This window comes from Ipomoea nil, unplaced genomic scaffold (assembly GCF_001879475.1).
Source record: "Ipomoea nil cultivar Tokyo-kokei standard unplaced genomic scaffold, Asagao_1.1 scaffold0519, whole genome shotgun sequence".
Lineage (NCBI taxonomy): Eukaryota > Viridiplantae > Streptophyta > Magnoliopsida > Solanales > Convolvulaceae > Ipomoea > Ipomoea nil.
This window is the reverse complement of record NW_017616947.1, coordinates 2861586-2985010: the sequence shown is the minus strand read 5'-3', so window position 1 is coordinate 2985010 and position 123425 is coordinate 2861586. Positions and strand designations below refer to the sequence as shown.

Here is a 123425-nt window from a genome sequence, read left to right as displayed (position 1 = left end):
GAGCTGACTCCGGTCGGTGTACCACTGTCAGGATTTACCGGGCTCTTATCTACCCGAGGGAAAAATAACGCTCCCGGTCGAGATCGGCACGCCTCCAAAGTCGATCCAAACGGAGCTGGAATTTGTTGTGGTCAACCTCCATTGCGTCCACAACATTATCTTGGGCCGACCCGCCATTATGAAGATCGGTGGGATAATTTCTATGCCTCACCTATGCATGAAATTCCCCACCCCAACGGGGTCGGCGTGGTCCGTGGCGATGTCCAATCCGCCCGGAAGTGTTACACCCGAGCGGTCAATAGACGTGACTCCGGTCCGTCTTCCCGGGTGAACACCATAGCCAAGGAGGAGGCTAAGGAACGGAAGGAGCAGCCTGAGCCTTCCGAAGAAATTGAAGAAGTTCCCCTGTCGAGGACCGCCCGGACAGGAAGATTAAGATTGGCCGAGCCCTCACTCCCGAGCCGAGCGGAAGTTCTGGCCGTGCTCCGGGAGTATGCCGATATTTTTGCATGGGGCCTGAAGACATGCCCGGGATCGATCGGTCGGTCATTTGTCACAAATTGGCCGTCGATCCCGCAGCTAAGCCGGTCGTGCAAAAGACACGACACCTCTCCTCCGATCGCCGCGAGTTTGTAAGAGAAGAAGTCAAAAAGATGGCGGCGATCGAGCACATCCGTCCGGTGGTCTATCCTGAGTGGGTGGCAAATATTGTTCTTGTTCCTAAGCCCCCAGCATGGAGGATGTGCATCGACTTTACGGACCTCAACAAAGCCTGTCCGCTCGACCCGTATCCTCTACCGAGCATTCATCAGATGGTCGACGAGACGGCTGGGGCCGAGTTAATGAGCTTCATGGATGCCTTTAAGGGATACCATCAGATCATGATGCACCATGAAGACGAGAGCAAGACAGCCTTCGTGACCCCGGATGGGCTGTATTGTTACCGAGTGATGCCGTTCGGCCTCCGAAACGCAGGAGCGACCTACCAAAGGATGGTCAACATGCTCTTTGCTGATCTGCTGGGCCGAACGATGGAAGCTTACATCGACGATATGTTGGTCAAGAGTCGGGACCGATCCGACCACACTCGGGACCTTCGGGAGTGCTTCCAGATCATGAGGAAGTAACCAGTTGCGGCTGAACCCGACCAAGTGTACATTCGCGGTTCAGACCGGCAAGTTCCTCGGCTATATGATGACCAAGAGAGGAATCGAGCCTAACCCGGCCAAAGTAAAAGCGATTCTGGACATGCAGCCACCTTCCACCGTTCGAGAAGTCCAGCAGTTGACCGGTCGGTTGGCGGCCCTCAGCCGGTTCCTCTCCAAGCTAGCCGAGCGCGCTTTACCTTTCTTCAAGGTATTGCGAAAAGTTAATGGATTCGTCTGGGACGAGGAATGCCGAGCGGCTTTTGACGAGCTGAAGGAGTATCTCATGTCACCAATTGTGCTCTCAAAGCCCGAGCTCGGAGAAGAGCTAGACGTGTACCTCGCCGTCTCCGATCGTGCAGTAAGCGCAGTTCTGTGCCGAACCGATCCGGAAGGGGTCCAGCGACCGGTGTACTATGTAAGCCACGCGCTACATGGTCCCTAGCTCCGGTACTCCCGGCTCGAGAAGGTCGTCTACGCCCTTTACATTGCCGCGAAGAAGTTTGGCTCCCTACTTCCAAGGTCGAGCAATTCGCGTGTTGACCGATCAGCCGATCGGGCCAGTCCTCCGAACTGCTTCATCATCAGGTCGCCTAGTCAAATGGGCGTTAATGCTGACCCAGTACGCGATCGAGTACCGACCAAGACCTGCTATTAAAGGTCAAGCTCTTGCGGATTTCTTGGTTGAGTGCACCGCCCGGGATACCCGGCCTCCTGAGGTTGCGGATCCGAGGCTGAGTGGTGGTCACTGGCAACAGATGGGTCGAGTAGCAAAAAAGGGGCAGGAGGAGGAGTGGTGGTCACGAGCCCGGAAGGATTCAAGATCTATTTTGCTCTTATGTACCAGTTCCACCCGACCAACAACGAAGCCGAGTACGAAGCGTTCGTTAACGGCTTGCAGTGCGCTCGGGACTTGGGGGCTGACTACATTCGAGCACAGACAGATTCCGCGCTCGTGGTCGGGCAAGTTCTCGGGGACTATGAAGTTAATGGTGAGCGTTTGCAGTTGTATCGAGACCTTGCCATGGAAAAGCTCGCTCAGTTCCGGAGGTATACCGTCCGACACATACCCCGGTTGGATAACGCCGATGCGGATATCTTATCTAAACTAGCCCAAGACGCCCCGGAGCACATTTCGAAGATAGCTCGGATCTTGGTGATCCCCAGACACAGTATCCATCGCCTGCCGGTCAATCCAATTCAGCCGGTGGAGGACAGCTGGATCACCGATCTGAAGGAATACCTCGAGCACGGTCGACTCCCAGACGACCCACAGCGCGCTCGAAAAGCCAAGCTGAGAGCCCCGAGGTTCCAAGTCTTCGATGGTCGTCTTTATCGGCGATCGTATGGAGGCCCTCTTATGCGTTGCTTGACCGCGTTCGAGGCCGAGTTAGTCATGAAGGAGCTGCACTCGGGAATCTGCTCCTCACATCAAGGAGGTCGATCCCTGGCCCGTCGTATTATGCTGATCGGGTACTATTGGCCGTCCCTCCAGCTGGACTGTGAAAAGTTAGCTCGGGAATGTGAGACGTGCCAACTGTACGCATGGATGCCTGGACGACCGGCAACGTTCTACCAGCCAGTCACGACCGCAATTCCTTTCGCTAGGTGGGGGGTAGATATCTTGGGCCCCTTCCCTCAGCTTTCCGGTCGGAGAAAATTCGTGATCGTCGCCATAGATTACTTCTCCAAATGGATAGAAGCCGAGCCCTTAGCCACGATCACATCTCAGCAGTGTGCTCGCTTCCTTTGGCGCAATGTCATTTCCCGTTTTGGCGCACCCGTGCATCTCATTAGCGACAACGGTCGCCAGTTTGTGAGCCAATACTTCCAGAATTTCTTGGCCACGATCGGGACAACTCACGTCCGGTCGTCGGTCGCTTACCCACAGGGAAATGGACAAGTGGAGAATGCTAACCGGACAATATTGGAAGGTCTGAAAAAGAAGTTACACTCGGCCGGTCGTAGTTGGGCCGATGAGTTGCCATATGTTTTGTGGACTTATCGGACGACCCCGAGGGAAGCTACTTTGGAGACCCCTTTCGCCCTGGTTTACGGAGCCGAGGCCCGACTTCCGATTGAGGCCTGGATTCCGACCGATCGAGAGAGAACCTATAATGCGGAAGAGAACGAAAACGCGATGGCCGTGGACCTTGATGGGATCGAAGAAAAAAGGGAGCTAGCCGCTCGACGCATAGCCGAGTATCAGAAGCGCGTCAAGAGTTCTAAAGATGTTCGGGTCAACCCTCGTTATTTCCAAGTCGGAGACTACGTTCTACGACGAAGGGAGGCCAGCCAACCTCTAGAGGGCGGAAAGCTAGCTCAGAACTGGGAAGGGCCGTACATCATCAATGCTGTCATACGGCCGGGTACATACCGACTAGAGACAACGACTGGTCGGCTAATCGAGGGGACTTGGAATTCCGAGCACCTTGTTCTTTTTAGGCATTAGCCCATTTTTTGTATTTTTAGACGAAGTGGGGGCTCGACCTGCGAGTTAGTCCCGGTCGTCATTTCTATGTAAATTTATGGTTGTAAAATTGATTCAACCGCCTGCGAGCGGGAAAGTTTAATGTATGTACGATCGATGATTGCCCGACCGTTTGTATGCGGCGGCCCGATCGGTTATTTTCTTTCACCTTCGTTACATGCAGATCAGTTCAACATTCATCAACCGGGCGAAATCTATCGACCGGTCAAAACGCGCTCCACACGGGCGGACACCCAAGTCATGCCACTGATCGGGGAAGTCAGGAGCTCTCAGCGTTATTCCCCGATCCGTCCAACTTCTATCCACTATTGCACCCACTCGTGCCTCGAGCGCACAATAGTGTGGGGGCTGGGATAAGGAAGTATTTGCAGGCCCGTCGCTCGGTTACATTTCGACCGTAGAGGCTTGTTTTCAAAAAATATTGGGATAAGGAAGTATTTGCAGGCCCGTCGCTCGGTTACATTTCGACCGTAGAGGCTTGTTTTCAAAAAATATATATTTTTTCGACAAAGGCCCGGAGATCGGGTAAACCCGATCGGTTGGTCAGATTTGACGTCGAAATATCGAACGAACGACCAGGCCATAAGGTCGTAAGGTCGGGCGTTAAGCGGATCGAATATTGCGAGACCGGGTCTAAAGTCCAGGGGGTCGAGTGATTGAGTTCAGTGTGTGCAAGTTGGAAGCAAGGAAACGAGAGACGAGCGACGCAAGAAAGCACAAAAAAATAAATTTTATTAATTGACAAAAGGTGCCCGGTACAATTCGGGACCGGGCTCCCGATCGGTGTTTCTTACAAAAAAGAGGAGACAGCCTAGCCTATTTCTTTGCCTCCCGGGCTCCAGCAGCCGCTTCCTTCCCGCTTGAAGGGGCCGCCGACGACGCTCCAGGCTCGGCCGCCTTGGCTTTTGGGGCGAACGGAGAAGGACCGGGATCGGCTAGGTCTGGGGGTAAGGCCGAGAGGACCAGCTGAAGGTCTTCCCCGTCCAGGGCCTGTTCCAACCGAGAACGGACTCGTTCAAGCATTTTCCGCTTCCCGGCCGTAAAGCCCCAGCGACCGAACGAGACGATCAGCTCTTCCCCGATCTCTGTTCCCCGGGCTGCTGTGAGGAAGGCCGAGCCCAAGTCCTTGTCTTTGAAGGCTGCCCGCGCCAGCTCGCTCGGATTCTCGAGCTGAGCCTTCAGCTCCTTGGCCTCTCCGATCGCCCGGCTGGCGACCTTCTCGGCAAGAACCCGCTCCTCGTCGCCCTTCTTCAGGGCCTTCTGGGTCTTCTCCAGCTCGGCTTGGAGGTCCTTGATCTCCTTCAAGCGACGGGCGGCCGTCTTCTTGTGGTGATCAGCTTCCTCGGCCAGCATGGCTCGACCTTGTAGGAGCTGGGCGGCCCGGGAAATCTGCAAAACAAGAGACGTTCGGTTAGCCCGATCGAAAACACTTGGGCAAAGAAAGATTATAAGTTGGGAAACTCACCTCAGCCAGGTCGTGGCCGATCTGTTCAGCCACCTGGGTCGGGGTCATCTTCCCCAGATCCACTCGGGCTGGCGCGGCGTTGCCGATCCGTGCCAGCACGGACGTAGAATCCCTTTCTCGCCCGACAGAAGGGCTCGGGCTGTGTTGGTCACGGCGGCGCTTCAGGCTGCCCACCTCGGTCGCGCCCTGGTCGGCGACCTTCTCCTTGCCCCGGGCGACCTCCACCCGGGTGACCAAGACGTCAGGCTGCTCGACGATGAAGCCCTCGCCCGTCGACACGGTCGAGGCACTCAGGGGTCGGGCAGTGGGAATCTCCTTTTCCCCCGGCTGCTTTGGTCTTGGCCTTCTTCTTCCCGCCGAGGGAGATCTTCGTGGGCGGGGGAAGGGCGGTGTCTTCATCGCCGAATTCTGCCATGGCTGCAATAAAAGAGCTAAGTTAGATAGATCAAGAAATGAAGCTAGGTCGGGAGGAACAGCTCGAGCTAAACCTTTCTTCTTCCGTTTCGACGGCTTGGCGACCGTCACGCCCATCGGTACGGGAAGGTACTTCTCCTTTAGCTCGTACGTGGGGGGCGGGAGCTTGGCGGCTGCGAGACTTTCAGCCGTCAGGAAGATTGTGTATTCGTGCACCTCGCTCGAAATCCGGCTGACCGTGTCCCTCAGCGCTTGCGTCTCGACCGGCACCACTTGCTTTCTGAAGTGGCTGCTCCAAGTGCGATCGACCGGGAGGATCCAGGGGTCGTATTTGATGGAGAAAATTCTGTTCTTCCACCCCTTGTTGTTCCCGGGCAGGCCTTTGATGGAGCACATATCTGCTCGGGATTGCAGCATCAGGAACCCACCCCCGTAGCGGCCCGGGAGAACCTTGATCTGGTAGATGAAGTTGAACAACTCCATCATGCACTCGGCCTCGTGCCGAGTGCATATCTGCGGGAAGCAGGCGAGGATCCGATGTGCGTTCGGGCAGATTTGAGCCGGAACGACCCGGTAGTACGCTAGAAAGGCCGTCAAGAGGGCCGGGAAGGGAATGGCAATCGGGGCCATTAGGGAGTCGTAATGCATCCCGATCCACTTGCCCCGATGCCTGTCAATCACGTTCCCCAGCTGCCGGCTCGTGTCGAATTCAACCCGACCCCGGAGTATTTCAGTAATCCGAGCCGCTTCGCCTTTGGTAGCAGGCTCATTTCTTGCTCGACACTCTCGCTGTTCAAGAACTCGAGCTCGACGGCTGGTGTGGCCGGCCCGGCCGGGTCTTCTTCGGTCTGCTCGGGGGTATTTTCTCGATCACCTCCTCGAGGAGCAGCTTCCGGGTGGTCCCCAACCACCCGGGTAGGCGTTTCCCTAACGCCCTCGGTCGGAGAACCCCGCCCGCTTGACGTGGTTCTCTCTTCCTCTTCTTCGCTGGAGCTCCCCGATCCGCTGGAGCTAGAGCTTGACGTCCCGGAGGAGCTTGATGCGCTGTTATGCTCGACGGCTCGATCGGGGGCTGGCGTTGCTCGGGGGCTGGCTTCGGGAGTGTAGGACATAATGTCCACTTCCTCGTCGCTGATACGCTCGACCTCCTCATCGTAATCCGCGATCGAGGCGTTTTGACTATCCGAGTCCGACATAATTCTACCTAAAGGTCGGTCGGGAGTTAGTACAGGGTTCGGGGAGTTAGCTCGAAGTTAGTGCTATCCTACTTCTACGCTAAGTAAAGAGTAAACAAAGAGTAAAGAACTAAGAGCTTACCGAGTGAGGAAACTTTGAAGAAGGTCTGAAGTTTTGCTTTGCTTGATCGCCTTGCTGAGATGCTCTGCTCGGGATTCTTAGAGGATATCGACTGAAGCAAAAGAGTGAGGAAAGTTCAAATGAGGGCCTCAAGGGCCTATTTATAGGAGGGCATTTAGGCGGGAAATGGGCCAACTTGCCTGACACGACCCGCGCTGAATCCGAGGCGACGGATGGGATCGCCGAGGCCGGCAGAGGCCGACACGTGGCGTAGGAAAGAATGACAGCTGGCAGGTCGGCTTGGTGGCTGACGGTTGGGCTTCTTCATCCCGTCCCATTTTTTCCCGACTGATCAAAAAGGCCCGGGCTGGGGGGCTCTTGGTAGGGAATATCCCGACCGACATAGCTTCACCACGACCGAGGAGTCTTTGTCTCTTTCTCCTTGTCTTTGCAGGTAACAGGTCGGGCTCCACGAGAAGAACCCGGTCGTAGACCGACCGGAGTTGCCCGAGCGACGGTGTCGACCACCGAGCGGTAGCCCTTGGGCGAAAGAGCTGACGAAGGACACGTGGCGGCTCTTTACATCGACAGGCAGGGCACCCGGGAGGATGACACGTGGTGGCTACGTGGAGGACATGCCGAACGGCTGGAATCCTGTCCCCGGCATAGCGGCTATAAATACCCACAGTAGCTACAGTGTAAGGGACTTTTGGACGATCGATAGGTTGTTGTTAGAGAATCCCGACCGCAGTCAGTCGGTACTCAGAACAACCAAGTAGATTGTACTTAGGGCCTTTACCGGGATCAATAAAGATTTTACTTGCTTTAATTGGTCTCGTGATATTTTATATTGCTTACGTAGAATTAGCAGTATCAATATATATATATATATATATATATATATATATATATATATATATATATATATATATATATATATATATATATATATATATATATATATATATATATATATATAGGGAAGGGATATCCTCAGGTGCATTTGTTGCTTCCCGTGCGGATGTGCGGTGGATTAATGTGCGTGAGGTTTATACTTAATGTGCCTGAGATTTGTACTTAATGTGCTTCATGTTAATATGCGTGAGTTTTGTACTTAATGTGCCTGAGTATTTTGTTTAATGTGCGTGAGATTTGTGCTTAATGTGCCTGAGTATTTCAGAATTACGAGCTCAGAAAGAAGCAGAACAGAAACTCACGCACATTAACGCCCAAGCTTCTTGTTACTTCTTCCATCAATTTGGCCATGGATTCTGGGTTATCAGCCACCTTCAATGCAGTTGAATGTTTATATAAATAACACACGCACAGTAAAATTTGCACAGCAACAAAGTGTGGATTTCTGTTGTATTATTCCCATAATTCTTAACCTCTATAGCTCGCCTCTGCATCATCATCATCAGGGAGGGGGCAAATGGCTACTGGGGATGGGGAAGAAGCTTACATAATATTTTCTGCTGCATTTTACACATTCACGCACATTAAATACAAATCTCAGGCACATTAAACACAACACTCACGCACATTGAGTACAAATCTCATGCACATTAATCCATCGCACATCCGCACGGGAAGCAACAAATGCACGGGAACCTTTCACAATATATATATATATATATATATATATATATATATATATATATATATATATATATATATATATTGTAGTATATGTTATGTTTTATGAGATTTGGATATGGAAATGTTATCAAAAAACATTATTCTTTTAGTTTTATTGTTTGAATTAATTTGTTGAGATATTAGTGTGATCCATTAATTTGTAATAATTAATAATTATTTTGTGCTGTAATTTTTTCTTAAATTTGTGCAGCTTATTTATTAATTTTTTTGAAATGGTTTACAATAGTAAAGTTGTTGTGTAATTTTTAAAAATTGATTTCCTTTATTGGTTATTTTTTTTTATTTGTTGAAGTATTAAGTTAATATTTGTAAAATTTTAAATTAAATTTAGATTAGTATATGGTTATTAAAGTGTACTAAAGTATATTTTTGAATGAACAATTAATATTTGTTTTTTTTTATAAAAATAATACAGAATTGATAATGTTATAACTCATCTTATACTTTTTTTTAATATGTGTTTTTGTATATTTTTTGGTTTGTTCTGATTTTTTTAAAAATTTAAACAGTTTGAGATGCTCAGGAGTCCCCAACCATTGTTTAACTTTGAAAGTTAGAACTCCAGTTATGCTACTGAGAAATATAGATCACTCATTGGAACTGTACAATGGTACAAGGCTGATAGTAACACAGTTGAGAAATCATGTTATTGACGCACAAATACTATGTGGCAACAACAGCAAATTAAAGAAAGAATAAACAACATTGTTAATTTAAGGGGAAGTGGGCTAACACAAATAAGGGTTTGAACTGCCGATCAGAGAGTAGTTTCCCTTTGAACTCAGATCTTCGTCTTGCATCCCCATCTATAATCTCTGCCAATTTATCAATGGTTGGGTAAGGTAAATTTTCGGATTTCTATGGCTTGAGAATAAGGGAAGGGAATTGGGGATTTTATCAGAAAAAGAGGGATAGAGATTTATGGAGAGGAGAGTAATCTGACCAATAAGTGGGAGGAGAAATTACCATGTTAACTATTCTTTTTTTAAGAGCATCCTTATGAATCCCCTGTTCCGTTCATGGAATCGGTGAAAGAAATCAAAAAATGGATTTTTGTTAGGGGGCGTTTGGTTCACGGAATCTTGGATTACCTAGGTCATCTGAGTCTGGTAATGTTATATTACCTTGTTTGGTTCAAGTTATGAGATTACAAGGTAATGTTATATTACCTCAAAGCTGATGTGGCGCTAATATTTCAAGATAATGTGATTACCCCCATTTTTTTAGGTAATCTTAGATTACCTTGAATTATTCCAACTTTGCCCTTGTTAACTAATAATAATAATAATAATAATAATAATAATAATAATAATAATAATAATAATAATAATAATAATAATAATAATAATAATGAAATTAATATATGTTTATATAATCAAATATACATATGTGTATATTTATATATTTAGTTTTTTTTTAATATTTAAATTTTGATATACATTCATAGATATAAATAAATAAATACACACACATAATATAATATATATATATATATATATATATATATATATATATATATATATATATATATATATATATATATATATATATATATATATATATATATATATATATATATTATTGAGGGCATTATTGTAAATTGATTCATATAACATAAAATATAACCTGAACCAAACAAAGTAATATTATATTACACCATCCAAACCAAACACACAAGGTAATCTTACATTCTCAAAATCGCACATTACCTTCCAGGAGGTAATCCTATTACCTGGGGTAATCCAAGATTCCGTGAACCAAACGCCCCCTTAAAGAATGAAATCTTATTGGAACTGTCTAGATCCGAGTCATCCTTCGGAACCATATCACATCCCGGATCTAATGAAATAGAATGAATTGAGATAGTATTTTGTAAATACGTAATGGTTTTGAGTAAATGAATCATTTCTTTATTTTCTGATCGCCGGACAAAAGAAAGATGTTTCTTCAACAATTTCTGCTCTCTAGTGGACCTCTCAGTAGGATTCGAACCAATGAATATCTTTTTTTTTTGTGTTTTTTTTTTAATTTTATTTTTTAATATTATAGGATTATGTTGAAAATTATTTTAGTATTATTATTATAAATATTTTTATATTCTAAATAAAATAGTTAAAATATTTATTTATACAATTTTACTCATTTTTCAGTGAATGAACCAAACACACCAATGCAGTTTTCCAGAATGTAACCAAACACCGGAAAGGAAAATGTTTTTTCAGAAAATGACTCATTTTCCAGAAGTCATTTTCCTGCTTTCCAAACCGACCCTAAGTGTATGGATTATGTACTTGAAATAGATTAGTAATTGTGTAGCACAACATATTCTGTGTCTTATTTTACGAATTTATGTTTGTATTATTAAATTATATGCCTATAGGACATATAACATGTGTATGTGTCTTATGTTGTGAGTTTTTGTCTCGTGTTATGAAATTTTGTACCTTAAGAATATCGATTTTATACCTAGAATAAATTAAAATTTGTGTTGGAACATGAGAAACGGTAAACTACATAATCTGTTAAAGCTTAAATATCAAGACGACGTCGTTTTGATCCACGTACGGTTCAAAATACTATATGGACCCACGATATAAATTGTCGATATTCACTTAGCTTGGTCATTGAATTAGTCACTTGAACCATGCTATATTGAGTAAATGCTAACCAAAGTCCTCCGAGTTTGGGGGTTTCGCCACCTTTAGTCATAATCTTTTAAATCGACCATCTGTGGTTCTCAGAATTTCGAATTCAATCTGTCGTAGTCTTTCCATTAACATATTTTGTCTTGGCAGTGAAAATGGCAAAACAGTCTTTTTATTTCAACCCCAGTCAAACAATTCATTTTCCTAAAAAGCGAAGAAAGAAAGGGGAGGAAGAAGACGTTCGAAGAAATGGGTGGGGTTGAAATAAAATGATTGTTTTGCCTTTAATTTTAGAGTGTCCACCGGCTGATGACCACCCGCCCGCTAAGGCGTGCAACACACTCCACGCACGCCCTCTGTGTTTTTTTTTTTTTTATTTTTTATTTACTTCTCCTGCAAAAAGTAAAAAACCAAAATCTTTGCAAGAGAAGACAAAATATTCTCTCTCCTCACCTTTACTCTTCTACCTCAATTATAATTCCTCAGCAACTATACCTAAATTCATTAATGGATCTGCCCATTGTAAGAAACCTCTGATATTTTATTTATTTTCTTCTACCTCAATTATAATTCCTCAACAACTATACTTAAATTCATTAATGGAGATGCCCATTGTAACAAACCTATGATATTTTATTTATTTTTTAATTCTTGGGGACGTTTGTCCCATTCCCATCAAGCATTCAATTCTTTCCTTTTCATAGGTCCCTTAGTCACAGTGTAGCCCCCATTGGAGAAAAAGCCCAACCTTATCATCTGAGTGTCAACTACAGAGTCAATGGTTGATATATATATATAAATTATTTATTTTAATTTTAATAAAAAAAAATTAACCAAATTTTGTTGGTCTGTATATTAACCTATATTGTTCAGTTACCCAAATTTGCACACCCATACATTAGCAAACCTTATCATCTCTCAAAGTACCTTTCCACTGCAGAGTCAACGACCATGGCCGACGCTCTCATCTCCAGTGTTGTGGAAGAGCTGATCAACATCCTGAAGCACCAAGCCCAGGAACTAAAACGAACTCTGGGTGTGGAGAAGGAGATCACAAACCTCTCATCAAAGCTCAAGAAAATCATGGAGGTATTGGATGATGCAGAAAAGAGAAGCTTTAAGGAAAACAACATCAAGCACTGGATCGAAGATATCAAAGACTTCTCGTACGAAGTGGATGATGTTCTGGACGAGTGGAGAACCACAACTCTGAGACAACAGATCGAGGGTAGAAAGGTAAGTCTCAGTTCTTTCCTGCCTTCGCGTTTCCATTACAAAAGGTTTGCTATGCATCGAGACATCGCCAAGAAAATAAAGGAGCTTGATTCAACACTTGATCGGATTACGAAAGAGAAAGATCAGTTCAAATTTGATTATGCATCTATAACACACACTTCTGCAGCATCACACTCTGATCAAGAATTGATGCGAGTCACCACTGCGTTTGATGTGGATGCGTCTGAGATTCAAGGTAGGAAATCTGATGCCAGTGCTTTAATAAGCAAGTTACTGGAGAATTCTGGAGAAGACGAAGCAAGAAATGGCCCCCCTGTGATTTCCATAGTGGGCACGGGAGGGATAGGGAAAACTACCCTTGCTCAACTAGTCTTTGGGGATGAAAAGATCAAGACTCAGTTTGATGAAAGGGTGTGGATTTGTGTTTCGGACCCCTTTGACCAGATCAAGATTGCAAAAGCCATTGTTGAGTCAATCACTAAAAGCTCCACAGATCTGTCTCAACTGCAACTGTTACTGGAAAAAATCCAAAGCATTTTGTCTGGGAAAAGGTTCCTACTTGTGATGGATGATGTGTGGACAGAGCAGGATGAAAAGTGGAATCCATTGAAGAATTCTCTCAAGGATGGACTCCCCGGGAGTAGAATCTTGGTGACCTCTAGGAGTGAGAGGGTTGCTACAATGATGGGAAGTGTGTATGTGCATCAGTTGGATCTAATATCTGATGAGGAAGCTTGGTTGTTGCTTAGCAGGAAAGCATTTCCTGGGAGAAGGGAAGAGGATTGTGAGAAACTGAAAGATATTGGTCAGAAAATTGCTCAAAAGTGCAAAGGACTGCCACTTGCTGCTAGGGTCATGGGAAGCCTGCTACGTTTCAAATACACTGAAGACGATTGGCAAAATGTTTTAGACAATAAAATTTGGGAGTTGGATGAAGTGGTAACAGACCTCTTCCCTCATTTGTATCTAAGCTACAATGATTTGACCCCAAAGATGAAGCAATGTTTCTCATACTGTGCTGTCTTTCCCAAAGATTATGAAATAAAGGTAGATAAGCTCATCAGAATTTGGATGGCACAAGGTTATGTGACGATGGAATCAAAAGGCAGGGAGTTATTTGGGGGTTTAGCAATGCGCTCTTTCTTCCAAGATTTTGAGAAAGATGACATGGATTCCAACATTATCATATCTTGCAAAATGCATGATATAGTGCATGATTTTGCCCAGTTTCTTACCAAAAATGAATTCTACAATATTGACCAGCACGAGGATGATGTCAGAATTAAAAATCTACGTCATTTGTCATGGCAGAACACTGGTAGGAATATGAATCTCACTGCTTCCGTTCGTGATGTTGGAAAACTTCGCAGCTTTTTTGGTGAACGCCTTTCTCCTGAAGAACTTATTCCTGATTTGTTCAATGGTTTGAAATCTGTGAGACTATTAGGATTGCGTGGCTGTAAGTTGCGAGAACTCCCAAAGGAGATAGGAAATTTGCTTCATCTAAGGTACATTGATTTAAGTATGAATGATGTAGAGGAGTTACCGGATGCAATTTGTTCTTTATATAACTTGCAAACTTTAGATCTTAGACATAATGATTTTTCTAAGTTGCCCAAAGGGATTGGAAATTTGAGTCAGCTAAGGTACATTAATTTAAGTTGGAGCAATGTAGAGAAATTGCCTGATACAGTTTGTTCTTTGGAGAACCTACAAACTTTAGATCTTGAAGGATGTGATCGATTTTCTAGACTACCTGATAAGATTGGAGATTTGAGTCAGCTAAGGTACATTAATTTAAGTTATTGTGAACAAGTGGAGGAGTTACCCGATGCAATTTGCTCTTTGTATAACTTGCAAACTTTAGATCTTGGGGGATGTGAAGGTCTTTCCAGACTACCCAAAGGGATTGGCAATTTAATAAACTTGAGACACCTTAACATCAGAGACACCTATAGGCTGGAGATGATGCCCCTAGATATTGCAAAGCTAACTCAGCTTTGTAGTTTAGGTGAGTTTAAGGTGGGGAAAGAGAAAGAGTCAAGTACGTTGGGATACATGGAGAAGCTGAACCAACTCAAAGGGAAGCTGTCAATATTTTTTTTGTGCGATCTGAATAACACATCAGATGTGGAGGAAGCAGAGAAAGCAGAATTGAGAATGAAGAAGCACATCAAAGGATTGAGTTTCCATTTCAGGGAGGGAGTCGATGTGGGAATAGATGTGATGGAAGCTCTGAAACCACCTCCGGAACTGCAAACCTTGCAACTTTATGAGTACAGAGGAACCCACTTCCCTTCCTGGATTACACTGTCCCTTCATAATCTACGGATTCTTAACATCGATGGGTGCGTAAATTGTTCATCTTTGCCTCCATTAGGCAAACTGCCTTCTCTGGAGACTCTTGAGATATACAAGATGAAAGAGCTAAGATATGTAGGGAGTGAGTTTTTGGGAGTAGCAGAAGTAGGTGCTGTTGCTTTTCCAAAGCTGAAGCAACTGGAGTTCCATCATTGTCCAGAGTGGGAGGAGTGGGAAGACTTCAAAGAAGAAGCAACAATAATAATAATGCCATGCATCAAGGAGCTGGTTCTAGAAGATTGCGGAAAACTTAAGACAGTGCCACAATACCTCTTAAGTAGGCTGGAGTATTTGATGATTAACAACTGTCCGGTAGTCACTGTGGGAGTAGATGCTCTGAAACCACCTCTGGAACTGCAAACCTTGGAACTTAAATGCTACAGAGGAACCCACTTCCCTTCCTGGATTACACTATCCCTTGATAATCTACGGATTCTTGTAATCGGTGAGTACTTAAATTGTTCATCTTTGCCTCCATTAGGCAAACTCCCTTCTCTGGAGACTCTTTTCATAGACAACATGGAAGAGCTAAGATATGTAGGGAGTGAGTTTTTGGGAGTAGCAGAAGTAGGTGCTGTTGCTTTTCCAAAGCTGAAGAAATTGCGCTTCTTCATGTGTACAGAGTGGGAGGAGTGGGAAGACTTCAAAGAAGAAGCAACAATAGTAATAATGCCATGCATCAGGGAGTTGCAACTAATATTTTGCGAAAAACTTAAGACAGTGCCACATCACCTCTTAAGTAGGCTGGAGTCTTTGATTATCGACATCTGTCCGAATTTGAAGGTGAATAGATCGAGTTAAATATGTGGACTCTAGAGACTCTTGTAACCATATCTCATGTTTACTAAGTTAATAGTCCAATCAACTTCATCATTTGAACAAAAAATATCTCTTTTACACTTTGAATCTCTACTATTTTGTATAACTATTCGGTTTGATGTGAATGTGTGAAGTAAATATATCTTGAGTTTTTGTTATACCTATTTATAATTATCAAAGTGTACGTGTTTTAATAATTTTTCTATAATATAAATGAGTTAATAATTTGCAAGTTGTGTATATTTACAAAGCTAGGTTTTGAGGAGTTGTTATGATATAATTTCTGACTATTGACTTGAGCAAGGTATCCTTTGAAATGTATATTTTATGACCTTATGTACTACAAGAAAATTGTTTTTATTTTTTGAAAAAAAAAATCATCATAAAAGTTTTATAGTACTTGGTGAGAGATTTCTTATTGCGGCCTTTCATTATTTCTTTAAGAGGATGAAAGCAAATAATGATGGGATAAAATACCATCATTAATAAGCATACATTGAGAATTCATTTTTCATCCCAACCTCTCGTTTCCTCCTCATTGACACCAAAACAATTTTTGTTATATGGTCACCTAATGGATGCATCACATATCCATAATGTTTTATTAAAGGTGAAGTGTGTACTGTGTAGCATATGAAAAATGATAGATGTATTCTCATGAAGTATAAGTGTATAACTCTCTTTAACGTGTACAAATTTTATTGGATAAAGAAAATGAAAAAATAAAAACAAAGTATAAAATGGAGTAGAAAATGAGATTATGTGTATTATTCATCTGGGTCTATTTGCAAGAGGTTGAGAATTTCTGGTGGGAGTATTCCTCTATATTAAGAATCTACTTGACAAGTTGCAGCTCAAAGATTTAGCCGTTAGAATAGAATTTGCATGCTTCAACTTATTTGATTTGTATTATGTATAAATAGTTGGATTGTTGTTCAAATAAATATTATATATTATACTTATAAACTTAAAAAAAAAATTGAAAAAGAAAAAACTTATAGTTGGATTGTTGGTCAAATAAATATTATATATTACACTTATAAATTTTTTTTAAAAAAATTGAAAAAGAAAAAACTTATACTACACATATTTCATGTCAGTATGACATTTTTTTTTTATCATCTTGCTTAACATTTAAGTTTACCAAACACTTCTAATGGCATCCATCTAATATGGTAGTTTTTAGCTTTTAGTTTTTCAACTTTCAGTTAATTTTTAACTTTCAGCTAATTTTCAACTATCAATTAGTTTTTCAATTATGTATCCCAAATAGAGTATATTACTATGATACTATCTCAATAAGGTGATTATTATTTTTATTAATATTATAGAAAAAAATTGGGAAAATGACATGTAGTAGTAAGGGTGGTGTATTTGTGTTTAGAGCTATTGCTATTCCAAACGCTTTATAAGCAATTACTTATTAAAAAAAAACATTTTAGGGCAATAGAATGTGCTTCCAAACTAGCTAAGAGCAACAAATGCAATTAAAACTCATTTCCAGTTTTTTTTTTTTTTTTTTTTTTTTTTTTTTTTTGTCATGCAATGTAGGATAGGTGGAGGGACAAAAAAAAAAATGAGGAGGGGGGAATGCCAAAAAGATGTGAGCCAATGGACACACATCGTTGCCTAGACTCAATGTACACATTTGTATTTTTTTTTTTTTTTTTTACAATTTTAAAAAATCATGAAAATCAGTATCGTCTCTGGGAGATTGGGTTTTATTATTATTTTTTTTCTCTTACTTGGCATCTCTCGTTTGCAGCTTGATCTCTTAGTCACGGCAATTTATATCCTGCACCACGGCGCGCGTTGCATTGTGCGCCCAGATGCAAAACGACGTCATTTCAATTTTTATTTTTTTTTTAATTTCGCTACCCAGTGTTTTGCGGTTAATTTTCCTTAAAAAAATCTCATGTTAAAAAATGCACATAATGTTATACATGAATGTACATAATTGTATAACAAAATATACATACTGTTTTTTAAAAGATAATACACATAATCTAACATAATACATAATAAACATCAACTTTTAACATAATACACATCAACTCTTAACATAATACACAAAAATTTCTTGATTCGGATGTACATAATTGTATAAAAAGAATGTACATAATTGTATAAAAAATGTACATAATAAAAAATATAAATAATTGTATGAACAAATATACATAATCACAGCAACTTCCTGCCGCGCATCCCAAAACGACGTTGTTTTGGGAGGCGCGCGGCACACAGTGCTACGCGCACCGTGGTGTAGGGGGTATAACGATTGCTTAGTCACATAAACAAAAATCTTAACTGTTTTTCTTTTTTTTTTTTTTTCTTTTTTTATACCAATGGAAATACTCTAAGTAGAAAAAGAACCAAAACATTTTGTAAATGAAATAATAATTTTACTCACTATTTATAAAAATATTACATAGAATATTGCTTATTTATAATATTTAACATTTTTATTATTAGATATTGTGAAATTTTTCACTATTTTACATTAAAAAATAAAAAATATTTTTGTACTAAAGTTTTGTATGCATAACATAGTGCTTAATTAATTACATATGAGTATGAAACACGATTAAATGTGCCTCCTATAATTAGTTGCTACTCATGACACCTTGTGATCTAATAAAAGACATTAATAATGTGTACAAAATTAAATAATTCGTGAAAACTTTTAGCCATAATTTATCAGCCAAAGTCTAATTTGTTTAACCAATTTAGCTGTTTGATTAGTCAAAGAAGCTAATATGAATGTTTTGTTCTTTGGAGAACTTGCAAACTTTAGTTCTCGAAAGATGTGAGTGTCTTTCTAGACTACCTGAAAGGATTGAAAAATCACTTGAGTAACTTGGTCAATTTAGCTATTTGATTAGTCAAACAAGCTAATATGAATGTCATGTCTAAGCTTGTGCTTAGGGCTATTAATGTATGTATGTATAACAAGAAATTTGTAATTGAGTTAATCCAATTAAGGTGCAATGTTGTGGTCCCATACGAGATGAGGTTTTGAAGGGTCATTATACTGTGGACCGCGGTGTACGTGCGTCACGGTCAAAACGGTATCGTTTCTTTAAGTAAAGAAACGGCGCGCCGTTACTGATAACGGAGCGCGCATTTTTCTGTGTTAAATATCAACTGAAATTACAGTGTATCTAAACTGACACTACAGTGTATCTAAACCGACATTGCCTCACGTATTATTTTATATATTATCAAATGAAACTGCAGTTATATCAAAATGATATTGTAGTTGTAGTGAATTGAAACTACACTGTATATAAAATGAAACTTAATAACATTTCACATATTTGAGTGTATATTGTGCAATGAAGTTGTAGTTATATCGAAATGATCATGTAGTTGTGTTTTAATGAAACTATAGTGTATATAAAATTAAATAAAATAAAATTTTCACATATTTGATTGTATAAATATCGAATGAAACTGTAGTTATATCGAAATGAAACTGTAGTTGTGTTGAACTGAAACTGCAGTGTATACAAAATGAAACTGAATAACAGAGTTACTTTTTTGCGGAACAGCGCGAAACGGGTGCCGTTTCTTTTCATTAAACAAAACGACGTCGTTTTGAAGCTCGGTACATAAGTAAATTGGAGATTATTAACTAAGACAAATGCAAAAAGCTAACATTCTCTCCAAAAATATTAAATATGTTGTAATTTGGTCTACTGATTAGCTCAATCTACCGGGATTGTTGTACAGTAACACGTCGATTGTATGTATAAACAATATTGCAATATGGAATGGAAGAGAGAAGTAGAGAGAAAAATGAGAACTCAAAATCTAGGAACTTCAAGTACCCTTTATTCATCCTTCAACATGTATATATTTACAATCCATACAACCCTTCACTTTCTATAACTAACATATAATATTAATAGGGAAGATGAAGAAATAATGGTCGTTATGTTAATATTTATAACACTCCCCTTAGCCATTATTTAACCACACTCATGCCTCGTTAAAAACCTCGTTAGAAAAATCCAGTAGGAAAAACCTAGACGAGGAAAAAGAGTACACGAAGTATGTCAAACCATGTGCTGCACCGGTTGCCTCATTAAAAACCTTAGCCTAAGAAAACCCAGTGGGGAAAAAAACTTAGCTAAAGAAAAGAGTACAATCATAAGCCTTCGGGGCATAATCTTCAAGATTTCAAAGGTCTTCAGGACTATCCACTCAAGTGCAACAACATCGGTTGTCTTATTAAAAACCTTAGCCTAAGAAAACCCTATGGGGAAAAACTTAGCTAATGGAAAAAGAGTATAACCATATGTTTTCGAAGCTAATCTTCAGGATTTCAACAACCTTCTAGATTGTCCATTCCAGTGCAGCTAGGGGTTGTCGCTCCCCCTGAAGATGACAATCTCATAAGCCTACGCATCCCAATTTTATGAACATATTACCCAAAAGTGGATGTAGGTAGAGACTTAGTGAACATATCTGCAAGATTGTTCACTAGGACAAACTTTCTCAACAAGAATTTTGCCACTCTTCTAGAGTTCATGTGTGTAGAAGGATTTAGGTGCAATATGTTTTGTAAGGTTCCCCTTACACAATCTTATTTGTCCTCATATGGGACATTGGGGGTAAAAATATAACATTAGCAATTCGTTAACGAACACATAATGGTACATATTATTTGCATATTCCTTCTTCGGGAGGAAAACACTCAGTCAATAATATTTAACTCATACAAAGACTTTAGTAGTTTAATAATACACATTGTCATTTTCACTTTTCTCATTTCAAAAGTGTTGAATCCATCAGGGATTTACAAATAAATATTAGCATCTAATGACCCATAAGTTTGCGGTCATGACGTTCATCAACTGCATATCTAAATTTATAATTCACTGCCAATAATGTTAATTTGCGGAACGTAATGTCATTTATTGTGGGGGCAACATTTGATCAAAATCAATTCAGGGTCTCTATGTAAACCAATAACTACTAGTCTCGCTTTATATCATACCACCATATTGTTTGTATTTCTCTTTTGTGCAAACACCTTTGTAACCTTCAGGGTTAACATTAATTGGTGTACATGTTATAAAGGGAATACAGTTTTAGCGAGTTGAGCTGTACATGCCTTAATTATTCATTTATACATTAAAAAATCAGGACACTATTGGTGCAATTTATAAATGCAATTCTGTTGTCGACAACTATAACATTTTTCATAAATTTCTCCCATATATATAAAATAATGGTGATTTCTAATTCAACCAGACTTTAAACATTTTCCAAAGATATTTTTATTTGGTCGTTCCGCATTCCAGTATTATGATTTTAGGTGCACCTATAATTTTACTGGAGTTTTTCGCCTTCTGGACGAATATTTTCAGGACATACTTCTTTAAGTGATTTCAAGAGTGACGAAATTTTCTACTAGCTTTAGCTTTCCACGGATTCTTATCTTTTATACCAACATGTCTCCACGCTTCTGGCGTCAAGGAGCATTGGTAAATACATACGGTCCAAATTGGGGAAGATATATGGGACCTAGTCACTCTTTTTATCAGTATATATATATTGGCTGATTTATTATCTTCTGAACTTCCAATTAAGTTTACTTCTTATGAACTTCTAGTTCAGTCTATCTAGTACGTGGATTCAAATATTGAAGATCTTTTTCATCAACCATCCATAAAATTTCTCGGCATTCTATTAAATTGAGCTCTTATCTCCCCCTAATGCAGTGAAACGATCTTCATAAATGTGCCGTCAGCGTACCTAATTATATATTGATCCCTTATCATGGGCTCTAATGATTTAAATAATAGACGGAGGTTTATAATCAACATATACATGCCCACAAAGGTATGCTATGGTGGTGATATAGGAAAAAGACTGCATACTGTGAATAAAACGCAGATGTGAAATGTCTGGTTTTATACCACGTACTAGGTTCTAGGGGGAATAATTATGATATGCAATAGGTCAGATTGTGATAACCACGATAACATATACAACTGATGTCACCAACAAGAAAATATATAATCGCCCAAGGCGACGCACTAGCTCATGCTATACTATAAAATCATTTGGATCTTTAAAGCCTTTAAAAGTGTATCACAATATATGAAGTACCCAAAACATATATACAATCATCTAAGAGTAACATATATAATCAAATATGTTTAACGCATACATATCAAATGATATTATAAGGGTACACAACAATCATAGGGAAGTTGGGAAGCTTGTTAAATAAAATAGATCTTCAAGATCACCCAAAAATTGCTTCGTGCAAATTCACATGATATAATTCACTCCCTCATTTGAATTGTTTCGGGCAAACTGATATGAAATAATTCATTCCCTCGTTTGCTTCGGGCAAACTGATATGATATCATTTTCTTCTGTTTTCAAATTAATAACATATAAATCAATCAAAAAGGGAAAATTGCACCTTTGGTCCCTAAGTTATACCAAAGTTCCGACTCAGTCCCTGAGTTATGTCTGTATCCATTTTTAGTCCCTCAGTTATGAACGAAGTGGCACATTTGGTCCCTGACCGTTAAAACTAACGGAAAAATTAAAAAATATTTAATATTTGAGAAGTAAAGTAGGAAATTCACATTTTATTCTCCTTCTTATATCAAAACCAATTTCACAACATTATTTTTCACTTCTCAGCCTCTTATTTCAAGATTGTTCAATTCTATAAGCATTTCAACAACTTTAGTATGACTTGTTAGGAACCTGGCTCTCGTATAACAAACTTAAAACTTAGCACAAACAAAAAAATACTTTATCATTGTCTTCAGTGTGAAACACACTATCTTATCAATTTTCAATTTTCTTTACTAAGCAACAAAGATAATCAAACCAGAACTTTTGAGATATTAAATGATGTCAAATTTCACAGGTTGCTTTTATAAGAAAAAATTCACCAACGGAATAACTTGAGATTTTTAGTATGTACAAATTTTTTCATATGCAACCGTCAATAATCGTTTTTAGAAATTACAAAAGTTTTTAGAATTTTCATAACTGAGTCTTAGGTTTCTCATTCATTACTCTGATTTTTAAGAAGACAGAGGAAGGGATGAGTATATATATAATATAATTTTCATATATTGTCAGGATATACGATTCTTGATTAAATTATTGTAGAGCTTACGAAAGAATTTTACGTACTAAAAATTTCAAGTTACTCCTTTGGTGAATTTGTCTTAAAAATAACAGAGAAATTTGATATCTTCTTGTATTTCAAAAGTTATGGTTTGATTACCATTATGTTTAGTAAGGAAAATCAGAAACTTTTAGGATGGAGTGTTTTACATTTTCCGTCAATTTTAACAATCAAAGACCAAATGCGCCAATTCACTCATAACTCAGGGACTAAAAATGAATACGGTCATAACTCAGGTACTGAGTCGTCACTACCATTTACATTATAACTCAGGGACCAAACTCGTCATTTTCCCATAAAAACATATACAAAACAATATCGTTTTATCCAAAATGCACAATTCATTGTGCACCCTAGTGCACGATATAATTTGCCGTGCTAACTTGCTAGAGCCTAGGCTATGGCACCAAACAACTCAACTAAATTATTATCTCATAATTATTCAAAAAAAAAAAAAGCTAAAAAAGCTAAAAAAATTGTAACAATAAAATCTACCACCACTACCTAAATTTTGGCAAAAAGAAAATCCGTCACCACTATCCATACACTAGGTAGGCTACAATAAGAATCCCCTATGTGACAAGTTGAATAAAAAAGATGTTACACAAAATCAAATTAAAATCATATTCTACCCACTCAACCAACCAAGCCAGTAAGTGAATTATTATAAAATTAAAAAGGGTAAAAAAGAGCTTAAATGACTTTGAAAACGCCAAACACAGAAGTACAAACAAAAAGAAAAGCCACATTTTATGTAAACCATTTCATGATGCTTATTATTACTCTCTCTCTATATATATATAGATCTCATGATGTTATGAATCTCAATATAGATCTCATCATCATATTTACTAATACAGAAATGTATACTCTTCAACTTGCGTTATATCAAAACGCATGTATAATTATATTTGACTAGTATAGTATAACAATGAATGGATAAATAAGCTGCCTGAGCTTCTTCTACCTACATGCTTTACTAATACCCTCCACTATGTTTACTACCTATAGGCTATAGCTGTGAAAGAATAAATATTGAACTCAACCCGGCCTTACCCCACAAATCTATGGTATAATAAGACTAATAGCGAATAAAGCTCTTGCCACTGCAAAATATCGATGCTAGATCACGAGATCAGCAAAAACTGAGCTGTATGTATAGTGTATGTATGGGGTTCTTGTTAATGTTCCGCGATTAATCTATGGATTATTATGAAGCCATTGCTCGAGGTGATCCATAGCCATTGAGATGCGACTTCTGCCACCTCCACGCGATCTGCAAACTCTTTTGAAGATCATTATATACTTCTGCGTAATCACCTGGTCGGCGGGGAAGGTAGTCGACCTTAATTGATACCCTCGTTGCTTTCTTACAGGCATCCACAAACTCCTTCACGGATCTACGTCTACCTGTTCTCGAGATACAAATGAAGAAAAAGATGAGAACGAGACTTCACGATCTCGATTTGAGCAATCACAACACATTATAGAACGGGGAAAAACTACCTCTCCCAGTGCCCACATTGTAGATTCCAACATTTCCAGGAGTTGCCTTCTCTAGTGCTTTAACATGCGCGTCTACAAGATCAGTAACGTCAATATAATCCCGAATGCATGTCCCATCTGGTGTCTTATAGTCCGTTCCTTTAACCTGCATCACAGCATCCGACAAGTTAGGATTCATATACAGTAAGTTCTACACATCCACTTTACATATATTATTGTTATGAGTCCCACATTGAAAAAAATAAGAGAATATATTTACAAGGTCATGTGTTAGACTACTTAATCCATTGGATTCAATCTTGGTTCGGCCCATGTGCATTATAGCCCAATTAAGTGAGACCTTGGCTCAATCTTAAATTGAACATGGTATCAGAGTCTTTTATTTTAGAGGGAGGGTCCATTTAAAGTGGCCAACATGCTATATTCAAAATGACATTGAATTCAATCTTTTAGCGTGATTTGGATCATGTACATTATAGCTCAATTGAGTGACCTTGACCCAATCTTAGATTTAACAAATCTTAGATTTAACAATTATAAATGAATCATTGTTTAAAATGTGATCCAGGTAGTAGAAGTATGAACGGACCTTAAGCCCAGGAATGAGTGTAGGCTAAGTGTTCGATGAATTGCCTCATAGAGATTATAGACACTCGGGTGCCATATTGATCTATGATAGGCTGTAGAGGCCAGAATGGCTACGACATTTGCAAACTACTCCTCTTCAAATCATAATCCTCACAATCTCAAACTCCTATCTTATACACTAAGGCGCATTGCAACGAAGGACCAATCCTCCGCCCGTTCTTTTTTATTTGATTTCTACTTGCAAATTTCTTCTACTTTTACTCTCAATTTACTTGCAAACAATGCGCTCCTTGGAACTTGTATGTGATAAGCTTGAAATCCTCTCACTAGCATCATCTTAGTGCTTCCAAGTTTACCGTCCCATAAGAACGACACTCGAGGATTTCATCTCCATTTACTTTTCCATCCATCCACTCACGCAAAACTACACTTTCATGCATCTATCGATCTCACAGTGCAACTGTGCAAGTGGAGGTCTATCACGTTGTATACTAACACTGAACCTTTTGTTGTACTTGCTGGAAGAGTCAAAACTCCCTCCTCTATCACCAAGCGCGCACTGTTCTTACTTTGAGGCACGAATTTTGAAGTTACAGAGATGTGATTCTTCAAGTTTCGAGTTCAGGGAATGACTAACTTATAAATGTTGTTGGAGCTTAAACAATACATTGTGGGATCAGATTTCTATTACCCATGGTAGCTATGCAAACCAGGAAAAAGGTTGATGGAAAAAATGCTTGAGAGCTTGGGAGTCCAAGAATTTCTAGACACCAGAAGAAATTATCTGAAACCATCCAAAACCAGCTCTCAATCAGTGTACCGTTGTCCACCTGGAATCCAAACGCCTGAGGAGAGTCAAAACTGAACCATCACATGGGGGAAATGCACTGATACAATGGATTTTATGCAGCATAATAGGCTTCCCAACCACCTGATAATGCAATATGAGGATTAACGCGGTGGCAAGCCAGGAATTTGAAGGCCGGAGATATTGGAAAACAGAGATGAAGCTCACGGCTGTTTGAGTTGGGTGAAAGGAAAGAGAGACATGAAGAATGGTAACTGTTTCATTGATCTAGAAGAGAGAAACAAGAAGACTATTTATACAGAGATATGGCGGGAAGGGAAGTTATAACAAACTCTTTCCCATTCTTAACAGAAGAGATTACAGGCTTGCTATGGCTCTTCTCTATTTGTAGTTCCATGCGTCAATACCCCCCCCCCCCCGCGTAAGCTGGGGCATGCAGATTATGTATCCCCAGCTTAGACGTGAAGCGACAGAAGCTTTATCAATCCTTGGCTTAATTTCTCCCGGACTATATGACAATCGATGTCAATGTGCATCGTTCGCTCGTGGAAGACATGGTTTTCGGCGATGGCGACTGCGGATTTGTTATCACAAAACACTATGGCTGGCATGGATGATTCAATCTGCAAATCAGTGAGTAAATAGTGAATCCATTGGACCTCACATACAACAGCAGCAAGGGCACGATACTCAGCTTCAGAGGAGGACTTCGAAACTGTGGCTTGCTTCTTCGATCTCCATGAGATTAGAGCGGATCCAATGAAACCAGATTCTTCCAAAATGTCTAGAGCATATTTTTGTTGACAGAGATTCAAGCCTTCTGCTGACATGGTTGCCTCAATTCCTAAAATATAGCCTAACTGCCCAAAATCTTTAATCTTAAACATGTTATCCAGGAACTTCTTGAGAGAATCAATGAGATTCATTTTGGCACTGGTAACCAGTATATCATCAACGTAAATGAGCAAGGCAATTAGATTGTTACCTTTCCCTTTAATAAACAGAGATGGATCAGCCGAGGACTGCCTGAAACCAACTTGAAAGAGAGCATTGGTGAGTTTGGCATTCCATTGCCTACTTGCTTGTTTGAGTCCATATAAAGACCTGAGTAATTTACACACTTGGTTTGGTTTTGTGCTTTCAAAGCCTGGTGGTAAAACCATGTAAACCTCCTCGTTTAAATCACCATGCAAAAAAGCGTTGTTGATGTCCATTTGATGGATGAACCAGTTTCTAGATACTGCTGCAGCAAGGAAAGTACGGATGGTGGTTAACCTTGCAACCGGAGAAAAAGTTTCTAGATAATCGATTCCAAGTTGTTGTGTGTAGCCTTTAGCTACGAGGCGAGCTTTATGTCGTTCAATCGTTCCATCGACTTTGAGCTTTACTTTGAAAACCCATTTGCACCCTATAGGTGTTTTTCCCGAGGGCAAATCTGTGAGTTCCCACGTCTTGTTCTCTTGGAGGGCACTAATCTCCGCATTCATAGCTTTCTGCCAACATTCATGTTGGGCAGCTTGTTTGTAAGATTTTGGCTCGTTGGCAGTGGTGACAGCCATGGCAAAAGCTTTGTGAGAGGGTGCAAGATGATCATAAGCCACAACTTTTGACAAAAAATGTGGTGAACTGTAGTTGTTTTGGAATAGAGCATCACAATAATAGTCATGTAGCTTGCTGGGAGCTTGGCGTTGCCTAGTAGACCTCCGAGGCTGATGATCATGATTTGAGGTAGGAGCTGTGTCAACTATGTCATTTTCATCAACATTATGCTCATTATTATTTAGAGAATTGGACCCATCATTATAATCGACATTCTGCAAGGAATGATGGAAAGGAGATGATGTGTCTGACATTGTATTTAGAGGATGCTGCATATTCTCATGAGGTGCCTGAGTGGGAATTTCTTCACAATCCATAGTAGAAATATTTGGCAGTGAAGGGTTGATGGCTTGAGCTTCAGGTATAACCATATGCTTGTTCTGTTCTGCCAAAGGGAATTGATCTTCATAGAAAACCACATCACGAGATACAAGTGTAGACATGTTGAGTATGTCAAATAGCAAATATCCCTTTATTCCTGCAGGCATTCCAATTAAGACACACTTCTTGCTTCTAGTGTCCATCTTATGACGAGAAGGAGACAGATTCGCAGCATAGCACAAACAGCCAAGGACCCTGAGATTACTAAGATCTGGTTCTCTTTCATATAACCTGCAATAAGGGTTAGACCATTCCAAAACAGCAGTGGGAAGTCTGTTTATCAAGTAGACAGCGTGAATCACACACTGTCCCCAGAATTCAAGAGGAAAACCAGCTTGGAACCAAAGAGCACGAGCCACACTTAGCACATGTTGATGTTTGCGTTCAACCACAGCATTTTGCTGGGGAGTATATACACAAGTTCTCTGGTGGATAGTGCCATTGTCAGCAAAAAAACTCTCCATATTAAATTCTAATCCATTGTCGCTGCGTATGGCCTTAATAGACATACCAAATTGGGTTTGAACGAGCTTATAGAAATCTTTTATTAAAGCTCTAGTTTCTGATTTGCATTTCATCAATCTTAACCATGTATATCTAGAGTAGTCATCAACTATGGTGAGGAAGTACCTTTCTCCACATAAAGATTTAACTTGAAAGGGGCCCCAAATGTCGATATGCACCAGATCAAAGCAAGCATTTGATATAGTAGTACTAACTGGAAATGAGGATCGCTTGTGTTTTGCAAACTGACAGACATCACAAGCCAACTTTCTATTATTTGATGCAGGAATATCACAAAGCAAATGAATTTTATTGGAGGGATAGTGCCCCAAACGTTGATGCCAAAGATCAATACTACACTGCATAACAAACTGATTACAAGTATTAGTGGGGGGTATACTAAGCAAATAGAGCCCTTTCTCTTCTTTAGCAAATCCAATCGTCCTCCCATGGACCCTCAGATGGCACTGATCAGAAGTAAATATTAACGAGTGAGGTGAATTTTTCAATAACTTGCTAGCAGAAACAATATTGAAGTTAAAAGATGGGATGTGCAACACTTCTTTCAACCATATATCCCCAGTCAGTTTAATTCTTCCCACATGTTCCACAGTAACACGATCTCCATTAGGTAAGCTCACCATCATTCCCTCAATAGTGTGATAATCATAAAAAAAAAACTCAATAGAACAAGCTATATGATCAGTTGCTCCTGAATCTAAAATCCATGTTGAGGGAGACAGACTAACAGAATTAATGCAAGAGAGATCAGAAAACTTGCCTTCATTGTAGAGTTCAGGCTTATTGAACTTTGGTATGAGAGACACAGCTGCTGTGGTGGAAGTCTGACCATGTCCTACCTGAGCTTGCAGAAGTGTGATTAATTTCTGAATCTGTTCAGATGATACATTACTGTCAGAAGAAACTGCTGCAGTTTGCTGTTTGCCCTTCGATTTGTAGCCTGGTATCCACCCCGGTGGGTATCCATGCTTTTTGTAGCATTTCTCGATGGTGTGCCCGGTCATGCCACAAAATATGCACTTAGCGCTTTTGTTTCCACCATTTGAATTAAAATTCTTCCTGCTGTTGAAGTTATTTAAAGCTGCAATCATCTCATCTGTGGAGTTCTGTGTAGTTTGCATGGCATTTGCATGACTGATTTCTATAGTTCCGGTGCTCAGTTTAGTGATGGCTAGCTGTCTCTCGTACTTTTCGTCCACAACAAATACCTTGTGCATCTCAGGTAGGGGATCGAGAACAAGCACACCGGATTTGAGAGAATTGTAATCTTCGTCTAATCCTTGTAAGAATCGGATGATTTGATCAATCTCTCGATCATTTCTGATCTCATCAGCTAGATCACACTTGCAGATCGGAAGCGGTCTCAGCGAGTTCATCTCCTCCCACAAGGTGCGGCACTTGGTGTAATAGTCATTCACAGAGAGACCTCCTTGTTTCAGATTATATATTTCGTTCTGGAGAATCGAGATCCGATGCGGATCTCGTTGTGAAAATCGTCTTCGTAGATTATTCCAGATGTCCTTAGCCTTCTCCATATACATTACACTTTGAGCTATTGACGGATGGAGAGACCTCAGAATCCACGAACAAATTATCATATTACATCTTCTCCACGATGAGTACTGAGCGTGATTCTTCTCCGGCATGGCAACACTTCCGTCGACGAGACTCCATTTGTTCTTGACTTCTAGGGCCACACGCATAGAAATGCTCCAGGATCCATAATTTCCACTACCTGTGAGTGGAGGACTCACGAGAATCGCGTTCGGATTCTCATTGATGTTCAGATAGAGTGGATTCTCGATGTTGTCGAGGCTAGTGCTCCTCTGCGGAACAGAATTTCCTTGCGGATCAGCTGCGAAGGGAGTATGAACAAGATGTTCATCGTTTGGTGTTGCCGGAAAAGGATGAGTTCTCTGGCTAGACTCATCGGTGTCGGTCAATGCGGCGGCGTAGCTGCTTGGCCAGTGCTCTGATACCATATCGGAAAACAGAGATGAAGCTCACGGCTGTTTGAGTTGGGTGAAAGGAAAGAGAGACATAAAGAATGGTAACTGTTTCATTAATCTAGAAGAGAGGAACAAGAAGACTATTTATACAGAGATATGGCGGGAAGGGAAGTTATAACAAACTTATTCCCCTTCTTAACAGAAGAGATTACAGGCTTGCTATGGCTCTTCTCTACGCATTCATCATTTGCAGTTCCATGCGTCAAAAGGAGATGGTGAAGATGATGATCAGGAGCGGCGCGGTGCTGAGAGATGACTAACGATGTCTTTGAAAAAGGGAACGGCGATGGAGTTGCTTCCATCTCCGTTGAGGTTCTGCGATCCTCCGCATGCGATCAAGAACTAGTGCTTACGTCCAGTGCTGTCGGGTACCATGTCGAAGAAGAGACGCCTTAACAATGAGGTTGAATTGATTAGATTTTTCTCAAGCTGATAACTGATAACGTATTGTAAATTATCACTGAGGCCTGAACCCACAATCTTTCATGTGGGAGTTTAACTTGGTGTTATTGGATCACAAGATAATCTATTAGCTAATCTATATCTATATCTATATCTATATCTATATCACTAATAAAAACAAAGCCCTACTTTTGCTATTTCCCGCCTAAACTACCTCCCAAGCTATTACTGTATAAAATTTAATAATTATTATGGTAATTAAGCTAATAATAATTATACAAATATTAGTATAATTGACTAATAATTATTATAGTAATTAAGCTTAATAATTACCATAATTAAACATGGATTCTTGATTTTTTTTAATTATTACAATTATTTTTTTATAATGTGTGTGTGTATATATAATTGCATAATATTAGTATAATTGACTAATAATTATTATGTTAATTAAGCTAATAATAATTGTATAAATATTAGTATAATTACAATTAAATATGGGTAGTTGAATTTTTTATATATAATAATTACAATTAATTCATTCAGATATTGAGGTGGAAGAAAAAAGTAAATTTGATATAATAAAAAGAATTATACTTAAGGTATAAAAGTATATATAATTGCACATATATTAATTAGTTTATTGCCTAATAATTATTATGGTAATTAAGTTAAACATGGGTCGTTGGATTTATTTTTATAATAATTACAATTATAATAATAATAATAATAATTTCAATTATGAGTTAATTTCATTTTTGGTCCTATATTTATTGGTGGCGTTCCACTTTAGTCTTCTTTTTTTTTTTTTTCAAAACATCCTATATTGGTCCTAGTTTTATTGTGGTATGATCATTTTTTGTCCTCCGTTAATAAAACCGTTAAGTTAGAGTTAACTATGGGAATATTTTTGTCTTTTTTATACGAAGTGTATATTTTTATTTGTATTTTTATTGAGTTAATACATCTATTGGTCCTCCGAGTATTAGCGATATACCAGCCCTGGTTATCCAACTTTTAAACAACTATGAGTAGTTCTCTGTCTTTTTTAAAATAACCACATGTGGTCCTCCGTTAGGGTTGCTGTCAAGTGTACGTTAAGGGTTGAGGGCAAACATGTCATTTCCCATTTTTTATTCCTAATGCTGCAACGCTTAGACTAGTTTCCCCCAATTTAATTTCCCCTAAATTGGTTAGCCCTAATCTGCGAATTGACGAAGGAGAGACGACGACTGATGCGAACTACGAACTCGACCAACTTCTGCTAATCAGCTTGACGACCCCATCTCCATAGAAAGCGAAGAGCACCCAGTCGACGAAGTAGAGAAGCAGCACTCTTCGAAGTAGCTATTGACATGACTACAAGTAATGAAGGTAAGGTTTATATATATGTTTTGGAATGTGCATTCAGCTGTGTATTTTAATGCAAATGTGGTACCCACATGATTATTGGACTTATATATGTTGTGAGAAAGTATTTGGGACCATGTTGTTTGGTTTAAGTTTTGTTTAACTTTAGCAGGTGGGTGGGGATCATGTGTTGTTGGTGTGTGTTTAAGTTTAGCAGGTGGGTGTGTGGGAAAGTGTTCTTTGTATAACTTTATGTTAGAGATAAGAACAAAGAGGTATGTTTTATTGACTGAAAACTTAAGAAAATGAACAGGAAGTCATAAGACCTTCCCCACAAGAGTATTAGGTTCTTGCCCAGCTACTTAGAGCTTCAAAGACTAAGGTAAAGAATCTGATGCCCTACTCTCTTCTAGAGATTCTGATTTATAGTACTAGGAAATAAATAATTATAGAAAGGAGATGATTGCTGAGATGATTGTTGAGATGATTATGCCTCTCTTTATTTGTCAAAACCCTTGAGTGAAGCCTTCCCATGTATATCCTGATTTGCCTGATTTGCATCCTTCCTTTTTCTGCGTGAGTAAACCATCCATCCTTTTGGATGCGTATCATTGCCACCCTCCAAAGAAACAACCTTGTCCCCAAGGTTGGAGTGAGGAAACTGACCGTTGAAGTCAGATACGCTACAGTATTCAGCCCAATGGAGGAAGCGTCCCCATTGCTTTGGTTGTTCAGAAGTCATACACCCATAGTTATCACGGCGCCCTGTTAAGTCGCGGCGCCCCCCGACCGACTTGTCGCCTAGGCGACTAGGCGACAAGTTAGGAAGAACAATATATATATAATTATATATATTATATATAATTATATATATATTAATATATATCTAAAGTTTAAACATGCTAAAGTCTAAACTCTAAACAATTAAACATATTCAAGTATTCAAGCATTCAACATATTAAGGTACCAAGTTACCAACTACATAACACACGAGTAACACAACTGCACAAGTAGAATACTAGAATAATCAACAAGACAACAATATCCAAGTTCAAAGTCTCAAAGGTCCATCAAGAAGTCATCAATATTTGTTTCTCTCTCATTGCCATCATTACTATCTTCATTTCCCACTTCATCATCATCTTGAACATCATCCTCATCTTCAATATCTTCATCATCATTAGGAAAATGCTCTTCTTCATTTTGTTCTTCCTCATCTATCCTAGAACTAGAAGGAGTACTAGTAGAAGCATTGCGGCGTCGTGAATAGCTCAACATTTGTGCACGTGAACCTTCCCAACGCGTGAGCTCTTGTAGAAAGATGAGAGCCCTCAAGGTTGTTTGATGCACCAATTGCTTCATCAACATGCCTCCATGAAAGATCACCCCCGGGATGAACATCATCACTAGATTCACCACCATTAATCCATTCATTGTCCCATTGGAACTCTTCTAAGACCAATGGATTAAAGTTGGAGCCTTGTTCACGCATCTTTTGAAACCTACTTGCAATTTTGCGATTGTATTGAACATAAACCAAGTCGTTCAATCTCTTATGCTCTAAGCGGTTTCTTTTCTTTGTATGGATCTAAAAAAGTAAAAGTAGAAACATAAACAAGTTTAAAATTCTTGTATTAAAATTTTAGATAAATTATATTTTCTATCATACTATTTACTATTTACTAATTAGGAAAACTATACTTACAAATTCAAATGTGCTCCAATTGCGCTCACAACCGGAAGATGAACAACAAAGGCTTGTGATGCGCATTGCTAGTGTTTGAAGCTCAATGCTAAGTCCACCAAAAGCATTCCACCAATCAACTACAAAATAAGTTTAAGATTTATCATATTTAATTTAATATACTTTGTACTTAGTGTGTTAGTAGTTATTTACTTAGTATGATAGTATTACTTACGAGGAGTCTTTGCTTTTTGTTGCTTGACTGCTAATGGCATTCCAAAGTCGTTCCTCATGTTATCGTAGTTATCTGCTTGATTGATGATCTTCACTTGCAAGTCATCATCGCCAATCATCTTATGAAGTATTGTATTGAACATGGCTCGTTGCTTACGAGCACATGTACTATCCGTCGCCTTAAGGTCAAAGTATTTAGAAGGATTTAAAAATAAGGCGGCTCCATATAAATCCACTCCCATCTGATCATCCCATCTTCGTTCTACAATAGCCATCAACTTTCCAAACAACCTTGGCTTGCTTGCAAATGATTCATTGAGCTTTTTCTTAGCAGCCAACATAGCCATCGTAAGCTCGGGCATAGCTGGAGTACTATCAGCATCAACGATCCTCAACACAATCAAAATGGGATGTGATGCCCTCAAGCAATCCTCAACCGCAGTCCAAAATCTATACGACAACACGATCTCACACACCGTTTTACCCGCTTCGGTGTTGGATAATTTTGAGCGAACCCAATCTTCACTAACAAATAGAGCTCTCAAAGCATTTTTGTGCTTGTACAAACTCTGTAAAGTGAGGAATGCTGTGGCGAATCAGTAGCGCCAGCTCTTACAAGATCTTGCCCACCCGTATGCTCTCTCATGGCACTAAGGATTCGCCCATGTCTATAAATAAAAGTGGTAATATTTCTACCACTTGCAATCTTGGACTTGAACTCCATCATCTTCCCAATGTCCTCTAGCATGAGGTCAAGACAGTGTGCTGCACAAGGAGTCCAAAATAATGTCCGAATCCTCTCCTCCAAAAGTTTGCCCGCGGCTTTATAGATTGCTCCATTGCCGGTCACTATTTGAATGACATTTTCTTTCCCAACTTCTTCATCTTTTTGCTCCAACAATCCAGCTAACATTCTTGCATCGTGTGACTCACTCGATGCATCAACCGACTCCAAGAAAAAAGTCCCCTCGGGACTATTCACAAGAAAATTAATCAGATGTCTACCTCTTTTATCGGTCCACCCATCAGACATGAGTGTGCACCCGTATTGCTTCCAAGCAAGTCTATGTCTTTCTTTCAACTTATCAGTCACTTGCTTTGAGTCCAAAAGGAGGGGTACTCGTAACTCATGAAAGCTAGGAGGCTTCAATCCCAGCCCCCATTGTCCAATTGATTCAACCATTACTTCAAAGCTTCTTGAATTAGCCGCATTAAATGGTATGCCATTCTCATAAAAAAAAACTGCTATATGTAGCATTGTCCTCTTTGTTTCTTCCTTACTCTTCGTACAAGCCTCAATTGTTCTTTGAGTAGGACCCTTGGAATGCCTCTCATCAACTACTTCTTCAGGGGTCTTTCTAAGTAGTGATGCAACTGATTGAGTTTTTTTTCCTACTCTCGGTTGCGGTTCTGCAAATCTCAACATGTATATCCTGATTTGCCTGATTTGCATCCTTCCTTTTTCTGCGTGAGTAAACCATCCATCCTTTTGGATGCGTATCATTGCCACCCTCCAAAGAAACAACCTTGTCCCCAAGGTTGGAGTGAGGAAACTGACCGTTGAAGTCAGATACGCTACAGTATTCAGCCCAATGGAGGAAGCGTCCCCATTGCTTTGGTTGTTCAGAAGTCATACACCCATAGTTATCACGGCGCCCTGTTAAGTCGCGGCGCCCCCCGACCGACTTGTCGCCTAGGCGACTAGGCGACAAGTTAGGAAGAACAATATATATATAATTATATATATTATATATAATTATATATATATTAATATATATCTAAAGTTTAAACATGCTAAAGTCTAAACTCTAAACAATTAAACATATTCAAGTATTCAAGCATTCAACATATTAAGGTACCAAGTTACCAACTACATAACACACGAGTAACACAACTGCACAAGTAGAATACTAGAATAATCAACAAGACAACAATATCCAAGTTCAAAGTCTCAAAGGTCCATCAAGAAGTCATCAATATTTGTTTCTCTCTCATTGCCATCATTACTATCTTCATTTCCCACTTCATCATCATCTTGAACATCATCCTCATCTTCAATATCTTCATCATCATTAGGAAAATGCTCTTCTTCATTTTGTTCTTCCTCATCTATCCTAGAACTAGAAGGAGTACTAGTAGAAGCATTGCGGCGTCGTGAATAGCTCAACATTTGTGCACGTGAACCTTCCCAACGCGTGAGCTCTTGTAGAAAGATGAGAGCCCTCAAGGTTGTTTGATGCACCAATTGCTTCATCAACATGCCTCCATGAAAGATCACCCCCGGGATGAACATCATCACTAGATTCACCACCATTAATCCATTCATTGTCCCATTGGAACTCTTCTAAGACCAATGGATTAAAGTTGGAGCCTTGTTCACGCATCTTTTGAAACCTACTTGCAATTTTGCGATTGTATTGAACATAAACCAAGTCGTTCAATCTCTTATGCTCTAAGCGGTTTCTTTTCTTTGTATGGATCTAAAAAAGTAAAAGTAGAAACATAAACAAGTTTAAAATTCTTGTATTAAAATTTTAGATAAATTATATTTTCTATCATACTATTTACTATTTACTAATTAGGAAAACTATACTTACAAATTCAAATGTGCTCCAATTGCGCTCACAACCGGAAGATGAACAACAAAGGCTTGTGATGCGCATTGCTAGTGTTTGAAGCTCAATGCTAAGTCCACCAAAAGCATTCCACCAATCAACTACAAAATAAGTTTAAGATTTATCATATTTAATTTAATATACTTTGTACTTAGTGTGTTAGTAGTTATTTACTTAGTATGATAGTATTACTTACGATGAGTCTTTGCTTTTTGTTGCTTGACTGCTAATGGCATTCCAAAGTCGTTCCTCATGTTATCGTAGTTATCTGCTTGATTGATGATCTTCACTTGCAAGTCATCATCGCCAATCATCTTATGAAGTATTGTATTGAACATGGCTCGTTGCTTACGAGCACATGTACTATCCGTCGCCTTAAGGTCAAAGTATTTAGAAGGATTTAAAAATAAGGCGGCTCCATATAAATCCACTCCCATCTGATCATCCCATCTTCGTTCTACAATAGCCATCAACTTTCCAAACAACCTTGGCTTGCTTGCAAATGATTCATTGAGCTTTTTCTTAGCAGCCAACATAGCCATCGTAAGCTCGGGCATAGCTGGAGTACTATCAGCATCAACGATCCTCAACACAATCAAAATGGGATGTGATGCCCTCAAGCAATCCTCAACCGCAGTCCAAAATCTATACGACAACACGATCTCACACACCGTTTTACCCGCTTCGGTGTTGGATAATTTTGAGCGAACCCAATCTTCACTAACAAATAGAGCTCTCAAAGCATTTTTGTGCTTGTACAAACTCTGTAAAGTGAGGAATGCTGTGGCGAATCAGTAGCGCCAGCTCTTACAAGATCTTGCCCACCCGTATGCTCTCTCATGGCACTAAGGATTCGCCCATGTCTATAAATAAAAGTGGTAATATTTCTACCACTTGCAATCTTGGACTTGAACTCCATCATCTTCCCAATGTCCTCTAGCATGAGGTCAAGACAGTGTGCTGCACAAGGAGTCCAAAATAATGTCCGAATCCTCTCCTCCAAAAGTTTGCCCGCGGCTTTATAGATTGCTCCATTGCCGGTCACTATTTGAATGACATTTTCTTTCCCAACTTCTTCAACTTTTTGCTCCAACAATCCAGCTAACATTCTTGCATCGTGTGACTCACTCGATGCATCAACCGACTCCAAGAAAAAAGTCCCCTCGGGACTATTCACAAGAAAATTAATCAGATGTCTACCTCTTTTATCGGTCCACCCATCAGACATGAGTGTGCACCCGTATTGCTTCCAAGCAAGTCTATGTCTTTCTTTCAACTTATCAGTCACTTGCTTTGAGTCCAAAAGGAGGGGTACTCGTAACTCATGAAAGCTAGGAGGCTTCAATCCCAGCCCCCATTGTCCAATTGATTCAACCATTACTTCAAAGCTTCTTGAATTAGCCGCATTAAATGGTATGCCATTCTCATAAAAAAAAACTGCTATATGTAGCATTGTCCTCTTTGTTTCTTCCTTACTCTTCGTACAAGCCTCAATTGTTCTTTGAGTAGGACCCTTGGAATGCCTCTCATCAACTACTTCTTCAGGGGTCTTTCTAAGTAGTGATGCAACTGATTGAGTTTTTTTTCCTACTCTCGGTTGCGGTTCTACAAATCTCAACATGGTTTGTTTTCTCTTACTAGCCGTCCCAGAACTTGGATAAGTAACGGAATCGTGAGATGATGGTTGTGTTTCTTCCCTTGCCGATTCTTGCACATCATCATCCACATTATCATCCAAGACCACCCTTGATCTCTTCATTCTTGATGTGCCTTGCATATATTGTTGCATTTCCCTCATAATCTCTGTAGTTGTTTTGGGGCATTTAGCAACATCTCCGTAACCCGCCGCCAAGTGTTGTTTTAGTCTTTGATTCCCGAATGCATTTGTTTGTGGCAAAGTGAACATTAGACTAAATCTTTGTTTGCCAAGTCCGGCCAAAAACCATACTTCCATCCCGGATCATTTGATTTAGCTTTCCTCTTAGGGTCGGTAGATGGATCATAGCTCTCATTTTCTGAATTTGCAGCCATAATTGAGTGTAATCCTACTGTCCAACCATGAAACAATGTACAATTTTTTTAAAAAAATTAAAAAAAAAAATAAAAGTAATGACCAAGTGGCAGGCAGTGAGCACTGCCTCTGCTCACTGCCCCAACGTGGCCATAAGGCCATTAATGGCTAAATACCAAACAAAGTCATTTGACTCATTTTTTTGGTATATAAAGCCACTACAAATGAAAACAAAGAGAAAACAAACAAAAAAAGAAGAAGAAAAATCGATGAAGTGACGAACACTCGAACAACGAAGAAGAAAGAAGAAATCAGGAAACAACTCACAGGGAAACGGTGGTCCGGCGACGGCGGTGGTCCGGCGATGGCGGTGGTCCGTGGGCGACTGCAATGGAGGGAGGGAGGGCCGGCGTCTGCGTCTAGGAGTCGCACTGTTGAAGACTTGCGTTTCTGACTAAGGTCGCAGAGTCGCAGCAGTTTCTTGCGTTTTTTACTAAGTCTCGACTTTCTATTTCTTAACTTAGGGTTTTTTTATTATTAGTTGTTACTTACCTTAAAAAAAAAAAAAAAAAAAAATGGGCCGGGTTTCCGGGTTGGACGACGGATTGGCGTCCAAGGCATCGCCTGGGACGCCATGGCGACGCCTTGTCGATGCCATTGCTCGACTCGCCCCTTTCAGGCTAGTCGAGCCCTCCAGGCGTCCTGTCTCCACCGACAGGACGCCAAGTCGTCGCCTAGGCGACGCCATGATAACTATGCATACACCGCAAATACTGCTGCAGGCATCGATTGAGGATTTCTGACTGGCCGTCCGTTTGAGGGTGGTATGCAGTGCTCAAACGCAACTTGGTGCCCCATTTGTCAAAAAATTCTGTCCAGAGGTTGGAGTAAACCTCTGGTGCCATGGTGTCATACTTATTCTTTTGACACACTAGGCATTCAGCTACGAATTGTTGCGTTCGCTTCATCCACCGGAGCCAATGTAGAGCCGGTCCTTGCATACTGATAAAGGCTGTTGGAACCTTCAGATCTTCCCGGGTGTGATGTATGGCGAAATATTGCTCCACTCTGGGCAACCATCCGATTGGGTCGCCACCATAAAATGTAGGAAGTTCCAATCTTCCGGTGGGAAGTGTGGTGTTGTCGGGAGGAGCCAATCGTTCTGACGAGGGGTTGGAATCAATTGTTGGGACTGCTACCGATGACGCACTGGCATCGCCCTGCCCTTTGCTTTGGAGGGAGAGAGCGAGGAGGTCGGACATCCTAGCCACAGAAGCTTCTACGGCTGCAAATCGATCCGTCAATGTAGTCAATTCAGTACGGATTGCATCTTGGTTATTCTCTAACGTCTCTATGCGGGAATCACTTGTGTTCTCCATTCAACGGCATGTCGGATTAATTTGTTAGAGATAAGAACAAAGAGGTATGTTTTATTGACTGAAAACTTAAGAAAAGGAACAGGAAGTCATAAGACCTTCCCCACAAGAGTATTAGGCTCTTGCCCAGCTACTTAGAGGTTCAAAGACTAAGGTAAAGAATCTGATGCCCTACTCTCTTCTAGTGATTCTGATTTGTAGTACTAGGAAATAAATAATTATAGAAAGGAGATGATTGCTAAGATGATTGTTGAGATGATTATGCCTCTCTTTATTTGTCAAAACCCTTGAGTTAAGCCTTCCCATGTATATCCTGATTTGCCTGATTTGCATCCTTCCTTTTTCTGCGTGAGTAAACCATCCATCCTTTTGGATGCGTATCACTTTACTCCTGGATACATGTGTTTTACTTACTAGATACATGTGTTTTACTGTGCTTTGTGTAGTGAAATCTAATTTGTGTGTGCTTTACTGCTTTACTGTTTTTGTGTGTAACTCTATTATTATGTGATTTCATTTGCAGAAAATAAAATGTAGTGGGTTTACTCTTAGGTTAAAACGTAGTGGGTTTACTCTTAGGTTAAAACATGGAGGTTTTTAGGAGGAGGTGAAAACCCCATATATGTGGGAGGAGCGACAGAAATGTTTAACAACATGGAAGTAGATGAATGAGGATTAATAACACTTGTTGATAAAATGAAGGAATTGGGATATACATGTGTAGAAAGTGTTCAGTTTTTTATGCAAACTGTTGGGGGTTTAGTGGAGTTAGTGATTGAAATGGTAGCTTGGGAAACATTTAATCAGCTGGATTTGTTTGAAGTGCTTGAGGTTAGGGGTGGGCACTTCGGTTCGGTTTATCCGAACCGAACCGAACTGATTCGAACCGAATTAGTAATAGAAAATCGAATGGTTCGGGATTTTGTAACCCGAATGGTTTAGTACCGAACCGAACCGAACCGAAACCGAACGGTTTGGCAAAAACCGAACCGAACCGAATGCTATATAATTTTTTTAATAAATATTAATAATAATAATAATAATAATAATAATAATAATAAAAAATTAATAATAATAATAATAATAATAATAATAATAATAATAATAATAATAATAATAATAATAATAATAATAATAATAATAATAAAAGAAGTAAATCCAAGTTCCTTGATGCTTGCTCCGCCGTTCAGTTCTCATTCTTATTGGTACCTAACCTTAAATTTTTTATTTGATTTCTTTATAGCTTGTTTTCTACATTGCACTTTTGTTGTTTGTCGCAATTGTTCTTTACCTCACAATTATATCTAACTTGAGTTATATTTACAATATTCAGTATTTTCCTTAGTTTCATGTTTTTCTATAAATTTAATGTGCTTTACAGTCATTCTAATTTTGATTTCCAGTGCATTATAATTATTTTCTAGTACTGGAATATATTTCGAGTGCACTAGCAATGACAGATTGTGTCCAAAAATTAACTATATAGTAATTGACACTTGTTCTTTTAATATCAACTATACAGATAGATGATTATTCATCTTATCAATAAAAATATTCCAACTGAATATTTTTATTTAATGTTTCATGTTTGTACTCTTTAAACATTGGATTTGAAGTTTGAACTACGTGATTCATGTTTGTAATGTTTGAACTTTGAACTTTGGATTCTAATTTCTAAGTATGTGATGTTTTGGTAATTAGATTGCTATTAGTATGTGATGTTAGTATTTACTATTTAGTAGTATGTTTAAACTTTGAATTATTATTTTGTTATATAACGTTTATATTTTAGATGTGGATTATGTGAATAGGTATTGTTTGGTAGTATGTTTGGAAAATTATGAAATGTTGAAATTTGATGATCGTAATTCTCGTAAAGTCTTAAACCGAACCGAAATCAAACCGATTGAAACCGAACCGAAGCCGAACCGAACTATAATGTTAAACCGAATGGTTCAACTTTTCTAAAACCAAAAAACCGAAACCGAAAAAATCCGAACCGAAGACCGAAGTGCCCAGCCCTAGTTGAGGTTTGGGCAGTTGGTGGAGAAGACAATAATGAAGACAATAGTTATGAAAGGGGAACGGATGAAAGTGAATGTGGTGGGAAAGATGACTTAGATTATGACATTAACATAGATCCAAGTGTAGAGTATTGTGGTAACGAAATTATGAAAATCGGGTGGAGGCAGCAACCAATAATCCCAAAAAACATATTAATCTTGATGTGGAGATTACTTACTCTGATGAAGATAGTGCAAGGGATAGCAATTCAGACAATGAGAGGCCAAAAGTAGTCCAATTTAGGCCTCATAGTGAGATGAAGTCTCCAAAATTCTGCATTGGATTAACTTTTAAGTTAAAGGAACAATTTAAAGAAGCTATAATGAATTATGGTTTTGCTAATGGGAAAGACTTGAAATACCTTAAAAATGATAATGTGAGATGTGTAGTTATTTGTAAACATGATGAATGTCCTTGGAAGATAACACTTAGGAAAGAAAAAAATGACATGAATTGGAGGGTGAGTACTTTAGTTAATAGGTATGAAGCGTGCACTTGGGTTTGGAAGAACAAAATGGTGAACTCTGCTATTGTTGCCAAAAGATGGAAGCATGAGATTGGATCAAACAGCACATGAAAAAGTGGAAAATTCTGTGAGAGAGTGGTGTCTGATGAGAGATTTGTGATCAATAATAGGCAAGCTTATAGGGCACTTGTGAAGGCAAGATCTGAGATTAAAAAAGAACAGCATGCTAACTTTAACAAGCTGTGGAGTAACTGTCAAGAGATTCAAAGAACCAATCCACATAGCAATTGCTACGTTGAGTTGACGGATTTGGAATATGATGGGCAACCCAGATTTTTAAGGTTCTATATGTATTGGGAAGCTTGTAAAAAGGGTTATAGGTACTTGACGCCTATAATTGGGGTTGATGGGTGTCACTTGAAAGCAAAGTATGGTGGACAGTTGTTGTTAGCAATAGGGATTGATGGTAATGATAGTGTTTTCCCACTTGCTTATGCAATTGTAGAAGGTGAGACAAAGGACTCTTGGAGTTGGTTCTTAGAAATGCTGAAAAATGACTTGTGTATTTTAGAAGATGAGGAAAAACAATTGACCTTTATTTCAGGTAATTAGCTCAATGATGTAGTTATATTACTTATTCACTAACCCTTAAATGTAATTGAAAATGACTTTGTCTATGTTAATATGTTACAGACAAGTAAAAGGGAATACTTCCTGCTTTTGATAGTGTGCTCCCTGGAGCTACTCACAGGTATAAACTGATTATGAAACAGTTTCGGCAATCTGATTTAGCATTGCATTCTGATTTGGCATTATGTTTTGGCATGCTGATTTATAAAACAGATTTGGCAATCTAATTTGGCATTGCATTCTGTTTTGGCATTCTGATTTCTGAAACAGTTTTTGCATTATGATTTATGAAACTATTTTGGCCTAGGTTTTATGTTAGGCATCTTCATGGAAACATGAAGCTTGCGGGGTTCAATGGGAAATCTATTAAAGACAACCTGTGGGAAGCAGCAAGATCGAGCTACAACTGTCAACCATTTCACACAAGCCATGAACAAGTTGAAGACAATGGATGCAAATGCTTATGCTTGGGTGATGGAGAAACATCCATTTGAATGGTCCAGGTCAAACTTCACAACTACTTCACATTGTGACATTTTAGTCAATAACATTTGTGAATCTTTCAATGCTGTAATTCTAGAAGCTAGGAAAGAACCATTACTGTCTTGCCTTGAGAGCTTGAGGAAAATCATGATGAATAGGTTTTATGAAAATAGAAAAAAGGAATGAAGTAGAATGCATCTGTGTGTCCTATAATAGCTGAAAAAAATAGCTATAAATGAAAAACATGCTGGGAGCTACATGGGAATTCAATGTGATGAATTTATATTTGAAATTAGGGGGGTGTATTTCCAAGTGTTTGAGCAGCATGAGGTAGATTTAGAGAAGAAGACTTGTAGTTGTAGGGGATGGGAATTGAGTGGAATACCATGTAGGCATGCTATATGGATCAAGAATGGAAATGGGCCTGTTTATAACTATGTCCACCACACCTACTTGGTTGAGAATTACTTGAAAGCATATCAAGGGAGTATACACCCCATAGAAGGGCCTTCAGAATGGCCTGCTAGTGATAGGCAGCCACCTCTCCCACCTTTGTACACAACAAAGGCTGGTAGGCCGCGCAACTTGAGGAAAAAATCTGGAGGGGAAGACAAGCAAGTGGTAACCAAGGATGTTGAGCATCTAAATCGATCCCATGTCAAAATACACTGTAGTTTATGCAAGAAGGGAGGCCATAACCGTAGAAAGTGTCCACTAAATCCTGCAATGAACAACGGACAGGTAAATGCATTAAAAAACTATGTTTCCTATCTCATATTCTTCTTGTAACTTATTATGTCATGTGTAGCATAATCCAAAGAAGAAGTGCAAGTCAAAGAAATAAGGTCATATTGGTACAAATATTGTTGATCCAAGTCCAAGTCAAGCACCCCCAACCATGGCAACTGAAATGGACATTGATATTCCAAATAGGTTCTTAGCAAATTTGGATATTGATACCCTAGTTTCTGAGTTGATTAGTGGCGGTGGCATAACTCCTGGACAACAACAAGGTGATTAATTGGTTCCCATTTATTTGCTAATCTGTTATTTTAATATGCTAATATGTTATTTTTGGTTTACGCAATGTTAATCTTTTGGTTTAGTATTTAGGTTGCCATTTAATCTTCTGGTTTGCAAATTGGTTGCCATTTAATCTTGGTTTGCAATGTTAATCTTCTGGTTTAGGGTTTAGGTTGCCATTTAATCTTCTTATTTCTAGTTTGCAAATTGGTTGCCATTTAATCTTCTGGTTTGCAATGTTAATATGCTAATCTGCTATTTTTATGCACTGTTAATATGATATAGGAGACATTGGAGGCAGTGTACAACATCACCAACAACATGAAGAAATTGATCTACACACCCCCTCTACTCATCCACCTATAGATGGGAAGGATGACAATACTCAACCTCAGACAGATGATTGCAATGCTCAACAAAGGAAAACTCCAACTCGGAAAGCAAAGCATGTTGCTGTCAAGCCTAGGAAATATCCAACCCGTACTGCTAGCCAAGCATTGAAGTCTAAATTCTCACCAACTTCTGTTGATGCTCCCTTCAATATCCTCTAATATAAAAAAGCCACAAGCAGTAGTAAATGCATTTTTGGCAAAATTTCCCGCCCAACAAAAAACGACAACGTTTGGTAATTGCGGTCGAAATGGTTCATATGGCCATAATTAATGATAGGCGATTAAATATGGTGATATTTAATTAGCTGCTTGGCATTTCCAATATGACGATTGGTTTTACAAGCTCATCGTAAATCTACATCTGGACCATTGGTATACGAGCACTTCCTAAACCTACTTATAAATAGGTCTCTTTGTTTTGAAGACAAAGACTTCAACTATAATACATCAGAGTGCTTCCGGAAAACACAGAAAATCAGCAGAATACACACTACAATTTTGCGGTGACATCTCTCCATTGGGCGTACATATGAAATCCTGGAATAAAGAGGGAGAGTGAAGCCATCAAAGGTAAAGAAGTATTCTTCCACGATAAAGAGGTCCATACATATTTTTTTGAATATAGATTATAGAATACAGAACATCTTTTTCTTCATGCTCATACATCCAAAGAGCATGTTGCTAATTACCTCACAAAGTATGAAGAAGGAAGAGTTTATGGTGTCAAATTTTTTTTGCAAACTTTCTTAGACATATGTATTGTCTCGAATCTTTTGCATCTTTGAAAGCTAAAGAAGAATTTGATATGGCCGGACAGCACAAGGAGGTACACAGCCGGTGAAACTTTTGGGGAGACAATCATTGTTAGATATGCTGAATGTCAGAGAAACTACACGGCAACCACCGGCAGCCATGTTCTGGACGGCTGTGGTGAGTTCATGCCCGGCGTAGAACTAGAAGATGGCACCCCAGTTGCGGCAACTTTTGGGGTGACAACCATTGTTGCTGCCTATGGTTCTAATACAATAGGCACTATACTTTTTATTACATACTACTTTCTATGCACACCAAATTAATTGAATTTTGCAGGTTACAGGACTATCTATACGATAACATATCACAATGTTACTGTACTACAGGGCTACTACAAAAGCTAAATAGCAGTTGCTTCTCATTTATAGGCAAAGTATTATCAAATTGATGTCAAAATATCCTGATCTATGTTAAGATCTAAGATCAGGATTATCACTATCCCTAATACATTATTTTGGAACCAACAGTGCTTGTGTTGTGTTTCTATTTTGCCGGTTTGTGGACTAAAAATATAACATCAAGTCACACATAGCAAATGATATTATCAATGCAAATAGATGGAACCAACCATGAAGATTTTAAAAATAGTTGACATTTTTAAAATAGAAAAAATAATTTATATACATTTTTTGTATAGAAAAAAATACAGTTGACATTTTTTGTATAGAAAAAAACTTTGTATACTTTCTACATCCCTAAGTAAAGTGTGAAAAGGAATTTTTTTTAACTGTGCAAATGTAATATATATATATATGTATATATATATATATATATGTATGTATTTTAATTTTGACAAGTCATTCCTCCGAAGTCTGAACACAATGCAATGCCTTTGTTTCTGTTTCTATTTTGCAGTGTTGTGGACTAAAATAGAAGAATCTATCACACATAACTAATGATAGAATCAATGCACAGAGCATGATTCAACCTATTAAGGAGTGACAGATATGAGCCATGAAGAAAGAAAAATAGTGTAGATTTTTCTGTTACATGTATATCCAGTTAGAAAATATAACAGATTTAAAGTAACATGTATATCCTGTAGGTCATCTAATAACACACATGAATCTATATGGAAATTATGTTGACAAATCTTAGTTTTTAGCAAAATGTAATCTACCAAAACATATTGAGAACATATTAAGCAGAGAAATGTATATCAACATCACATCTAGGTGTAAATTAATTAACACTACCAATAAACCTTTTAGCTTCTCAACAGTATCATGCATGCTTAGGAATCAGTTTAAATACGAAAATAATCTACTAAATTGATACCAATCTGTATAAAAAAGTAAAAATGAAGTAGATTGAAAACTTAGCTCAAAAGTGAGGGTTTACTGAAACGATTCGAACTCAAGTCACCGATCGCTAAAACTATAGACTCAGATTCATTTTCCCCTTTTTTTTTGGGAAAAAAACACTATCGCAAATATAGATCACATAAAAAACCAGATATAGAACTGTTACACAGCTCAATCGCGAATCGGTAAGCATTTAAAGTAGTCGTGAAAGCTCTACACTGAAATTGCGGCATTACCTGTTTGCATGTCGCAATCCGGTGTTCAAGACTTAGTCATCTTCATAGTGAAGGTGTTTATAGCCAATCCTTGTCCGATTGAAAGCAAGAACCTAAACATGGCTTTCTCAGAAATGAAAGAACAACAAAAAATAGGATGAAATTACCAGAAATTGCACTCAGATTCCCATATTAACAAGTAACCTTTCTATAGAAAGCTAGGGTTTCTTCACCGTGCCATAGTTTAGAGAGGGAGTACAGAACCGTTCCTGAGAAGAGAGAGAGTAGCTCACGGAGAAGATAAGCTAAGGAGCAGAGAGCGAGATAGCGATTAGATTAGGCAACCAAAGTCGCAGAAAAGGCGCACTCAACTGGAGTATCACAGTCAACCAAAACACTAAACCAGATTAGGCAACCAAATTAGGAAATGATATAGCAAATATCTCATATATTTGTCTACTTAATAATGTTTGTATAATAATATTTATAATTTATAATACAATAGTAAAGTATTACTTAGTCCACAAACTTAGTATACTATATTTATTATTATTATTGTGCTGTGACAAATTTATAGGTTTAAGAATAATTATTTCAATAATTTGTAATTGTATAATACTTATTTATTTATGTTGTGTGTTAACGTATTTTCATTATTGTTTCTATTTTGTAATTTCAAAATTTTAATTGAATAATGTATTCAATTATTCACACAATTAGACAACACCTTGAACAATATTCATACAATGCTGTAAAAGACGCTGTAGAACAACAATCTTCACAACAGTTTCCAAATTGGATAGCTGCAATTGGCAATGGCAAAATTGGTGTCCCCTAATGATGGTTATGCAAAAGTAGAAATACCCAATACTGTGTTACTACCGTCCAATGGTGACCATATAGAAACCATTGTTAGGAGTACATTTCCTATGTTTGCTAATGGTAATTCTAATGCAAGTTATCTACAAGGGCGTGCTATTCTAGCTCCTACTCTCGAGGTAGTTAACTCAGTGAATAACTATATGAGTTAATTGCATACGGCTGAAATTAGAACATATTTTAGTTGCGACACAGTATGCAAAGCTGATGCAGACGCGGGGATACTTGGTGATGTTCACACACCTGAATTTTTGAACGGCATTTGAGCTTCAGGTATTCCAAATCATGCATTAACTTTAAAAATTGGCTCACTAGTCATGTTACTAAGGAATATTGATCACTCAGTTTGTAATTTGAACTATTGTATACCACGAGAACCACTTTGTAATTTGAAATTTTTAATATAGTAATATCTTAATTTTACTATATCCACGACTGGATATAATTGAATTTTGCCTATTGCCTATACCATGATATCCACATTGTAATTTTACAATATTCTGGGGAATATCCATCCGTGCATCGCACGGGACAATTACTAGTTGACTATAATAGCTGCTAGTGAATGTGACCTTTTTGTTTTTGGTATTTTGGAAAGTTGTAATGATGGCAAAATACTTGTTCTTTTGCCAGCCAAAACACTTAAAATTTTGTTGGTTTTTGGTTCTAATTACCAATGATATGCTTAAGAATGCAATTGTTAATTTCTAGTGACAAGAAACTTATTAAGAATGCAACTGTTAATGTTAATTTCCAGTTGAATGCAAATGTTTCATGCAAATGTTTATTTCTCCATGGCAAAACACTTGTTCGTTCATTGTTAGTATGACCATAATAGCATAACCATTGCCAACTAACAAAATTAACTGTTGCCAACTAACAATAATAACCATTGCCAACTAACAAAATTAACCATTGCCATAACACCATTACCGTAACCATTGCCAACTAAATTCATATAACACACATCACTATGGTAATAGCATTACCATAACCACTCCTAACATTACCACTGCCATTAATGGTTCTAACACTACCACTGCTATTAATAGTTCTAACATTACCACGGCTAATATTACACATCAATTGTAATTGTAGGACAACATCATAATCTTATTAGCACCTACAACTTTTTCTATATAAACAAAAACAATTCCCAAAAAAAAAAAAAAAAACAGTATTACAACCACTAATAGCAACCCTATGTAAATGTTCTTCATGCCCGGTTCAACACGCGTTGATCGAATTTCTTCAAGTTGTCCAGTCAACCGTTCAATTTCTTGTTCATTATTGTTACGTTTATCCTCTTTAGCAAGTCAGGAATTATCATTTTTTATCTTGAACACATGAGAGAATCGAACCACTCGAAAAACGAACAATTTTTAATCCCCTGATGTTGTTTGTGAATTAAACCAAAAAATTACGCCCAAAAAAGTAAACAACAAAATCAAATTTTTACTTACCCTTTCATTGGAGCAAACCAAATACCTACGGCCTGGATTTTGATTTGCCCATGAAGTACAAAGCTTCATATTGTTTCCACATATACATACTCTGTCATTAAACTCTCCAACATTGCGCCTCATAATCGTGGAACTTGATCCATACGATGACTCCATTGCGGCATTGCCAAACAACAAACCAACGAGCTTCACTTCACACTGTATATTAGAGTTATGAGATTTGGGCGAAAATGGCGACCTACATGCTGAACGACGACCTTAAAGATAAAAGAAATGAGAAATGACAACTTTGCCCCCCACATTTAACGTCTACTTAACACAATCTCTAAGGTAGGACCACAGGTGGTTACTTAAAAAAAAAAAAAACGGAGGACTACTCATGGTCGTTTAAAAGTTGGATGACCAGGGCAGGCATATGGCTAATACTCGGAGGACCAATGGAGTTATTAACTCTATTTTTATTTGTATAACTAAACTCCCTAATTTCCCATCAAATGCTTTGTCGATCTTCACTTTCTTCCGCAGACCACAACACCGTCTCACCACCGCACCTCCTCACCGCAGTAGCACAACACCTCTTCATCGCAGACCGCCTCTGGTAGAGGAGTGTCGCACGGTAGCTCACACAACCTCAGGTGAGGAGGTGCGACGGTGAGACGGTGTTGTGGTCTGTGGAAGAAAGTGAAGATCGACAAAGTATTTGAAAGGAAATTAGGAATTTTAGATATAAAATAAAAATAAAAATAAAAATACAAATATACATTTTGTATCAAAATGACAAAAAAATCCCCATAGTTAACTCTAGTTTAACGATTTTATTAACGGAGGACAAAAATGGTCATGCCACAATAAAATTAGCACCAATATAAGATGTTTTGAAAAAAAAATGACTAAAAATGAAACGTCACCAATAAATATAGAACAAAAAATGGAATTAACTCTTACAATTAAATTATTTCTCATGGTTTCCCATACTTATTTTAGTAATAATATAATCACATAAATTATATTATATCTATTTTTTTAAAGATACTTGCAGAGAATCAAATCATAAATGATACTTTTACATTAATCTTATAATCAAATAAATGTATACTTTCAAATATTAGAATTATTTATAATTTTATTATCTAAATAAATAATAAAAATTTTTATCTGAACATCATAGGTTAATTAATAAATTATTTGTTCAAATTCAAACAATAATAATATCATAAAACATAATTGATCCAACCCATTTTATCAATTTATTCATTGTTATAATTTATATAGTTATGTATTAATCTAAATATTTTTAAAATATTATAATAAATCCATGTCGTGCTACTAGTTTGGACCATATTCTATCAATCGTTACCTTCAGTCCTTCACTCTTTCATTTTTTATCTTGTTGCTTCCCGTCAATGGACACAAAATCTATTGCTCAGAAGCAGAACATCTCCGACTGAACTGCTGGAAACTGTACTCCAAGAAGAAAGTAAACGAGGAAGTAGAGAAAGGAATTGGCCTTTTCATGTTTCTGTGAACAAAAGCAATGGTGTCAGTCATTCTTACCACACAGCCTCTAAACTCAGCCTCTTCTTCCATTGAATTTCATGGCATTTTGGGCTCAAATTTCATCCGATGCCCTTGTTTTTCGATTACCGGAAGACCCATTTATGCCGTTCCAATCGAGAGGTCCCGGCAAAAGAAGCAGAGTACGAGTATCGGCCCCGTAAGAATCGCTTGCTCATTGGGTAACGCTATAATCGACAAAAAAGAGCTGGATTTCAAGCCTTCTTTCGATGAGTACTTGAAAGTTATGGAGTCCGTTAAAGAAAATAAGAAAACGGTTGGTGAAAGAGTCGGACAAAAGCGCGATTCTGGGGAAAAGAAAAAGGCCCTCTCAGATTCTATGCCGCCGAATGAGAAGTCTGGTGGTGAGAAAACTCAAATTCAATCGAGAACTGCGACTGCTAAAACCTAATAATGACAATTGTAGAGTTGAAGAAAGAAATAGGGTTGTGCTTATGGAGATGGACAGAGCTGCCTTCAAATCAATGGAAGAGTATGGTGAAGATGATAAGCCCAGAGTGTCAAAAGCCGAGATGCTTGCGAGAAAGTGAGTTGTGTTTACGCTTCTCAATATGCACATTGCAAATTTCTTGCTTAGCATAATTATTATATTGCTTCTAGCTAATGGTGAGAATGTTTTGATCTTTTGGCATATAAATCTCAGTTATGACTAAAGTAATTATGTCCCAGTATCAATATTTTCAGCAAGTGTGGTTGGTTCAAGAGTTCTGACATTCTTTATCCATCCTGAGTAACTTGCATTATATTCATGCCATTCCTGGTTCCCCATATCCATAACATTACCTCCTGGACATGTTGCTTGATCCCAAATTACTGTATTTATAAAAATATTTCTTTTATGGATTTCCCTAAAAGATAAATCTGGACTTTTGGAGATATTAAACTTTATTTCTTATTTTCTTGAATTCTTTGAATCAAGCAAAAGGTAAAAAAAAACTTGCCTTAAAGCCTTAAGTTTCTTGTTGAAATATTACTGGGATTTGGATACTCAAAAATGACTGACACTGTCGTTCTTGGTGCATGTTGCTCAAAATATGTTAGTGATCAAGGTGGTCATAGAAAACTTCATTTCTGATTTTTTTTTTTTTTTTTTTTTTTTTTTTTTCAGTCTGAATGGTGCAGATATTGACATGCCTGAGTGGAAGTTTTCTGAAATGATGTGAAGTGCTAAAATCAGATTTTCAGATCATTCTATGTCAAGGATTATTCAAATATTGGGTAAATTGGGAAATTGGAGGCGAGTACTACAAGTTATCGAGTGGACTCAGTCACGTGAGCGCTTCATATCATACAGGATAAGGTATATTTGATCTTTCATCTCCCTACAAATTTTTGTCACAAACAATTGATATGCTTGAGTTGTTAAAATTGTGAATTCAGCTTTTAATTTTTACCTGGTAATTGTGGTGACTTTCTTCAAGTATTTTCACACATTAAAAATACTTATTTGTCTTATACTTGCATATGCATGAAATATTACCACGTGATGTGTATTTTTGGAACTTCTCTTAATGAGGCAATGATGTCTCTTCTTTGAAGAGTGAAATGTACTCCAGCATTCAAACCATTATCTTTAATCTTATCTTCTGTCTAATGTTCATTGACTAAAAATCTTGTGCTACTTTAAATTATTCCAAAATATTGCAAAGATTATTTTTCTGATGCCAGCATTCAAATCTTTCCTTCTGTTAGGTCCCATACTCATAGAGTCACAGAATAGTCCCCATTGGAGAAAAAGTCCAACCTTATCATCTCTCACAGTGTCAACTACAGAGTCAACTTGGTTATATATATATATATATATATATATATATATATATATATATATATATATATATATATATATATATATATATATATATATATATATATATATACCCAGAGTATATATTAGTTAATCAAATTTTCAAAAAGAATTAGTCAATAATTAAAATTCTTAAACTTTACTCCAACTAAAATATTTTAATTAAAAAAAAATTAACCAAATTTTGTTGGTCTATAGATTAACCTATTTTTCAGTTACCAAAATTTGCACACCCATACATTACATGGAAACCTTATCATCTCTCAAAGTACGTTTCAACTACAGAGTCAACAACCATGGCCGACGGTCTCATCTCCAGTGTTGTGGAACAGCTGATCAACATCCTGAAGCACCAAGCCCAGGAGCTAAAACGAGCTTTGGGTGTGGAGAAGGAGATCGCAAGCCTCTCATCAAAGCTCGAGAAAATCAGGGAGGTATTGGATGATGCAGACAAGAGAAGCTTTAAGGAAAAGGGCATCAAGCTCTGGATTGAAAATATCAAAGACTTCTCCTACCAAGTGGACGATGTTCTGGACGAGTGGAGAACCAGAACTCTGAGACAACAGATCGAGAGTTCAGCTCCAGAAAGCAGCTGCAGCTCTTTCCTGCCTTCATGTATCCAATTCAAAAGGTTTGTTATGCATCGAGACATCGCCAAGAAAATAATTGAGCTTGATTCAACACTTGATCAGATTACGAAAGAGAAAGATCAGTTCAAATTTGATTATGCATCTATAACACACACTTCTGCAGCATCACACTCTGATCAAGAATTGATGCGAGTTACCACTGCGTTTGATGTGGATGCGTCTGAGATTCAAGGTAGGAAATCCGATGCCAGTGCTTTAATAAGCAAGTTAGTGGAGAATTCTGGAGAAGAAGAAGCAAGAAATGGAAATGGAAATGGAAATGGTCCCCCTGTGATTTCCATAGTGGGCACGGGAGGGATAGGGAAAACTACCCTTGCTCTACTAGTCTTTGAGGATGAACAGATCAAGACTCATTTTGGGGATGAAAGGGTGTGGATTTGTGTTTCCGACCCTTTTGACCAGATCAAGATTGCAAAAGCCATTGTTGAGTCAACCACTAAAAGTTCCACGGATCTGTCCCAACTCCAACTGTTACTGGAAAAGATCCGAAGCACTTTGTCTGGGAAAAGGTTCCTACTTGTGATGGATGATGTGTGGACAGAGCAGTATGCAAAGTGGGAGCCATTGAAGAACTCTCTCAAGGATGGACTCCCTGGGAGTAGAATCTTGGTGACCACAAGGAGTGAGAGGGTTGCTACAATGATGGGAAGTGTGTATCTGCATCAGTTGGATCTAATATCTGACTCGGAAGCTTGGTTGTTGCTTAGCAGGATAGCATTTTCCGGGAGAAGGGAAGAGGATTGTGAGGAACTGAAAGATATTGGCCAGAAAATTGTTCAAAAGTGCAAAGGACTGCCACTTGCTGCTAGTGTCATGGGACGCCTGCTACGTTTCAAAGACACTAAAGATGATTGGCAAAATGTTTTAGACAATAAAATTTGGGAGTTGGAGAAAGTGGTAACAGACCTCTTCCCTCATTTGTATCTAAGCTACAATGATTTGACCCCAAAGATGAAGCAATGTTTCTCATATTGTGCTGTCTTTCCCAAAGATTATGAAATAAAGGTAGAAAAGCTCATCAGAATTTGGATGGCACAAGGTTATCTGACGATGGAATCAAAAGGCAGGGAGTTATTTGGGGGTTTAGCAATGCGCTCTTTCTTCCAAGATTTGAAGAAAGATCACATGGATTCCAACATTATCATATCTTGCAAAATGCATGACATAGTGCATGATTTTGCCCAGTTTCTTACCAAAAATGAATGCTACCGTATTGACCAGCATGAGGATAAGGTCCAGATTAAAAATCTACGTCATCTGTCATGGCAGAACACTGGTAGGAATATGAATCTCTCTTCCATTTGTGATATTGGAAAACTTCGCAGCTTTTTTGCTGAATCTCCCGAACAACTTATTCCTGATTTGTTCAATGGTCTGAAATCTGTGAGAGTATTAAGATTGCATGACTGTGAGTTGCAAAAACTGCCAAGGAAGATAGGAAATTTGGTTCATCTAAGGTACATTGATTTAAGTAGGAGCGATGTAGAGGAGTTACCCGATGCAGTTTGTTCTTTATATAACTTGCAAACTTTAGATCTTAAAGAATGTAGGTATTTCTCTAGGCTACCCAAAGGGATTGGCAATTTGATAAACTTGAGACACCTTAACATCAGAGGCACCTATAGGCTGGAGATGATGCCCCTAGGTATTGCAAAGCTAACTCAGCTTTGTAGTTTAAGTGAGTTTAAGGTGGGGAAAGAGTCAAGTAAGTTGGGATACATGGAGAAGCTGAACCAACTCAAAGGGGAGCTGTCCATATTTTTTTTGTGCGATCTGAATAATGCAGCAGATGTGGAGGAAGCAAAGAAAGCAGAATTAAGAAAGAAGAAGCACATCAAAGAATTGTGTTTGGATTTCAGTCGGGGAGTCGTTGTGGAAATAGATGTGATGGAAGCTCTGAAACCACCTCCGGAACTGCAAACCTTGAAATTTAATTGGTACGAAGGAACCCACTTCCCTTCCTGGATTACACTGTCCCTTGATAATCTACGTATTCTTGAAATCAATGGGTGCATAAATTGTTCATCTTTGCCTCCATTAGGCAAACTGCCTTCTCTGGAGACTCTTATCATATGGGGCATGGAAGAGCTAAGATATGTAGGGAGTGAGTTTTTTGGAGTAGCAGAAGTAGGTGTTGTTGCTTTTCCAAAGCTGAAGAAATTGCTGTTCTCATATTGTTCCGAGTGGGAGGAGTGGGAAGACTTCAAAGAAGAAGCAACAATAATAATAATGCCATGCATCAGGGAGTTGAAACTATTTCGTTGCAGCAAACTTAAGATAGTGCCACATCACCTCTTAAGTAGGCTGGAGTCTTTGAAGATCGAATATTGTCCGGGTCTCAAAGTTGAATAGATCGAGTGAAATATGTGACACTCCAAATGCCGATCAGGTGTCAAAATGGTGACGTCATCGTGCTTCCAGGTAAGGCCACCACTCCTACTGGATGGGAGTCGTACGTACTTGTAACTTTATGGTTACCAAGTTAACAGTCCGGCCAACTTGATTATTTGACCAAAAATTATCAAGTTTATCTCTTTTACACTTTGAATCTCTACTACTTTGTATATCTATTCGGTTTGATGTTAAGGTGTGAACTAAATATATTTTGAGTTTTTGTTATATATTATTAAAATATGTTTTGATAATTTTTCTATAATATAATATGTTTTGCAAATTGTTTATATTTATCAAGCTAGTATATATGTTGAGGAGTTGTTATGATATAATTTGTGACTATTGACTTGAGCAAGGTATCCTTGTACTGGTGTACATGTCTAAGCTTGTGCTTATGGCTACTAATGTATGCACTATAAGAAATTTGTAATTGGGTCAATTCAAAGTGGTGGTTTCATATGAGATGAGGTTTTGAACACCCGATCTTTTTTAAAGGATGATTGTGCTTGATCACTCAGGTCAACTTAATTGATTCAAGTAATTATTTTTTAGTGGGATAAAATTGTTTTTAAAGAATTTACAAAAAGAAAAAAATCATCATAAAAGATAATTAGGGTCCGTTTGGAAAGCAGGAAAATGACTTTTGGAAAATGAGTCATTTTTCGGAAAATATTTTCCTTTCTATGTATGGTTGTATTCTGGAAAACTGTTTTTGTGTGTTTGGTTCATTTTCTAAAAAATGAGTAGAATTGTATAATTAAACATTTTAATTATTTTATTTAGAATATTACAACATGTATAATAAAAGCAAATAATGATGAGATAAAATTTCTTGTTGTGAACTTTTATTATTTCTTTCCTTTCGAAAATAAAAGCAAATAATGATGAGATAAAATTTCATCATTAATAAGCATACAGTGGGAATATGCATTTACCATCATTTTTTCCCAACTTCTCTCTTCTTCTCCTTGCACAAAAACCTTTTTTTGTTGAGTTAATACCCAATTTTGTTCTAAACGACTTTGGTGATTTAATGTAGTCCTAGACTTTTGTGTTTTTTGCTCAATTTAGTCCTCAGTTTGTTATTTTGTTAAATTGGTGTTAAATAAATGGACAATTTAATAATTTCAATATTGACCTCTTTTACTCTTAAGCTCTGCAAAGTGTGAAATCCTTCTTTCTTTTACGAATTACTCTTAGAATTACTCCCAGACCTGCGAATCAAATTTTATATTCGCGAGTTTGGGAGGTCTGGGAGTAATTCTATGAGTAATTCGTAAAAGAAAAAAGGTTTTCACACTATGCAAGTTTAGGAGTAAAGAGATATCAATATTGAAATTATTGAATTGTCCATCTATTTAACACCAAATGGACGGAATAACAAACGGACGACTAAGTTTAGGAAAAAACACAAAAGTCTAGGACTACATTAGGTCACCAAAGTCGTTTAGGACGAAATTGAGAAAAACCATTATAATCGATGACCATTTTGGGTATTAATCTTTTTTGTTATATGGTCACCTAATGGATGCATCCACAATGCTTTATTAGAGGTGAAGTGCGTAGCATATATGTGATTGCAATTATAATAGTTCATTCAAATTTAGGTTTGTACCACCTCGGTCCATTTGCAAGTGACTGAGAATTTTGTTAGGAGTATTACTTTATAATAAGGTGGTGTTTGGTTTGAAATTTTTGTACCTTACTCCTGGTTTTGATACTCATTTTCATGTTTATTTGCTTACTTTTGTTATCCGACAAATGAATTCAAATCCTTAAAAGTAGTTACAAATTCTCATTACCCTTTTACTCCTCTACTTTTGAATAATTGAATCACAAATAAGAAAGAGAAATGAAAAAATAAAAATAAAAATGTCATTGTCAATGCATTAAATATGAAATTTTAATATATATATATATATATATATATATATATAGAATCGCACTCAGGTGCGAATGCTTCGCCCAGGCGCGAAATAGAAATGAATTCTGTCCGTCCACATATCAAGATCTAAGGGATGAGAAACACTTATTTTTAAAAAAAAATGCGGTGGCATTTTCGTAAATAATTGAACATCGAAGTGCAAGTAAAATGTATTACAAGTGCATGTAAAATGTATTATAGGTGCATGTAAAAATTTACACTGAGTATCAATACTTAGTTGCACCTATAGTTCTAAGTAGTTGCACACATTGTTATAAGTAGTTGCATCTAGGTGTATGAATGTTTGCGAGTAGTTTTCAGGGGTATTACTATCCGCTGAACTCAGATCAATGAATGTTAACAAGGCAAAATTACATGCACTTATAGGTGAAAGTAAGTGCACCTATAGTTATAAATAATTGCACACATAGTTATAAGCACACCCAGGTGCATGAATGTTTGCGAAAAGTGAATGCTAACAAGGCAAAATTACATGCACTTATAGGTAAAAGTAGGTGCACTTGTAAGTGATTTTACTTGCACTTCGATGTTCAATTATTTACGAAAATGCCACCGCGTTTTTTTTTTAAGTTATTAGATCTGGACACGTGTCGCGCGCTGATTCGTTCGCATATTTGGTGATGCGGGGCTCTGTTTACTCTGTTTTTTGTGGTGTATTTTCCAAACGTTGATGGTGCATATTTGTTGAACTATTGGTGTTGCCGCACCGTAAGACACTGCCGCACCTGAACCCGCATATATATATATATATATATATATATATATATATATATATATATATATATATATATATATATATATATATATATATATATATATATATATATATATATATATATATGTATGTATGTATGTATATACTTTTGTTCAAATGCGGCCGCTTGACAAAATACATCAACAGTATTAACAAAAGGCATCAATAGTGTTAGGAAAAAACACAACAATGAAATGCATAAATATATCAAAAAACACACAACACACTCAAAAAAAATGCATCATATAACTCCCCGCCCCTAATGTTGTATTTTCGAACACTGTGTGGTGCTTTTAGTCATATTTAATGGTGCGTTTATGGTGATGCGTACCTAATTTGTGCATGTTTTTTGTTGTGCATTTCATAACATGGATGGTGTATATTCGTATACCTATTGGTGCGGCCGCTTCGAATGCACGGGAAGGCACAGCTTCACCTGAACTCGACTATATATATATATATATATATATATATATATATATATATATATATATATATATATATGTATATATATATATATATATATGTATGTATGTATGTATGTATGTATGTATGTATCTATATATGTATGTATCTATATATGTATGTATGTATGTATGTGTATATATATATATATATATATATATATATATATATATATATATATATATATATATATATATACATACATATATAGATACATACATACATATATAGATACATACATACATACATACATACATACATACATACATACATACATACATACATATATATATATATATATATATATATATATATATATATATATATATATATATATATAATTGCACTCAGGTGCGAATGAAGCTCCTAGGAAGGAATATGCGAATCAATCAGCGCGCGACACGTGTCCAAATCTAATGGATTAAAAAAAATACGGTGGCATTTTCGTAAATAATTGAACAATGAAGTGCAAGTAAAATGTATTATAGGTGCAAGTAAAATTTACACTGAGCATCAATACGAAGTGCACCTATAGTTATAAGTAGTTGCATTTATAGTTATAAGTAGTTGCACCTGTAGGTATAAGTAGTTGCACCTATAGTTATAAGTAGGTGCACCCAGGTGAATGAATGGTTGCGGGAAGTGAATGTTAACAAGACAAAATTACATGCACTTATAAGTGAAAGTAGGTGCACCTATAGTTATACGTAGTTGCACATATAGTTATAAGTATGTGCACCCAGGTGAATGGCTGGGTGCGGGAAGTGAGTGCATGTTAACAAGACAAAATTGCATACACTTATAGGTAAAAGTAGGTGCACCTATAGTTATAAGTAGTTGCACCTATAGTTATAAGTAACACAAGGCAAAATTACATGCACTTATAGATGAAAGTAGGTGCACCTATAGTTATAAGTAGTTACACCTATAGGTATAAGTAGGTGCACCTAGGTGAATGAATGGTTGCGGGAAGTGAATGTTAACAAGGCAAAATTACATGCACTTATAGGTGAAAGTAGGTGCACTTGTAAGTGATTTTACTTGCACTTCGATGTTCAATTATTTACGAAAATGCCACCGCATTTTTTTTTAATCTATTAAATCTGGACACGTGTCGCGCAGTGATTCGTTCGCATTTTCCTCCTGGACACTTATTCGCACCTGAGTGCAGTCCCTATATATATATATATATATATATATATATATATATATATATATATATATATATATATATATAGGGTGCGGATCCCATGAGACCCCTATACTAAATGAGATGGTGTGATGACATCTCATCCATTTGTACATTTGTAATGGATGGAGGAGATTGATTTAGGAATGTAATGTAAAATAGGGAATATTATTAATAGGAGAGTTTAAAAGTAATTGTATTAATGTGTTAATTTTGGTTAAAATTTGATTAGAATCTTTGCCATAATTAAATATCACAAATATAATAGAAATGATTAGTGGTCAACTATGCACAGAAGCTGTTGGAGCCCAACCGTGAGCAGTAAGTGGGTGTTCCGGACGTAACTTCATTCGACGAACATGTCTCATACCACAGGTAAGAGATTTGCAGACTCAATTTTTTGTAATGTGTTTTGTACACTGGTCTGTGCATCCAGGTTGTATGGCGTGTGCTTCGTTTTGTTTGTACGGTGTTGGCATTGTTATGTGTTGGTGGCTGTATTTATATTAATATGCGAGGGGGACACGAAGCATTTGGGGGGGGGGGGGGGTTTGTGTGTGTTTTTATTGGAAATAGACGAATGCACATGCAGTGGATAGTTGGTGAATGGCGAGTGGGTGAAATTTTCCAGTTGGCGTTGTCATGACGTGCATTTCAATGGTTTTGAAGCGGTGTGACATTCGTCAAGGTTACACAAATTATTTTTAAAATGGGTGTGTGTGGAATTACTTGTGGGATCAATCTTTCATGAGTTAGACGGAATGGGTGGGATTTGGTTTGTGGGTGAATTGAGGTTTGTGCGTTCGTTTAATGCGGCGTGTGCACCTTACTCATTCGAATTAGAATGGTTATGCTTGAATTGAAGTAATTCGTTTGTAAAATTAGTATTACAATGGGTGTGCGTGAAATCAAGTGAGGCATTAATTCTTAATGAAGTAGAGGTTATGACTGTTATTTGGATAGTGCATGCAATGAGGTCTATGTGTTTTTCTAACGACGGTGTGTGCGTTAGTTCACGTCGGTATGTGCGTGTGTTTAATATCAATAACTATTCAAATAGAGATAATCCATTATAGACATCAACCAATATAATAGCCACCAATCATAGTAATAATCCAAAAATTACCAATATAAGAGAATATCCAAGATAATAACCAAACCAATAAGATAACAACCAAGATAATACCAAGTCACCAATCAACCAATTAATTTAATAATTCACCAACATAAGCAATTATCCATCCACAAGATAATTAAATCAAAATAGAATTACCAACCAAATGCTTTGCTTGCTTGCTCCCCTCAATTCATCATATCCTCCCCCCGCCCCCTTCCCCCCCCCCCCCCCCCCCTCCCTCCCTTTTTGACAAAAAAATGACAAAGGGATGTGATCATATAGTATCTGGAGCAGAACTATAGATATATGGGTCTCAAAATGATCAAAATAATAAGTCATCAAAAAATATCAACATCAAACGTAACCCAACATCATAACTACATCACCCATAGTTCAACATCATTTGTCTTTTGTGTGTTTTGCTCCCCCTCACAAAATACTACTTCCCCAAATAAATGACACCACAAAACCAATCTCAGTTGTATAAATAACAAAAAATTCACTTAGAACTCCCTTTTCGTGATTGTTTCATCTTCATATGATTGAAAAACCTTGAGTACTCAGAATGACAAAACAAAAAGTTGGAGAATGAAAAATATATCTTCGTTTTCAAAACTCATGATGAGAGAAAATACTGCAATATCAACATCATAATAAGATCAAGGATTCATCTCTTAGAACAAGTTTCATTTTGCATGTAACTGTAACAGGGACATCAACTCTATAACAATTCTCTTTGCTTTTGTAAAATCTTTGGCCACTAGAACCTGCACAAGTGGAATACTAACGAGAGACCCATAACTAGGCACATGCAACTTGTAAACAACTCAGCAAATAATACAGAACCAGTTATAGAAATAAATTCAGGAATTCTCAAGTTGAGAAAAAAAAACAGAAAGTTTACCAAATACAGTAGATACAAATAGTAAGCACATTTAGATAAAGAAAATTCCGACACAAATTCACAAAATTCAACACAAAGGGCGCGCACACACACACACACACACACATGCACACACGCGCACACGTACGCATACACGCGCACGCGCGCGCATGCACACACGCACAGGCGCAGGCGCGCACACACACACACACACACACACACACACACACACACACACACACATATATATATATATATATATATATATATATATATATATATATATATATATATATAGAATAAAGTTCAAATGCGGTGGGGTCTTCCCGTGCGGCGGTGCAGCGGAATTCCAGAATACACCAATAGTGTTAACAATATGCACCAACAGTGTAAGAAAAACACAACACAATGAAATGCAATAAAACATCACAAAATACACAATATACTCAAAAAAATACACCATATAACTCACCACCCCCAATGGTGTATTTCCAAACAGTGTATGGTGTTTTTACTTACACGTAATGGTGTGTGTTTGGTGATGCGGGGCTCTGTTTACTCTGTTTTTTGTGGTGTATTTTCCAAACGTTGATGGTGCATATTTGTTGAACTATTGGTATTGCCGCACCGTAAGACACTGCCGCACCTGAACCCGCCTCTATATATATATATATATATATATATATATATATATATATATATATATATATGTATATATATATATATATATATATATATATATATATATGTATATATATATATGTATATATATATATATGTATATATATATATATATGTATATATATATATATACATATATATATATATATATGTATATATATATATATATATATATGTATATACTTTTGTTCAAATGCGGCCGCTTGACAAAATACACCAACAGTATTAACAAAAGGCATCAATAGTGTTAGGAAAAAACACAACAATGAAATGCATAAATATATCAAAGAACACACAACACACTCAAAAAAATGCATCATATAACTCCCCTCCCCTAATGTTGTATTTTCGAACACTGTGGGGTGCTTTTAGTCATATTTAATGGTCCGTTTATGGTGATGCGTACCTAATTTGTGCATGTTTTTTGTTGTGCATTTCATAACATGGATGGTGTATATTCGTATACCTATTGGTGCGGCCGCTTCGAATGCATGGGAAAGCACAGCTTCACCTGAACTCGACTATATATATATATATATATATATATATATATATATATATATATATATATATATATATATATATATATATATATATAGAATAGCGCTCATATGCGGCGGGGTCTTACGGTGCGGCGGTGCGGTCAAATTCCAGAATACACCAACAGTGTTAACAATATGCACCAACAGTGTAATAAAAACACACCCCAATGAAATGTAATAAAACATCACAAAATACACCACAGACTCAAAAAAATACACCATATAACTCACCACCCCCAATGGTGTATTTCCGAACAGTGTATGGTGTTTTTACTCACACCTAATGGTGTGTGTTTGGTGATGCAGGGCTCTGTTTACTCTGTTTTGTGTGGTGTATTTCCTAACGTTGATGGTGTATGTTTGGTGAACTATTGGTGTTGCCGCACCGTAAGAAATAACCGCACCGTAAGACACTGCCGCACCTGAACCCGCCTATATATATATATATATATATATATATATATATATATATATATATATATATATATATATATATATATATATATATATAATTACACTTTGGTGCGAATATGCGAGTGCTTGATATCCGTCCACGTGTCCTCTAATGGATGAGAAACACTGATTTTTTTAAAAAAATGTGATGGCATTTTCGTAAATAATTGAACATCGAAGTGCAAGTAAAATGTATTACAGGTGCATGTAAAATGTATTATAGGTGCAAGTAAAATTTACACTGAGCATCAATACTAAGTGCACCTATAGTTATAAGTAGTTGCACGTACAGTTATAAGTAGTTGCACCTAGGTGCATTAATGTTTGCAGGTGGTTTTGACTAGTACTACAACCCGCTGAACTCACCGCAAGAACAAAAACGATGCCGAACAGAACAAACTCAGATCAATGAATGTTAACAAGGCAAAATTACATGCACTTGCAGGCGAAAGTAGGTGCACTTGTTGGTGAAAGTAGGTGCACCCGATCAATGAATGCACGCAAAAACTACATGCATTTGCAGGCGAAAGTAGGTGCACCCGATCAATGAATGCTGACACGTGGCGCGCGCTGATTGGTTCACATTTCTCTCTTGGGCACCTATTCGCACATGAACGCGACCATATATATATATATATATATATATATATATATATATATATATATATATATATATATATATATATATATATATATATATATATATATATATATATATATATATATATATATATATATATATATATATATAAATGCACTCTGGTGCGAATGAAGCGCCCAGGTGCGAAATCGGAATGCCTAATATTCGTCCACATATCCAGATCTAATGGATGAGAAACACTGATTTTTTAAAAAATTGGGTGACATTTTCGTAAATAATTGAACATCGAAGTGCAAGTAAAATGTATTACAAGTGCATGTAGAATGTATTATAAGTGTAAGTAAAAATTTATATTGAGCATCAATACTAAGTGCACCTATAGTTATAAGTAGTAGCACCTAGGTGCATGAATGTTTGCGGGTGGTTTTCAAGGGTATTACTACCCATTGAACTCAGATCAATGAATGTTAACAAGGCAAAATTACATGCACTTGCAGGTGAAAGTAGGTGCATTTGTAGGTGAAAGTAGGTGCACCCGATCAATAAATGTTAACATGTGGCGCGCGCTGATTGATTCGCATTTCTCTCCTGTGCACTTATTTGCACCTGAACGCGACCCTACATATATATATATATATATATATATATATATATATATATATATATATATATATATATATATATATATATATATATATATAGCCCAAGAGAGTTAGGCTTATAATGGGTAGAAAAAATGGCGGTCAAATTTTTTAATAAAATGAATGGCTCAGATTGATCAGATTTATATTTTTCCTTAAGATTTCCTAATTTATCCTTAATAAATATGATTATCCGTTAATTTTTCCGTTAAATATTATCTTTTCCGTTAATTTCTGTTAATTCACCGTTAACTTACTCATTGATTTCAATAAGAAAGGTCTTAGGTTCGAACTCTATCCTAATCAAAGTTGGCATAATTAGTACTCTATTTTATTCTTATTAAATTAAATAATAATTTAGTAGATACAACAAAAAATAATACATATGCATTTCTTTAATTTAGAATTATGTGTCTACAATGTCTTTATTCAAAAAAAAAAAATTTCATTATCAATAAATTAAATAAGAGAAATAATTTCATTAGTTATATTACCTTTATTTTTCTCCAATATAAAAAATTTTTACATTCAAATTCATCAATTGATTATATTCGCTACATTGTCCCTACAATATTTTTATTAAAAAAAAATTTATTCATTATCAATAAATTAATTAAGAGAAATAATTTTATTAGTTATATTGTCTTTATTTTTCTCCAATGTAAAAATTCTTTACATTCAAATTCATCAATTGATTATATTCACTACATTGTCTATTATCTTTTTTTGTGCACTATTTTTTTAATTAAATATCAAAATTATAATACAAAATAATGCTATACATTTATTTACCAAGTATTTTATTAATACCATGAAAAAATTAAAAAATATAATTAATAAAGTCAATCATATTAACTACTTGAGGAATTTGTTGACAAAGAGAGTATTCAAATCACACAACAAATTGAAGTGATAACTATTTCGCGATGTCATTGTTTGACAATCAGCAGTTAGCGGATTTGACCAACGAATTATTATATCAACGGATGGTAAAGAGATATTTGAAAAAATTAGCTATTTAGATTAACATGTAAAATGTCCTAAGGTATACATTTATTTAATAATAATAATAATAATAATAATAATAATAATAATAATAATAATAATTGTTTTAAAAATAAAAAAATAAAAAAATATAATAAGCCAATCATATTAACTACTTGGGGATTTATTGACAAAAAAAGTGTATTCAAATCACACAACAAATTGAAGTTGGAAACTATTTCGCAATGTCCTTGTTTGACAATCAGCAGTTAACTCTTCAATATTCGTATATATTTAATATTTTACGCCCCAATTTTTATTTGCTCTCCCTTATGTCCCGTATTTGGTTTCAACCATACCTATATAATTATTTATTGACAATTATAATCAATATTCACTATATTATCTTGCATTTGTAAACTTAGAATTACCTATTTAAATACGCAAATTCAACATTCAATTATCTATGCATGAACAATTCCAATATAATCTTCCCTTGATATACTGTAAAGTACTTATTTACAAAAAAAAAAAAAAAAAAAAAAAAAAAAAAAAAAAAAAAAAAACATTGGGCATTATCCCAATCGCGCAATGTGCGTAAAAAACTAGTATATATATAAGACATGATCATAACCGGACCTAACAACGAACACACGTCGAAAGAGATATAGAAGACATAAAAGGAATAATAATTTTAGATTCAAACATAGAAATAATTTCCACAGTAGACGATTGATAAAATAGTAGGAGTTACCAAAGTCCTTAATATTGATAATTTTGTCTTTCCTACATTCAAATACACTATATAAGAGTATTATTATCATCCATTATATTGGAAGGATGCCTTTATAATTTTTAGAAAACCACATCACAATTCCTATATTTATGGCAGTTTCTTGGGTGTGTGAATCCTTGATTATTTTCTGGCAAATTATATCGTGCACCGCGCTGCACTGCGCATCAAAACGACATCGTTTCGACATCGTTTTGTTTAATTAAAAGAAACGGCATCCGTTTTTCGCACTCTTTCGCAAAAAGTAACTCTATTATTCAGTTTCATTTTGTATACACTGCAGTTTCAGTTCAACACAAGTACAGTTTCATTTTGATATAACTACAGTTTTATTCGATATTTATAGACTCAAATATGTGAACATGTTATTTAATTTTATTTTATATACACTATAGTTTTATTAAAACACATCTACATGATCATTTTTATATAATTACAGCTTCATTGTACAATATACATTCAAATATGTGAAATGTTATTCAGTTTCATTTTATATACACTGCAGTTTCATTTCAGCACAACTACAACATTATTTTGATATAACTGCAGTTTCATTTGATAATATCAAAATAATACGTGAGGCAGTGTCGATTTAGATATAATGTAGTGTCAATTGATAACTATCATACAAAAAAATGCACACTCCATTAAAACTAACAGCGCGCCGTTTCTTTATTTTAAGAAACGGCGCCATTTTGACTGCGGTCCACGATATAACGATCGTTCTTTTCTATTTTTGGCTTTTGGCTTGGGTGTTTGTATATAGTACGGGCCATTTGTGTTTCATAGGTTTGGCACCTTTGATTTTTCAGTTATAATTTAGCAATTTTCAAAGAGTATATAGAATTTACCTCTAATTATTTTATCTTGGGTATACCTAGAGTTTTCACCGTCGGACACAGTGACTAATCTTCTCGCTGAATTGTAAGTACCTCTTATAGGTGGGACAACTAGCCTGCCTGGAGATCAGGGCCGGTCCTGGGGCAAGGGCAGGCTGGGCCCTTGCCCAGGGCCCATGTTTGGGGGAGGGCCCATCCTATCTCTTATACATAGTATATATGTATTGAGTATAAGTAATTTATATACATATGTTTTATAGTAAGGTGAATTAGCTTGACTGGTAAGTTATTTAAAGGGAAAAGGGTCAAATAGGTCCTTGAACTTTAGATTAAAAGTCAATTAGGTCCCTAAACTTTTTAAAGGTGCAATTACACCCATGAACAATTCATTTAGGTGCAATAAAGTCCAAAAATAAGTTAATGACCTGCTATCACAGGTCATTAGGGTTCAGACCACCTTCCGGCGAATTTTTCGACAAAAAAAATGTGACCAGCAACCGACCCAGATTTGCCGAAAATTTCGCCGGTCACTTCTTTTGTTGAAAATTTCGCCAGTCACCTTTTTTTTTTTTGCCTGAAAATTCGCCAGAAGGTGGTCTGAACCCTAATGACCTGTGATAGCAGGTCATTAATTTGTTTTTGGGCTTCATTGCACTTAAATGAATTGTTGATGGGTGTAATTGCACATTTAAAAAGTTTATGAGCCTAATTGACTTTTAAGCTAAAGTTCGAGGGTCTATTTGACCCTTTTTCCTTATTTAAATTTTAACCTCATTTAATCAAAGACTGGTGATCCAATCTTTCCATTCACATTTTGGAATTCCTCAACTTTATTTTTTTTGCTTATATTTTAATATATCTTTTTAAAAAATTATTTTTATTGATTTTTTGTGTTTAATACGGAATAGTATTTTTAATGTAGTTTTTAAATATATAAATTTTAATAAATTTATACTAAACATATTATGAAATTTGTTTATATTAAATATATAAATTTTTATATTAAATTTTTAAATTTTTATATATTTATACTAAACATATTATGAAAATTTGAATTAAAAAAAAATCAATCAACTCATGTTAATCAAACAAGACACATAAAAACAGGACGGAGGGGGTTATATGATATATTTTGAGATTGAATTATGAAAAAAAATTAAAAGATAATTTACTCCGTACCTTTTTATGAATAATATCTAATCAATGTAATATAGAAGTTTCTATCATGTGTCATTGTATTCAAATTATTCTAAAAAAGTTTGAAATTTATCTAGTTAAAAGAAAAAGTATTTATAAAAATCATATAAATATAGAAGATGTGTGATTTATAATATGTTTTATATTCAAACTATTTTATCTACATAATTATGTTTCATATCTTTTTGAATTTTTTATTACGTTTTGAAATAATTTAATTTTTTGCTCCTAGTCAAAAGAAAAAATTAGCTTCACATATGTTTGTAATTATTGTTTTATAAATTTTTAATAATAATTAATTTATTATTTATTATAACGACAATGCTATTGTTTATAAGTTGACTCGATTTTAAATTATTTATTCATTTTTATAAAATATAATAATTATTTATTTATGAAGGCACTTATACGATTATTTATTATTTTGCATTAAGGAAAGCATCTAGAATTTTTTTCATGATTATTATTGTCGCTATAAAATTGTTAAAAACTTGTTAATCTTATTTAAAGTTATTGATATTAATAATTTTTTCCTAAATAAATTTTAGGCATGAAATATATATTAACAAGGCCCCATTTTCTTGTCTTGCCCCGGACCTATGAAATGATAGGACTGGCCCTGCTGGAGATTTAAGGCTACCCTATTCTCAAAGCCAAGGATCGAACCCTTAATCTTTGGTTAAGAATAGATGAGTCCATTTTACTCAACCACACCCTCTAGGTTATTTACCACTGACTATTAGAAGTGAGTTAGTGACATGATTTTAATATACTTCAATGTAATTGGGTCAGATCCAGAGGGAAGGTTAGGAGAAGCTCCACGTCCCGAGCTTCGTGAACATGGGAGGATCTCAGGTGCTTGCTTTGATGCAGCTCGTGGAATCATTCCTGGGCTTAAGGTCCGTTCATACTTCTACTACCTCACTACTACCAATCGTTATATCCTACACCACGGCGCACATAGCACTGTGCGCCGCGCGCCTCCCAAAACGACGTCGTTTTTGGGTCGTGTTGGGAGGCGCGGTAGGAAGTTGCTGAGATTATGTGTATTCGTTCACAACGTTATGTGTATTCGTTCATACAGTTATGTGTATTTTTTATACAATTATGTACATTGTTTTTATACAATTATGTACATCCGAATCAGAAAATTTGTGTGTATTATGTTAAGAGTTGATGTGTATTATGTTAAAAGTTTATGTTTATTATGTATTATGTTAGATTATGTGTATTATCTTTTAAAAAGAGTATGTATATTTTGTTATAACATTATGTGTATTCATGTATAACATTATGTGTATTCAAGTATAACATTATGTACATTCTTGAACAGCGGGTTTTTTTTTAAAGAAAAGCCTACTGCCATTCACTGGGGCGGGAAATTTCAAAAAAAATTAATAATTAAAACGACGTCGTTTTGCATCTGGGCGCATAGTGCAATGTACGCCGTGGTGTAGGATATAAATTGCCCACTACTACTAGTAGGATCACATTTTAACCAATGATTCATTATATTTATAATTGTAAATATATGATTGGGTCAAGATTACTTAATTGTGCTATAATGCACATGGGTCAAACCACACTAAAAGATTGAATCCAACCGATTTAGTAGTCTGACCCATGGCCTTATTATAAACCTATATATTCTCTTATTTTTTCTATGCGGGACTCTTAACAATAATATATGTAAAGTGGATGTGTAGAACTTACTGTCTATGAATCCTAACTTGTCGGATGTTGTGATGCAGGTTAAAGGAACGGACTATAAGACACCAGATGGGACATGCATTCAGGATTATATTGACGTTACTGATCTTGTAGACGCGCATGTTAAAGCACTAGAGAAGGCAACTCCTGGGAATGTTGGAATTTACAATGTGGGCACTGGGAGAGGTAGTTTTTCCCGTTCTATAATGTGTTGTGATTGCTCAGAGATCGTGAAGTCTCGTTCTCATCTTTTTTCTTTATTTGTATCTCGAGAACACAGGTAGATCCGTGAAGGAGTTTGTGGATGCCTGTAAGAAAGCAACGGGGGTATCAATTAAGGTCGACTACCTTTCCCGCCGACCAGGTGATTACGCAAAGTATACAGAAGTATACAGGTGAAAAATGCAACATATAACTCCCCATTCTAATGATGTATTTCCGAACATGTACCAATTCTGGCCGTCTGGTCGTCCTCTCCAATGGAGAAGACGACCAGACGACTATTTTCTCCATTGGAGGAGATGGCCAGATCTGGCCTTCTTCTCCTTGAAGACGACCGGACCTGGTGGAGAAGGCGGCCGTCCGGTCGTTTTCTCCTGTGGAAGACGACCGGACGGCCGGATTTTGTCGTCGGTGGCTGGATTTCGTCATCGGTGGCCGGAATTCGTCGCCGGAATTGAAATGACCTATAATAACAGGTCATTTACCGATTTTTAGGCTTCATTGACCCAATTTGACATGTTTGAGGGTTTAATTGACCTTTTCTAAAGTTTAGGTACCTAATTGACCTTTGGGGTAAAGTTTAGGGGCTTATTTGACCCTTTTCTCTATTCCTACAATCTTGTTCAACCACTTGAGCACTTTGTCATCCTCCTTCTCACCTTTAAGCTTCATATTTAGTGTTCTTATCTCTTCATCTTGTCTATTTATGCGTTTTAGCAATCACGGAATGATTTGCTTCGATCGATAGCACATTGGAGGATCATACCATTCCACAAATCCACACCCGACCTACCGTTGTATTAACAATTTCAAACACACAAAAAAAAACAAAAAAAACAAAAATATTCAAAAATAAACAAAAATTTAAAAAAACAATAAAACAAAATTGAATCTAAAAAATTAAACTATTTGCAAATAAAAAAAAAAATTTAAAAAAACTCCGACCTGGATTCTCATTTGCCCATAAAGTTCGGATCTTTAATTGATGACCACATCTACAATGGAGAATTGGAAACTTTTCTCCAAACTCATTGTACTCATTACTCGTAGAAGAAGAGTAGAAATTACTCATACCCAGGTTTAGCCGACTAGATGGAGAATGGCGCTGCAAACCTTCCTCTTCCCCTATGCGTTCGTTCTTCTCTACCTTTCTTTATGCTCTTTTTCACGCAAAATTAAGGGTTTCAGACTGAACAAACACTCTCACGATGAACCGGGTTAAAAAGATATTTTGCTTAATTAGGACCAGATTTCAAAAGACGATTTTGCCCCTCAGATTATAGTTATAGACTAAATGAAGGATTAAGTTTTTCTGACGAAATTTGATCGGAGTGACCAAAATTGATAAAAGTTACATAGTCAAGGTATTAAATTAACACTTTTGAAAGTCATGGACTGCAATTAAGAATTGTTGTGTTAGACAAGCAAGACAAGAGTCTAAAAAATAACTTAGAGATTAAAAAAAATAATACAAAAAAGCTTCAATAAGAATTCTTCCACTCAAACCATCATCCAATCACCATCCATATCTCATCCATGCATTATCCATATCAATAACCATTCAAATAGAGATAATCCATTATAGACATCCACCAATATAATAGCCACCAATCACAGTAATAATCCAAGAATTACCAATATAAGAGAATATCGAAGATAATAACCAAGATAATACCAAGTCACCAATCCACCAATTTATTTAATAATCCACCAACATAAGCAATTATCCATCCACAAGATAATTAAATCAAAATAGAATTACCAACCTTTGCTTGCTTGCTCCCCTCAATTCATCATATCTTCTCCCCTTTTTTGACAAAAAAAAAATGACAAAGGGATGTGATCATATAGTATCTGGAGCAGAACTATAGATATATGGGTCTCAAAATGATCAAAATAAGTCATCAAAAAATATCAGCATCAAACGTACCCCAACATCATAACTACATCACCCATAGTTCAACATCATTTGTCTTTTGTGTGTTTTGCTCCCCCTCACAAGATACTACTTCCCCAAATAAAAGACACCACGAAACCAATCTCAGTTGTATAAATAACAAAACATTCACTTAGAACTCCCTTTCGTTACTGTTTCATCTTCATTTGATTGGAAAACCTTGAGTACTCAGAATGCCAAAAACACAAGTTGGAGAATGAAAGATATATCTTCGGTTTCGAAACTCGCAATGAGAGAAAATACTACAATATCATGATCATAATAAGATCGAGGTTTCATCTCTTAGAACAAGTTTCCTTTTGCATGAAGCTGTAACATGGACATCAACTCTATAACAATTCTCTTTGCTTTTCTAAAATATTTTGCCACAAGAACCTGCACAAGTGGAATACTAACGAGAGACACAGAACTAGGCACACGCAACTTGTAAACAACTCAGCAAATAATACAGAAGCACTTATAAAAATAAATACAGGAATTGTCAAGTTGAGAAAAAAAAAAGTAGAAAGTTTAGCAAATACACTAGATACTAATAGTAAGCAAATTCAGATAAAGCAAATTCATACGCATATTCATAAAATTTAACACAAAGGGATATATATTGTTAGGAACATATGTATTAGGATTTTGATGATACCAATGTAACTTAGAAGTAGACCCCTAACTTTTTGTCCTTTGTTTCGTTATCTTCGTCCTAGACGAAAGGTACCATAAGTCACCATGTAATTCGTGTTAAGTTAGTCAAACACACAAAACCGAGTTATGATCTTTTAAGTTAGGTTTTGTCGAACGAAAGAAGAGTTTATGAAGCTGATCTCTAACGAACCACGAAAGAGCAGATGATCTTCTACAACCGAAAGCAGAAGCCGAAAGAAGTCTTCTGATCAAGAGACATTGTAACTAAAGCTCTGACTGCCAAGACAATTCATCTTCTCTCAACTCAAGAAGAATGTTGTCAAATGTCTCATCTGATGATCATCCTAGGAATGAATTTTCCTAAGAATGAGAGCACACTTATCAAGGTGCATTAAATGCCATAGTACCACTTTTCAGAGCTAGAAGACAAAACACTCAGGATTTCTTGTCTCCAACTTCTATATGGTACAGCTACATTTAATGAAGCAATAAATGCACAAGGCTCTCCCGTTATTGACCACTGAATCATAGGTTTGAAATGTCATCTCTCTCCAACGGATGGCTTATTTCCCTCCTATAAATACCCATCTTCTCCATGATAGAAGGTGCTGGTTTTTAGAACAATTGAATACTTATACTCAAAAGCTCCTTATACAAGTTCACTCTCTCAAGCTTTTGAAAACCAGTGATTCAAGGCGTGAAGTTTGCAAGAAGACATATTCGATCTCATTCACTTAGCCTTGAAGAAGTCTTGCAATTTTGTACACATTGATTATCCATCAATTCACCAGCCAGTCAAGACTTCATCAAGTTGGAGAACCTCGAAGATTATTTTCATCCAACCCTCAACTCTGAAGAAGACGTTGATAGAGGCGGAGTAAACTCTAGGAGTTGAAAAACCTTCAAGTAGCTGTCCGACTTAGTGATCAAAGTAGCTATCTTGGTGTAATTTGTACTAGGAGTGATAGTGCAAACCTTTCACAAGTTGTGAAAGAAGAGTGGAGTAGGCACAGTTGGCCGAACCACTATAAAAATCTCTTGTCTCTCTCTCTTTACTTTTTAGCCCTTTACTTTCGTGCATTGCATATCATACGCCCTTAACCGAGAGCTTTCTCAAAAGAGCAAATAGTGCAAAGCAAATTAAAATCTGTATAACTTATCTGCTGCGTAATAACCCTGAAAAGAGTTATTTTCGAGAAAAACGAATTGAGTCTATTCACTCCCCCTCTAGACTCTCCTTTCGACCCTACCGGGACCAACATATATATATATATATATATATATATATATATATATATATATATATATGTATATATATATATATATATATATATATATATACACACACACACTTTTGTTCAAATGCGGCTACGCTCTCCCGTTCGGCTATGTGGCCGCTTGACAAAATACACCAATAGTGTTAACAAAAGGTACGTGTTAGGAAAAAGCATAACAATGAAATGCATAAATATACCAAAAAAATACACAACACACTCAAAAAAAAATGCACCATATAACTCCCCACCTTAATGATGTATTTCCGAACATGGATGGTGTATATTCGTATAATTGAGCAGTTTTCAACTCTCCAGTGATACATATACTATCAAGTTAAGATCTGTTTTTTTTGCTTGTAGTGACAAGTTTCCTAATGGACCACTTGTTGTTTAGCTTTGAGGGAAATTATTATGTGTTTGAAATGTTGTCTTTATCTGAACTTTTAGTCTTAGGTACGGATTAGAAGACAAACATTTTTGTCATTGTATGTTATTCTTTGGCAACTAGAAAAGATATTGTTTACTTCTTTTTTTTTCTTTTTTTTTTCTTTTTTTTTTTTTTGCATTGCTTTATTTTGGTTTATTTAGTTGAAATTATTTTTCAAGGAAAGACTCAAATTTCTGAAAGTTTAAGGTTCTCTATTTCCATTGATACTTTTCTACATAATGGGATGTCTCTATTTTAACTAAGGTCAAGCGCAAAAGCTCTCCCTCCCCCATCCTCAATCATGTTTTTTTTATAGTTTTGAAACTATTCCATTGTATTTATGATTTTTCTTTTTTTTTTTTCGCAGTTTTCTCATCATGAACCAGGTGTTACTCATGTCTTAGTTACTGGAGGGGCTGGGTCTATTGGTTCACATGCTGCATTAAGACTTCTAAAGGACTCATATCGTGTGACTATAGTGGTAATTGATGATCTTTCCAACTGTTTGAATAGTTTCTTGTATAATTGCTTATAGAGACTGTAATACTGTATTTTGTAGAGTTTACTTGTGTAGAAGTTTATAGATAACAAGATTCTCTCACATAACAGGACAACCTCTCACAGGGAAACCTAGGTGCTATAAAAATCTTACAAGCACTATTTCCAGAGCCCGGAAGGCTTCAGTTTATATATGCCGACCTTGGAGATGCAAAAGCGGTATCCTGTTTGCTCATATTCAATTAATCTTTGTTATACAAATGAAATCTATAAATAACTTGTTACACTAACTATTGGAATTTAGGTGCATGAGATATTTTCTCAGAATGCATTTGATGCTGTGATGCATTTTGCAGCCGTAGCATATGTTGGTGAGAGTACCCTTGATCCACTAAAGTAAGTACTCCGTAATTTCTTTTTTTTCAAATTTTATTACAACAACCATTACAGTTTCAGCATTTTGTTGACTTTTAGTAAAAAAAAAAAAAAAGAAGGAATAAGGGTCAAATAGGCTATCGAACTGCACACGATAATGCAATTAGGCCACTGAACCTAAAAAAATACTACAATTGAATTCTTAAACTAACCAATTTCAGGCAATTAGTCCAATTTGCAGGTTTTTAGCAGTCACCCCAAATTTAAAATATTTTTTAAAAATTATTTTTTAAATTTTTAACATGATTTTAATTTTTAATTTTTATCTTTAACTCTGGGTTTCTGGTGTTCATTGTGTTTCATACCAAATTTGAAACTTTTGCACAATCTTATCCAATTTTACTATCTAGCCTAGAAAAAAGGAAAACAATTCAACCTGACCCAGAAAACTTTTCTATTAGTTCGCAACAAATCTAGTACCTTGTAATTGGCTATACATGAAACATTGAGATTGGAACGATCTTTTCTAAGTCGAATAGTAAAGTTGCATAGAAGTTTTAAATTTGGTATGAAATTGCCAAATTTAAAAGGTTAGGCACAGTGCATGGTTTGGATATTTTCCACCAAAGCTTAAAATTTATTTATTACTATACAAATTATATACTATTTTTTTTTCCTTGTCTTGGCTTTGATTTTTGTTGTTTCTTCTGATTGTAAAGTTTTGTAGTAGTATTTAAAGAATATAATTTTCCTAATTCCTATTTAAAGAGTATACTTTACCACTGACTATTAGAAGTGAGTAAGTGACATGATTTTAGTTTTTTTATTTTATTTTTATCTTTAACTCTGGGTTTCTGGTGTTCATTGTGTTTCTGATGTCTTGGGGTTACTGTTACTTTGCTACATTCTACATCTTATGTATAATCTTTTGTGTGAAATCAGGTATTACCATAACATCACATCAAATACCCTTGTTGTGTTAGAGGCTATGGCAGCACACCGAGTCCCTACTTTGATTTATTCGAGTACATGCAGTGGCGGAGGTACATGGTAGGTGCAGGGGGCCTTGGCCCTCCTTTCCCCTCATTTTTTTTTTATTAATAGTATATTGTCCTAAAAAAAAAAATTCTTATTAATAGTATATTGTTTTTTTTGGCCCCCCTCATCAAAGTATTTGTCCCTTCCAATCACATATTTCTTCTTCTTTTTTGTTTCCCTGACTTTTTTTCTTATTATTCCACACCATTAAAATTTGTTTAAAGGATTTTGAGGGCAAATTATGCCGTGGAATCGTGTTCATTTTGTAAAGTGGACACGGTTTCAAAACTGTTCATAATTATGTTCAAAAATTATGAACATATAGTGCTATAATCATGGACATAGAGTTGTGAACATAATTATTAACATATAGTTCTGTAATTATGAATATAGAGATTCAATAATTGTGTATATGAAGTTCAAAAATTATGAATGTATAGCTTTATAATTATGAACATATAGTTTAGTAATTATGAACATAGAGTTCTGTAATTGTAAATATAGAGTTCAAAAATTGTGAATATGAAGTTCAAAAATTATGAATATATAGCTTTATAATTATGAATATAGAACCGTGTCCACCTTGCAAGGTGGACACGGTTCCACAGCATAACGATTGAGTTTAAGAAATGTTTGCTCTTTGGTGAATGGTTTATTAGTAACAATGTTTAAAGACTACGCTTCGTAATATGATGGAAAATGAATTTCTTAATGATTGTTTGTTAGTATACATTGAAAAATAAATTGCAAAATAATTTAGTATAGATTTAATTATAGGTGATTTTTGTGACATGCAAGAAAGACGTTCTAAATTTTAGTAGATTTGTAATACAATAATGTATTTTGAAATATGTTAAATAAATATTAGTATATTTTATTATTATCTCTCAACTTGTGATTGACCCCCCGCAGGAGCAATTCCTGGCTCCGCCCCTGAGTACATGTGCTACATATGGAGAGCCTGAAACGATGCCCATTACAGAAGAAACACCACAGGTGAAATGTTAAAACTATATTTTACTGGCCTGTTATGAATGCTACTTTTTTTTTCCAGAGCCAGTATATGGCAACATTTCTGAATGACTAAGCCTTTATATGTCTCATTCCAGCTCCCAATCAACCCATATGGGAAAGCTAAGAAAATGGCTGAGGATATTATTCTTGATTTTCATAAAAATTCAAAGATGGCTGTTTTAACAACTACTACTCACATTAAACACAACCTCACGCACATTAAGCACAAAACTCACGCACCTTACGCACAAGACTCACGCATCTTATATACAAAACTCATGCACATTAATCACAGACCCGCTAATGAACATATTCTGTTTATGGTAGATTGGAATGAAGGAAAGATTACAATATAAATACAGATGTTAGCCCTAACTTATAGGCTAATTGACTAGAGACTAATTCACTAGGCTAATTAAGGTCTATCCTAATATAGCTAACATACCAAGAATACAAACATATAACGTAATATATCTTAAATTCTTAATACACCCCCTCAAGCTAAAGGTTGGAGGGCTACAACATTGAGCTTGTCACGAAGAGCTGCAAAACGCGGAGCCGGTAGCGGCTTGGTGAAGATATCGGCGAGCTGATCTTTCGTGGACACAAAATCGACTAAAAAATCCCTAGCAGCGACCTTGTCATGAACAAAGTAAAAATTAATCTCCACATGCTTCGTCCTGGCATGGAAAACAGGGTTAGCACAGAGATAGGTGGCACCGAGATTGTCACACCATAGAGTCAGCGGGGAGCCCGGATGCAAGTTTAGCTCATGAAGGAGAGAGACAACCCAGGTAACCTCAGCAGCTACATCGGCGAGCCCCATGTACTCAACCTCAGTGGAAGAACGAGCTATGGTGCATTGCTTGCGGGAGACCCAAGAAATTAAATTGTCGCCGAGAAAAACAGCATAGCCGCTAGTGGACTTGCGATCAATGGAACAACCCGCCCAATCGGAGTCGGAGTAGGCATGAATGGCAGAAGAAGATGAACGCGAGAAGCGCACTCCGTAATGTAAGGTGCCTTTAACGTAGCGTAACACACGCTTCAAAAGTCCCCAATGTTCAACTGTGGGTGCATGCATAAACAGACATAGCTTGTTAACTGCATAGGAAAGATCGGGGCGTGTAATAGTGAGATATTGCAAGGCACCCGCCAAACGCCGGTATTGAGTGGGATTGTCATACACCTCATCAGATGGAGTGACGGCCTTTGTCGTAGAAGCTGGAGTGGAAAGAGGCTTGCAGCAGCCATACCTGCAAGGTTAAGGAGATCACCCATATACCGCCGTTGAGAAAGCAATAGATTCACGGCGTTCCTCCATCTACGTAGGCCAGCAATCCTTGACCCCGGAGGAATGGGACGAGCTGCGTACGCCAAAAAAAGATAATTCCGTGTCGTCAATTTGATCGACACGAAATGTTGAGCGGAGGTGAGATGGTTGGGAGTGGTGGTTGCAGGCGGAGCAGCGGCGGCGGCACTCATGGTATGCTCAGATGAGTTCGTAGCCATAGTCGAACAGGGAGAGAAAAACACAAAGAATCCTAACGCTTATCTGATACCAAATGAACGTAATCTGTTTATGGTAGATTGGAATGAAGGAAAGATTACAATATAAATACAGATGTTAGCCCTAACTTATAGGCTAATTGATAGAGACTAATTATACTAATTGACTAGGCTAATTAAGGTCTATCCTAATATAGCTAACATACCAAGAATACAAACATATAACGTAATATATCTTAATACCGCTCACCTTAATTTTGATCTAGATGCAAAAATTACAAAATTGACACTACGTTTTTTTTTTAAATTTTGGTAATCCTGGAGGTTGATTATTTAAGCGAGATGAATGGCCCAAATTAAATCGCACAACCGCACCTGGGCACCCTAACCGCACAAGAACCTAATTCTCTCTCTCTCTCTCTCTCTCTATATATATATATATATATATATATATATATATATATATATATATATATGTGTGTGTGTGTGTGTGTGTGTGTGTGTGTGTGTGTGTGTGTGTGTGTGTGTACACACACACACACACACACACATATATATATATATATATATATAGAGAGAGAGAGAGAGAGAGTAATAATAAGCATCATGAAATGGTTTACATAAAATGTGGCTTTTCTTTTTGTTTGTACTTCTGTGTTTGGCATTTTCAAAGTCATTTAAGCTCTTTTTTCCCTTTATAATTTTTTGATATTTAATCTTACGGCAATACATAATTCATTTATTGATTGAGTGGGTAGAATATGATTTTAATTTGATTTTGTGTAACATCTTTTCGATTAAGCTTGTTGCATAGAGGATTCTTAGTGTGGCTTACCTAGTGTATGGATAGTGGTGATGGATTTTCTCATTACAAAAAAAGTTTGAATAATTATGAGATAATAATTTAATTGAGTTGTTCGGTGCAATTTCAAAATTTTTCTACTTTGTTGTTGGTGAAAGTGGAGTTTTTACAAATGAGGCCTATAGATTAAAAACATTTTAGGAGAATTTGGTTCATGGTAGGTAAGATAATCAAGACTCAATCCCTAGTCATTCTTCTCAAATTTCACTCATGTGACCAACTAAGCTGCACATGTAATAATCTACCTCCTTTCGTATGAATCTACATTTTGTTATAAATATTAACATAATGACCATTATTTCTTCAGTCCCTTCATCTTCCCTATTAATTATATATGTTAGTTATAGATTTTGAGTTCTCATTTTTCTCTCTACTTCTTTCTTCCATTCCATATTGCAATATTGTTTATACATACAATCGACGCGTTACTGTACAACAATCCAGGTAGATTGAGCTAAGCAGTAAACCAAATTACAACACGTTATCAGCACGAGTCTTTATCGTAATCTTCGGTGAACGGTATGCCTGGATTTGTTACAATACATGTTTTTATATTAGGCAAGCATATTCATAGGATTCGTATAATACATGGTTTATATTGCACATGTTCATATGATTCGTATATATGCTTGCAAATTCTTGAATATGGATTTTCGATTTTATTTTAATTTTTTGAATCGGAAGAAAGCATGTGATATATATGTTTGTGCAAATAGAAGTGATTTTTCGTATATACACTATGTTAATAATATATGCTGCACATAAGAACATTCATATCAAACTGCATATATGTTGTTGCTAAATTTACATCAATATTTTTGTTATATATATTGCTGCAATATGAGCATGGTATTCGAAAGGTTGCAATGCTTCAAAATGTTTTTGTGTTTGAAAATGGAAAATTATGTTTTCCTTGCATGGATCCGAAATGATATTTTGTTATCTGGCGAAAGATTGAATACTCGAAAGGTCATTTTTATTGTCTCTTGTGTGAATTCGAAAGGTTTCGAAAGGTTAATTTATTCTTTCAGACTTTGGCTCTGTTTGGCAAACCTAGCTGAAAAGCTATAAGCTAGGAGCTGAAAGCTGAAAAGCTATAAGCTCGGAGCTGAAAACTGAAGAGCTGTTAAGCTAGCTGTTATGATTGAAAGTGTTTGGTAAAATTAGCTTTTTGATAAGCTGATAAATGTAAAAAGACTAAAAAAGGACATCTTCATAAAATTTAAATTAGTTTGTTTACATATTAAAATTTAACATTTTGTCTTTAAAAAAAATTAACATTTTGAAATAAAACTATTAGCATAATCATGATCTAGCATCTCATAATGAAGTAACAATATTGTTGCAAATCTAATAATAATAATAATAATAATAATAATAATAACAATAATTGCGGTGAAAATTGCGGATAAAGGAGAAGAAAAAAGGGTTTTAATTGCGAAGGGAAAATTATGTCATTTCTTTAAAATAATAAGGATAAAAATGGAAAAAAAGTTAGGAAGTTAGGAGCTTATTTTGGGAACATTACCAAACAAAGCTTATAGCTTATTAGTAGCTTAAAATAAGCTATAAGCTCCTAAATAAGCTCTGCCAAACAGAGCCTTTACCTTTAGAATTCATCTCTGAAAGTTTGATTTGCATCTAGAAGATGTCAAATTCTTTATTTTTGCTACGAACATGTGATATTATGAATGTATATGAGAACATATGATATACGTTTTGTAGATTACGTCTTCCATTGCCAAATGTAAATTTATTGAGCTCACTTATGAATGAAGCAATTATTTAGCTTGGGCTCTAAATATTGAAATATATTCGGCATCTAAAGAATTGAGCCAAGTTTTTTGTTGCTAAGTCGCAGAGCACCGGTGCCTAGAAGGCACAAGCTCTCATTTTCATACGTCACCACTTGAACCACGACGTACATTAGAAAATGAGTATCTGATTGAAAAAGAACCCCTTGAATTAATAGAAGTCCCTGAAGGACTATTCCCGACCAGAAGTCATCAAATGTTCTTCCTCACACACATTTTGACTAGTTTAATCTCATGTTTAATTTTGAGATTATAATGTAAGTCAGTGATTAACTATAATTCAGCTATGCACAAAATAGTCTCACAAGTGAAACTCTAAACAAGAAGTTTCAGAGAAATATTTTATTGGAAAGACATTGTCAACTTTTCATGCGAGTAATTTGTAATCCAGCAATAGTACACGACAACAAATTATGAGAAGCATCCTAAGCTGATTTTAGCAAGCCTTGTTGCTAAGAAACATAACTAGTTGTTGATGAAGAATCAAAATGCATGTCTGGTTGGTTTTTGCACAGGTGCCTGAAACACATAATGTTACCCAGTTGTGCAACTTTATAAGGGGTTGCGGTCGAAATTATAACCGGTTTGGTATGAGTTTCGAGCTTAGAATAAGAAGCAAATTGATCAAGATATTCAAGGATGACCAAACTCATCGAGGCAAAATCCTAGCCAGAAGCAGGTTTGCTAACAATGAGGGTCTGAAGGGCATTGATCCCTACGTGCCGCACACCAAAGCATTTGGTCATCGAATAATGCGCCGCATCTTGATGATTCTAGGTAATTTTCCTGAAACAAATATTGTGATAAATGATGATAATGAAATGATGAAGTATTGATGAAGAAATGATTGGTGTCATGATAATATTTTGAACAATGCATGAAAATATATTCATGGCCGAAAAAGTTAGTTCATGCCTGAAGCATAGAGCATCCGAGTAGTTAGCTCATGCTTGAAGCATCCGAGAAGTTAGCTAATTCTTGAAGCATCCGAGAAGTTAGTTTGTGCCTGAAGCACCCAAAAAGTTAATTCATGGCCGCAATATATATTGCGTGGCCGAGAAGTATATATACTCCAAAAGTGTCTTTGAGCGCAAAGTTATTTTTGGATGCAAATTATTATGAATGCAAAGTGATTTTACTTTGCTTATTTTCCTTGTTAATTTTACTACTCGAACGGACTATTCAAAAACTTTACTTCTCTAAGCTTACCTATGTAATCTTACTTCTCGTTTTACTTCTTGAAATTTTACTTTCTGGAACTTTTTTTTCCAGAGAAAGTTTACTTCTCGGAGTTACTTCTCTTAGTTTGCATGCTTATTTATATATGAAAATTTTTCTCATGCATGCAACATGACTCTCCTGTGCAATTGACTTGTTGCTAATTCAAAATTGAATTATTATTTGTTCCATAAATCCTATATCAATCCCGAAAAGATTGTTATTATCAACAAATTATGATAATCCTTTTTTGACTAAATTTAAGATGTCAACATGACAAATCCCTCTCCGAATATGACTTAGTGCAATTCTGTGTTATTTAAGGAGTGATATACTCCTTTATAAGAATGATCTTTGACTTATGTCATACATGATATGATTGATTTATATGTTATTAATTTGAAAGATAGAAGAAAATGATATCATATCAGTTTGCCCGAAGCAAACGAGGGAATGAATTATTTCATATCAGTTTGCCCGAAAAAAATGAGGGAGTGAATTATTATATCATATGAATTTGCATGAAGCAATTCCCAAACTAGTGTGTGAACTAATGGAAAATTGAGGATAAGGAATTTAGGGTGATCTTGAAGATCTATTTTATTTGACAAGCTTCCCAACTTCCCTGTGATTGTTGTGTACCCTTATAATAGCATTTGATATGTATGCGTTAAACATATCTGATTATATATGTTACTCTTAGATGATTGCATATATGTTTTGGGTACTTCATATGTTGCGATACACTTTTAAAGGCTTTAAAGACCCAAATGATTTTATAGTATAGCCTGAGCTAGTGCGTCACCTTGGGCAATTATATATTTTCTTGTTGGGGACATCAGTTTTATATGTTATCGTGGTTATCACAATCTGACCTATTGCATATCATAATTATTCCCCCTAGAACCTAGTACGTGGTATAAAACCAAACATTTTCCATCTGTGTTTTATTTACAGTATGCAGTCTTTTTCCTATATCACCACCATAGCGTACCTTTGTTGGCATGTATATGTTGATTATAAACCTCCGTCTATTATTTAAATCATCATTAGAGCCCATGATAAGGGATCAATATATAATTAGGTACACTGACTGCAAATTTTATGAAGATCGTTTCACGGCCTTAGGGGAAGATTAGAGCTCAAATTTAATAGAATGCCGAGAAATTTTATGGATGATTGATGAAAAAGATCTTCAATATTTGAATCCACGTACTAGGTAGACTGAACTAGAAGTTCATAAGAAGTAAACTAAACTGGAAGTTCAGAAGATAATTAATCTGCCAATATATATACTGATAAAAAGAGTGACTATGTCCCATATATCTTCCCCAACTTGGACCGTATGTATTTACCAATGCTCCTTGATGCCAGAAGCGTGGAGACATGTTGGTATAAAAGATAAGAATCCACATAAAGCTAAAACCAGTAGAAAATTTCGTCACTCTTGAAATCACTTAAAGAAGTATGTCCTGAAGATATTCGTCCAGAAGGCGAAAAACCCTAGTAAAATTATAGGTGCACCTAAAATCATAATACTGGGAATGCAAAACAACCAGATAAAAATATCTTTGGGAAATGTCTAGAGTCTGGTTGAATTAGAAATCGCCATTATTTTATATATATATATATATATATATATATATATATATATATATATATATATATATATATATATATATATATATGGGAGAAAATTATGAAAATGTTATAGTTGTCGACAACAGAATTGCCTTTATAAATTGCTCTCAATATATGAGAATCTGGTTCCAGAGCTAGGCACCAGTAGTGTCCTAATTTTTTAATGTATAAATGAGCAATTAAGGCATGTACAACTCAGCTCGCTAAAACTGTATTCTCTTTATAACGTGTACACCAATTAATGTTAACCCTGAAGGTTACAAATGGGTATTTGCACAAAAGAGAAATACAAACAATATGGTGGTATGATATAAAGCGAGATTGGTAACTTAAGGGTTTACGCAGAGATCCTGAATTGATTTTGATCAAATGTTGCCTCCCACAACAAATGGCATTACGTTCCGCAAATTAACATTATTGGTAGTGAATTATAAATTTAGATATGCAGTTGATGATCGGTCATAACCGCAAACTTATGGGTCATTAGATACTAATATTTTTTTGTAAATCCCTGATGGATTCAACACTTTAGAAATGAGAAAAGTGAAAATGGCAACGTGTATCATTCAACTACTAAAGTCTTTGTATGACTTGAATATTATTGACTGAGTGTTTTCCTCCCGAAGAAGGAATATGCAAATAATATGTACCATTATGTGTCCGTTAACGAATTGCTAATAAAGTTATTTATTTATCATCTCAGTCGTTATTGATTATTTAAATATCATTGACACATATAGAACTTGGTGATATCAGCTCATACCGAAAGATGGAGTTTTGAAATAAAAGACTTGAAAATCCAAGTATTGTCTCGACCTGAAGATCGAGCTTCTCCTTGAAGAAGTTTTATACACCAGTTAGCCTACTTAAAAAATGTCTTGAAGATGTTTTATATGGATAAGTATTATTTTCACACAAATGGTTATCCAATAATCTCTTGAAGTAGATAAAGGACCATTTAGACTCGAAGATAATAATGATCGAGGATATTTAGGGACTGGAAGTCCATTACTTCATTGCTATTGGAGCACTATTGTTTAACTAGAAGTTCCATAATCGCACCAGGCCTGATATTGAATTTGCGATGAAATTGGTAGCAACGTTTAGTGCTTCCCCCTACAATGAAAATTGGAATGGTATTTAACATATCCTCCAACACCTTCGAGGTATAAAGATTTTGATGTTTATGTGAGAAACCAATATGTGGTTTTGATGGGCTACTTGGGCACTGGCTCTTTTATTTGATCCTTATGATGCCAAGTCCAAAACTAGTTATGTTATATTTTTACCCCCAATGTCCCATATGAGGACAAATAAGATTGTGTATGGGGAACCTTACAAAACATATTGCACCTAAATCCTTCTACACACATGAACTCTAGAAGAGTGATAAAATTCTTGTTGAGAAAGTTTGCCCGAGTGAACTATCTTGCAGATATGTTCACTAAGTCTCTGCCTACATCCAGTTTTGGGTAATATGTTCATAAAATTGGGATGCGTAGGCTTAGGAGATTGTCATCTTCAGGGGGAGCGACAACCCCTAGCTGCACTGGAATGGACAATCTAGAAGGTTGTTGAAATCCTGAAGATTATGCTCCGAAAGCATATGGTTATACTCTTTTTCCCTTAGCTAAGTTTTTCCCCATAGGGTTTTCTTAGGCTAAGGTTTTTAATGAGATAACCGATGTTGGTGCACTTGAGTGGATAGTCCTGAAGACCCTTGAAATCTTGAAGATTATGCCCGGAAGGCTTATGAATGTACTATTTTCCTTAGCTATGTTTTTTTTTTCCCCCACTGGATTTTCTTAGGCTAAGGTTTTTAATGAGGCAACCGGTGCAACACATGGTTTGACATACTTCGTGTACTCTTTTCCTCGTCTAGATTTTTCCCACTGGGTTTTTCTAGAGAGGTTTTTAACGAGGCATGAGTGTGGTTAAATAATGGCCAAGGGGAAGTGTTATAAATATTAACATAATGGTCATTATTTCTTCAATCCCTTCATCTTCCCTTTTAATATTATATTTTATACAATCAAATATGTGAAAATGTTATTTAATTTTATTTTATATACACTATAGTTTCATTAAAACACAACTACATGATCATTTCGATATAACTACAACTTCATTGCACAATATACACTCAACTATGTGAAATGTTATTAAGTTTCATTTTTATATACATTGCAATTTCAATTCACCACAACTACAATATAATTTTGATATAACTGCAGTCTGATTTGATAATATATAAAATAATACGTGAGGCAATGTCGGTTTAGATACACTGTAGTGTCAGTTTAGATACACTGTAATTTCAGTTGGTAATTAACACATAAAAAAAATGCGCGCTCCGTTATCAGTAACGGCGTGCCGTTTCTTTACTTAAAGAAACGGTGCCGTTTTGACCGCAGCGCACGTACACCGCGGTCCACAGTATAATGACCCTTCAAAACCTCATCTCGTATGGGACCACAACATTGCACCTTAATTGGATTAACCCAATTACAAATTTCTTGTTGTGCATACATTAATAGCCCTAAGCACAAGCTTAGACATGACATTCATATTAACTTGTTTGACTAATCAAATAGCTAAATTGACCCAATTACTCAAGCAAATTTCCAATCCTTTCAGGTAGTCTAGAAAGACACTCACATCTTTCGAGAACTAAAGTTTGCAAGTTCTCCAAAGAACAAAACATTCATATTAGCTTCTTTGACTAATCAAATAGCTAAATTGGTTAAACAAACTAGACTTTGACTGATAAATTATGGCTAAAAGTTTTCACGAATTATTTAATTGTGTACATGTTATTAATGTCTTTTATTAGATCACAAGGTGTTATGAGTATACACTAATTATAGGAGACACATTTAATCGTATACCATGCTCGTACGTTATTAATTAAGCACTATGTTATGCATACAAAACTTTAGTACAAAAATATTTTTCATTTTTAATGTAAAATAGTGAAAAATTTCGCAATATCTAATAATAAAAATATTAAATATTATAAATCAGCAATATTCTCTGTACTATTTTTATAAATAGTGAGTAAAATTATTATTTCATTTACAAAATGTTTTGGTTCTTTTTCTACTTAGAGTATTTCCATTGGTATAAAAAAAAAAGTTAAAATTTTTGTTTATGTGACTAAGAGATCAAGCTGCGGACGAGAGAGGCCAAGTAAGAGAAAAAAATAATAATAAAACCAAATCTTCCAATACGATACTTATTTTCATGATTTTTTAAAATTGAAAAAAAAAAAAAAAAAAAAAAAAAAAAAAAAAAAAAAAAAAAACTAAATGTGTACATTGCGTCTAGGCAACGATGTGCGTCCACTAGGTCACATCTTTTTGGCATCCCCCCCTCCCCCCACCCTTTTTTTTTTTTCTCTCTCTCTCTCCACCTATCCTACATTGCATGACAAAAAAAAATCTAAAAATGAATTTTAATTGCATTTGTTGGTCTTAGCTACTTTGGAAGCACATTCTACTGCGCCCTAAAATGTTTTTTTTTTTTTTTTTAAGTAATTGCTTAAAAAGCATTTGGAATAGCAATAGCTCTAAACACAAACACACCACCCTTTCTACTGCATGTCATTTTCCCAATTTTTTTCTATAATATTAATAAAAATAATAATTGTTTATAATAATCACCTCATTGAGATAGTATCATAGTAATATACTCTATTTGGGATACGTAATTGAAAAACTAATTGATAGTTGAAAAAATTTGCTGAAAATTGAAAAACTAAAAACTAAAAACTACCATACTAGATGGATGCGATTAGAAGTGTTTGGTAAACTTCAATGTTAAGCGAGATGATAAATAAATAAATAATGTCATACTGACATGAAATATGTGGAGTATAAGTTTTTTCTTTTTCAGTTTTTTAAAAATTTATAAGTATAATATATAATATTTATTTGAACAACAATCCAACTATAAGTTTTTTCTTTTTCAATTTTTTTTTTTAATTTATAAGTATAATATATATATAATATTTATTTGAACAACAATCCAACTATTTTATACATAATACAAATCAAATAAGTTGAAGGGACCAGGACTATGTGGTCTAATGGTATCCAGGTTGGACTTCCATTTGGAAGATTATGAGTTCAAGCCTCAGTGGAGGCGTTATTGGTTCTTTGTGTTTCAGTAGGTTGAGAAAGTATATGAACAGATACTACAATGTAATAGAGCCAGTAACTTTCAAAAAAAACCTTCAAATTCTGTTCTAACGACTAAATCTTTGAGCTGCAATTTGTGTAGTAGAGTCTTAATATAGAGGAATACTCCCACCAGAAATTCTAAACCTCACCTCATGCAAATAGACCCAGATGAATAATACACATACTCTCATTTTATACTTTGTACTGAGGTGTACATTCTAATAGATCTAAAAACATAGTGGCCATTGTTTTTATTCTTTCAATTTTCTTTATCCAATAAAATTTGTACACGTTGAAGTGAGTTATACTCCATGAGAATACATCTATCATTTTTCATATGCTACACTATACACACTTCACCTTTAATAAAACATTATGGATATGCGATGCATCCATTAGGTGACCATATAACAAAAATTGTTTTCGTGTCAGGGAAAGCGAGAGGTTGGGATGGTAAATGAATTCTCAATGTATGCTTATTAATGATGGTATTTTATCCCATCATTATTTGCTTTCATCCTATGAAAGAAATAATGAAAGGCCGCAATAAGAAATCTCTCACCAAGTACTATAAATCTTTTATGATGATTTAAAAAAAAAAAAAAAAATTCTTGTAGTACATACATTAGTGGCCCAAGTCATAAAATATACATGTCAAAGAATACCTTGCTCAAGTCAATAGTCAGAAATTATATGATAACAACTCCTCAAAACATAGCTTTGTAAATTACACAACTTGCAAATAAAATCATTTATATTATAGAAAATTATTAAAACACGTACGCTTTAATAATCATAAATAGGTATAACAAAAACTCAAGATATATTTACTTCACACATTCACATCAAATCGAATAGTTATACAAAATAGTAGAGATTCAAAGCGTAAAAGAGATAGACTTGATAGTACGTTTTTGTTCAAATGATCAAGTTGATTCGACTATTAACTTAGTAAGCATGAGATAAGGTTACAACAAGTACGTACGACTGTCACATATTTCACTCGATCTATCAACTTTGAGACTCAGACAGTTGTAGATAATCAAAGACTCCAGCCTAGTTAAGAGGTGATGTGGCACTGTCTTAAGTTTGCTGCAACCAATTAGTTTCAACTCCCTGATGCATGGCATTATTATTATTGTTGCTTCTTCTTTGAAGTCTTCCCACTCCTCCCACTCTGGACAATTACGGAACCCCAGTTTCTTCAACTTTGGAAAAGCAACAGCACCTACTTCTGCTACTCCCAAAAACTCACTCCCTACATATCTTAAATCTTTCATGTCCCCTATCCAAAGAGTCTCCAGAGAAGGCAGTTTACCTAATGGAGGCAAAGATGAACAATTTAAGCAATCCCTGATACGAAGAATCCGTAGATTATCAAGGGACAGTGTAATCCAGGAAGGGAAGTGGGGTCCTTTGTACCAATTAAGTGTCAAGGTTTGCAGTTCCGGAGGTGGTTTCAGAGCTTCCATCACATCTATTCCCACATCGACTCCCCGTCCCTGACTGAAATTCAAATACAATTCTTTGATGTGCTTTTTGTTTCTCAATTCTGCTTTCTTTGCTTCCTCCACATCTGCTGCGTTATTCAGATCGCACAAAAAAATTATGGACAGCTCCCCTTTGAGTTGGTTCAGCTTCTCCATGTATCCTAACTTACTTGCTCTTTCCCCACCTTAAAATCACTTAAACTACAAAGCTGAGTTAGCTTTGCAATACCTAGGGGCATCATCTCCAGCCTATAGGTGCCATTGATGTTAAGGTGTCTCAAGTTTATCAAATTGCCAATCCCTTTGGGTAGTCTGGAAAGACCTTCACATCTCTCAAGATCTAAAGTTTGCAAGTTATACAAAGAGCAAATTGCATCCGGTAACTCCTCCATTTGTTTACAATAACTTAAATTAATGTACCTTAGCTGACTCAAATTTCCAATCCCTTCGGGCAACTTAGAAAAATCATTATGTCTAAGATCTAAAGTTTGCAAGTTATATAAAGAACAAATTGCATCCGGTAACTCCTCTACACCACTCCTACTTAAATCAATGTACCTTAGATGAAGCAAATTTCCTATCTCCTTTGGGAGTTCTTGCAACTTACACCGATGCAATCCTAATAGTCTCACAGATTTCAGACCATTGAACAAATCAGGAATAAGTTCTTCAGGAGAAAGGCGTTCACCAAAAAAGCTGCGAAGTTTTCCAACATCACGAATGGAAGCAGTGAGATTCATATTCCTACCAGTGTTCTGCCATGACAAATGACGTAGATTTTTAATTCTGACATCATCCTCGTGCTGGTCAATATTGTAGAATTCATTTTTGGTAAGAAACTGGGCAAAATCATGCACTATGTCATGCATTTTGCAATATATGATAATGTTGGAATCCACGTCATCTTTCTCAAAATCTTGGAAGAAAGAGCGCATTGCTAAACCCCCAAATAACTCCCTGCCTTTTGATTCCATCGTCACATAACCTTGTGCCATCCAAATTCTGATGAGCTTATCTACCTCTATTTCATAATCTTTGGGAAAGACAGCACAGTATGAGAAACATTGCTTCATCTTTGGGGTCAAATCATTATAGCTTAGATACAAATGAGGGAAGAGGTTTGTTACCACTTCATCCAACTCCCAAATTTTATTGTCTAAAACATTTTGCCAATCGTCTTCAGTGTATTTGAAACGTAGCAGGCTTCCCATGACCCTAGCAGCAAGTGGCAGTCCTTTGCACTTTTGAGCAATTTTCTGACCAATTTCTTTCAGTTTCTCACAATCCTCTTCCCTTCTCCCGGAAAATGCTTTCCTGCTAAGCAACAACCAAGCTTCCTCGTCAGATATTAGATCCAACTGATGCAGATACGCACTTCCCATCATTCTAGCAACCCTCTCACTCCTTGAGGTCACCAAGATTCTACTCCCGGGGAGTCCATCCTTGAGAGAGTTCTTCAATGGCTCCCACTTTGCAGACTGCTCTGTCCACACATCATCCATCACAAGTAGGAACCTTTTTCCAGACAAAATGCTTTGGACTTTTTCCAGTAATACATGCAATTGAGACAGATCTGTGGAGCTTTTAGTGGTTGACTCAACAATGGCTTTTGCAATCTTGATCTGGTCAAAGGGGTCGGAAACACAAATCCACACCCTTTCATCAAAATGAGTCTTGATCTTTTCATCCCCAAAGACTAGTTGAGCAAGGGTAGTTTTCCCTATTCCTCCCGTGCCCACTATGGAAATCACAGGGGGGCCATTTCCATTTCTTGCTTCGTCTTCTCCAGAATTCTCCACTAACTTGCTTATTAAAGCACTGGCATCAGATTTCCTACCTTGAATCTCAGACGCATCCACATCAAACGCAGTGGTGACTCGCATCAATTCTTGATCAGAGTGTGATGCTGCACAAGTGTGTGTTATAGATGCATAATCAAATTTGAACTGATCTTTCTCTTTCGTAATCCGATCAAGTGTTGAATCAAGCTCCTTTATTTTCTTGGCGATGTCTCGATGCATAGCAAACCTTTTGTAATGGAAACGCGAAGGCAGGAAAGAGCTGAGACTTACCTTTCTACCCCTTACTGGAGCTGAACTCTCGATCTGTTGTCTCAGAGTTCTGGTTCTCCACTCGTCCAGAACATCGTCCACTTGGGAGAAGTCTTTGATATTTTCGATCCAGAGCTTGATGCCCTTTTCCTTAATGCTTCTCTTCTCTGCATCATCCAGTACTTCCCTGATTTTCTCGAGCTTTGATGAGAGGTTTGCGATCTCCTTCTCCACACCTAAAGTTCTTTTTAGCTCCTGGGCTTGGTGCTTCAGGATTTCGATCAGCTGTTCCACAACACTGGAGATGAGAGCGTCGGCCATGGTCGTTGACTCTATAGTTGAGAGATGAGAAAGTGAATTAAAGAAAAAAACATAGAACACACCCTTTCTATGTTTTTTCTTTCATAATCATATCATCCCTGTCCATGTTAATTTGTTTTATATATATTTTTTTTTGAAGGCTTTATTTCTACTATACTAATAAGATATATCAATGTGCATATTTGACAATTAGCAGTTAGCGGTTAGCATTAGTGGATTTGACCAGCGAATTATATCAACGGTTGGCAAAAAGATATTTGAAAAAATTAGCGGTTTAGATTAACATGTAAAATGACTTACTATACTAATACTCCATAAGATATATGAATGTCCATGTTTGACAATTAGCAGTTAGTGGTTAGCATTAGCGGATTTGACCAGCGAATTATATTAACTGTTGGTAAAAAGATATTTGAAAAAATTAGCTGTTTAGATTAACATGTAAAATAACCTAAGGGTATAATAATAATAATAATAATAATAATAATAATAATAATAATAATAACAACAACAACAACAACAACAATAACAACAACAACAACAACAACAACAACAACAACAATAATAATAATAATAATAATAATTGTTTTAAAAAAAATAATAATTAAGCCAATCATATTAACTACTGGGGGATTTATTGACAAAAAAAAAAGTATTCAAATCACACAACAAATTGAAGTGGGAAACTACCTCGCAATGTCCTTGTTTGGCAATCAACAGTTAGCTCTTCAATATTAGTATATATTTCATATTTTATGCCCTAATTTTTATTTGCTCTCCCATGTCTCGTATTTGGTTTCAACCGTACTTATACAATTATTTTATTCACAATTATAATCAATCTTGACTATATATCTTGCATTTGTACATAAACTTAGAATTACCTCAATGGTTAAAGTTTACAATGATTGTTCAGTTTTTATTTCATGTCTTAGCAATATTAGCTCATTTCGATCTTATGTTGGCTTTAATTTACACTACTACAGAATTCACATACAACGTCGGGTCTTTAACGTCGGCTATATACATAGCCGACGTTAAAAACATTTAATTTTTTTTTAATAATTAGGTTTATAACGTCGGCTCTTTGTAATAGCCGACGTTATAAATATAAAATAATAATATAAAATAAATATATAACTTACGACGTCAGCTGTATTAATAGCCGACGTCGTAAGTTTTTATTATTTAAAAAAAAAACAAAAATTATTTATATAAACGTCGGCTAAAAGGATTTAGCCGACGTTATATACTAAAAAAAATAAAAAGAATACGACGTCGGCTAACTATTTAGCCGACGTCGTATTCTTTCTAATTTATTTTTTTTTAATTTTTTACTTTATAACGTCGGCTAAATGTATTAGCCGACGTTATAAAGTTTATTAATAGCCTGAGAATGGTCAAATAGCTATCAGATCTGAGAACGGTCGCGATCCCCATCTTCCATCTCTTCCATCTCCTCCGCCATCCCCACCACATCGATCTTCTTCCCACCGCCTCCGCCGCCGCTGCAACTCCCCGACGTCATCCACCCCGCTGCATCTCGCCGCCGTCTTCCACCCCGCTGCATCGTCCACATCGCCGACGCACTCCTTCCCCGCCGCCGCCGCTTCACGCTCTCCTCCCCGCCGCCGCTTCACACTCTCCTCCCCGCCGACGCACCGTCTCACACCGGCCCTGCCCTCCGCCGCCGCCGCCGCCAGCCATCAACGGAGCCATATCCCGGTAAGTTTTATATTTTTTTTAATTATTATTAATTATTTTCGAATTTTATTAAATTTATTTGCAATTTAGGGTTTGTTTGTATATATTTGTATGTTTTATTGATTAATTTTGAATTTTAGTCAATTTATTTGCATTTTAGGGTTTATTTGTATATATTTGTAATTATTGTTGATTAATTTTGAATTTTAGTCAATTTATAGAAAATGATATTATAAAACTAGTAACCTTGCTGTATGATATTTACGAGTAAGAATCACTTTCTCGACTTTGTGGATCCACATGGACACACTGAACCTTTTTTTTAAATGCTTTAATTTAGAAGAAAATTTGTTGGTCTCTTCTAGTCAACTTAGCTTTAAGGAATGAAACATGAACAGGCTTTAAATGAAGCAGAAAAAGGGGAGTCAGTTGCCATGCCTATTTGTGCATAATAATAGCATTAACTATCATAATAATATTTTGAATTGAGGCACAAACTTAAAAATTAAAATAGCATTAACTATCATAATAAATGGGCTATTTTTTTGCTTTTTGTTTTGTTTTGTTATTCTTTTTTTCTTTTATTGTGTTTTTTGTATTGAAACATTTTGTAAGACCACAAGAAGGCCATTTTAGAATATGTTAACCAAGTCTTAAGGAAAAGGGAAATGGATGGAAACTATTTGGAAGTTGGCATATGTTCTAACAATATAAGATTATTGTTGTTATATTAAACTAGAATGATACCTGAACAGTGCACACAGCTCTATAAGTATTTTAAAATTTACTTTTAAGATTTAAAATTGTTAGTGTTAATATACTTGGATTTTAAGTAATTTATTTTAACTATTTAAATGTCTAACATTTCAATGAGATATTCCTCTTTTTATTACATTTTTTTTGGAAAAGCATTGCACACAGAGGATATCCTTTTTTAGCTTTTAAAACTTGAACATACACTTGTAACCTCAAGCAGAAAAAGGGGAGTCAATTTATTTGCGTTTTAGGGTTTATTTGTATATATTTGTAATTACTAGTCTATTTTCACCACAACAATTATTTTAGATAGAGTTGAATCAATGTTAACAAAATTTTTGTTGGAATTAATATTATTCTAGATTGACTTGTGATGGATAAAAGTTGGATGAAAACTTCTCGGTTGAGTACGGAATATGAAGCCGGAGTTAGAGAATTTATAGAGTTTGCAAAACGTCATCTTCCAAATAAAGATGCAACGTTTTGGTGTCCTTGTAAGAAATGTTGTAATCTAAAACTATTAAGTGCCAAGGACATATATGATCATCTAATTTGTGATGAAATTAATCTAAATTATACAAAATGGATATGGCACAGTGAAGGAGGAAGAGAGACTAGTACATCTAACATGTATGTTGACAACGAAGCAAATGAAGATGATGAGTCTGAAGATAGGTTGGACGAAATGTTCCGTGATGTTGGAGAAGAGTTCACAAATCGATCAAATGAGTTGGATGAATTATTAAATGATTCAAAACCGCCTTTATGGCCCGGGGGTAGTAAATATACTTGCTTATCTGCAGTTTTGAAATTATTCAACTTAAAAACTGGGAATGGATGGAGCAACAAGAGCTTTACTGCTTTACTTGATTTAATAAACGATATGCTTCCAGAAGATAATGGACTCCCGAAGAGTACATATGATGCAAAGAAGATTATGTGTCCCATGGGTATGGAGTATGAAAAGATACATGCTTGTCCTAACGATTGCATATTGTTTAGGAATGATTACAAAGAATTGAATGCATGTCCGATCTGTGGGGCATCTCGGTAAAAAATAAGAGAGCATGTTGTTGGTAAGGCAAGTTCGAAAGGGCCACCAGCTAAAGTTATGTGGTATCTCCCAATTCTTCCAAGATTTAAGCGTACGTTTGCAAATCCAAGCGACGCGAAAAACTTAACATGGCATGCAGATCAAAAAATTTTCGATGGCAAGCTTTGACACCCAACTGATTCTACTCAATGGAAAACCTTTGATAATGTTTTTCCTGAATTTGGCAATGAGTCCAGAAATCTTAGACTTGGCCTTTGTACAGATGGTATAAACCCTCACGGGAACCTAAGTAGCAAGCATAGCTCGTGGCCAGTTATGTTAGTGATTTATAATCTACCTCCTTGGTTGTGTATGAAACGCAAATATATATTACTGTCCTTGATGATTTCTAGCCCAAAACAACCTGGTAATGATATAGATGTCTTTTTGGCACCTTTGATTGATGACTTGAAAAAATTGTGGGATGAAGGTGAGTTAGTGTTTGATGCCTACCTGAAAGAGAATTTTAAGTTGCATGCTATGCTTTTTTGCACAATCAATGACTTTCCAGCTTATGGAAACCTGGCTGGGTATAGTGTCAAAGGACATAAGGCATGCCCTATATGTGAAGATAATACATGTTATACACAACTTGTCCATGGCAGAAAGGCAGTCTACTTGGGTCACCGAAGGTTTCTTGATAGAGCTCACCCTTACAGGAGATTAAAAAAGGCTTTCAATGAGCAACAAGACTATACAGATGCTCCACAACCAATGACTGGGATTGAAGTTTATGAACGTGTAAAAGGTATAAATGTTACTTTTGGTAAAACTCAAAAGCTTAAATCTCAAAGAGGTAAGAGGTTAAGAGCTAATGTTGAGGTACCTCCAAATGAAAAGAGTCCATGGAAAAAGAAATCCATATTTTTTTATCTTCCATATTGGAAGACATTAGATGTGAGACATAGTATTGATGTGATGCATGTGGAGAAAAATGTGTGTGATAGTCTTGTTAGAACTCTTTTAGATATAAAAGGTAAGACTACAGATGGACTCAATGCTAGATTAGACTTGATTGAAATGAACATAAGAGCAACATTAGCTCCACGCCAAGGGGATAAGAAGACATATTTGCCTCCAGCTGCTCATACTTTATCAAGAAAGGAGAAAATAAGTTTTTGTGAGTGTTTACGTGGAGTCAAGGTACCACAATGGTACTCATCAAATATTAGAACACTTGTGAATATGCAAGATTTAAAATTGGTGGGATTGAAATCTCATGATTGTCATGCCTTAATGCAGCAACTATTGCCAGTGGCTGTTAGAGGTATATTGCCCAAAAAGTTGAGATATACTATTATAAGGTTTTGTTTCTTTTTCAATGCTATCTGTGGAAAAGTGATTGATCCAGACAAACTAGATGAATTGCAAAATGGCATTATTGTTACATTGTGTCAGTTGGAGATGTATTTTCCACCGTCATTTTTTGATGTCATGGTTCATTTGGTTGTACATCTGGTGCGAGAGATCAAACAGTGCGGTCCTGCTTCTTTGAGGTGGATGTACCCATTTGAATGGTACATGAAAGTCTTAAAAGGTTATGTGAGGAACCGATATCGACCAGAAGCATCTATTGTTGAAAGCTATATTGCTGGGGAGGTAACTGAATTTTGTATTGAATATTTGGCGGGGGTAGAAGCTATTGGTCTTTCTAAGTATCGACATGAAGGAAGAAGTGCTGGGAAAGGTACTCGAGGACGCAAAGTAGCCGGTATGCCTCGTGAAGATATTGAGGAAGCACATTTGTACATCTTGCATAATACAAGTGAAGTCGAGCCATATTTAGATGAGCACAAGGCATTGATTAAAGAGCAAAATCCAAGAAAGACAAACATGTGGATTGTGAGCGAACATAATCGTACTTTTATTAGTTGGTTCAAGAATAAAGTTCTGAGTGCTACTAACTATTCTGAAACAGTACGATGGTTAGCTCATGGTCCTTGTATGCAAGTCATATGTTATACTGGATATGATATAAATGGATTTTCTTTTTATACAAAAAAAAAAAAAAAAAAAAAAAAAAAAAAAAAAAAAAAAAAAACAAGATGAAAAGAGCACTATGCAAAACAGTGGAGTTTCTTTCGTTGCAAATTCAGTGCACTTCAGTAGTTCGAAAGATAAAAATCCGGTCATTGCAGAGTTGTCATATTATGGTGTGATTGAAGAAATATGGGAGGTTGATTATGTTCAGTTCAAAGTGCCGATGTTCCGATGTAAATGGGTAGATAGTAAACACGGTGTTAAAGCTGATGAGTTAGAGTTTACACTTGTCGATTTGAACAGGGAAGGTCACAAAAATGAGCAATTCATAATGGCATCTCAAGCAAAACAAGTATTTTTTGTTACTGATCCTAGTGATAAAAAATGGTATGTTGTTCTTCATGGAAAGAGACAAATTACTGGTGAAGGGAATGAAGATGTTAGTTATGAGATTGAGGAAATACCACCCTTTTCTTCAAGTTTATTACCAGTTATTATAGATAATGAGATAGATGAAGTGCATGCATGAAGGGCTATGGGAGAATTGATTATTATTTGTAATGCTTTAACTTCTTCTTGTGTTTACTATATCTAAATATTTACAGTTATATTTATGTATATTATTCTTTTGTCAATTCACTAATAATTTATTTGCTAAACATGCATATGGATTCATCAAATGACCCCCCTTGTTGATAGTACCATCCAAGCTAAAGGTACTAATACCAAAGCTAAGAAGAGGGGTGCCACCGTTATGACAAAATTAATTTCTGGGCGTGGTGACACAAACACGAAATTGGTGGTTCAATTTAATAGTAAACACGAAGCTGTTGGGGCAGGGAGCGCCCAATTCAAAAGTTACTTTGCGTTGATTGCACGGAGCAAAGTTCCAATCACATATAAAGATTGAAAAGTGGTCCTAGAAGAGAGTAAAGCGTTAGTGTGGGATGATATCATGGTATGCAACTTATTTATAAAACTATTGAATTAATTGTATTTAATTTGTTTCTAATAAGTAATCTTGTCTTGTAGAGCGTTTATGATATTCCCACTGATGATGCGGATCTGAAGGATTTTTTGATGAAATATGCGGGTGAACGATGGAGAGATTTTAAAAGTAGATTGAAAAGAGACTACATATTCCATAATGAAGACCCAATAAAGAATACTCCATGTCAAAAATACACATTCGTTGATCCAAATACATGGAAAACGTACGTGGAGCGGCATAAAACTGCAGAGTTTGAGGTATATATTATAATTTTTCTATCAATTATTTATTAACTCAAATATATTAAAGATATATATTTTTACTTAATGTTTTCTTTTTGTGTAGGAATCAAGAAAGAAACATCAAGAAATACGGAGTAAGAATGTTCATCCACATCATTTAGCCCGAGGAGGCTATAAGAGATTGGAGAAGATTATGATGGATGAGAAGATGAAAGAACAAGAAGAAGCTGCAAGATCAGATCCATCGTCAGTAGTTGTTCCTCCATCTCCGCCAGCTAGACATGAAAAGTGGAAGAGGACAAGAATGAACAAATCAGGAAATATCAACAACGAAGCGACTAGAATGGTCGTGGAAAAGATTGTAAGTAAAATCTTAAAATTTTCTACATTATTAAGATAGCTAGTAATCATTATTAAATATTGTTTTTATATGTTAGGATTTGCTATCATTGCAAGCTTCTCAAGGAGAGTTTGTTGAGTCCGGTACACAAGATATATTGTCTAGTGCCATAGATACAGATGAGCATTGCGGACGTGTTAGAGCCATGGGTAGAGCACATGGCTTAAAAAGCTACTTTGGTCATGCAAAACGTCGTCAAAGCCAGTCTACACCACAAATGAAAGATATGATTAAGACAGCAGTTGCTGAGGCGTTAGCAGTTGCCCGAGAGGAATATGAAACATCCTTGCAAGCAGTCATTCGAGAGATGAGGAATGAAATTAGTAGTATGAGGACTCCAGCGGCTCAACTTGTACCATCAAGGCAGGAGGAAGACATGCGTGTAGCTGTCCAACCACATGGTCATAGTGAAAAAGCAAGCTCTCCAGACCCTTTTGCTGATTTACCGGCCGTAAGTAATCATTTATAACTAATCTTATTATTTATTAAAAACATTTTACCTATTTCTTAATATGAATTCATGCAGTTAGGAGCCGGATGTGAATTGTATTTAGAAGATCCCATTAGATGTAAAGTTGCACGTGGGACAGTTTACAAGGCCGAAAGGGTTCACGAGATACAAATACATGCGGATCAAGTGAAGGTCACCGTGACTGAAATTCTCGTGTCAAGTGCAAAGGTACCCTTCCATACCGATGAGGTTCAACTGTTAAGGGATGCATTGCACAACTTTATTATTTGGCCAAAGAAGTTGGTTGAGTTGTATACTGAAGTTGATGAGGTATGTATTTTAAAAAATTTTGGATTTTAAAATAGTGTTTAATTTACTTTTTAAAAATAGTAATTGTTAGTTATATTGAACATGTACAAATGACTTATGATTCCGGTGTGCAACGACCTTTTGCTGATCTGAATATAGCTGATCCGACTTCTTTGAGTCCTCGATGTCTAAAGATATATAAAATTATTCGCAAACTTGATGAAAATTTTGTGATAAAGATGGAGCGTGGTATTGTGGGCGATGTTGACTATCCCTTACAACTTGACCCGTTGGAGATTATGCGTTTCTTAAGGATGGAGACGTTAGATGTTTCCATATTGCAGTTCTTTATAAGGTAATAATTAAGTTCTTTACTTATATTTGTTTATATAATATTTTTCATTTCATCTATTATATTACTAATATATATTATTGATTGTACTTTTGAATAGGGGTCTTTATGACAAATTTGATTTGGCATCAAAGACCACATATGGCTTCTAAGATCCACATTTCATTCAACCAATTTCAAATTCTATAGATGAACGGACAGGGCATATCAACGTTACCATGCAATATGGCCAAAAACAATGCTATCTAGCGCCATATATTTTAAAGTAAGTTTTAATTGTTTAAAATAAAATAACTTATATATAATACACTTTTATTATATATTATATTTACTTACAACTAATACATTATTAATTTGTAGTGATCATTGGATGTTGATGGCAATTTGTCTTCAACTTAATGAAATCTATTGGTTTGATTCAATTGGAGGCCAGCCACGTGATGACATCAAAGATATTGTTGAAAAGTATGTGAACTTATAAGTATTAATATGTATAATTAATAAAGTATAAAGTATTTATGTAAACTAATCTCTTATAATTTTAGGTGTGTCAATTCAGCAAAGTTGTTGAGAAGCAATGGATCAACTCGTTCACCAAAATGGACTAAGGTTTTGGTAAGTATTTTATACATTTGTAAAACTACATATATTTTATTGTTTTTTATTAAATAAAATTTTAAATGTAATTTAATTCAAATGTAGTGTGCTCAAGAAGTTGGAAGTTCGGCATGTGGATATTATGTGATGAAATACATGCTTGAAATTCTTTTCAAAGAAGCATGTGCGGGAATGGATAAGGCATGTAATTTAATATAATACATTTCTGTTTCTAATTTTAAAAATGCTAGCTTACTAATTATTTAATAATTATCAACTTTGTAGATTGTTGAGAGAGTTGGTAGATCGAGCTACATTCAACAAGAAATTGATCAAGTAAGAGACGTATGTGCCGACTTCTTTGTTGATGTATGGTTAAGTATGTAAATTGAACAAATTGATATTAGTTTTTGATAATGTTAACTTGTATTATTAATTAGTATCAAATTGTGAGATTTATTACTTTTATTACTTGTTTCATTATAAATATTAGATTCTACATTTTTTGTTGTGGTTGTGGTGCAATAATTGAGCAGGTTGTGGTTGTGGTTGTGGTTGTGGTTGTGAGTAGATTTGAGCAGGTTTTTGGGTATAAATGGACAAATAAACTGTATATTAAAAAAAAAAAACATACAACATCGGCTATTAAGTAATAGCCGACGTTGAATATATTTTTTTAAAAAAAATAAATAACATTTACAACGTCGGCTAATAGCATTTAGCCTACGTTGTATAATATTTAAAAAAAAAAATACTTACAACGTCGGCTAAATGCTAATAGCCGACGTTGTAGGTATTTTATAAAAAATTAAAATACCTACAACGTCGGCTAATAGGATTTAGCCGACGTTGTAAGTATTTTAATTTTTTTTTTAAATACTATACAACGTCGGCTAAATGCTATTAGCCGATGTTGTAAGTATTTTAATTTTTTTTAAAATACTATACAACGTCGGCTAAATGCTATTAGCCGACGTTGTAAGTATTTTAATTTTTTTTTAAAATACTATACAACGTCGGCTAAATGCTATTAGCCGACGTTGTAAAGTTTATTTATTTTTTAAAAAAATAATATATAACGTCGGCTATTTATATAGCCGACGTTATAGATAATATTTACAACGTCGCCCAGAACAACTACGGAACATAGCCGACGTTAAAAGCTCTATTTAGCCGACGTTAAAAGTCTGTTGTGTAGTAGTGTTAGACTCTTGTATTCGTTTACTTTCTTCTATGCCTGGTACTCAGATCAGTTTTGTTAGTAGGGTCGCGAATCAAGCGGCTCACTCTTTAGCAAAGCATGTAAGTGCTAGTTTAGCACGTTCTACTTGGAGGGATGTTCTACCTCCTTTTCTTCTGCCTGATTTGGCTAATGAAATCTAGTTTGCCTTGGTTTTCAAAAAAAACTTAGAATTACCTATTTAAATACGCAAATTCAACATTCAATTATCTATGCATGAACAATTCCAATATAATCTTGTATTGATATACTTTAAAGTACTTATTTAAAAAAAAAAAAAAAAAAAAAAAACATTGGGCATTATCTCAATCGCGCAATGCGCGTAAAAAAACTAGTTATTGGAATAAGGTTCAAATTGGCCCCTGAACGTAACCTGAAAATGCAATTAGATCACTGAACGAAAAAAATGCAATTATGCCACTGAACACTCCAAATCAATGTATTTTCACCTGATAGCAGGTTACCTGCTTAAATGACAGTTGAGTTGGCATTTTTAATAATTAAAATTTTTTTAAAAAAAAATGACGGTGTGGCCGCCATTGTTTTATTTTATTTTTTATTTTTTATTTATTTTTTTTTGAAGTTTTTTAAATTTATTATTAAAATTTATTAAAAATTATTTAAACTCAACTGCTACGTAAGCAGGTAACCTGCTATCCGGTGAAATTGCATACATTTGGAGTGTTCAGTGTCCTAATTACACTTTTTTTTTCGTTCAGTGACCTAATTACATTTTCATATTATGTTCAATGGTCAATTTGAACCTTATTCCTATTTTATTTTTACAAGGTGAATATGTGTTTTGCTTCGGATCTATGGAGACAAGCAATCTGTGTTTATAAGTAGTAGTGAAAAATAAATATACAACTATACAAGTATTAGTGAATTGTTCATAAATGTTTAAATCTCATAAATTTTTTTTATTTTACTGTTATATGATAGACAATCAACCACAATTGCATCTCAAACCGATCAATCCATCAATGTTGACATTTCAACATACGCATTGATCTAGATTTATATGGACATATCCAGATCTTGATGCTTGTATTAAAGTGGGCAATTTATATCCTACACCACGATGCGCATTGCATTGTGCGTCCAGATAAAAAACGACGTCATTTCAATTTTATTTTTATTTTTTTTGAAATTTCGCGTACCAGTGTTTGGCAGTTAATTTTCCTTAAAAAAAATCCCATGTTTAAAAATGTACATAATGTTATACTAGAATACACAGAATTGTATACATGAATGTACATAATTGTATAACAAAATACACATACTTTTTTTAAAAAAGATAATACATATAATCTAACATAATACATAATATACATAAACTTTTAACATAATAAACATCAACTCTTAACATAATATACATAAATTTCCTGTTTCGGATGTACATAATTGTATAAAAAAGATATACATGATTGTATAAAAAATGTACATAATTGTATAAAGGGAAAATTATAAAAAATGTCCCTCTATAATATGCCAATTATCAATGTCACCCCTGAATTATGAGTGGCGTAAATGTTGTCCCTCAATTATCAAAACGGTGCACATATAGCCCCTCCCGTAACGGACATGTGGTTTCCCGTTAGTGTATGACACCGTTAAGTCGTAGTAAATATGTAATTTAGTTGTTTTTTCCCTCCCTCGGTTCGAAGTACCAGCGATGGACAGCGGTAGGGAACCACAGGTCCGTTACGGGAGGGGCTATATGTGCATCATTTTGATAATTGAGGGGTAACATTTACACCACTCATAATTCAGGGGTGACATTGATAATTGGCATATTATAGAGGGGCATTTTTTACAATTTTCCCTTGTATAAACAAATACACATAATTGTATAAACAAATACACATAATCGCGTCAACTCCCTACATGACTTACCAAAACGACGTCGTTTTGGGAGGCGCGGGGCACACAGTGCTATGCGCGCCGCGGTGCATGGTATAACGATTGATTAAAGTGGGGTTGTACGATGTCCAAACAATTTCACGAGAAGCCCTTGATCCAAGAATGCTAGAGTATGAGAGTATCTATATGTGACGGGCTTTTACGGTGTTGCATACCTCACTCATATTAAGCTAGACCATGCACTGATTGACGCAATTTTTGAGCGTTGGCATCCAAAGGTCCACGGTTTCACATGCCCTTCCGTGAGGTCGGCATAACACTACAAGATCTTGATGTGTTATTTGGGCTTAAGGTGGACAACATAGTTGTTATGGGGCAAGATAAGCGCCCTATCCTTGAGTGGAAGGCTATGTGTAGGGATTTGTTGGGAACTTGGGATTTAACCCCCTCAATGATTTCCTTACAACTAGCAAGATATATTCGACGGTCATCCCATGGTGCCAAAAATAACCTCAAACAGCATAGATGTACAGGTGCAAGTGGCTACACGAATACTTATATTTTATTTGTTAGGATGATTTTATGTTATAATAATATTATTATTATAATTGTTAAACCAAGTAGTAATTAATTTGTTAGAAGTTAAAGTAGTACATGGGTCATGTTTAGCAGTTAACATTACTTGGGATTAAAACATGTATGTTAACCTGGAGAGTGCATAGCAGTACATGGAAGACATGAGCATAATTTTAGGAATTTAGTTAGCTTCTTTTTAGTATAAATATGTTCATTACAAGGCATTATAATCATCAATCCAAAAGAGTTATTTCCTCTCTCTCTCTTCTCAATATATAAATATAATATATAGATATATTATATTTAATGTATATTATAGATATATTATATTATATTTAATATATATATTATATTAAATATATTATATTTAATATATCTTACATTTGGTATCAGAGCCAGTCAACCTTTCAACCCCGAAATATTTCCCGTAGTGAAATATGACAACAAATTTCAATATTGTATGGTCGGGTCCCAAATTGGACGGGAAACTCGATTACAATTATTGGCAAATTATGATGTCCACACATTTGCAAGCTCAAAATCTTTGGAGCTTTGTTGATCCCGATCTACAAGGAGGAGCTGAAGCAGGCGCTATACGGCGAGATAAATTGGCCTTGGGTCAGATTCACCAAGGTGTTCATTATTCCATTTTTGAGCAATTAGCTCGTGCTCAAACAGCAAAAGAAGCTTGGGACATCTTAAAGGTGTCACACAAAGGAGTTGATCGGGCGCAGAAGTCTAAGTTGCAGTCGTTGAGAAGGTTGTACGAAAATTGTGAGATGACCTCTATAGAAACAGTAGATGCGTATTTCACTCGTCTTATTGATATGGTGAATAAGATGAGGTTATACGGAGATACAATTGAAGATGGTGCAGTGGTTGAAAAAGTTCTTTGGACTATGCCGATGAAGTATGACCATGTGGTGGCTCGATCACAAAGTCACACAAAACTGAGCTCTTAACAATTGCAGAGCTGAAAGGTATGATAGAAAGTCATATTGATAGGATTGCGTCAAAATCGGAACCACTAGCAGAAGAAGCTTTGAAGAGTCAAGTCACCCTTAATGTGACTGGCACTAATCAAAGAGGTGGAGGATCTGGTAGAGGTCGTGGAAGAGGAGGATCTAGTGGAAGAGGCCGTGGTAAATTCAATCAAGGAGGAGGACGTGGTAACTCCAACCAAGGAAGAGGTGGAGGTAATACCAAACAAGGTAAATTTCCATTTCATTGCTACAATTGTGGCAAGTATGGGCACAAGATTGCAGATTGTTGGTATAATGAGGACAGCAATTGTGGAAATCAAGCAAACATTGATGAAAACACTGCTGAAAAATCTGGTGAGAGTTCTGAAACTTTACTTTTAGCCAGCGATAGTTTTTCTGCAGATAAAAACATATGGTTCTTGGATACTGGGTGTAGTAACCATATGTGTGGGAAGAAAGAATTGTTTTCTGAACTGGATGAATCAGTCCGGTCTGAAGTGACATTTGGCAATAAGTCAAAGGTGCCAATTTTGGAAAAAGGTAAAATCTCTATTCAGTTGAAGGATGGTACTCACAATTTTATATCCGATGTGTTCTATGTTCCTGAACTACACCAAAATTTGTTGAGTATGGGACAGTTGTCAGAAAAATGATATAAGATAGATATTGCTCAGGGGTGTTGTACCATTGCAGATGCTAAAGGAGTTTTGATTACAAAGATAAATATGTCCCAAAATTGACTATTTCCTTTCAAAATTAAGCATACTCTCCTTGCTTGCGTTAATTCTGAAGTTTGCGATGATAATTGGTTATGGCATATGCGATTTGGGCATTTTCATTTCTCTGGATTAAACTATCTTGCAAGAAAGGAACTTGTTTCTGATTTACCTGTTGTGAATGTCCCTAATCGTATTTGTGAGATTTGTGTGATTGGGAAGAAACATAGAGATCCCTTTCCCGTGGGCAAGTCAAGGAGAGCCACAAAACAGTTGGAGATTGTTCACTCAGACCTGTGTTCGTTGGAGGTTCCCTCACATGGAGGTTGTAAGTACTTTATTACTTTCATTGATGATTTCAGTAGGAAAACATGTGTTTACTTTCTGAAGCAAAAGTCTGAGGCATGTGATGTTTTCAAACAATTTAAGACTTTTGTTGAAAAGCAAAGTGGTTATGAAGTTAAAATCTTGAGAACTGATAGAGGTACAGAATATATTGCCTGTGATGATTTTCTGAAAGAAAAGGGTATTCAGTACCAAATGACAGCTAGATACACTCCACAACAAAACGGAGTGGCTGAGAGGAAGAATAGGTCTATCATGGATATGGTGAGATGCATGTTGAAATCTAAGAATCTGCCTAAGCCTTTTTGGGCAGAAGTTGTTGCTTGTGCTATCTATGTGTTGAATAGGTGTCCAACTAAGAGTGTCCGTGATAAGACGCCCGAAGAAGCTTTGAGTGGAAGAAAACCCTATATCAAATATCTCAAGGTTTTTGGATGTTTGGCATATGCCCACGTGCCGGATCCGTTGAGAAAGAAGTTGGATGATAAAGGTGAGAAGTGTATATTCATTGGTTATAGTGACGCTTCAAAGGCTTATAAACTATACAATCATGAAACTAAGAAGGTTGTTATAAGTCGTGATGTCACTTTTGATGAATATGGTGCCTGGGATTGGTTAGCTAAAGATGAAAGTTCAGTTGTTATTCCTGTTGTTGAAAATATTGTTGATGAGCAACCGATTCCAGATAATGTTCAGTCTCCTTCACAGCCAGAGTCGTTAGTTCGACGATCTCAGCGCGAGCGCCACTTACGCGAGCGCCACTTACCAGCTCGCTTGCAAGATTATGTTTTGGGTCATGATAATGACATGTCTGATGAAGAGATTGTTCAATTTGCTCTCTTTGCAGATTGTGATCCTTTATCTTTTGAGGAGGCTGCTACAAAAACTCATTGGTTTAAGGCGATGGATGAGGAGATACGTGCCATTGAGAAGAATGGTACCTGGGAGTTAACAGATTTACCTCCTGGAAAGAAGCCAATTGGAGTGAAGTGGGTTTACAGAACGAAATACAAGTCAAATGGAGAAGTTGACCGTTTTAAGGCACGATTGGTATCAAAGCGTTACAAGCAGAAACCAGGTATTGATTATTTTGAGGTTTTTGCTCCTGTAAGTAGACTTGATACAGTTCGAATGGTTATTTCTCTTGCTGCTCAAAATGATTAGAAATTGCATCAAATGGATGTCAAGTCTGCTTTTCTGAATGGTTTTCTTGATGAAGAAATATATGTTGAGCAACCTGCAGGATTTCTGAAGAAAGGGGAGGAAAATAAAGTGTACAGGTTGAGAAAAGCCTTGTATGGCTTAAAGCAAGCGCCTAGGGCGTGGTATGGTTGCATTGACTCATATTTTGTTGAAAGTGGTTTTATGAGATGTCTTTATGAGCACACTTTGTATGTCAAATGCACGGATTCTGGTGATATTGTTCTAATCTGTCTGTATGTTGATAATCTGGTTTTTACTGGAAACAACTTGAAACTAATCTCAGAATTCAGGGAGGCACTCATGAAAAGGTTTGAAATGACCGATATGGACCTTATGTCTTACTTTCTTGGCCTTGAGGTTATTCAGATGGATGGTGGAATCTTTATTTCACAAAAGAAGTATGCTGCTGATATTTTGAAAAAGTTCAAAATGGAAAACTCCAAACCAGTTTCGACTCCGTTAGCTGAAAAGTTAAAGATATCCAAAGATGAGTGTGGTAAGAATGTGAATGTTACAGCTTATAAAAGTTTAATTGGAAGTCTGAGGTATTTGGTGACAACAAGGCCAGATATTTCTTTTGGAGTTGGGATACTTATCAGATTCATGGAGGAACCAAAAGAATCACATTGGGCTGCAGCAAAGCGAATTCTGAGATATGTGAAAGGTACGAGTAATGATGGACTTTTTTACTCTACTAATGAAGCTGTGGAACTTATTGGGTACACAGACAGTGATTGGGCTGGAGATGTTGAGACTAGAAGAAGCACGTCAGGGTATGCCTTCTATCTTGGTTCGACTATATTTTCTTGGTCTTCAAAGAAGCAGCAGATTGTAGCACTTTCAACCGCAGAAGCAGAATATATTGCTGCAGCATATTGTGCTACTCAAGCAGTTTGACTGAGGAGAATTTTGGAATTTCTACAACACAACCAAGAAGCACCTACAACTATTTTTTGTGACAACAAATCAGCAATTTCGTTGTCCAAAAATCCAGTCTTTCACGGTCGCAGCAAACACATTGATATCAAGTATCACAAAATCAGAGAGTTGGTTGTTGAAAAACAAATCAACATTGAGTATTGTTCAAATGAATGTCAAGTTGCAGATATCTTTACGAAGCAGCTGAAGACAGAGACATTTCTCAAGTTGAAGAAGGAAATTGGGATGACCAATATATCCAACTTGGTTTAAAGGAGGCAATATTATAATAATATTATTATTATAATTGTTAAACCAAGTACTATTTAATTTGTTAGAAGTTAAAGTAGAACATGGGTCATGTTTAGCAGTTAACATTACTTGGGATTGAAACATGTATGTTAACGTGGAGAGTGCATAGCAGTACATGGAAGACATGAGCATAATTTTAGGAATTTAGTTAGCTTCTTTTTAGTATAAATATGTTCATTACAAAGCATTATAATCATCAATTCAAAAGAGTTATTTCCTCTCTCTCTTCTCAATATATAAATATAATATATAGATATATTATATTTAATGTATATTATAGATATATTATATTATATTTAATATATATATTATATTAAATATATTATATTTAATATATCTTACATTTTATCTCCGAAACACCTAAGAAAGATATGAAGTTATTTCGTTTACCTTTGATTGCTGCTTTCGTAGTATGTGGTCAATACAATTGGGGATTAATTGTTTTAGCCTATCTATATAATGCGTTATGCATTGGGGTTGATCACAATACTTCTCTCGGGTGCGGATGTCTACTACTGCTGCAAATAGGGGCCTGGGAGAGGTTGCCTATAGTTAGACACTTAGACCACACCGCATTTTACCTCAACAATTGCTTGGTGATTTACTATTTGCAGCGAGTTTAGTTGTAAGAAATAATTTTTAAATTTTGAATTTATATTATCATTGGAGTACTTATGATTGTATTTGCAAACTTAGGTGGGTGTATCTGCATACATGGATTGTGCCCACTCATGTGGTTCGGGCATACCACGACCAATTGAATCACGCTATTAAAAAACGGTAAGTTACTATAACGTTATGTTTATCTTTGACAATTATATAATATATTTACAAAGCATAATAGATATAAAATTAAAAAATGAAATAAAATAATATTTTAATTATAAAATATAATTTCATAAATTAAAATTCATTTTTGGAATCATCTATAAAACAAATTAACATTCAGAACCAGGACTATGTGGTCTAATGGTATCCGGGTTGGACTTCCATTTAGAAGGTTGTGAGTTCGAGCCTCATTCTATACTACAATGTAATAGAGCTAGTAACATTCAGAATCAAATACAAAATTTTAAATACTAAATATCCAAACAATTAATATAATTACAAATTTTAAAATAAATTAAAAAATTAAAAAAAAAATTGAATAACAAAAAATAATAATAATAATAATAATCAAGCCATTTAACGGCTTAAATTTTAAACAATTTTTGAGCTAAATTTTGAGCTAGTTCATTCAGGCCACCAACCTTATCAAGCTAAAATATTTTGAATCTAAATTAAAAATTTTTGAGTTTATCAAATCAATCCGTGAAGTTCGAATTAAGATTCACATCTTACATAAAATTGCCACCCCTAACTCCTAAGCATAACTCTACATATACAGATTGCTATTTCACTACATATACATATACAGATTATTAACCTGATCTAACATTAAAAATTAAAAAATAGAAGTGTGGCATTCTCTCCGTCATACTTTCATTACTGTATGTTTCACTAGCTATTTTATTCTATTAAAACTTTCTTTAAAAAATATTTGGACTCCATTATATTAACTTACAGTAGCTACCATGAAGGCATGAACATTCTGAGTGACTTAAGTTACAGTATCTGTGGAAAGAATTTTTTTTCCTGCATAATCACTAACCACAGAAGACAAAAGTACACAAAAAGCTAAGGGACATCAACAAAGCCAAAAATGCCACATCCATAAAACTGAAAATAGTCAAAATACAAAAAACACATTTTGCTACTGAGATGGTAGCTAGGCCTCTAGCAATATCATCTGATCTATACTACATAATTCTTGTTTATCAAGTTACACTATATATATATATATATCTTCTTCTTTTCGATCTACATCTTGTTCAAAGCCAGTGCAAGATCGCGAAGTTCCTCAAATGCATCCATAGTTTCTGCATCAAATCCTCCAGCAAACTGCATATATAATAATAATAATGATCCACAAGCTACTTAAGGTTGATAAAACTTTGTAATCTCAAACATACCGATTATGAAAGTAGATAGTAGTACAAACCTGATGAATTCTGAAAGCAAATCTCACACCTTGGAGTAGCATATAGTCCATGGAAGTATCTTTATCTGATGGCCCCTTCGATTGAAGTTCCATAGCCACCCTCTTCATATACATTCTCGCCAGCTTCACCGACCCTAACTTTATCTGTCATATTCATTGCAACATACTCAATAACAACTCGATCACTCTGCAAATTATAGTTTTAATAATTTCTTTCCAACTAAAAAAGATTAAGATCTAATCCATTTTTAGACGTTGGAGACGAAACAGGCTTGCGCCCATGCAGGATAGCAAGTACAGAAACTGCTCAATGGCGTAGGTGGAGCTTATAACTCTTATTTAAGCTACAATTAAGCTCTGATTGGTAAAACATGGCGAGTTTAAAATAATAGCGTTTTAAAATACACTAGCTTTTAGCTTTAAGCTTTAGCTTATAAGCTAGGTATGCCAAACATAGCCAAAAAGCTAATGTTGAGATGGGAATCAACAACCAAACCTTGCTTAATATCCCATTGTCTTGCATCCAGTTTGTGGGAATTTGGAACTCCTTGCAATGGCGGATTAATGAATCTCTCGAGCGAAGAAGACTATACACAGTGCGCTCCATCCTTCAAAGTTCAAAGGAAAATAAAAATATATATAGTGACTATTCTATTCACCACAAGCGCGGGATCACAAAGTAATTGGAATCATCATAAGGAAAATAAATCTGATGTTATAGACAAACAGGCCGGGATTGAAGATCTTACTTCTCAGACAAAGCAACCATTTTCATGAGAGAATGATAAAACTCGACTACTTGTGGAGCTCGTTGCACTGTTCCTGTTGTACAAATTATTCATAATCTGGATGGTGAAGGTCTAGGAGGGGGATTGGGGACACGAAGGGCTCGTCTCTCAACCTCAGAAGAAGCTGTGACTTTATGTTGGAAAGCAAGAGGCTCGGTTTCCTTTTCCACTTCTTTTGAACACATAAATCCATCAGACTGTCTTCTCATATTAATCACCAAGTCTTCAACACAGCATTTTATCCACTTATAGAGCGTCTCCTAGCGTAATTCTGCGAATTATCCCAACGATCAACGCCAACATCATCCTGGCATTCTAACTGGCTAATATCTTCATCAGTAAGAGGCCATTTCTTTAGCTTCTTAATAAGACTTAACCTCCTCGGGCTACTGCATTTGGAGTCTTCATCACTTTGATAAGATGACAAGCATATGGATTCTCGGCTCTTGTCACTACCGTGAGGACTAGAAGGCTTATCACAACTCATGGCTGGGCAACCACGCAACTCGTCTCTTAAACATGAGTAATTATTAAAGGATTTGCAAATGGACCCAAATGGTACAATACCTAAATTTGAATGAACTATTATAATTGCAATCACATATATGCTACACACTTCACCTCTAATAAAACATTATTATGGATGCATCCATTAAGTGACCACATAACAAAAATTGTTTTTGTTTCAAGGAGGCGGAAGAGAGACGCTTGGAAAAAATGACGGTAAATGCATTCTTACTATATGCTTATTAATGATGGTATTTTATCTCATCATTATTTGTTTTTATCTCCGAAAGGAAAGAAAAATAAAAGGTCGCAACAAGAAATCTCACACCAATATAAATCTTTTATGATGATTTTTTTCTTTTTGTAAATTCTTTAAAACAATTTTACCCCACTAAAGAACAATTTACTTGAACCAGCTGGGTTGGCCTGCATGATCATGCACTATTATCCTTTAAGAGAGATTGGGAGTTCAAAACCGAGACCACCACTTTGCACCTTAATTGGATTGATCCAATTACAAATTTCCTGTAGTGCATCATACATTAGTAGCCCTAAGAAGAAGCTTAGACATGTCCAAGGATACCTTGCTCAAGTCAATAGTCACAAATTATATCATTACAACTCCTCAAAACATACATACTAGCTTCATAAATATAAACAACTTGCAAATCATATTATATTACGGAGTATATAAAAATTATCAAAACACATTTTAATAATGTATAACAAAAACTCAAAATATATTTAATTCACACCTTAACATCAAACCGAATAGATATACAAGTAGTAGAGATTCAAAGTGTAAAAGAGATAAACTTGATAGTTTTTGCTCAAATGATCAAGTTAGTCGGACTGTTAACTTGGTAACCATAAGATTATAAGTACATACGACTCCCATCTAGTAGGAGCGGCAGCCTTACCCGGAAGCACAATGACATCACAATTTTGACACCTGATCAGAGCATGTGGAGTGTCACATATTTCACTCGATCTATTCAACTTTGAGACTCGGACAGTTTACGATCTTCAAAGACTCCGGCCTACTTAAGAGGTGATGTGGCACTGTCTTAAGTTTTCCTCAGTATTCTAGTTCCAAGTTCCAACCCCCCAGATCGAAATCCAAACACAATTCTTTGATGTGCTTGTTTCTCAATTCTGTTTCCCTAGCTATTTTATTCTATTTTATTTAGTGTGGACACCAAAATATTTGGACTCCATTATATTAAGTTACAGTAGGTACCATGAAGGCATGAACATTGTGAGTGACTTAAGTTACAGTATCTGTGGAAAGAACTTTTTTCCTGCATAATCACTAACCACAGAAGACAAAAGTACACAAAAAGCTAAGGGACATCAACAAAGCCAAAATTGCCACATCCATAAAACTGAAAATACTCAAAATACCAAAAAAACACATTTTGCAAGCTAGGAATGGGATTATGGGAATGCTACTGAGATGGTAGCTAGGCCTCTAGCAATATCATCTGATCTATACTACATAATTCTTGTTTATCAAGTTACACTATAGGGAGTTTAAAATAATAGCATTTTAAAATAAACTAGTAGCTACTAGCTTTTAAGCTTTTAACTTTAAGCTAGGTATGCCAAACATAGCCAAAAGCTAATGTTGAGATGGGAATCAACAACCAAACCTTGCTTAATATCCCATTGTATTGCATCCAGTTTGTGGGAATTTGGAACTCCTTGCTATGGCGGATTAATGAATCTCTCGAGCGAAGAAGACTATACACAGTGCGCTCCATCCTTCAAAGTTCAAAGGAAAATAAACAAATATATTATCACCATTCACCAAGTACAGGCACAGGATCTCAAAGTAATTGGAATCATAAGGAAAATAAATCTGATCAATGTTATAGACAGACAGGCCGGGATTGAAGATCTTACTTCTCAGACAAAGCAACCATTTTCTTGAGTGCAATATCACATGGTAATCTAGGATCATCCTTGTAATGTGAAACTTCATTCTCCAACTTCTTTAAATCTCTATATCCAAATGCTGCCTCGCGTAATGTATCAGCTTTACTCTCTGGCCAATCGAAGTGCTTTAGGACTGCTCTTTCATCCACCTTTCAATACATAAGAAGCAATGAAGCATTAAAAAACAAAAAAGATTATAAGAGGGAAGAAGACAACTTCTTTTAATGTAATTTGATAAACATCCTAACAATTTATGAAAAAAAAAACTTAATTTTCTTTTAAGGTGAGTCCTCCTCAAAAGAAATGAACAGTGAAACTTAAGAGAGGATAATAAACTCGATCACTTACCAGAAAGCAAATGTTGAGACTCGAGGCGAATTTGTTCGACTCCCCGCCTGAAATCCAAACACAATTCTTTGATGTGCTTCTTCTTTCTCAATTCTGCTTTCTCTGCTTCCTCCACATCTGCTGCGTTATTCAGATCGCACAAAAATAATATGGACAGCTCCCCTTTGAGTTGGTTCAGCTTCTCCATGTATCCCAACTTACTTGACTCTTTCCCCACCTTAAACTCACTTAAACTACAAAGCTGAGTTAGCTTTGCGATATCTTGGGGCATCATCTCCAGACTATAGGTGTATCTGATGTTAAGGTGTCTCAAGTTTATTAAATTGCCAATCCCTTTGTGTAGTCTGGAAAGACCTTTACATCCCTCAAGATCTAAAGTTTGCAAGTTTTTACAAAGAGCAAATTGCATCCGGTAACTCCTCCCCACTTGTTCACAAGAACTTAAATTAATGTACCTTAACTGACTTAAATCTCCAATCTTATCAGGTAGTCTAGAAAATTGCGCACAACTTTTGAGAACTAAAGTTTGCAAGTTCCCCAAAGAACAAATTGTATTAGGTAACTCATCTACTTTGCTCAAACTTAAATTAATGTACCTTAGCTGACTCAAATATCCAATCCCTTCGGGCAACTTAGAAAAATCATGTGATCTTCAACTTCGAGAGGTGACCAAGATTTGGACAGCATGCGATCTTCAAAGACTCCAGCCTACTTAAGAGGTGATGTGGCACTGTCTTAAGTTTCCAACAATCTAGTAGTTTCAACTCCCTGATGCATGGCATTATTATTATTGTTGCTTCTTCTTTGAAGTCTTCCCACTCCTCCCACTTTGGACACACCTGGAACAGCAATTTCTTCAGCTTTGGAAAAGCAACAGCACCTACTTCTGCTACTCCCAAAAACTCACTCCCTACATATCTTAGATCTTTCATGTCCGCTATCAAAAGAGTCTCCAGAGAAGGCAGTTTGCCTAATGGTGGCAAAGATGAACAATTTATGCACCCGCAGATGTTAAGACTCCGTAGATTATGAAGGGACAGTGTAATCCAGGAAGAGAAGTGGGTTCCTCTGTACTCACTAAGTTCCAAGGTTTGCAGTTGCAGAGGTGGTTTCAGAACATCTACTCCCATATTGACTTCTGGGCATTTGTCGATGCCCAAAGACTCCAGCCTACTTAAGAGGTGATGTGGCACTGTCTTAAGTTTGCTGCAACCATATAGTTGCAACTCCCTGATGCATGGCATTATTATTATTGTTGCTTCTTCTTTGAAGTCTTCCCACTCCTCCCACTCAAAACAATACGAGAAGTGCAATCTCTTCAGCTTTGGAAAAGCAACACCACCTACTTCTGCTACTCCCAAAAACTCACTCCCTACATATATTAGCTCTTTCATGCTCCTTATGTAAAGAGTCTCCAAAGAAGGCAGTTTGCCTAATGGAGGCAAAGATGAACAATTTACGCACCCATCGATGTTAAGAATCCGTAGATTATCAAGGGACAGTGTAATCCAGGAAGGGAAGTGGGTTCCTGGGTACCAATTAAATTTCAAGGTTTGCAGTTCCGGAGGTGGTTTCAGAGCTTCCATCACATCTATTCCCACATCGACTCCCTGACTGAAATCCAAACGCAATCCTTTGATGTGCTTCTTGTTTCTCAGTTCTGCTTTCTCTGCTTCCTCCACATCTGCTGCGTTATTCAGATCGCACAAAAATAATATGGACAGCTCCCCTTTGAGTTGGTTCAGCTTCTCCATGTATCCCAACTTACTTGACTCTTTCCCCACCTTAAACTCACTTAAACTACAAAGCTGAGTTAGTTTTGCGATATCTTGGGGCATCATCTCCAGACTATAGGTGTATCTGATGTTAAGGTGTCTCAAGTTTATTAAATTGCCAATCCCTTTGGGTAGTCTGGAAAGACCTTTACATCCCTCAAGATCTAAAGTTTGCAAGTTATACAACGAGCAAATTGCATCCGGTAACTCCTCCACTTGGTCACAATAACTTAAATTAATGTACCTTAGCTGACTCAAATCTCCAATCTTATCAGGTAGTCTAGAAAATTTCGCACAACTTTTGAGAACTAAACTTTGCAAGTTCCCCAAAGAACAAATTGTATTAGGTAACTCATCTACTTTGCTCAAACTTAAATTAATGTACCTTAGCTGACTCAAATTTCCAATCCCTTCGGGCAACTTAGAAAAATCATTATGTCTAAGATCTAAAGTTTGCAAGTTATATAAAGAACAAATTGCATCGGGTAACTCCTCTACGCCACTCCTACTTAAATCAATGTACCTTAGATGAAGCAAATTTCCTATCTCCTTTGGGAGTTCTTGCAACTTACAGCCACGCAATCGTAATACTCTCATAGATTTCAGACCATTGAACAAATCAGGAATAAGTTGTTCCGGAGAAAGGTCTTCACCAAAAAAGCTGCGAAGTTTTCCAATATCACAAATGGAAGTGGTGAGATTCATATTCCTACTAGTGTTCTGCCATGACAGATGACGTAGATTTTTAATTCCGACATCATCCTCGTGCTGGTCAATATTGTAGCATTCATTTTTTGTAAGAAATTGGGCAAAATCATGCACTATGTCATGCATTTTGCAAGATATGATAATGTTGGAATCCCTGTGATCTTTCTTCAAATCTTGGAAGAAAGAGCGCATTGCTAAACCCCCAAATAACTCCCTGCCTTTTGATTCCATCGTCACATAACTTTGTGCCATCTTCTGATGAGCTCATCTACCTCTATTTCATAATCTTTGGGAAAGACAGCACAGTATGAGAAACATTGCTTCATCTTTGGGGTCAAATCATTGTAGCTTAGATACAAATGAGGGAAGAGGTCTGTTACCACTTCATCCAACTCCCAAATTTTATTGTCTAAAACATTTTGCCAATCATCTCTAGTGTCTTTGAAACATAGCAGGCTTCCCATGACCTTAGCAGCAAGCGGCAGTCCTTTGCACTTTTGAGCAATTTTCTGACCAATATCTTTCAGTTTCTCACAATCCTCTTCCCTTCTCCCGGAAAATGCTTTCCTGCTAAGCAACAACCAAGCTTCCTCGTCAGATATTAGATCCAAGTGATGCAGATACGCACTTCCCATCATTCTAGCAACCCTCTCACTCCTTGAGGTCACCAAGATTCTACTCCCGGGGAGTCCATCCTTGAGAGAGTTCTTCAATGGCTCCCACTTTGCAGACTGCTCTGTCCACACATCATCCATCACAAGTAGGAACCTTTTTTCAGACAAAACGCTTTGGACTTTTTCCAGTAATACATGCAATTGAGACAGATCTGTGGAGCTTTTAGTGGTTGACTCAACAATGGCTTTTGCAATCTTGATCTGGTCAAAGGGGTCGGAAACACAAATCCACACCCTTTCATCAAAATGAGTCTTGATCTTTTCATCCCCAAAGACTAGTTGAGCAAGGGTAGTTTTCCCTATCCCTCCCGTGCCCACTATGGAAATCACATGGGGCCCATTTCCATTTCTTGCTTCTTCTTCTCCAGAATTCTTCAGTAACTTGCTTATTAAAGCACTGGCATCGGATTTCCGACCTTGAATCTCTGACACATCCACATCAAACGCAGTGGTGACTCGCATCAATTCTTGATCAGAGTGTGATGCTGCAGAAGTGTGTGTTATAGATGCATAATCAAATTTGAACTGATCTTTCTCTTTTGTAATCCGATCAAGTGTTGAATCAAGCTCCTTTATTTTCTTGGCGATGTCTCGATGCATAGCAAACCTTTTGTAATGGAAACGCGAAGGCAGGAAAGAACTGAGACTTACCTTTCTACCCTCGATCTGTTGTCTCAGAGTTGTGGTTCTCCACTCGTCCAGAACATCATCCACTTGGTAGGAGAAGTCTTTGATATCTTCGATCCAGAGCTTGATGTTGTTTTCCTTAAAGCTTCTCTTCTCTGCATCATCCAATACCTCCCTGATTTTCTCGAGCTTTGATGAGAGGTTTGCGATCTCCTTCTCCACACCCAAAGTTCTTTTTAGCTCCTGGGCTTGGTGCTTCAGGATTTCGATCAGCAGTTCCACAACACTGGAGATGAGAGCGTCGGCCATGGTCGTTGACTCTATAGTTGAAACCTACTTTGAGAGATGACAAATTTGTTTTGTTTTGGATCTGTGAAAAGACAACCAATTTGTGTTTTGACTTTTTGTTAGGAATTAATTTCACATCTAAACAAAATCACTGTAAAATCATACCTATAGGTGTTTGATGATGAGAATAATGGGGAAGATGGGCAGAAACCAGACAGATCTATGGGATTTATAGTTTCGACCATTGACAAACTCTTTTTTCCTCTTAATATGATTTTTCTTTTGTTTAAATATTGAAGATCTTTCCATGGGATGACGATTTTTCCCCTAAAATATAAAATCCGGAAATATTTTACCGTCAATTTGGCTGGAAGGACCAAAACTGATAAAAATAACAAAGTTAGGCACCAAAATTGAAAAAATTTAAAGTTGTGCACCAAAAGTGATAAGAACTCAAAAGTCGTGTGACCAAAAGTGAAATTAATTCTTTTGTTAGCTACCTAGATCTGAAAATGATAGTTCGAAATAATATTAAAAATGTGAGGGTGTTTTTTTTTTTTTTTTTTTTAATCTCAAGTGAATTAATGATAGACAATCAACGGCAATTGCATATCGCACCGATCAACCCATCAATATTGACATTTCAACATAGGCATCGATCTAGATTTATATGGATGTATCCAGATCTTGATGCTTGTATTAAAGTGAGCTTGTACGATGCCCAAACAATTTCACGAGAAGCCCTTGATCCAAGAATGCTAGAGTATGAGAGTATCTATATGTGACGGGCTTTTACGGTGTTGCATACCTCACTCATATCAAGCTAGACCATGCACTGATTGACGCGGTGATTGAGCGTTGGCATCCGAAGGTCCACGGTTTCACATGCCCTTCCGTGAGGTGGGCATAACACTACAAGATCTTGATGTGTTATTTGGGCTTAAGGTAGACAACATAGTTGGTATGGGGCAAGATAAGCGCCCTATCCTCGAGTGGAAGACGATGTGTAGGGATTTGTTGGGAACTTGGGATTTAAACCCCTCAATCATTTCCTTACAATTGGCAAGATATATTCAACGGTCATCCCATGGTGCCAAAAATGACCTCAAACAGCATAGATGTACAGGTGCAAGTGGCTACACGAATACTTATATTTTATTTGTTAGGATGATTTTATCTCCGAAACACCTAAGAAAGATATGAGGTTATTTCGTTTACCTTTGATTGCTGCTTTCGTAGTATATGGTCAATACAATTGGGGATTAATTGTTTTAGCCTATCTATATAATGCTTTATGCATTGGGGTTGATCACAATACTTCTTTCGGGTGCGGATGTCTACTATTGCTGCAAATAGGGGCCTGGGAGAGGTTGCCTATAGTTAGACCACACCGCATTTTACCTCAACAATTGCTTGGTGATTTACTATTTGCAGCAAGTTTAGTTGTAAGAAATAATTTTTAAAATTTGAATTTATATTATCATTGGAGTACTTATGATTGTATTTGCAAACTTAGGTGGGTGTATCTGCATACATGGATTGTGCCCACTCATGCGGTTCGGGCATACCACGCGACCAATTGAATCGCGCTATTAAAAAAAGGCAAGTTACTATAACGTTATGATTATCTTTGACAATTATATAATATACTAGTATTTTATATGCGCGACACGCAAAAAATATATGTCCAATATTAAAATTAAGTATTAAAATCTTATTTATATTAATTTTTTTAAAATAATAGTGTGTGTGTGTGTATGTATATATATATATATATATATATATATATATATAGGGATGCACTCAGGTGTGAATAAGTGCCCAGGAAGGAAATGCGAACGAATCAGCGCGTGACACGTGTCCAGATCTAATAACTTAAAAAAAAACGCGGTGGCATTTTCGTAAATAATTGAACATCGAAGTACAAGTAAAATCTCTTATAAGTGCACCTATTTTCACCTATAAGTGCATGTAATTTTGCCTTGTTAGCATTCACTTTCCGCAACCATTCATGCATCTGGGTGTGCTTATAACTATATGTGCAACTATTTATAACTATATGTGCAACTACTTATAACTATATGTGCACCTACTTTCACCTATAAGTGCATGTAATTTTGTCTTGTTAACATTCATTGATCTGAGTTCAGCGGGTAGTAATACTCCTGAAAACCACTCGCAAACATTCATACACCTAGATGCAACTACTTATACCTATGTGTGCAACTACTTAGAACTATAGGTGCAACTACTTAGAACTATAAGTGCAACTAAGTATTGATGTTCAGTGTAAATTTTTACTTGCACCTATAATACATTTTACATGCACTTGTAATACATTTTACTTGCACTTCGATGTTCAATTATTTACGAAAATGCCATCGCGTTTTTAAAAAAAATCAGTGTTTCTCATCCATTAGATCTGAACACGTGGACGAACAAAATCCATTCTTATTTCGCGCCTGGGCGAGCCGTTCGCACCCGAGTGCAACTCTATATATATATATATATATATATATATATATATATATATATATATATATATATATATATATATATATATATATATATATATATATATATATATATATATATAGGGATGCACTCAGGTGCGAATAAGTGCCCAGGAAGGAATATGCGAACGAATCAGCGCGCGACACGTGTCCAGATCTAATAACTTAAAAAAAACGCGGTGACATTTTCGTAAATAATTGAACATCGAAGTGCAAGTAAAATCACTTACAAGTGCACCTACTTTCACCTATAAGTGCATGTAATTTTGTCTTGTTAGCATTCACTTTCCGCAAACATTCATGCACCTGGGTGTGCTTATAACTATATGTACAACTATTTATAACTATATGTGCAACTACTTATAACTATAGGTGCACCTACTTTCACCTATAAGTGCATGTAATTTTGTCTTGTTAACATTCATTGATCTGAGTTCAGCGGGTAGTAATACCCCTGAAAACCACTCGCAAACATTCATACACCTAGGTGCAACTACTTATAACTATTTGTGCAACTACTTAGAACTATAGGTGCAACTACTTAGAACAATAGGTGCAACTAAGTATTGATGCTCAGTGTAAATTTTTACTTGCACCTATAATACATTTTACATGCACTTGTAATACATTTTACTTGCACTTCGATGTTTAATTATTTACGAAAATGCCACCGCATTTTTAAAAAAAATCAGTGTTTCTCATCCATTAGATCTGGACACGTGGACGGATAGAATCCATTCCTATTTTGCGCCTGGGCGAAGCATTCGCACCTGAGTGCGATTATATATATATATATATATATATATATATATATATATATATATATATATATATATATATATATATATATATATAGATTTTGAATCCGGTGCACACCCTCTAGTCAGCCGAGCCCGTGAGCACACTCCTTGATCGTTGAT

At 36.2% G+C, this 123425-nt stretch overlaps 9 protein-coding genes, 3 long non-coding RNA genes and 1 pseudogene across 17 annotated transcripts; 7 read left to right on the top strand and 6 right to left on the bottom strand.

Annotated features, from left to right (window-relative positions):
* The first annotated feature begins 2446 nt into the window (after positions 1 to 2446).
* On the top strand, positions 2447 to 15830 carry LOC109174097 (putative disease resistance protein RGA3). 4 transcript variants are annotated; one of them, XM_019323385.1, is made up of 3 exons: positions 2447 to 2453; positions 12352 to 13859; positions 13998 to 15830. In XM_019323385.1, exons 2-3 carry the CDS (start codon positions 12403 to 12405, stop codon positions 15511 to 15513), a joined length of 2973 nt encoding a protein of 990 aa, XP_019178930.1. In that variant the 5' UTR covers positions 2447 to 2453; positions 12352 to 12402; the 3' UTR covers positions 15514 to 15830. The 4 variants fall into 4 exon arrangements, with proteins under 4 accessions (XP_019178930.1, XP_019178929.1, XP_019178928.1 ...); XM_019323384.1 differs by lacking the exon at positions 2447 to 2453 and having other exon boundaries at positions 11971 to 13859; positions 13998 to 14128; positions 14273 to 15830; XM_019323383.1 differs by lacking the exon at positions 2447 to 2453 and having other exon boundaries at positions 11971 to 13859; positions 13998 to 14174; positions 14247 to 15830.
* A 17425-nt stretch (positions 15831 to 33255) lies between these two features.
* LOC109174104 lies at positions 33256 to 33806 on the bottom strand. Its single transcript, XR_002053013.1, has 3 exons — positions 33787 to 33806; positions 33573 to 33691; positions 33256 to 33455 (listed from the first exon to the last, which is right to left on the bottom strand). It is a non-coding gene; the product is annotated as an uncharacterized LOC109174104 (long non-coding RNA).
* Positions 33807 to 34326: 520 nt separating this feature from the next.
* LOC109174089 lies at positions 34327 to 35289 on the bottom strand. The gene has a single exon (XM_019323376.1). It carries the CDS (start codon positions 35287 to 35289, stop codon positions 34327 to 34329), a length of 963 nt encoding a protein of 320 aa, XP_019178921.1.
* Positions 35290 to 36588: 1299 nt separating this feature from the next.
* LOC109174088 lies at positions 36589 to 38354 on the bottom strand. Its single transcript, XM_019323375.1, has 2 exons — positions 37212 to 38354; positions 36589 to 37164 (listed from the first exon to the last, which is right to left on the bottom strand). Exons 1-2 carry the CDS (start codon positions 38352 to 38354, stop codon positions 36589 to 36591), a joined length of 1719 nt encoding a protein of 572 aa, XP_019178920.1.
* Positions 38355 to 42632: 4278 nt separating this feature from the next.
* On the top strand, positions 42633 to 43562 carry LOC109174103. The gene is made up of 3 exons (XR_002053012.1): positions 42633 to 42921; positions 43011 to 43068; positions 43255 to 43562. It is a non-coding gene; the product is annotated as an uncharacterized LOC109174103 (long non-coding RNA).
* A 9535-nt stretch (positions 43563 to 53097) lies between these two features.
* Positions 53098 to 56162, top strand: LOC109174098 (putative disease resistance protein RGA3). Its single transcript, XM_019323386.1, has 2 exons — positions 53098 to 55038; positions 55111 to 56162. Exons 1-2 carry the CDS (start codon positions 53195 to 53197, stop codon positions 55898 to 55900), a joined length of 2634 nt encoding a protein of 877 aa, XP_019178931.1. The 5' UTR covers positions 53098 to 53194; the 3' UTR covers positions 55901 to 56162.
* Positions 56163 to 69789: 13627 nt separating this feature from the next.
* On the top strand, positions 69790 to 71107 carry LOC109174101. Its single transcript, XR_002053009.1, has 3 exons — positions 69790 to 69925; positions 70778 to 70922; positions 71017 to 71107. It is a non-coding gene; the product is annotated as an uncharacterized LOC109174101 (long non-coding RNA).
* Positions 71108 to 75097: 3990 nt separating this feature from the next.
* Positions 75098 to 78549, top strand: LOC109174087 (putative UDP-arabinose 4-epimerase 2). The gene is made up of 8 exons (XM_019323374.1): positions 75098 to 75106; positions 75623 to 75736; positions 75865 to 75972; positions 76058 to 76149; positions 77071 to 77157; positions 78108 to 78162; positions 78276 to 78356; positions 78508 to 78549. Exons 1-8 carry the CDS (start codon positions 75098 to 75100, stop codon positions 78547 to 78549), a joined length of 588 nt encoding a protein of 195 aa, XP_019178919.1.
* Positions 78550 to 78676: 127 nt separating this feature from the next.
* On the bottom strand, positions 78677 to 79692 carry LOC109174086 (uncharacterized mitochondrial protein AtMg00810-like). Its single transcript, XM_019323373.1, has 2 exons — positions 79437 to 79692; positions 78677 to 79404 (listed from the first exon to the last, which is right to left on the bottom strand). The coding sequence occupies exons 1-2, from the start codon at positions 79690 to 79692 to the stop codon at positions 78677 to 78679; spliced, it is 984 nt and encodes a 327-aa protein (XP_019178918.1).
* Positions 79693 to 90499: 10807 nt separating this feature from the next.
* On the bottom strand, positions 90500 to 93299 carry LOC109174100 (putative disease resistance protein RGA4). Of its 3 annotated transcripts, XM_019323392.1 has the most exons (3): positions 92999 to 93299; positions 91273 to 92968; positions 90500 to 91200 (listed from the first exon to the last, which is right to left on the bottom strand). In XM_019323392.1, exons 1-3 carry the CDS (start codon positions 93265 to 93267, stop codon positions 91057 to 91059), a joined length of 2109 nt encoding a protein of 702 aa, XP_019178937.1. In that variant the 5' UTR covers positions 93268 to 93299; the 3' UTR covers positions 90500 to 91056. The 3 variants fall into 3 exon arrangements, with proteins under 3 accessions (XP_019178937.1, XP_019178935.1, XP_019178936.1); XM_019323390.1 differs by having other exon boundaries at positions 90500 to 92968; XM_019323391.1 differs by having other exon boundaries at positions 90500 to 92968; positions 93011 to 93299.
* Positions 93300 to 96355: 3056 nt separating this feature from the next.
* LOC109174085 lies at positions 96356 to 99329 on the top strand. Its single transcript, XM_019323372.1, has 5 exons — positions 96356 to 96777; positions 97174 to 97250; positions 97332 to 97642; positions 98063 to 98762; positions 98917 to 99329. The coding sequence occupies exons 1-5, from the start codon at positions 96356 to 96358 to the stop codon at positions 99327 to 99329; spliced, it is 1923 nt and encodes a 640-aa protein (XP_019178917.1).
* A 2592-nt stretch (positions 99330 to 101921) lies between these two features.
* Positions 101922 to 103525, top strand: LOC109174084. Its single transcript, XM_019323371.1, has 6 exons — positions 101922 to 102010; positions 102091 to 102160; positions 102248 to 102343; positions 102428 to 102511; positions 102679 to 102723; positions 103391 to 103525. The coding sequence occupies exons 1-6, from the start codon at positions 101922 to 101924 to the stop codon at positions 103523 to 103525; spliced, it is 519 nt and encodes a 172-aa protein (XP_019178916.1).
* An 8465-nt stretch (positions 103526 to 111990) lies between these two features.
* The window catches only part of LOC109174072, an 88945-nt pseudogene continuing 77510 nt past the window's right edge, over positions 111991 to 123425 (bottom strand).

What these genes read in the sequence shown, in the direction of transcription:
- LOC109174097 (XM_019323382.1), top strand. Translation starts at nt 12,067, where the DNA reads ATGGCCGACGCTCTCATCTCCAGTGTTGTGGAAGAGCTGATCAACATC. An exon ending in GGAAATTTGCTTCATCTAAG is followed by an intron (nt 13,860 to 13,997) that starts GTACATTGATTT and finishes GAGTCAGCTAAG; the next exon opens with GTACATTAATTTAAGTTGGA.
- LOC109174089 (XM_019323376.1), bottom strand. Translation starts at nt 35,289, where the DNA reads ATGATACGCATCCAAAAGGATGGATGGTTTACTCACGCAGAAAAAGGA.
- LOC109174088 (XM_019323375.1), bottom strand. Translation starts at nt 38,354, where the DNA reads ATGGAAGTATGGTTTTTGGCCGGACTTGGCAAACAAAGATTTAGTCTA. An exon ending in ATACGGGTGGGCAAGATCTT is followed by an intron (nt 37,165 to 37,211) that starts GTAAGAGCTGGC and finishes CTCACTTTACAG; the next exon opens with AGTTTGTACAAGCACAAAAA.
- LOC109174098 (XM_019323386.1), top strand. Translation starts at nt 53,195, where the DNA reads ATGGCCGACGGTCTCATCTCCAGTGTTGTGGAACAGCTGATCAACATC. An exon ending in AGTAGGAGCGATGTAGAGGA is followed by an intron (nt 55,039 to 55,110) that starts GTTACCCGATGC and finishes GTATTTCTCTAG; the next exon opens with GCTACCCAAAGGGATTGGCA.
- LOC109174087 (XM_019323374.1), top strand. An exon ending in ACCTTGGAGATGCAAAAGCG is followed by an intron (nt 75,973 to 76,057) that starts GTATCCTGTTTG and finishes ATTGGAATTTAG; the next exon opens with GTGCATGAGATATTTTCTCA. An exon ending in ACTTTGATTTATTCGAGTAC is followed by an intron (nt 77,158 to 78,107) that starts ATGCAGTGGCGG and finishes GCCCCTGAGTAC; the next exon opens with ATGTGCTACATATGGAGAGC.
- LOC109174086 (XM_019323373.1), bottom strand. Translation starts at nt 79,692, where the DNA reads ATGGCTACGAACTCATCTGAGCATACCATGAGTGCCGCCGCCGCTGCT. An exon ending in TGATCTCCTTAACCTTGCAG is followed by an intron (nt 79,405 to 79,436) that starts GTATGGCTGCTG and finishes TTTCCACTCCAG; the next exon opens with CTTCTACGACAAAGGCCGTC.
- LOC109174100 (XM_019323390.1), bottom strand. Translation starts at nt 93,267, where the DNA reads ATGGCCGACGCTCTCATCTCCAGTGTTGTGGAACAGCTGATCGAAATC. An exon ending in AGAACTCTGAGACAACAGAT is followed by an intron (nt 92,969 to 92,998) that starts CGAGAGTTCAGC and finishes AAGGGGTAGAAA; the next exon opens with GGTAAGTCTCAGCTCTTTCC.
- LOC109174085 (XM_019323372.1), top strand. Translation starts at nt 96,356, where the DNA reads ATGTATGTTGACAACGAAGCAAATGAAGATGATGAGTCTGAAGATAGG. An exon ending in CCGATCTGTGGGGCATCTCG is followed by an intron (nt 96,778 to 97,173) that starts GTAAAAAATAAG and finishes GATGATTTCTAG; the next exon opens with CCCAAAACAACCTGGTAATG. An exon ending in GAAAAAATTGTGGGATGAAG is followed by an intron (nt 97,251 to 97,331) that starts GTGAGTTAGTGT and finishes ATGACTTTCCAG; the next exon opens with CTTATGGAAACCTGGCTGGG.
- LOC109174084 (XM_019323371.1), top strand. Translation starts at nt 101,922, where the DNA reads ATGGCAATTTGTCTTCAACTTAATGAAATCTATTGGTTTGATTCAATT. An exon ending in CAAAATGGACTAAGGTTTTG is followed by an intron (nt 102,161 to 102,247) that starts GTAAGTATTTTA and finishes ATTCAAATGTAG; the next exon opens with TGTGCTCAAGAAGTTGGAAG. An exon ending in GTGCCGACTTCTTTGTTGAT is followed by an intron (nt 102,512 to 102,678) that starts GTATGGTTAAGT and finishes ATAATTGAGCAG; the next exon opens with GTTGTGGTTGTGGTTGTGGT.